General features: G+C 37.4%; 3 protein-coding genes across 3 annotated transcripts; all 3 read right to left on the bottom strand.

The window, feature by feature from the left end:
* Positions 1 to 3650: 3650 nt before the first annotated feature.
* LOC139723880 (ADP-ribosyl cyclase/cyclic ADP-ribose hydrolase-like) lies at positions 3651 to 14230 on the bottom strand. The gene is made up of 6 exons (XM_071635089.1): positions 14104 to 14230; positions 12294 to 12524; positions 9624 to 9703; positions 9022 to 9114; positions 8317 to 8403; positions 3651 to 5300 (listed from the first exon to the last, which is right to left on the bottom strand). The coding sequence occupies exons 1-6, from the start codon at positions 14185 to 14187 to the stop codon at positions 5093 to 5095; spliced, it is 783 nt and encodes a 260-aa protein (XP_071491190.1). The 5' UTR covers positions 14188 to 14230; the 3' UTR covers positions 3651 to 5092.
* Positions 14231 to 68215: 53985 nt separating this feature from the next.
* LOC139723827 (uncharacterized) lies at positions 68216 to 71889 on the bottom strand. Its single transcript, XM_071635034.1, has 2 exons — positions 71766 to 71889; positions 68216 to 68748 (listed from the first exon to the last, which is right to left on the bottom strand). Exons 1-2 carry the CDS (start codon positions 71887 to 71889, stop codon positions 68216 to 68218), a joined length of 657 nt encoding a protein of 218 aa, XP_071491135.1.
* Positions 71890 to 72217: 328 nt separating this feature from the next.
* On the bottom strand, positions 72218 to 102594 carry LOC139723826 (uncharacterized). Its single transcript, XM_071635033.1, has 9 exons — positions 102457 to 102594; positions 100136 to 100351; positions 99184 to 99366; positions 98123 to 98330; positions 95981 to 96032; positions 94433 to 94486; positions 92109 to 92215; positions 90065 to 90214; positions 72218 to 72340 (listed from the first exon to the last, which is right to left on the bottom strand). Exons 2-9 carry the CDS (start codon positions 100342 to 100344, stop codon positions 72218 to 72220), a joined length of 1086 nt encoding a protein of 361 aa, XP_071491134.1. The 5' UTR covers positions 100345 to 100351; positions 102457 to 102594.
* Positions 102595 to 130905: the final 28311 nt, after the last annotated feature.

The following is a 130905-nucleotide window of genomic DNA, read 5'->3' as shown; positions in this document are numbered from 1 at the left end:
CGAGTAGCCCGAAACGCTGTGGATGGTGAAATCCAGATAGAAAACGGATTCGGAGTGCACTCTACTGAATGTTGTGTATAATGATGATCAGGATAACAGGGACATAGAGACTGAAATCAGCTCATTATAATTTCCATATCGATGATGACGCGCAAACACACACTCAAGCACGCGCACACATTCAAATAGATGTGTTTTGTCAGCATGAGCTCACGCTGAGGTATATTATATAAATTACTGTACATTGGATGCCCACAAGAGCAGGCTTACTAGCAATGATTATTACAGAGAGATGCACTGTTTTATCAATGCTTATCATTACCTATACCAAGCAGCAATGATTGTACGTTTCCCTTATACCCATGACCATACGTAAAATGTACATAAATTAAATTGTTTTTTTTCCTGCAAATTTTGTCTGAAAAAGCTGAAACTATGTCAAGATGGGTCAGTTCGTAACCCGTATCAAGCCAAGTCCAAAACGGGACCATACAGAAAATAATACGGTTCACGTATTCAGGACAAGTTCCAGAATTATTGTCTTCATCGTTCTCAACCAATAAGGTATGGAAGAAGTTGTGCAAGTTCCAGATATGTTTAAGATAAAAACTACGTCCGATTTGATATCAGACATCATTCTATTGACAATACCCTCAATTTAGAGAAAATAAGTCCAATGGGAGGTTTATCCCTTTTTGAAGAACTGCAGACAGAAGTGAAATTCAACAGTATTTTACAGAATCAAAATATTTAACAGGATTAGATAGAGCAGTTTCCACATGATTGCAAGAAATGTTTCCAGATTGTATAGTGGAAATTTGATTTGTAGATTTGATCAATAAAGACTTAAAGAAAAAAATTCAACACGTAAATATAATTCCAACACGCAATAGACACAAAAATGAACACGTGATTACCTACCGCCACCGTATCTCATTATTCTATTAGCATCTTACACGTCTTAGTAAAAATCGGTAAGAATGCTACGAGCAAACATCAGCAGCAACTCAGTACACACGACAAGACAAGGGGAAAATGACTCGGACAAAGAATGTTATATGGGGTTTATGACAGTGTACACTAAACATCATCATTTGGTTCAGAGATTATACAGTGTAGCTGAAAATGTGCAAAAGTAGATTATAAGTATTTACACCATGTATATTCTGCAATATATTATGTACATTAGGTTACGCAGTATGGTTCTAACTCAAGCAGCTGCTTTATCACACTCAGTCAACATCTTCAACAACAATAACCGTATATCCAGCCGCATCGACGATCAAACGATTTATTGGATGTCCCACGTGATTAATGGTGATCGAACGTGATTAACGGTGATCGGTTGGTTGATACCTGAACACATAATTATCTTCTTTTTTTTCCTCATGGATTATTGCATTGCGGTACTTATCGCATATTTAACAATATATCAAAATATAACACTTTACAGTTACTATTCATTTGTTTCTTTTTGCAATTAACGTTTGGCACATAGAGACACTGAATAAACAATGAACTAGCCTTTGAAAGTAAAGGCCCTTTGGCCCAGGTGTATATTCCATATTCGTGTTTGTTTTATTCGAAAATAGCGGCGAAAAAGTGTCGTTGCTGACATGGCTGACGCCATGAGTTGCGCGCATTAACCGCAAGCTTCAAAAGTTCTCTACCGTTCCCCACGAGCTAGTCTTGACTTTAGTCGCGCGGTGTGGAATATAAACTTCAGCCGCGAGGCCTGACAAAAGACTAGGAATAAAAAGAAAGGGAGGTAAAGAGGGAGAGAGAGAGAGAGAGAGAGAGAACAAAAAAACAACAACAACAAGAGAAAGGGGAGGGGGGAGAGAGTGAGAGAGAGAGGGAGAGAGAGGTAGACAGGTAAACTACGTCCATTTTTCTAAACATTTCATTCATTCATTCATTTTTGTTTTTTGATCAGGTCCTTGTATACATGGACAACGTTCTATAATCAAGATCAATATTATTTCTTTTTCTACAACACCACTCTATGCCTATAAGAAACCCTGTCAGAAATAGTCGGTGACCCAGCCAGTGCAGCTGCAAGCAAAATGTTTGTGTAAACAATCTCTAGTAGGAAGAACTCAAATTGGGCATTATTTTGATTCCGTTTCCAGTAAACTCGTTGTCCTATCAGACTACCCAGTGATGAAGACATGATAACTTATGCAGCAAAATATCTCCAGGATTTGAAATATGGGTTAATGAAATAATATGGAAACAGACACTACGTTGCCTTTCATCATCCAAACAGTGATGGTATTTTGGAACGACTTAATTGTTCGAGGTGTGTACATGGATGATATAGAATTTTTACGTGCCTCGTTAGAGTTACGTAACAATGGCGTGACGGAAAGAAGGCGGCACCTGCGATTATTTGTTTTGTATTAATTACTCATGACGCAAATCTCTCGTTTGAAGAGGCTACACCCCAGTAAATAATGCCAGTGCATATCTTGGCAATCAATGACTTAAAGTCAAAGATATAAAACACCTGTTTCTTGACCCTGGCCTAATCTAAGCATCAGTCATCGCCACAGCGCCACAGGAGGGGGGGGGGGGGGGGGGGGCACCGCGAGAGGAGGAGATTGTTTTGGTTTTGGCATGGGCCATGTAGCTCCATGGTGCGTGTGTGTGTGTACGTGTGTGTGTGTGAGTGTAGACATTCAGCGTATGCAGACAGAGCATGCCTGTACTGTAGTGACCGGAACTATTGTCATTCCATTTTGCTCTCCCCTTCTCCCTCCCCCATCTCTCCCCCCTCTCCCTCCCTCTCTCCCCCTCTCTCTCCCCCCCCCCCCCCCCCTCTCTCTCTCTCTCCCTCTCTCTCTCTTTCTCAATGATCCAGTCAGCAGGCTGATTGTAACCAGGGAGGTAGTCTCACCTCCCCGTTGTAACTCACTGCCAAATAGCACATTGTCAGCACCGGCAAACTGGCAATGCTCTCCTTCTTATTCCTGTATTTTCGTTATTTACGGGTCGATTTTTTTCGTTCGAAATGTAAAATGGATGACCATAGAATTTCTCAATAGAATATAAAATTGAAAACTTTAGAAAGGATAGAGAAAATTGAGTTCACTTTGAATGGTCTGCCACAGGCAGATATCCTTATCATGCTCTTACGTAATACGACAGCTGCTTTCTCAATGATCCAGTCAGCAGGCTGATTGTAACCAGGGAGGTAGTCTCACCTCCCCGTTGTAACTCACTGCCAAATAGCACATTGTCAGCACCGGCAAACTGGCAATGCTCTCCTTCTTATTCCTGTATTTTCGTTATTTACGGGTCAATTTTTTTCGTTCGAAATGTAAAATGGATGACCATAGAATTTCTCAATAGAATATAAAATTGAAAACTTCAGAAAGGATAGAGAAAATTGAGTTCACTTTGAATGGTCTGCCACAGGCAGATATCCTTATCATGCTCTTACGTAATACGACAGCTGCTGGAGTCATCAAACCCTGGCTTGGCCTCCAGGTTTGTCACGCCTGAGCAGAAAGTTTATTTGCAATGGACAAGTACTTCGACTCCCAACTCCCAAACGACAAATATACGCACCCCACTTTGGGTATGCCCCAGTTGGGGACTCGCCTCAAACGAGGGATTGACGGCATGTGACACAACCGTTCCGCGTATACGGGTACCAGTCATTTACCTCACGTTTTAAGACATCATATTAACCAAAAAATTGTTTCACGAACTGTCAACTGAAGCAGCGAGCAAGGGTATACACTTCTTCTTTCAAGCGCGTAAACATTGTGCGTAGACGTACGCCATGAATGACGTTTCTAGTGTTTGGAACATCTCACTATAGGTATCGAGTTACAGGACACAGTGTATCATATCGGGTAAACATTACATGTTTGACATCGCCCCCTCTGTACGGTCAAGATGTCAAGATGTAGCAGAAGCTTTGAATTAGATATCTGTTTTCGGTATCAACTTACGTGTTTACTAGACTTTACTATTGTAACGTATTAACTCCCTCGCTGTCACCTTTGGAGGCTGCAAACGTTTGTTTGTCCGAATATTGTTCTCTTCATCACCACCAATGTTCATGGCCGGATGATTTTCAATTGCACAGGCGTGCACACGTTGCTATGCCTTTTTATGATATATGCCATTATACATGTACAGGGAGGATATATGCAAATCAGCCATCGAATTGTGCAGCGAGCCTGGGCCCTTTGAGTGTGTCATAAAGCTGTTCGAAAAGTTACGCACGACTTAACGAACAACATAGATGTGGCAAGCCAAGTGCGTTTCCTAAGCATTGTTAATTTCAATAGCTAAAGTTGATATTTAGCAGATGATAATGATTATTCTTACATGTCAACACAGATTTTTAGTTGATAGGAGTATATTTCTGCCCCAGATGCATATTAACATACAGCCGTACTTTGTTAAAACGTAAGAAAAAAAAAAATGGGCACATGCACCAACGCGATGAGCAACCAGTCGTTCGTAAAGTCATGCGTATCTTTACGAACAGCTTTAAGAAACAGGGCCCTGGGAAGATTCCACTCGGGTGAGTTTTAATCACTGAACGGGATCCTCCACTGCAGGTTGTGGATGGTATTATCAACTTCCGAGTACTATCAGAGGTCTCACAACCCGAGTACCAGAAAAAAAGCACGATAGCGCAACGAACACTTGAACACTTAAATAGCTAATGTTAAGTGTTCATTTCGACTTCATAAACACGCCTGTACTGCTGTGTTTCTAATAGATGATATCACAACATTTTGTAAACCAGCAATGCGTAAACATACCTGCTTGTATTGGACACTGACTACACATGCTGGCCACTTTTAAATGGACGGGCCACAAGGTAAGACAGTGAACAGCAATTGAAGAAAGGCAGCATGGCATTCTATTTTACTCGTTCCTACTCTCTTTTTAAAAAAAGGCGAGAAGAATAATTAATATACAACATGGATTTATATCGAGACGACACACTGGTGTATTGATAACATTGACAGTAAATTTGGAGTGAGAAAGCAAAGGAAGAGAAAGATAGAGAGAGAAAAGAGTAAGATATTATACCTACGCATCGATAAGATAGAATGGTGAAATGCTATGAGAGACGCGGGAAAGAAGGGATGCAAACGGCAAAAGCTGTCGAGGCGAGGAACAAAAACCATGACCATCGTTGTTCGTGGAGAGATCGTGCGGAAGCGGTTGTTTGTGGGGCGACCTCTGTCGTCCGCGAATGTTGCACATCTTGCTTGAGCACGCAGTCGGATGATCCGTTCCCATCCACGCACAGGAGATGGAGTACATCCCTATTTAGCAAACACAGAAATCAAGGTTGGGTTGGATAGAACCTGAGTGACACCAAGTCACTAACATACAGGTATTGCCTATTCAAAAATGTAATATTATATAACAATTGGCATCCTCGCGGGAGACATGATTATTTTCCAAAACAGACTACATAATTGTATGTGTGACCTTGCATCACAAAACCAACAAAAAGTCGCCAGAAATGGATTTGTAGTTAAAAGCAAATTCTGGAAAAAAAATCTTTAAGCTTTAAAATGATACATAACCCAATGCTAATGGACTCTTCTAACCTATATATTGGGGGGGGGGGGGCACACAATTTGTACCCAGAAAAGAGGCTCCGGAGTATAGGTCAGTTATATTCAAGCTCCCGGGCTAACAGAAAGAGTTTTTATTGAGTACTTATCTTGCAGACACTGAATAAATCTGTAATGCCTTATGTAATATAGTGGTATGTTATTGTCCGATCAAACATTATTGTCAACCCGCCGCAGACTGTGTTTTGGGCCTTGCCGTTAGGTTCTCCGAATTCATTATTTCCATACGCTACTTCGTTCCCCTCTCTTCCTCCTTCCCTCTACCTCTCTCTCACTTCTTACCCACAGCTTGACGGCAGGCACCAAATGGCTTAATAGCTGTACATGTTACTTTTTGGGGGTCTTACTGAGCATAACCTTGTGATAGTTTTAATGCAACAACAGTCTTATAAAGTATACCAAAGGAGTTCCATAAGCTAATCATGCTTTACCCCGTAAACAAATGATAGCTTGGCCACAATCATGGTTAACATTTTAGTATAGTTTTCTCTTTTTTTTTTCTTCTTCTTCTTCTTTTTATTCACATAGGCATACCCCGCTTTTCTTATTTGACACCATTCACTCGCCTGGTCTTATCTTCTATCCGTTCTCCGTTTCTTTTTCACAAACACTGACTACTCGGGGTCTACAGCCAAACAAGCTTGCTTTCATGTAGGTCGATCCATCATACTTCTCTTTGTTCAACCCTATTCAATTTAAGACCAGTTATCATGGTTATTATTTCAATTAATGTGATATTACCATGTATATTGTTCGGGGTTTTTTTTTTTGGCACATTGTCTGTAAGGTAAAAGAGAACATGTATTATCATTTCTGATGTGATATTCATGTACGAGAAGTATGAAAATAAATAAATGAAAACAAAATAAATAAAAGAAATGAATGGGAAATAAAAGAAGATGTTTAACATTATAGCAACAACAATGGAAAGATTATTAGATTAAGATAAAATAAAGGACGTTTTGGCAGAAAGGAGTGATATACTTAATGAACACAAAGAATACGATAAGCACGGCGTACCCGCACATTAGGTCTCCTCTGTATTATTTATAGCACGCTATACATTGATGATCACATGAGCAAATTAGCAGTAACATGTATCTATGATGACACAAATAGTAATTGTCGCGGTAAAGTTTTATGACATTGCCATTGAAAAATTCTACGCTAGTTGATATCAGAACTTAATCAATTATGTGTTACTTTTAATTCTTCCATCACACACTAGAGACCTACAAGAATGAAATAGATATATCATGTTTACATCATGTTCCCGGTGGCCTCAGCTACACTCACGTTTCAGGCCAAACGTTTGACATAACGTGATGAGCGTGAGATAACGCAGGGGAAGGAATGGGCAAACGTGACAGGGCGTTATTGCCGTGGATGACGTGCCAGATATTTAAACTGTCAAAAAGAAAAAATGCCACGGCAGTCACTGTGCAAATGAGAAACCTAGCAGGCCGTTATAAAACGGGTAAACGGACATACTGGGCTGCGCCCTGGCCGCCGGGAAGATGGTGCATCATAAACGTAGTATAAATAATAAACAATTTATTCTTGTTTAAATTTGAAAGCTAATGATAGTGCTACATTAAACAAAAATCAAACAAACATACAAACAAACAAACAGACAAACAAACAAACAAACTTGATTTTCTTGCAGAACGCAATGCCTAAGTTAAAGGGGAGAACTTTTCGGTATTAAAGGAATGACAACTTGATGATGATAGATAATGATTTATCATTATTTGTAGTTAGCCTCTGCTATAATAGTTTTAATTTTGCCACGCAGTGTTTGTCGAATTCTCCATTGCTATTATTCTTGCAGCCAGGTAGCTAAGTAAACAAACAACGGAAGGAAAGACAGCAGAAGCAAATAAATGAATAAATGAATAAATAAATAAATGAATAAATAAATAAATAAATAAATAAACAGATAAATAAACAAATAAATAGATAAATAAACAAATAAATGCTTGGAAAACAACAACAGCACGTGCAAGGCCGAACTAATGTCAAACGATGTCATATTTTGTAGGTTGATTTTTTTTTTCGAGGAAGTTCAATGATGAGCCGTGTAATGAGATACCCGGATACCCTTTTCAAGTGCAAGTAGAAAACGGAGGTCACTCTGGATTTCGAACTGCAGCCCTCAGGCTTCAAGGACCGACAGTCGACCCAAATTACAAACAGCTATTGACGTCAAACATCGTCAAAGCAAAGTGTGTGTATAATCCAAAACTGAGCAGCAAACGTGATAAATGAAATGACAAAACGTGTTGAATTTGAATCACTCTTCAAAATCATGGACAGTTTCATACAGGGAAAAGAGTATGAAGAAAAAGCGTTCACGGATCATTCCGTTTCTTTGCGTTTCTCTGGTTGAAAATTTCTATCCTTTCTTCTGTCATGATATCATATCAGTTGGTAACATGCAGTTTATCAATTCTTGTGACTTCATACTATCATAGAATCGAATCCTTACTTTTTATGTATACCATTAAATTCATTGAATTTTGTGGCCTTTAAAAATTATACTCACTCCCTTGTTTATTCCATAGGAAACGGATCTTCAAAGTAACATTAAAATAACCGCCACTCGCAGAAAACCTCCATCTATTTTGTTTTCACGTTTAATAGTTATCAGACTCTTTCGTTCTGTTATATCTTTAATGTCCCATTGATGTTCACGTACCTTGGTTGATCGAAGCATTGATAATTCAGCTGTCTTCTGTTTAGTATATCCCGAAAAGATTCAATCGATGGTGAGGAACAGTTATCACTGTGAAAGAAAGAAAACAACAATTTACTTCAGAAATTGATCTATGCAAACGAACAGACATCAAATTAAGAATGCAACAGGGATTATTACAGTAGAATTGAATTAGCAACGAAGAGAAAGAAATACAAGGAATTTCATCACTACAGGGATTCATGTTTTGTTTTGTTTATGCGGGAATAAAATCAATCCAAATAAATTGCCAAAGATCAGACCTTTACAGGATCTTTCACGTAATATTAAAAATGAAGACACACATAACGGAAACTGTGTTTTCCCATGCAGTGGCTGAAGAAAACATTGCTGTTGCTCACGTACAGAAATCTACAGAAATTCCAAACTTATTCATGGATTGAGGATGGGAGTAATATTATTGTTTACATTGTACAATGAAATAAACATATATCATAATCATATCATATATGCATATAAAATACATGATACAACATGTCAAATACACACACACATATACATATATATATATATATATATATATGTATATATATTAACATAATTATATTATGTCTGTATGTGTGTGTGTGTGTGTGTGTGTGTGTGTGTGTGAGAGAGGGGAAAGTCTATCAACATATTGAAGATTATAATAATTCTCGATTTACTTACCCGAACTGTTTTTCCAAGTCAGTTACAAGATATATGTTTACTGTATCGACCTCTGCAGGGGGCATGTTAACCAGCTCGTATTGTGCAAAGTAGCTGTAAGCAAACCGATTTCAGACCATGAAGGCACAAAATGTACAAGGTATACAGAAAATAATATTAAAGCTTAGATACATTGCCTCGTTGGATTTCCTGTCCTATGTTCAGACACACTAAATCAAGCACATACACATTCACAAATAAAATCAAAAGCATTTTCATACAAAAATTATGTACTATTTTGAGATGTACGTTAATTTCTTTATTTCATAGAGGCAGATTTGATTTTCATTAATGAAAAAAAAACAACACTACTTTAGCAAAATACGCATGGATATCAAATATCAGCCAAATACGAACACAAAAGAAGACCTTAAAAAAGCAATGTCAATAAATAACAGTTAATGTCCTGGTAGCGTAGTCATGAAAAAATCATTTAATTCAAGTTAACGTATTAAAGCGTGAATGTTTTATCACGCCTTCAGTAACAGCGGGAATGATATATAATTATGATATCTGACTACACTGCCTTGTCGGATACAATCTCTGAAGTGTATAATATTCACCTTTCGTTGATTTGAAAAGCACCTCCTTCTCTGTTGCTATTCAGAAACACTCTTACATGGCCCTTTGCTTGTTTGCCGAACTGCATGAAGAAGGAAGAAAGAAAACACAAAACATAATAGTTCCTTATCGCACTAGATATTTCATACTTCATTTCAAATTATGTGACGTCACAATTAAGTACTGAACGTTACAATTGAGAACTGAGTACTGGTCAAACACTGGGGAAGGAGGAATCTGAAGGGAAATTCTTTTAAAAACAGGGGCAGAGACCTACACAATCAATCTACAGCACCGTTCAGTGTGGTGTGATATTGTACACTTTTGGTGTTAAAAATATCACGAGCATGTTAAAACACAAAGAACTGATACACATTATACAGTCACATAAACGTGTGTATGTATTTTGTACAATATCATAATGTACAATATACATGTATGATACAGTCAGCATAACCATTTGGTTAGTTTCTTGGTTTCCATTTTCCTTCTGAGAAGACAGCTGGATATGTCACGGCCATATTATATTATATCATTATAAGATAATTACAATTATATTATATTGTACTATATTATATTATATTATATTATATTATAATATACTATATAATATAACTGTAATATAGAGTATCTTATAATGTTTGATTATAATAATAATAATGACAACAACAACAACTTATACTATACTATAATATTATTATATTATATAATATTATAATATAATATATTATATCATATCATATTATATTATACTATATTATATTATATTACATTATATCATATTATACTATATCATATTATATTATATTCAACTCGGGACCACTTCATCGGGTTATGCACCCTGCTCTTTGCGATGAATGATTGAAGCGGGATTTCTAACATGCGGGAGTTGTGTCTCTTTCATAAGCCACCAGACCTCCATTTGATGCCCTATCCGAGAGGAAGGATGTCTTATCTCTACACTAGATGGAACGACATGGGACTAATAACAATAATAGTAATACATATAATGTATAAAACGCATATTATCAAAGCTTCTAAGTGATAACACACATCATTGATCAGTAAATGGAGTTGAAATATACGATCAAAGTGCATATAGGTACCTACAATGAAAAGTATATTACTGGCTTGTTATTCTCACGTTGAAGGCGGGGGGGGGGGGGGAGTACATTGACACCCATCTACATTAGTCTCGCGTGATCATTCTTGCCCGAATAACGAGAGTGAATCACAATCATAGCGATATTATAACGTATAAATGACGATATAGTGCAGTGTATCTACGAAATATAGCACTTTTAGACCGTAAGAAGCGATATGACAAAAAGCAAGATCCTCAGTTGCTTCCACAAAAATTCTGTACAGTCTCTCAGTTTATCGGCAATGGCACGCAAAAACTGTCATTATTCATGACACTATATGGCCCGTAAGAATAGAGGGTGGTTATCAAATGCGGAGTAATCTTTAAAGATGTTGGTTAATCTAAAAGCTTTCTTCAGGCTCGAGGGAACAAGGGGCATGAATAAATCAATTGGATATATGGCGTGTGGATTAAAAGCATAACAAAAACAGCTAGCAGTAACACCAATAGGAGAGAAGAAATACTTTCATGTAGATTATCTAAGTCAATGTAATCACTCAAGAGCTATAAAGATAAATGATGTATGCGTAATGACATTGATTTGCATTCTGTATAATGTAACTCACCAAACTCTGATAGCGTCGCAGACATCAAATTCGAGATAATACGATATTTGGTGAGATGGCTGGAGTAAAAAGATCTTGTTTTTCTTCACGGGGTGATGGATAACATGCTAAGGTACTTCATTCTAAATTCTTAAGTCTGGAATGCTCTAGATTTCGGACATTAGGCATATTTTCATAAAGTTCGTCACCAATATCTTTATCCCGCGATAGAAACCTCCAAAATAGCATACGTTGGTTATTTGTTGTTATTTTTCTTTCATGTATTATAAAAAAGTCAATATTTTTTTTTGTTTGCTAGCGACCTATTAAAACCGTGTTAACCACGCCCTCAAGTGAAGTCACAATCTGCCACTTTGATTTAAAACGAGACACCGATTGATAATTGCATAATGGGTGCATTGTTTCCTCTTTCGGATAGAGACTACGGACCCTCTGGGAATTTGCGAAGAGCACGAGGAGGGATGGGTAGTGAGGATGAGAGAGCAGCCTATATTATTGTGTAGGATATGCATTATACCAGATGCGTTTTATAAACCTTATTAGCCTGGGACATTTTCAGAGTTCTTAGTCACTGCAATTCGTTGGGGCGCAGTAGTGTTGGAGTTCGTTATAATTAGACGTACGATACATTCTTTCTTCGTTTGTTCTTTTTGCCATCATTTGTCATATAATTTTTTTTTCTAGTTCTGCATCCAAACAAATTAACAGGTACATGCATTAATAAAGGAGAGTTTACTTAATCTTGAAATGAGACTATATTAAAAAAAAAACAACAATACAAAGTAAATGTCTGACATGTATGTTTTAAATGGACATCTAGTAATCGATTCTTGCAGTCTGGCAATTTAAACTGTATTTCATATACAAATTACGTTTGAAATAATTGTCTCCTCAAAAAAATAAAAATAAAAAGAAGATGTGTTAAAATGTTGGGGAAACATATAATATGCGATGTAACTTACGTATGTGGAAGCCATAGCCCAGAAAGCATTAGCTGATCCCTTCGCAAAGCCACACTCTTCAGTGGTCGGACAGGAGTCGTAGCGGATGCCCGGCTCGTCCTCCTGGCCACAAAAGATGAGGTTGTTGATGAGGTAGCCGACCAGAGAATATTCCAATGTCCACGACCGTTTCCCCTCGTTGGCGTACGAGCGTACCGTCGAGTAGATGTCCCAACCGTCCCAATAGGTTGCCTGACATAGCAAGAAGATGGAACACTTTTACAAGTTGAGTTTACTGAAGAAAACCTTTCATGCAAGAAGGGCAACAAGTAGGTATGAATTGTGAAATAAAAAAGAGAAGCAATTCTTCTTTCTTCTTCTTCTTTTTTTCAAATCAGACAGATTGGTATAGCCCTATAGGTAAGTGGAGCCAATAAGCAGCTGGTTGTTACCTAGCTGTAATAGCATAATTACATGATCTCGTGTTTGTGTGTGTGTGTGTGTGTGTGTGTGTGTATGTGTAGTTGTGTTTTATTGTTTTCTTCACAGTGGTACCCTTTCTTATCTAAAGTTTGAAACTTTGAATTACAATTTCATTCTGTATTGTAGTGTTTAAACAATTATAAACCCTATTTTTATGTCCCAATCAGGAACGCCATGGCAACCAATTCAAATGAACTGTTTGAAAGCCCGAATAATCAAATACATACAGTATGATATTTGTTTGTTTGTGTGTGTGTGTGTGTGTCTGGCTTTTATAAAAGATTTCATTCTCGAAGTGTTTGATATAAATCATATATATATATATATATATATATATATCTTATATAAATATATATATATATACAAATAAAACATGGTTTCATACGTCAAAATATAATGCACTTTTAGTATAATTGTGACCGTGCACCTCAAAACGAACATAAAGTCGCACACACTGATTTTGCGTGAGGACTGAAAATAAGTGAAATGGGTCAACCTAGCCGAACTTGACCTTTTTATATTTTCTGAAAGAGCGGGTCTTCTTTTACACTATGCTAAAATTTGGTATCATAAAACGGGCAGGAAAGTGTGTTTTTTAGCAGTTTATCACGAACATTTTTGGTAGAATAGTGTGATTAGGTGTGTCTTTAGAATCTCTTTTTCCTTTCTGAAAAACCTTGTCCACACTCTTCACTTTCAACTCTAATAACTTTTGAAAGGATAGTGCTACTGCTTTGAAAACTGGTATTGATTATGGGCAGAGTGTGTTAATGAGGCATACTTAATTTCAGTTTAATTTGATAATTCCTTCATTGTTGTTACTCTGGTGGTTTACTTCCTGTCTTTTGTCCCATTCATCGCACAGCCAGCAGGGTTTGGTAAAGATTAAGCGCTTGAATAGACACTGTACTTCAGAGCCTCTTTTCTCAGTTCACACTTTTCCTCAGTTTGTGCTTTCTTTCCAATATTTAGATAGGTTAGGAGAGTCCATTTGATTTGAGTTATACATCATTCTAAAGCTTAAAGTCTGCTCTTTCAAAATATGGTCGTAACTAAAAATTCATGTCTGGCAACTTTTTGTTTGTTTTGAGGTGCAGGGTCACAATTGTTCTGTTAGCATTGCTCTCTTGGTTTGACTCTTATTGATTTATTATCACTGTCGATGTTTAAGTAAGAGCTTATGACAGAATATATTGCAAAATGATATTAATTTTGCAGAAAAACCGTATTTGTATTCCTCTTTTTTAATTCAATTCCCATAACAGATTGTTTAATTTACGGATGACTTCAGTGAAATCAATAAAGATCATGGGAAAACAAAACAGCGTTGCGCTTCGATTCTTTTCACCTTGTCGACGGGAACGGTGACAGTGGCTGCCTCCACGAACTGTTGGTACATCGTCTCGTCCACGTCACATGCCTCCCGGTACATGAATGAAGATGAGAAAAGCTGCCAAAGGTGGGAACAATTTTTACCCCTGGATGGGAGGATGGAAGAAGGGGAGAGGAAGAGGAGGAATGGAAGAATAGAATAAAATGAAAAAAAAATGAAGAAAAAGAAGAAGAGGAGGAGGAGGAGGAAGAAGAAGAACAAAAAAAAAAAACAGTGGAGAAGGAATAGACAAATGAGGAGGAAGATGATAAAAAGAAAATAATTAAACATCATCCACTTGATATCGCTGTTGTATTTCCCCTGAAGTGGTGCTAGGAAATAATTTCCTAAATACTAGTTCCAAAATTTTCTAATAATTTCCTTATTTCTTAAATAAAAATACTCGTTAAAAAAGAAGCTGGTACGAAAATATTTGCAACCGTAATGTGGATCTGGTTCTAATGAAGGCACTAACATTTCATTAGAATGCCTTTCCTTTGTCTACTAAGAAAATGTGGTATGAGACTGTTCTCATTACCATTTTCACTCAAGCACGGATCTCCTATAATAGTTAAAGATTCACGTCACCAAAGAAAAAATTTACACGATTAAGTAAGTATCAGCAGTAGTAGTCTACCGTCTTCATCACTTATCGCATTTATAGCTGCAGGTGAAATATTAAAATGAAACCCCATCAAATCATGTCGAATCAAATATGTAAAACATAGGATTATTAACACGACAACGCGGAAGTCTGGATCACAATAATGGCGCTAAAAGCGTGTATGAAGATTTCCCTACATGTACGATATGGGACGAGCTAAAGCAGAGTAATATAAACTGCAAAGGCTTGCGTCCGTTGAGCTACACGGACAAAAAAAGATAAAAAAAAATCGCGCGATTTGTTATTTGTAACGTCGATAAACAAGTTATCAGATATCAGAGACAACCGCAAGGTATGACTCGGTCCAGGCTCCTACACACTCATATGACAGCACATTATCAATTTTGATGATTGGCAATCCAAAGACCCCGTTTGCACCAATGGCCTAGGTTATATTATGATTGATTCCACGATAGGTTTCTCTTTACATTCCTGAAGGCAGGCGTGCCTTTCAGTACTAATATACCATTTCACCTACTTTCATACGCATAACTGTCCCTCCCTAGTTGGTGAATTGGAATTGAACTCCGAATTGTTTCAAATCACTATAAAAAAGGAAGTTTGACCGTGTTTATAACCCACGCTATGAAACATTATGTCAGATAACAATGCGAATCTGGGTTAGGTTTTTATGGAAATTAATCAAAAAAGAAACATAAATTAAGTTCATAACATAGCCATCAAATAGATTGTGTTTTACAAATGCATGTTAAATTATTGTACTGATTCACAATTCCATGATGATTTACGTGGCAAAAAAAAAAAAATCTAAAAATATGTAGCATATACTATAAGAATCATTTCTAGTAACTTTCTTCAGATTATTGGATACGCCCACACAAAAAAAACAACAACCAAACTTCCGATTAGGAACCAAGATGATGTCTCTACATACTGAGCATAACTTCCATGTTTTCCCTGCAATTTTGTTTTTGACAATAATGCTCAGTCATGGGAATGGTGCATTCAAATGTCTTTTATTAAACATACAATTACTGTAGCAACGACTGATATATGGAGTCACTTTCAGAATCTTGGTTTAGAAGTTATTCTTTTTTATCTATTTATTTTGGCGGATATCCAAGTAATCTGAATAAAAGTAATAGAAAAAAATATTGTAAAATGCAGGGCATTTAGATATTCATTCGGCCACAAAAGTGATGATGAGTGTGTCATGTATCAACACAGGTCAGCATGTATTTGCTTGCATAGCTCCTTTAATGAATATGCAAACACAGAAATGAGATGCAACTATTATGAAACGGTTATAAAAAATATAAAGATGAGTACTAATAATTATAAGGAAATTCATGACACCTTTTCATTTTCACAATGCATCTACTCAACGTAAGCATGGTAGTTATACATTGTACTCAGTTGTGCATTTTTTGCTAACGTATTAATCTTGATTGCAAATTTAACTATCATGAGAGAAAAAACCTCTAACACAACCTATGTTGAATATCAAAGTCAACGTTAAAATCAGGATTGTAACAGTCAAGTGTAATCCATGGTGTAGTCCTTGATTATACGTCTGATTCAAAATTAGATGCATCGTATACGAGGAAAATGGACGAAAACATCGCATAAAAGTATCCTCCTACCAACAACCACAACAGAAAAAAAAGTCTCAGAGCCTCAGCTGACGACAATGACCAGGATACGTCGACCGAATCCGACAGACTGGAATCATTTGATTCCACTCGTTGTATAACCTTGACCAGCTTGTTAAACACCACAGGAAACGCCATTGCAATTAGCAGTCGCAATGTTCGAGCATCATTCTTTACTGGTCAAGCGTTTCCGCCCAAGTACTAGGACCTCCCGGCCAATTTGTGCATATCAGAGAAAAGGTCAGTCCAAGTGATAGACTGAGATAGACTGGAAGACTGCACACGATAACTTTTTTCAGGGTCTGTCATCAATCAGTGATAATGCCTATTGCTGGTCTCTAATTGTGCAGAACGGGCGGGCATGATAATGGGACATCAAGCCACTGTGGCAAAACTCGAAATTTCTGCTTCGACACACGACGTCTTGTATTGCATAGGCCTACATGTTGGAGACCACGTGCACAACAACTCCGTTTTGCAACTCTAGATGTACATACACAACATTTTCTACAGCATGGCTCATCAATATGTATATGAATAGCATGGCCCTAATAACACATTGTATTGTCAAAATCCTACTATCTAATTTAACCATGAAAAAAATCTCAATATAGACATAATGTGCAAATGACTCACTATAGACCATTACATATATTATTATTATTATTATTATTATTATTTATATATATATATATATATATATATATACATATATATATATATATATATATGAATATATATACATATATATATATATAAATATATACACTCTACATAATTATTCAAGAAGAACATATAAAAGGACCCACTTCGCTTCTCTGGTAACATCGTAAACGTCAGGGCAAAATCTCGGTGAATTGGTCAAACAAACAAACAAACAAAAGTATAAGAGTTTGAATTCTTTTAGGTGCTCCCTCCCTGAAAAAATTGTTACAAGTTTTTGTCTTATATTACATTATATGAATAGATTATATATACATATAAATATATGTATACTATATATATGGACGTTTCATGTAGAGTCCAGTGAAAGGAAATTTGAATCATTTAGAAGCTCTATGCTAGTACAAATGGTTACATAACTTGATTTAAGCAAAATTGAATTACTTATAGCTAGCAGGTATTTATAACTAAAGAGATGGAGGTTACAAATACACAAGTACAGCTGCAGTCACATGGCAGCGATGCCCGCATGATTCCGTATAGACGTATCCACTGACAATCAACCGTCACAGCCTGTAATAGTCAAACTACAGTTGTCATGGTACTCTATACTTCATTTGACATATCCCACTGGTACCCAACTTATCACAGACAATAAACAGCACTCAAATTATCATTCCGTCATCAGTTTATATCATTGGCATCGTTACTCATGTAACGACTTTACTTTGAGTAAACTAACATTTTTTTTTGTTTTTTTCTTGTGATACCTTTTCAAAGTGTCCCTTGTTCCATTTCCCAAGCAAGCAAGCGAACAAACAAACAAAAAACAAACAAACAAACAAACCAACAAACAAACCAAAGAAAAAAATAATATTTATATGAAGTTAACCTCGCCTATATCTACTGACCTATTTCGAACTATTTCGACAGTGCTCGAGTTACAGCCCAGGTATATACCTCCATATTACCTGAAGCAATGGATATTCGAGCTGTCAGGGTGATAGCTGACAGAGTCGAGGAAAGACACCACCCCCCTCCCCCAACAACAACAACAAAAAAAACTCTTCTATATAAAGAGTGAATTGAAACCATACGATTTTTTTCAAAGATATGACAAGACGACGAACTACATTAATCTGTAAATTCAGGTTTGCCTGCCCTCAAGCAAAGGTATGTCAACGCGTGCTAATTTTGGCAATCTCTGAGGGGTGGAAGGGGAGGAAGGTAGAAACAGAAGAGAGACAGAGTATCAAGGGAAGGGGTGGGGGTCGTCACTTTCATAATCATTGAAATTATAACTTTGATGATTTTTCATTACTGCAAAGTTTGAAGTGATGATTGAAAATGATTCGTTTCACGTGCCTTTTTTCGGTTTCGTTTTTTTTTTTCTTTCATTTGTTATAGACTTGAATGAAATATCCATACATCATATAATACTAAATATATGTATATAATCATAGAAATTACATATACGTATATATATACTGAAAGAAATTAGACTGAGGCGGACGTTACTCTCGATCTTGTTCTCCCATTTAATCAGTCAAGCTTATATATATATATACAAGTTGCATATGAGCAAAATAAACAAACAAACAAACATAAGAAAGAGGTGGTTGTTAAGGAGCACATTTCAAGGTTAATTTAATTCGTTGTGAATGTTTCATCAATCAATTTTGTTAATTCTGTTTGATTCCAGGGTAGCTTGCGAAATCAATATTCGTCATGTTTTATGTAAGCAAAATGCTAATGTAAGTGGGGAGCAATACATGTTGCTCATCGACATTCGAACATCAATGAATATTAATTTGTTCCCTTGAGTTGTCAGTAATTTCCTGACGTTATCTTCTCATGATATTTATAGTCTTACAGGAATGCAAATGCTAATTACGAATCCTGACTTCAGAATGGTATAATTGAACGTGCATTCCATGAGAGGAGCCTCCTATTAGTGGGATGAATTCGATTCAGATTAGATATAAATAAACAATATTGTTCTTTAAACAATTGTATTTCCAGCAGAGTCAAAATTGAGATATCTGCACAATTCTGACTCTTTTTGACATCTTGACTTCTTGTTTTGAGAGTGCAGTCTTAGTCAATACAGCAAATTGTCGAGAACTGTCAGTATTTCAATATGTATCCTAGATGATGGCTGAATTATTACAAAACCATCAATCATTGTCTAAAGTAGTGGTTATAAATCTCTCCCACGGGCACGACAACCTCAAAGCAGCTAAAAAGATGCTTGGGTAATTGTGTTATATTTCTCTCTCTCTCTCTCTTTAGCGTAATAGCTGCTAACTTGCTAAAGAAGAGACCCAAGGCAGGATTTTCTCTTGATAACACAGTCATGGCAAAATTAAAATTTGATAAAACGTATAAAAGTTACACAGGGATTCGCATGGATGAAATTGCGTACTTTGATAGCATTTATTTACCATAATTACAGCCAGCTATCGTCATCGTAATTATTTCTTCTCTAAAAAAGTAAAGCACAGTTGTTTAATGCTTGCTTAAGTTAGATTCCTTCTGGTAGTGCTTCACAAAATACCGCTTCATAGGTCGCATGGTTCCGTAAACTCCTTGCTCCTCCAGTACTTTATTGTCGATGGTAAATTATGCTGGTAGCCATGTATAGTTGGCATGTATACGTCTACCTTTGACATGTTATGGAAACGATATCACATAATTTTATGGGTGCTGTTAAACACTTCTTTTTTTACTCAAAGACAAAATATATCAATTTGATAACTCTATCTATTTCAAGCTCTACGCGTCAGATGTCTAACTTCTAATATGTATATATATTTATATATATCTAATCATGTCCCGATCAGAAGCAAAGGTTCGAAAATGGCAGTACGATAAAAATTAAAGACGATGAATTTTGTTTTAAGTTTAGGTGATCCCACAGTTATTAGAATGACTTGATTTACACACTAGTATTCGACGCAATACATCGCGGTATAACGTAAAGAGAAAAAAAATACTTAAAAGAGAGAGAATAGGTATAGAGACAAACCTTGATGAACAAAGCGATTGAACTATTAGCTACGTGTGGTTTACATTGATGTATTTTCTCATCCTATAGTACTTTACGTAGCTGCTGGTGGTATTCTTCACTATCAACTGTCAAATATTTCACCGAAGGGCGATGATACATGTAACAGAGCTATGTTCTACGAAAGTAGAAGAGGAAGCCTCATAGAAGGTCGTTGCTGTATACACCGCTGTACACTGATAATCATTCATTCTCACACGGAAGTAGGCCGTATACTGCAATAATGATACATATCTTGTTAATTTTCCAGCCCCTACTTTTACTCTTACTCTTGATAACCGCCCTGACGTATGGTGAGAGAAAGGAGCAATATAATATTTGCCATCCTGTTATGAAATTAATTCAATTTATTGTTGATTCAACTAAAACAAACAACTAGCCAAGTGTAATGTTTTCCATCTCAGTCTAGTTCCGTTCTATTTTTGCATTTTATCGTCAAAACAGTATAACAAAAAAAAATAACAACGTGTCGGCATGATTATATGGACTATTAAATGCATGGAACATACTTTATAATTATGTAGTACAACCGTACAGGAAAACCACTTAGAGTAAAGATATACGTGGTAGCAATGCCAAATTCAAGGCACACTGTCAGAGGAAACACTTGGAAGAAAATTTTACGAAAATAATTAGAAATGCAGGGGGTCATGTTCGTAAGCAGAACGTGACTGTTGATACAAGTAATCATAATGTACATTGAACTTCTTGCCACTAAACTGATTGAGCAGCAAAATACTAGTATACAATTGCAGAAAGCTAGCTGGTAAAGTAACGTGTACATTGTGTTGTGATGTTGTTGGTATGTAGAAGTATACTAGTGTATACGGACTTATGTGTCAGTGTGATGTGGGAAACGTACTGTTATTCAATGGCCTTTCATACAGCCACTTCAGACTAATGTTTGTTACCCATGGCATGAGTTTCTTAATATATCGGAAAATGTTTGGATATGCGGATGTTGATTACACACACATCTGTGACATAATTACAGTACATGTGTTATGAATTACCATGCAGAACTTCGTCAATGATAAGCTTTAAGGCTAACCCTTTCTTCTTTGTTTGCAAATGATTCAGAAATTAATAAAAAACAGTTTTAGTTATACCCGGTTAATAGAATATCCCTTTCTAAATACAAACTCTTTTTGATGAGACTAAGTTATTTACAAGAAAAAACAACAACAGTCGTTTATGTACGTTGGTCAAAACAATTCACGTTAGTCTATATGAGTCATTGAAAAAAAGGAGGGTCGTTGAAATTTAAAGACTGCAGCTTTTCTCGCTTTGTTCAAGGAGGTTGGATATACCCCTGAGGAGACTAAATATAAATGTTGAAGGTTTGGTTATAAATCATGAACTGTGGTATTAGATGTACGGTACGTGGCTCCAGGCTTTCAATCATCAAAACGTTTCCTCCTCATCCGATAGAAAGCAACAACAAAAACAACATTAATGAAAATACAGTGGGATAAATTCAATAGAATGATTTATACTTGTATCTTATAAGCTAATTGATGACCAATGGGTATGAGATATGAATTTAAAGTATCAAAATCAGAGTTCCTAAGAGTAGGTGATTTAACATTCAACCGTGCTGAAACGAAATGTGATAACATAGTAACATGAAGACTACAATATTATATCTTAAAGGACAATTACAGACCAGTTAATATTCAGTCTCAACATGCTGGAAACACCCGAGTATAATTTCATAATTAGAAGGTGAAAATTTTAAAAACATTTGATAAAAACTATAGGATGAAATGGATTTGAAGTTTAGCTAATTTTTGCAGAATAGTTCTTGCACAGTGAAATGAACACACTATTTAACTGAGTGAGTTGATTGTGTTATCACCTCTCTTTTTCATTGATCATAAAAAAAAAGATGACGGGAATTCAGTTTTACTGCTGAAAAAGTGTAGAATATAATTTTATATATGAATAAGTTTGAATTTTCCAGAATAATTCCTGAATAAATTCAAAATAATGATGGGTAAGATAATCTCTTCAATTCTCTATGTGCCAAACTGTCAAATGTGTATAAATTTTACTTAAATACATATGGACAAGAAATAAATGTGGCATGCATACAGAGAGTTAAGAAGTTTTGTATGAAAATTATCGAAACTTCATAATTTTGTAACTTCCTTAATTGTTATCAGATTTGATTAGATTTCGCTTTTCTGCTCATAACATGTTATATTTCCTTATCAGACTAATTTCTGGTGCGGAATCTTCCCTTAGTGTCTTTCCGATCTGCAAAATGATCTTATGTAATTGAAGTATACTGGAAAACCTTATTTGTTGCGTCTTTATTTCAGCCGTCTGCAAGTGCTATAGTTGAATATTCTTGAATTGGCAGTTCACGCAGGAACTGCAATCATATGCAACGTTAGGAAGGACATAATGTGATGACACATGATATAATGCGATGCAATGCACTATAAGGGCTAAATGCGGATTGTGTACATTCTATATTCTTCTCGTTTGTCTTCCAGGCAATCAGTAATCAGCGGAGACAGTCTAGTCGATGAAGCAGACTGAGTTATGAGATAACAAGATTAATCGTCCACTTAATGTCAACTTTCGTGGGGCTCTACATTTTTGAGGGCTGTGAAACCTCAGGGTGCGATTTTAGCTGAATCTGAAAGGAGTCTTCTCTCTATATATCTCATCTGATAATTTCAAATCCAGTCTGCGGTATGATAAAAGGGATTGTTGTCCTCGCAAATGTTACCCATGATTAACGCCCATCAGAGAGAGAGAGAGAGAGAGAGAGAGAGGGGGGGGGGTGTGCGCTTTGTTTTGCCCCATTTGCTATGGCATTTTATTTTTGGGAATGGAAAGGGAAGTACTCAAGGTAACACAGCTACCTATAATGAGTTCCATCCTAAATGCCCCCAAACACAGAACATGATGCATTATATTGAAACCGTTTGTTTCCGGCAGACATTTGCTTGGGATGCTGTATCGTGCTCCATTTAACCATGTATCAAATTTTACGCATGACAGAATAAGCAGTCGTTTCTTGGGCTTGAGTATAAGCTCATTGGATATTATGGGGCTTCAGTTAAAGGAAATGACTTATTGAAAAAGATTATATTGCACAACGTCACCCCCTCCCCCCCCCCCTCACACACAAGTCTGACATCTTGTATCCTTGTATTTTGCTCGTTTTGTTTATCTGCATCACTTTTGTAGTGTCTTGAAAATGTCGAATAATAATAATAATAATAATAATAATAATACTGATAGTAATGATAATAATAATAATACAAAGTGCAGGCAAGCGCAAATTTCAAAACAAACAGAGGACGTCGTGAAACAAAATAAAACTACAGAAAAAAAATGATATACTTTTAATCAGGAAAAATAATGAAAGGTATGTCCGATTCTCTACGTTCTAAGTTCTATGCGCGTTTTCTTTGTTCACCCTCTTGTACTCGTCCTAGAATTGGCATTTGATTAAATGGCCCCTAGCATCAACAATAACGATATTGCACATAAATCGGGCAACTAACTCCCACGCTTGACCTCTATTATATCATGGCGCCAAAAATCATCACCGGATAATCAGGCGTGAGTTTGTGTCCATGCCGTTGCTTCTTCTTCTTTTTTTTTTCTCCTTTTTTTTTCATTGCCTCTGCTTCAAGTGTAATCACTGTTACGTATTTTACAGCGAGGCCACGTAACCCAACACTTCTTTTATCATATTGAACTTAAAGGGGAAATCCAGTCCAAAAAAAGTTAGTCTAATAAAAAAAAGAGTAAAATTTTACGAGTTCCAAAAAAAATGTGACTGAAATTGGATGAAAAATAAGGAAGTTATGAAATTTTGAAGTTTTGCTAATTCCTGCAAAACAGTTCTCGTACAGTGGATATGAGTATGCAAATGAGTAAGCTGACCATGTCATAACCTCACAATTTTCAATAGATTGTGCACGCAAAAATGACGAAAATTCAATGTTTCTGTCATTGAAGTCTGAAGCATGATGTTATTCCGGTTAAATAACTTTAGAATAGTGATGAGTAAGATATGCAATGTATCAGAACTTAATCCTCAGGCATAATTGCGTTTAAATAGAACACTTCAAATTTCAAAATTTTATGTACAAACTATTTGGCAAGTTGTGAGGGGATGACATACTCATTTTGCCATTTGCATATTCATATGGACTGTTCAAGAACTGTTTCCTTAAAAAAAAAAATTGAGAAACTTCAAAATGCCATAACTTCCTTATTTTTCACCCGATTTCGATCAAACTCTTTCCACCTAACTCGAAATGTTTTACTCTTTCTTTAATATTAGACTAACTTATAATTGAACTGGATTTCTCCTTTAAAAGATATAACGTGAGTGGGTGCACAAAGGCCTGTTTATCAGGTGAGGCTAGTGGTACAGGAAAGAGATAAGGTACCTCTTTTTGTTCAGCGGTTATACAATTCGTTATTCGAAAGATTTGTTATTACGAAGGTTCATCAACGGACAAAATGATCTTCATTCTGGAGGTTCGTTAATCCAAAAACAAATCCAAAATCCAGAAACTGAATGGTTATCAGTATGCACTTCATTCTTTCCATTTTCAGATTAACGAACCTTATTTCACTTTCGGAAGGACGAACTTTTGGAATATAACTCCTCAGATGTTCCGATTAACGAACAACACGAAAACGATTCTATATATTTCAGTTTTCTTTTATTTCAATCTATTTTTACACACATGTATATGAAATTCCCCTCTAGGTCACAACGTGGCTTTATGCCTGAACTACAACCATGCGTATCTCACTTCGTGATAAAAGTGAATAACCTAGTGAGTACAGGGTCAACACAATCAGGTGTTGTGCGTGTTTACATGTCATTTTGATACACAAACAGCCTCTGTCTGACCATGGACCTGGTAGGTCCATGTATGACTATCAACTTTTATCAACATTTTGCCTTGTCTCTTTGCCTTTGATCTCAAAGCTCCACACTATTAGAAGGACAGTCAGCAGAAGAAAACAAGGTCCAGAACATGTCTACATCATTCCGAGGGTCTACAAAGTCCTTATCCTTGGACCCTCCAATAATGTAAGGTCCATACTCCAATTATCTGTGACTGTTAATATTGTTTTGACACCTTGAGCAGAGGGAATCAGACCGCGGGTATAGGATTCCACAGTAAACTTTACATCACGCTTCCTTCGTGACCATCGTGCCATATCAAACTGTTGCGATGCTTGCAGGTGTATACAAAAGCTGACGTAATTAAAGAATTAGAACTATGTCCATGTGATGGTTTTTCTAGATTTTTTTTTTAGGTATAACGATAGATAATAGTCGTTGTAATGTATGCACTATATTTTAGCAGTTATTGTTATAGGAAACTCTACATAATATACTTTTACATCAAAGAATAAATACTTTAATGATAATATTCATGACTGAATGAACCAGCCAAGGAATGTTGTGACCATAGCGACTTCTCCTCATTTTTTTTGAAAAAAAAATAGATGAAAAGAAGAAAAATCATACATCGAAATTCACACATGACAGCATGAAGTCGTAGATATTCATCTCATTGAGTAGAGATGGTAAATAGACAGCCCTGCCAGGTCCCACAGAATAAAATCACCAAAAGACATGAAAATCACCAAAAGTCATAAAAAATCACCACACAGACACACAAGGAGAAAATAGGCATGTTTGTTAACACAGTGCATAGACTGACTGTATGATAGCCTGTCTATGGGCATGCCAGAAAGAATGTAACCTTCGGGAGATGTCCAGCTGACCATCGGGGTCTCACTGACCATCGAGGTCCGTCTGTAAACTTGACCCTCTCCTGGCAGTCTTGACCTTTAAAACAGATCTGCTATCTTTTATACAGCCCGGCCGGAGAAATCCACTGTGTGGGCCGAGGACATCGATCTGCATTAGAGCTGTTGTAATGCAAAGCCCGCTTACTGTCCTGCGCTAATGCAAAGCCCTCTTAGTCTTACTGTCTCACCAAGGTTCATCTGTAAATGACACCCTAAACAATACTTAATGTATCTCCCATAGCTACAGCGTGGAATATTCGAAATCAGGCCTGTGCTGCAAAGATTGCATTCATCTCCTTATATCTAATACTGGTTAACTTAGAAAACTATATGAAGTCTCAGCTTTTCAACGTATAATGAACAAGGCATCAAAATGTGCTTCAATATCATAATCGTAAGTGAGGATTAGAGAGTTGCGAGCAACTGAAGATTCGATATAGATATAAATTATCGTAGTTGGCTACAAGTTTTGTTCATGCCTCATCGATATGCCTCTAACACTGTCTAACTCAATAGAAAGCTGCGATTTTTTACCTGTTTGTTGCAATTAGTAAAGATTTCTTTTTTGTTGTTGTTTTCATCCTGTCAGTTACATTAGTAAAACATGAAAAGTGGCAAATATTCGCTCAAACCACATTTTACGCCGAAGAATGCTTTTAGGTACAGGCGTAAATGAATTAGAAAAGTTGTTAAAACTATTTAGATTCGTTAATGTTTACGATAATTTCCATTCACGTTCGGATCCAAAGAACACGATGAAACATAATATCAACCGCATCGTACAGTTTCATGGAATATCAAGGCAAAGTCAATCATGAAAGACAAGTAGATAATTTCGTCCTAAAATACTCCTATTGTGCACTGATAGGGGTTTGTATTCACTCCAGTTGTTTCTGAATGCCTAGCTAGGAGCAGGGAGGTGGGAAGCCATCTTCCTGCTAGGAGCCATGGAATGATGAAGTTGGGCGGATAGATGCGAATTGAATCCCCGAATTTGAAATGACGCGGCTAATGCAGTCGCCAGACTTGATTCATGATGTTCACTCGAGCTTCTGGAATTATTCTCTTGACACATAAATCATAACAGTGAGAACATCAGGAAGAGAATAGAAAAGGAACTGAAACGAAGAGAAAAAAAAAACACTCTACAGAGCAATTCTTTTTAGTCAACCTTGAGGTATCACCGGTAAAGATGAATCATGCTAATTCAAAACATCAAGAAACACAAATAAATGTAAGTTAGAGCATTTCGGGAAAATATATGAAGGGCAAGTGAAGAACTTTCAAAGAAGGCACATTCGGAGTGTGTTTGCGAAGGCTGCTTATGCGCTATCATAATTATACCCATATGCGCTAGGCGGTGATTACATGTATCTCTCTATTCCTTATGACATGAAATAAGGTCGGCTTGCGAATGTATCCTACTAAAACACATCCGAATTATTGGAACCTAATTTGTATATATTTGCTATTGCTACATCGTGCAAGCCTCAGGCAGACTTTTTCTGTTCGTCTTGTATCACCCAAGCTGTATAGCGGTAGGCGTAACATTTGAGCATCGACTTAATAAAATGTAAAGCTAAAAGCGTATAACTATTCCCATGCACAATAATTTGATATCGGCCTATCTGCATACAGCGTATGAGTGCATTCTATTGGCATGTTTACAGTATTGTATCAGCGGGATCATGGTTATGATATGTGAAATTCATATTTCTTGTGCAGGAGAAAAAAAAAATGGGGAAACAATGAAATTCCTCGATTTCTTGCAACAAGATTGAACGTGTGTGTAAATGCATACAGTGAATCCTCGCGCGCGACTGCACGTGTCTACTGTTATTGTTTGTGCTTTTTTGGTTTACTTCACAAGGCCGCTACTCTGAACTCTGAAGAATGGCAAGGCAACGAGGGCAGAGTGGTTGTCTAGGGGCACGAGCACTTCTTATCAACGGACTCCAAACTGAGACCTTTATTAAAGGGATGTATAGTTTTGGCTGAGATGGGTCTTCGGCATTCCTAATATTTTTTTTTAATGAAATAATGAGGAACCTGTAATGAAATATGAAAGAGCATACAATCCCCAGAGAACTTCGAAGTTTATTTGATGAAAAAGCGGTTTCGAAATGGCTGTAATATCCAGATACACAATAAAATAAAGCGATCCTAATAAAAAGTGGGTCCCATCTTTCATTAGAATTTTGCTTTGCTTTGGATATCTCAGCAAGTCAGAAACTCATATTCATATTCATCATTCATATTCATCAAATAGATTTTGGACTCCTCTTGGAATCGTATGCTCTTTCTTTTTAAATACTCAACCAAACCTATTATCATCCCTTTAAAGGGATGGTACAGATTCAGTTGAGATGGGGCTTCAGGTTTCCAACTCCTTTCGATGATATTTTTTAAGACAATGAGAAACCTTTTTATAATATGATATATGAAAGAGCACATAATTCTGTGAGGAATTCAAAGTTTTTTTTTATTATAAAATTTGATTTTAAAATGGCTGAGATATCCAAAACAAAGCGATCCTAAGGTGGGACCCACTTTTATTAGGATCACTTTGTTTTGATTTGTTTTTGGATATCTCAGCCATTCCAAAACCGATTTTCGTCAAATGAACTATGAATTCCCCTTAGAATTGTATGGTCCTTAACATTTTACAATGTGGTGTCTTAAGTATCTTGCAAAAAGTTAAAGGCTAGATCCTCGCATCACCCAATACAGTACCATCCCTTTAAGCTCGCGGCTTCGTGGATCACTCTTCTCCATCACTTTATTTACTTCTTTTTTTGTGCAAAGTACACATTATTTTATACTATCATACATTCATAAATCACGCATATCTTTTTTTTTTTGCTTGTACATACTTTGTATTATGTATAGATTTTTGTTTGATTATCATAATGAAATTGAATTAAATTGTAATAACGGCATACACAGACATAATGTTGCCAGGAGCTGTTTCCAAAGCAGCATTTATTCAAAGAGAGTATTTAGAATCAACTAGCGTAAAAACACGTCATAGTTATACAATATACTGTCATTAATCTTTACGACTTAACCCTTACCAGGCCGGGCTTTTTTGGGTGTTCTGTGGCCGGGGAGGGGTTGATTCAACCCCCCCCCCCCCCTTGAGATCTCGGCCGTCGATCGCGCAATCGCCATGAAATTTGGCACGTGCATTACTTGTGGTGTAATCTACCAAGCTATACAAAAAGAAATGGAAATTTTCGTTATAATAATTAATTATGCTCATAAATCAGAAATTAAAGCTCCTAGAATCCTAATTTTTGGTGAAAACATTCTTTGTAGCATTCCTAACAATGTAACTGAAAAAAAATTTGGTATCAAAATCAATTTCTAATGTATCCTATTGTTTTATGAATTTCTTATGCATTTCTCTGTTTTTTCGACCTCTTGTTTTATCATTTTTTTTCCGCAAAATTTATGACAGAACCTATTTCAAGCATAATTATGCTAAAATTAATTAGTTTCAGCCTATGAAAGTGAAAATAATCATATCTTTATGAATAAGAAGAGAAAACTCCATTTGCACAGACTTTATACACAAAATCACGTTTTTGAGCCATTTTCGGTCTGACAGGCATGTATAAAATGTTATGCAGCGTCGTAACGGTATGCGCGATTTTCGCGAAAATAGTGTTAAAAGATGCGCGAGACTTGAAAGTAAAAAGTCAGCGAATGGTGCGGTCAAAAAATTTCGCGCAGCGGAGTAGTCGCGAAAAATGTCGAGGGGGGTTGATTCAACCCCCCCCCCCCGGCCTTTTTAGGGTTAAAGGGATCATTATAGTTTTGGTTGTGACGTAACTTCAGGTTTCTAAAATTTTTTCGTGAGATAATACGAAACTTTTTTATGAAATATTAAAGAGGTCGTAATTCCATGAGGAATTCAACATTTATTAGATGAAAATTGGTTTTGAAATTGCTGGGATATCCAAAACAGGGCGATCCTAATAAAATATGGGACTCAACGTTTGCTATGACCACGTTGTTTTACTTTGTTTGGGATGTTTCAGCCATTCCTAACCCGCTTTGCATCAACCAAATTTGATTTCCTCTTAAAATGGTATGCTCTGAACTATTTCTTCAGTGTTTTCTTAGTATCTCGCAAAAAAAAAAAAAAAAAAAGTGAAAAGCCCAATTTCTCATCTCCACCAATACTGTACCATCCCTTTAACACGTCGGTCCTATGCACTCTGGTAAATCAAATGCATGCGTCCCACAAATAGAGAGGAAATCAGACGACTATAATTCTCTGTTATCAAATAGGGAAAACATACACACGTGCATTTCATTGACAAGCTCTCATCGGTATCACACTGCCCTTCATGATTAATCTATTCACATTCTACGACAGCTGACCAAAGCGGGACTAGTTCAAAGCTGGACAACGACGCTGTACCCTTTGTGTGTGTATGTGTGTGTGTGTGTGTGTGAGTGTGTGTGTGTGTGTGTGTGTGAGAGAGAGAGAGTGTGTGCGCTTGTGTGCGCGTGCGCATGTGTTTCCATTTTGCCATTTCTTTTTTTATGGAACATTTTTCCCCTCTTACTGTCTTGATTCTTTTCGATTTCGAGTCCAAGGTAATGAACCACCACCTGTGTTTGTATGTGGCGCACGGTCAAATTAGCCTTCAATGTACCTCTCTTAGTGCTCTTGGAAACCCGTTCGATGAAATAAACCCCCAAAACAGAAAACAACAAAAACAAATGACAACAAGAACAACAAGAACAAATATTGATAAAGAGAACTCTACTCTTTCGACCAAAGTATTTTTTTCCTGATCAGCATGTAACACAAATAAACATGGATGTAGGCCATGGAGACAATTGCGTACATTTTTGGAACCGGGTATAGTCAGGGTTCCCGGAAGGAACGGGTTAATTTCCTTAGGGTATCGTTCTTACGTTAGCATGAAACAGAAAGAAACTGAGTGATTGGTTTATTGAAATATGGATCACTTAAGTGTCAAGCAATTAGTACTGATTATGATCAAGCAGTACAAAATAGAGCAGCCAGATTCATCTGTAATGATTACAAGTGGCAATCTTCTGTCTCCGGAATGATAAAGGATCTCAAACTTCATCCACTCCCAGAACGACGCAAGCTTTTGAGGCTATCAACATTTCATAAAATAAAGCACGGTAATATTGATTTAAATCTCGAGGATTTTATCAGTCCTGCTCAAGCACCGAGAGGTATGACAACCCGAAGTTATCATCCTGATAATTACTCTACTTTATACGGTTCCTCAACTGCTCTCGCCAACTCCTTCTTCCATAGAACAGCGAAGGATTGGAATAATCTGCCGAGTAACATAAAGCAGATTCATAAATTTGACACATTCAAAGAAGCGCTCCAGCGTCACCTCCGTTGTGATTAGCTGCACATCACACCACAGTGCTGAGTGATACTCTATCCAGAGTTTTTCAGCGTATTCATCCAGATCCAGATCCAGATCTACTAGTGTGTTCGCATAAAATTTGCAAGCATCAGTTGTTGTTGCTTTGTCGGTTAAATCAGGCAAGCCCAGTGGTTGGCTTAAGAAATACATTAGATATTAATGTATGCTTAAGTTTTATGTTAGTTAGTTGTTCTAATGCCCTTGCATTGGAGGTACACTATGACTGACCAAGGAGGCACTAGTGAACATGTTCACTAGGCTTGGACTGACTCTGAAAAGATTCGAACCATGCAGCCACCACTTGGCCGAGATTGAAGATAATCTCACTATTTCTATAATATCACTATATCATCACTTTAAAGAGAGAGAGAAAAAAATACAGAATAATATTAACTCACCTGAGCTCTGCATGGTCAGCAGTGGGGTTGACTTTAAGGGACTTGAAATCAGCACACCTCCCAAGAAATATGTCCCTTAAATCGGGATCAGTGCCGTTGGCACCGTACTGCCTCGGTGCTGTCGAGGGCGTGGATGACAGATCCGTGCCAACGAAGGCGACGTCGGTGGTAGGTGCGATGGAAGTGCCGACCAACCCACGGATCACCGACGCCAAAATCGCGCAGAGAATGAGCGATCGGAAGCCAAAACTGTTCCCTGGATAGTCCCCACCAGGTCTCATATTGCGGGAGATGATCTCGAGTAGGCGTTAACACACAGTTTACCACAGCATTCGAGGAACGTTCTCCTCACACACCCTCGCGGCGCGAGCTTCTATCAGCGAACTGAAGTCGTCGCGCCCTGGTCGCGACCCAGTCACCGTTTGGAGACACCACCGTGAAATGCCGACGAATAAGTACCACCAGTCCAGTGCTCTTCGTTAGCTCGGAACAATTCGTATGGTATACACGCAGCAGCGAATATGAAGTGCTGTCCAGAAAAAAAAGAAAGAACACAAGTTAAGGGAGGCAGAAAACGAAGTGATAGAAGCGGGTATATACTTTTGACTTATATACCGAACACGATCATACCACATGCCGGTACTTGACATGCCTCTGGGCAGAAAAGTTGAACAAGGAGAATAAGAATATATAAGAACAAACCAAAAATAAAACATTCGCTATTGTCTAATATCTCAGGGTGTGCACTTGTTGTTGTTGAATTGCACTCTCTTATCTTATCTTTATAATCTGAATTGTAACACAGTTACAGATAACAAGTGTTTATTCATTTACATTATATTGAATTGAGTTGAATTGACTTTATTTCCACACCAGGCATTAAAACAACAACACTCATCATACAAAAAAAAAATACCGAACATACAAACGATAGTGGAAGAATCACACACACACACACACACACAAACAAACATGAGTCTTGTTCATAGTGATCCCGTAAAAAAATTAACACAGGTTTGATTAAGTAAGACACATCTTCAGTCAAAGCTAAACATACAAAATATTAAGGGTATAAGAAAAAAGAAAGAAAGGAAGGAAGTATCTAATATCAATCTCATATATTACACTGAGTTACAAGTTTATCAAACATTTTTTTATGAAGTCTCTTGAATTGATTTAAGGATTTACTACACTTCAACTGATCGAATTTGACAAATTATTCAAAACGATTGAACCATTAATAAAGAATAAACACAATGGAAGATTGAGACATCTGAATACGATTGCATGGAGGATGGACACCTTGTGCATTTCTTGTATTGTAATTATGAAATTATGAACAATTCTGAGTGAAATATTCATTAGATACTTCAGGCAAACAATATTGTTATGTAATTTAAGCATAAGCATAAAAACTTTCCAAAGATATCAATTCTTTAATGGGAAATACTTTTGCTTTTAAAAACAGTTTTGTGCTGTTGGGCAATATGTGAGTTATCATTCGAATGGCCCATCTTTGTAATTTGTAAACACGATATATATATATATATATATATATATATATATATATATATATATGTATATATATATATGTGTGTGTGTGTGTGTGTGTGTGTGTGTGTGTGTGTGTGTGTGGGAGTGTGTGTGTGTTGAGTGAAACCCCAAACAACATCACAATAATTAACATAACATGAAACCGGTAAGTGATGTAAAAGCTTGCGGATATCATGTGAAAGAAATTGCATTCTAGACAAAATGCCAACCTTTTTTTTTCTTTTTTTAGACAACGTTTTGCATAAATCCTCTATAATCAGATATTTCCAAGAGAATTGTTCATCCAAAATAATCCTCAAAAATTAATCTTAAACACTCTATTTATTCTGTCCTTTCTATAACATAGATTCAAATTCATATCAAATGTAGTTCGAGTTCCAAACAACATAAATTTCAGATTATGATTAGAAAATTATGTATTATAATTGCAGTGGTGATGTAATGTGTAAAAAAGAAAGAATAAAAAAAAATATAGAACCTCACCATAATCACTGTCAATCAGGTAAGTACAGTATATGTTGTATACTAGTAATAAACAAACATTCGATATTGATAATGAGGACCTCGGATTGATAATCTACACTTAAGCCCCGTTTTAACAGAGCCTTGTTACCGCCACAACTTAATTCCGGGTATCGTCCGGGTAGCTTTTTGATTAACGCGATAAATAACCTGACTTTACTACCCTGATTTTACCCCGATAACCCCTCTGTTACAACGCAACTGCGGTAACATTCCTTCGATACTCAACACGCATATTGTACATTGCACTGCGGACAGTAAATGATTGACACAACGCGCGCCGATCACGTGCATGGACTGTTGTTGAGATCAATGTTTGTAAGCACGTTTTGTTTTACAATTACAAACAAGCGGTGTTGTCCGATGGGTGGGTGTGCGTCTGTTAAAACGATACCCCCCCCCCTTCCCTCTCCCCCCCCCCCCTCTCTCTCTCTCTCTCTCTCCCTCTCTCTCTCCTTCGGTTTTATTGCCCCAGGCAAGGAATTTTGTTCTCCTGACGTACGGTCTGTTAAAACGGGCTTCAGATAATATTCTTATTTTAAAAAAATGCACTTGCTTTAAAATAAAGAGAGGTATGTTTGAAATTTAGCACGGACACAGACACGGATATTGATAGTATAATCCTTTTCGTATCGAGAAAAATGTTTGATATTTCGCTTTTCTTGCCCTCGTGATTTCATGAAAATCGTGAGTTAAAGATGGCTGTGTGATTCTTTTTTAAAAGAAAATGATGACATTTGCCACTAAATTTTTATTGATACGTAGGATGTGACCGCTATCGGAGCTTTGTAGTCGCGAGGCAGACATCCTTGACAGCATTTGCAGGATGGATAGACCTCTCAGTACCCTCAGAGACGGATTGTTCTGACTCAGAATTTACGCCCTTGTACTTGGATTTGGAACAAGAAAGGTCACAGTTTACAGATTGTGTGCATTGTTTGTGTTTATGCACATTCTACTATTTTTTATCGTTATTTTCCGATTGGCATTTCTAAACCGCGTCTTCATGAAAGGGTTCTTGAATCGAGCGTTTCGATACGGAAGTAAGATACACCCCGCGGTACCAAAGGTTTGGCAGTGTCACTTTTGTTGTCAAAACATGAGTGTAATATTTTATGAGTATAAACACCAAGCCGGATTAATTCATCATTCATCAATCACACCTAGTTGATAATGTTTAGTCAGTGATCCGTCACTTTTTTTTTCATATTTCATGCCCCCTTTCATATATATATATATATATATATATATATATATTATACGAATAATTTATGAGTTGTGAGTGCATAGGGCACGAATATCGCACGAGGCGCGAGATAAGCCACTGGTCTATTCAACAAGGCGCGTAGCGCCGCGTTGAATAGACCAGTGGCGAATCTCGCGCCGAGTGCGGTATTACGTGCCCCAATGCACGAACAAAATAATAAATTATTCGTTTTATACAACACCTTGTCCACAATCACAGTACTAAATTAGTGACCGCCAACTCAGGAAGGCCCAAAAATAAATGTAACAATTAGGCCGAGAATTGTAAACCACCCTGTGTACTGCTTTCAAACACTCGTCATGATTCGACCACACAGTCACAGGAATCACAAACTCCGCAGGGTCTATACCCATTCTACGCTAACGTTAGATCGAGTTAGGCCTGACTGTTAGGCCGATCTGAGATGTCGGTAGATCTAGTAGTGCTAGTAGGTCTAGACTTTGTCTATTTCCGAAAATGATTTTGTACAAAAACACAGAAAAATAATCAAATTACGGTTTCTCAACTTGAAATGAAGTCTTGATTTTGGGATCACTGTGGTCCACGTAGCAGATCAGAGTCAAAAATAAAAACACAGCAGTAGGTATAAAGGCCGCAATACATGCAACTAGCTGGGTAAAGTAGCTGCGCGTACACGTCCACACGTTAACGTTGCAGTACTCCGCCGCGCCTGGTGTGTGAGACTTTACCGGCAGCGCAGCGCAGCCGGCCAGCACGTACAATGTAGTTTGCTGGCGCTTTGCTGCTGTGAGCCACAGAACTCTGTGAGCGGCCATGCATTAGTAGCCCCCCGCGAAGCCGTGCTATAGTACCTTCGAGCCGTGCAATAGGCCCATGCCAGGGGCCTATTGTATGGCTGTCACTCTCAATGAGTTTGATAGGTATTTTCTATTGAATGTCATGTGACATGTTCTTGGCCAATCACAATTCGACATCATTCTGAGGTGTTGTATAAATATATATATATATCATATAGAAATGTCATACCATTATATAGAACTATACTGAAAACATGAACTGATTAAGAAAAAATGAATTGAAAGTGACAGTGTGAACAAACACATTTTTTAAAAGCAAATATCAATTCTGTGGGTGTCGCATGCAGCTACGAAGCGATGCAATTTAATTTGGAAAAGCACTTGGAATATCCATTCACTGACGTTAGCCCGACGTCACGGAAAGATGATTTCACTACTTGACAGGACAGACAGCACCTCAAATATTTAAATCATGCACTTTACAATAATGTCTCGTCACCAATCGGCTTCCCAGTCAGTTTATAGGCACAGGGTCTGTGACGTCACTTGCAGATGAGAGGCACTCGCACCCCTATAAAGCACCAAGTGAGCAGAGATGAAAAAAAACAACATTTGAGTCAGTTTTGATGATAATTCTGAGTGGTAGGACAGGGGCGTCACCAGCTTTTTTTCAAGGGGGGTGCGTTTTGACACTAAATGTTCACGAGATTTTTTTTGACAGACATTTTGATAGGAAGCTCTCAATCCCTAGACTTTTACTGTTTTTTTAGGGAAACCAAGCGGGGAAAGGGCACCGGTAGCTAGGATTTCATCTTGGGGGGGGGGGGGGGGGGTTGGTGTAGTATGCGAGGGAGCGAGCAAGGGTGGGGGGAGTGTGTGTAAGTGCCGGAGAGGGTTGCACCCCTATATAAATGGATAATGGAAATGGTGTGAAACGACAAATTACTGGCAGCGATATCAGGGGAATGGCATAACGACTACATGCGAGCGAGCGGATCGAGCGAGCTTGAAAATGTTGACATTTTACAGTCCAAAAACTGCCGTTTGTAGCCATATTTTTTTGCTTCACTAAATTAAGGGGGGCGCACCGGGCGCAACTGCTGGCAATTACTGATGGCAGCAACATCAGGAGTGGCATAACAATTAAATGCGAGCGAGCGAAGAGAGCGAGCTTGAAAATTTTGACATTTTACAGTCCAAACGCTGCCATTTGGAGCCATCTTTTTTCGCTTTCGAAATAAAGGAGGGGTGGGGGCGCAACGGGCGCAACTGCCGGTAATTACTGGCAGCAACATCAGGAGAATTGCATAACAATTAAATGCGAGCGAGCGAGCGAGCGAGCTTGAAAATTTTGACATCTTACAGTCCAAAAACTGCAGTTTGTAGCCATATTTTTTTTTTTGCTTTGGAAATTAAGGGGGGTAGGGCGCACCGGGCGCAACTGCTGGCAATTACTGGCAGCAACATCAGGTGAATGGCATAACAATTAAATGCGAGCGAGCGAAGAGAGCGAGCTTGAAAATTTTGACATTTTACAGTCCAAACACTGCCATTTGGAGCCATATTTTTTCGCTTTCGAAATAAAGGAGGGGTGGGGGCGCAACGGGCGCAACTGCCGGTAATAACTGGCAGCAACATCAGGAGAATTGCATAACAATTAAATGCGAGCGAGCTTGAAAATTTTGACATTTTACAGTCCAAAAACTGTCGTTTGTAGCCGTATTTTTTTTTGCTTTGGAAATTTAGGGGGCACATCGGGCGCATCTTACTGTTTGCAATTACTGGCAGCAACATCAGGTGAATGGCATAACAATTAGATGCGAGCGAGCGAAGAGAGCGAGCTTGAAAATTTTGACATTTTACAGTCCCAAAACTGCCATTTGGAGCCATATTTTTTCGTTTTGGAAATAAAGGAGGTGGCAGCAATACTGGCAGCACTATCAGGAGAGCATAATGATTACATTCGAGCGAGCGGAACGAGCGAGCTTGAAAATATTACATTTTACCGTCCAAAAACTGCCGCTCTTTTCTTAGCCATATTTTGTCGCTTTGGAAATTAAGGGGGAGGGGCACCGGGCGGAACTGCTGGCAATTACTGGCAGCAACATCAGATGAATTGCATAACGATTAAATGCGATCGAGCGAAGAGAGCGAGCTTGAAAATTTTACATTTTACAGTCCAAGAACTGCCGTTCTTAGCCATATTTTTTCGCTTTGGAAATTAAGGGGGGGGGAACGCAACGGGCGCAACTGCAGGCAATGGTATACTGGCAGCAACATCAGAAGAATGGCATAAAGATTAAATGCGAGCGAACGGAGCGAGCGAGCTTGAAAATTTTGACATTTTACAGTCCCCAAATTGCCGTTTGTAGCCATATTTTTTCGCTTTGGAAATTAAAGGGGGAGGGGGGGGGGGGACGCCCGGTGCGCCTGGTGCGCCTGGTGCGCCCCTCTCCCTGGATCCCCCATTGGTAGTCAAGGGTGTGGGTTTATGTTCATTGTTCTTATACTGTGGGAGGTTTGACCAGCGAGGTGGCGTCGAAGTGACCAAGCGGGGAAAGGATGTCCAAAATCTGCACTTTAGAGCATCCCCTAAACTAATTGTGCGTGTTTGTTTGTGTGTGTGTATTATATGTACATGGAAAAGTTAGGAATTAGCCCAGGTCAAGTCTTTTTATTGGCAATGCAAGACATTTTTACATAGACTAGCATGTAAAGCAACACTGCAAAATCAATGATCTAGCTTTGACATTCTACATCACATTGCGCAACATTGTAGCCACTCTTCGTTCGGATGTACTGAGTACACTGCGCACATCCTGCTTATATGCAGAATGCCAACCAGGAATCACGCTGAATCACAATCTCTTGTCGGATCCGGGCATTTTGAACAATGTTTCACACTATATACCTATCTAATTATGGTTAAAAGAAATCATAGAAAAATATCTTATTTCTTGATCACCTTTTCATTCAAAAGCAGTTTACTAACACCTGAATTACTATTTCGGTATACTATCTTTTACCAGCGGATTGGGAGGGGGGCGCACCCCCCCCCCCTCCGTAGTTACTCCACTGCTTTTGGGTGAAATAATTGGACAAATTTCTTGAATTCTAACAAAAAAGCAAGAAAATCTTTTCATCGCGGGAATTATGATTATGTGGGGTGGGGCAAATGGTGCGCTTGCCTTCCAATATTTTTATGGGGGCAACATTTTTGTTTTCTTTCAAAAGCAAGAAAATCTTCTCATTTCGGGAATTATTAATTATGGGGGGGGGGGCAAAATTAAAATATGCTTGCCCCTCCAATATCTTTATGGGGGTAACTTTTTGTTTTTCTGTCAAAAAAAAAGATACGAAAATCTTCTCGTCTCTGGAATTATGGAGGGGGGGGGGGGAGGGGAGGTGGGCAAAATGATATGCTTGCCCCTCCATTTTTTAAAATTTTTTGCTAATGAGGCTAAGGCTCGCTCTTGGGTTGGCAATATGGATTGGTCAGAAGTAACGTACATAGACCCTACATACTTGTAAGTAGCACACGTAGGCCTACATGCAAACGTGTATAAGTGCTCCGTATCGTACTGATGTACAGTACGGTCGATAAATAGTAAACACTGTAGAATATTAATAGATAAAATCAGTGCTGCCAGAACCAGGGGTGCGAATTGATTTGTGTGTGTGTGTGTGTGTGTGTCCCTGGTGCAAAATATAAAAAAAAAATAGAAAAGAGTAATTATTTAGTGTCCGGCGTTGAGGTCGCTCGCAGACTGATTTTTTTTTTTTTTTTTTTTTTTTAAGGATCTGAAGGGGGGTGCGTTCGCACCCAACGCACCCCCCCTGGTGACGCCCATGTAGGATTAATGCGGCATTGAGATACGATTCTAGCCAAGCTGCTTGTCCAGAGCGGCTGGGAGCTCTGCACGTACAAATCTGTTTGGCCCTGACAGGAAGAGATAGCTGGAGATTATTTTGCCCTTTAACTATCAATGAGATATGGTGTTGCTATAGTAACCACGCATTGGCGTAGCTATAGATGAAAAGTAGGACATAGGTTTCAGAAGTTACATTCAATACCAACGAAATACACATGAGTAATCTCTTTTTCACCATACGTAAAATCAGTAAAATCACGAAATCGCTTTGGCACATCACAAAAAATGGTGTTAATTGCTGATTGTTATAAACATGAAAAATTCTATGCAATTGTTGTGGGTGCGATGTCCTCGTACAATCCTAAAGTTTAGTAAACTCGTATGTGCATGTTTTAATTTCTGTGGAGCGGCCTGATTTCATTTTCTACAGTAACTGCTTTTTTCTGCTATTACATGGTTTGAGTTCATTCATACGTTCTTCGTCTGTTCGTGATGTAAGGCCATAGGTCCTTCATCTCTCTAATACACCGCTGGGATACCAGTATCTTGTATATAGCTCCTCACAGAATTACCTTACCCATTTTGGGGTCATCAAACGAGCCCGACATCCACGAGTCATACAGCCCAAGAGCTAGACTTTGAAAAAAAAAATGTCCACGAGTCATACAACCCAGAAAAGTGCAGCTGATTATGGTCTATTCAGCAGTTACCTGTCCAATCCTACATTCCATTCTTTTTCGTATATTGATGATGTGTCATACTCTTTATTTGCTATGTATGTATGCTTCATTTTACGCATGTATCATTTTCCTTGTACCTTATGTCTTTTTATATCTGTATGTATGATTATGACAGAAATAAAACAAACAAACAACCCATTAGCTAGACACCAAGTAAAACAGGCCCATGACCTAACACTTATACAGGCAAATCAGGCTCTCTCGACACCAGAGAGAAAAAAAGGTCCTTGAGTTCGACATCGTTTTACCAAGGAGTTATTAGACAACTCCTTGGTTTTACGTAGATTAAAGGTGCTGTTTACCATTGGGAGCAGTGATTTAAAAAAAAAATGTTTGAGATATCACGTTTTACGCGTATGAGTAGGTCAGTGGTATCACAAAATATACCAGATGAAAATTCTGCAATAAAGCCTAAAATATTAGGAGATGTATCACGATTTTTCTCAATAAACCATAACTGTAGACGGTTTTAGTAATCTTATCATATTGAAACTATTGTTCTAACTATTGTATATTTAACAATACTTACAATTGATTACACTGATGAGAATTTTTACTTTGGTTGTTTCTATACCTAACTTACATTTTAGAACTATTTTGAAGCACTAAAGCTGGGTTTTTGTTTCATCTGCAAAATGGTAAATAGTGTCTTTAAGCCTCCATGATGTAATGTCGAGCTCGTGGGCCTTTTTTGCCTAGTGTATAACCCGTGGACTGTATAGCTCTTTGGCCTTGTTCATTTAGTGTTGAGCTCGTGGACTGTATGACTCCGTGGGTCTTGAGCTCGTGATGTGCACCGCCACCCCCTATTTTACCCATCCTCCCCTTTCTCCCTTACACACAACTCAAGCGTCCACCCTCTCTCAGGAATTGATGCCAAGCTTAGCAATCATTAAAATCTCAGCATACTTAGTAATCGGTCCAAATGTTGTATTTATCCTTGGCTCTGACACCTCGAACAGTTTTTTTTTTCTCTCCTCCCTCTGGTAGTTCTCAAACGGAGCTTGAAATTATGTTAAAATGTGCAATGGTTTCATGACGACATAATATATTTCACCCAATTTGCTATGTCATGAATGTAAACTATTTGATTCTTCCATGATAGTAGAATGTCTTTCAATGAACTTTCTTTGTAGGTGATATTAGATAAGATGATTACGCATGAAGTTTTCAATCAAAGGAAAAGGAAACAGATAAACAAAAGAAACGAAAGAAATAAAATAAAACGAATGCTTTAGCAAGTGATCTAATTTTGTGATTTTGACAGAATTGTATTCATTTGTCTGTGTAGTCTTTTTGCGTGTGTGTGTTTTTTTTTATTGCTATACTTAATGGAGTGTTTTATTGCAAAATCATGGTGGCATCTTCTAATCCCACGAGGAGAGTCTATTCATTTAAAATGAAACAAATTTATATCCAAATACATCGCTGAGAAAGACACTTTAAATTTGTTCACAGTATGAGCCTCATGAATATACTTTATGATGAGTCAACTTTTTCGTTCAAATCCACTTCTCTTTCGTATCATGTCGGCGGTTGAGGCTGGTTGATTATTCAGAATTATACACGGGGCATATTATCAGACCTTGAATGTGGCTAGAAATCTTGCCCTGCTTGGGTTCCCATTATTCCAGAAATCACATCTCAAAAGCGTGAATATTTGGACTTATTGATGACGTTTCATACTTTTCCCCGGATGCAACCCCAAGCGACTTCATCAGCATCCATGGGAAGTTAATGATCGCTGGCACGCGGTATTCCTATGCGAACCATCCATCTCCTGTCGTTTATTTCCCCAAACCGTGTGTGGTTGCCATGGCAACTTTGACGGCTGACCTGGGAATGCTAGTCCGCCACATCTCGGCAAGCATCACCTCTTCAATTTTTTGCGACCTCATTCATATCTCATGTGGAAAATGATACACGTTGTAAAAGGCAACTCATGCGACATAAAAATATCACATTCGGAAATCCGGCAAGAAAACTTAAAGTAACCTTAACAATTTCGTTCAAAAATCATAGTTATAAGTGCAATTGTAAGGTAGGCCTTCTTATGATAGCAATTTAACAATTTAAAATGCATCATGAAATATTTTGTTTTTGAATACAATTTATGGATATGGTCATTGAATATAAACGTATCGTTGACACTTACATACATAAACAGAAGATTCAGAAATCTGAACTGAAAGTGTTTATCAATTACAATAACCAAGGAAGAGCTCCATTCCTTCTTGCTTTATTACACTTCACCTCCTTGTGTGTGTTATGATACCATCACCTTGATGAATACCTCTATTACCTGTCTTTACATCGGCATTTTGATTGCTGATGTCAGCGAACATAATCATCACTCTTCTACAGTTCAAAACTAATTTTGACCGTGCACCTCAAAACGAACTTAAAGTCGAACACACTGATTTTGCGTGAGGACTGAAAATAAGTGAAATTGGTCAGCCTAGCCGAACTTGACTTTTTCATATTTTCTGAAAGAGCGGGTCTTCTTTTACATTATGCTAAAATTTGGTATCATAAAACGGGCAGGAAATTGTGTTTTTTAGCAGTTTATCTCGAACATTTTTGGTAGAATAGTGTGATTAGGTGTGTCTTTAGAATCCCTTTTTCATTTCTGAAAAACCTTGTACACACTCTTCACACTCAACTCTAATAACTTTTGAAAGGATAGAGCTACTGCTTTGAAAGTTGGCATTAATTATGGACAGCATGTGTTAATGAGGCATGTTTAATTTCACTTTAATTTGATAATCTCTTCATTGTTGTTACTCTGGTGGTTTACTTCCTGTTTTTGTCCCATTCATCGCACAGCCAGCACGGTTTGGTAAAGATTAAGCGCTTGAATAGACACTGTACTTCAGAGCCTCTTTTCTCAGTTCACACTTTTCCTGAGTTTGTGCTTTCTTTCCAATATTTAGATAGGTTAAGAGAGTCCATTTGATTTGAGTTGTACATCAAGCTTAAAGTCTGCTCTCTCAGAATATGGTCTTAACTAAAAATTCATGTCTGGCGGCTTTTTGTTTGTTTTGAGGTGCAGGGTCACAATTATTAAGTGTATGATTATCACTTAAGTGATAATACTTTCATGAAGGTCATCATGATCTCTTTACCTTTATGATTATCATTGTTATTATTTAAGATTATTGCTACGATGATAATAGGGTTATTATTGTTATCGTTATCATCATCATCATCATCATCATCATCATTAGGGGGTCCACCCTTTCGGCTCTGCCAAAACAAGCAAAACAACACTAAAAGTTATAGTTTAATTCTCCCCGTCGTAAGTAACAAAATGTTAATATACCATACCTAAACTTTAAGGGAGAATTTATACGTAGTAAAAGGACAAAACATACACATTCAACTGGAATGGTTGAAATTAAACAGACAGATAGATGGAAATAGAGTGGATGAGAATCTGCAATGTCCAGTCAACTTCAGTGTCACCGACATTATCATAACATGAAACTCCTGCTGATGTGATGGCGTTCCTTGCACATAAACTAGTCCATTAGAAATGAAAACGAAAACAGACACAGACAAACTTACAGACAGACACACAGACAGACAGACAAACTCACACACATACACACAGGCAGCTCACACACGTACTTTGCTTTTCAGTGGGCTACATTATCTCGAGCGGTGCAAAGTTCTTATTGCGTAAAATCCTGAATAACGTATGATTTGTACTCTCGTGTATTTTTCTAGACTGTATAATCTTATGTTCTATAGAACATATCACAATGCAGTTTTTCGACATAATCATTCGAATTGTATTCAAAATATGTGGCATAATGAGAAGCGCGTTGTGTATTGATATCCTATTTTTTTTCTGCAACAAGTAATGCAAAACATTTATGTTTCATGTTATTTGTAATCTGTGACGTATATGTTCAATGAACAATTGTTGTCTGTTTGTATCTCTTGTGTGTAACGCTGGTGGAAGGCGCATTTCCACTTTCGCATTGTGGACAATAAAGCAATAAAGCAATCAATTCAATTATTATGTATACTATACATTTTCTTCTTTTACGTATTTCGCAGATGCCATGACGAACAATGTTTAGGAAGATTCAGTGTGCATGCTTCTCTCTGTGATTGTTATAGTTTGTCATGTCTCATTCAGCATCGCTGAATTTTTACCATTGCATATTGATATTTAAAGTGTCGAGGGTGCATTAATAAAGAGAAGAGAGAAACTCATACCGCAATCCTTTCTTCTTCGGATTTGCAAGCAATTCACCTTTTGGTATAAAACCACATTTGTTTTAGTTCTCTTTTTGCATTATAGATGGAAATGTTACTTCAAGTCTAGGAACTATTTTCTCCCTGAAATTATAAAACAGACCAGAATTGGAATGTCATCGTATAGTAGGATTAATGGAAAAATCCTGAAATGCATTCCGACACTGCAATGAAAATCATCATTTTTCTTATAGGACCCCAACTTACCTTATAATCATTAAACTACAAAGATTATTGTTTTTCCCCTCTTTGTCAAACTCTTTCTCGCAATCCTTCTTTCAAGATTTAATCTCACGCAATGTAGAGACAAATAACATCTATTTTGATGTTTAGGACGACCTCAGTCTTCTGGGAAATCACGGAATTGGTGTAATCTGCTGGCATTGAAAACGCGTATTTTTATGCTTTTGATATAGCAAATACGTCCAATATGCATATTGGGTAATATTATGAGGGATGAAGACGTGACAGAAATGTTAATGTTTGTTTGAACAAAAAAGCGATTGAAAATGCAAACACGTCATCGTATTAGAGGTCAAATGTTATTTCACTATAAAGATAAGTCAAGGTTGTACAAATTGAAGCGATTTCCCCCTTTTGTTGTATTCCCATTTACCCTGAACATTGTCACGGGTATATCTCTCTGTCCCATATAAACCATTATTTTTTTTTTTTTTTGCATTGTACTCGTTTTTGCATGTGAGGTTACCGATAATGATTGTTGCACCGACAATGATTGTTGCACCCACACACGAGTTCCGCCTTGGGCCCACACACGATTGTGTCCCCATGAAATGTTTTCCATTATTGCATTCACCATTCCATGATCTGACATGGAAACCATGCATGTTTTCTGTATACAGAATCATGGCTGTGAAGATTCAGCTGCATAGCATTTCTATAAAAAATAAATCAGTAGACGGGTTTAAAAAGAAACATTACATCAATTATAACATTCTCGTTTACTTGTTTTTGACGTTTATACATAGTTTGTATATCATAAACTATATTTTGAATGCATATACATATACATATAAAGTAATATTACACACACACATACACACACATGTATATAAATAGCGTGTGTGTGTGTATAACTGAATGTGTCTGTATCAGTATACAAATATTCATCTAGTATATAAATGTATATTTGTAATCTATGTTTACTCAAGTTTTCTTATCAGAACATATTTTGCTTGTTTATCGAGGAGAAGGACATCACCAGTCTAAAGCTATACAGACACAACCTCAAGTCTTTCGCAATCACTTTTCATGTATTGCTCCATAAGAATATTGTCTTAAAAAAAGTTTGCATCTTTTCATCCGAAGTAAAGGTCAAGACAACCACGCGTTATTTGCCAGTCTTTATTTAGAATTGAGGTGTCGTGAGCTTGTACGATATCCTAAAGGCTATATGGATCAGCACCAAAATGTCACTGCTTGTTACTGAATTCTATGGAAGGTCAACGATAAAACAAAGAAAGGAGACAAAACCCGGAGAAACAGTCCAAAATGACATAAGCAAATGTGTATCATGTGTGTGTTTGTTATATGTGTGTACATGTCTGTGTATGTAAGGGTGTAGTGGTGTATGTATATGTATGTACGTATGTATGTATGTGTGTATGTGTGTGTGTGTACGTTCATGTATAGAGGCCATAATATGCATGTTAAGAGATAAATGAACAATTGGTGATACACTATGTATCAGTAGCTACATGTCTATACTGGCGGTTACATACCTCGTTAAGCTGGTTCACCTCCGTTAAACAGGCTGGTGTATATATGATGTTCCTTTATCCCTCCTTCAGGTAAATAATGATATATATTTTCAGCAATTACGATAATAACAATCCTCTACATGTTTTTAATTCCTCCGGCAACAAAATGGACATGTGAGAAGCACACAGCAAGATATTCCCGTCACAGACCTTCGAGTGATGATTGCAGTATGACCTTTGTTCTGAATCGCCTACGACTATTTCTGGAGAAAACTCGCAATTCTTATATCTGTGATCACGCTGTCTGTCACGGCTGAGTGTTGAAAAAGAAAACAGACATACACAGAAGTCCTCCAAGGAAGAAATTAGATAAAAAAAAGGCAATGCAAACAGTTTAAACAATCTTGTGGCGACACGGCTCCTTCGTGACTTATTATTTCTCTTTCTTTTTTTTTTTATCGAAGATTCTGTCAGGGGCAAAATTGGACTTCGACATTTGTACCGAAGAGCAAATACCAACCATACGGAGTCCAATTAAAACGTACACATTCCTTGGGTGGGACATTTTGTGTAGCTTTGAATGACAATCAGTACCACCTTGTGTACATAATACAGTAGTCATGTCAGTTTAAAACAACTCAATCTCAACCCGCTTTGCGTAAGTTGTCTGGAAGTCGCCCTGTGAAACTGAAATGTACACCATACAAAAAAAAAAGGGGGGGGGAGGTGGGGTTGGGGATACTGCATGCTTATTCGTTTATTTGATTCGTTTAAACGAAGGTCATTGTTTTTATGGGTACCAAAAGCTAGAACTAGATTGCAAATCTCGATTATAAAGACCACCGTCGCGTCGACGTCCCATTCTTTGGTATACAACGTTGTACAGATTATTTTGGCCATGCATGCGTACATACGTATACATTGTAAGATGCGCGAATCTATAAATTGTGAAAAATTGGACCACAGCTTAAACGTCATTCGCTTTAAGCCGATTCCAATCACCCAGATGCTTATATCACAAGCTTTTTGTGGCTCTTTATGCTTGAGGGCAAAGGGTACAGCATTCGCAAACAATCATTTTGTATCAGTCATGTTTTGGGTGCATGAGTTGACACACGATTCGCAGTCTTTTGCCAACTGCAAACGCTAAAATCCATGTAACTATGCTCGTTTCAATATGATACCTCAGTCTCCTAAAACATGTTTTTTTTTTTTCTGCCCACAAGCAAATAACAAGGACAACTTTTTTTCTTTTATGAAAGTGTTCGCAGTTGGTGATTTACTCAAAAAGATTAACCTCGTCGATTTAAAAACACCACAAACCACAATATTACAATTATTTGTTGACTGCGAAAGTCAACACATGAGCAAGATGAGTGAGCAATTTTGGTCTTTTTGACAAACAAACCCTTGACACTATAAATAATGGTGTAGGTAATAATTGTTGTTTAAACGTATATTATGCAGAAGAGGGGTAGGCACTGTAGCCACTGAGTTTGTTTTTTTTTTTTAAATTCTTCGTGGAGCCAATCCCTGAAATTTCAACATGTTTATATAATGTATATATATATATATATATATATACGTGTATATATGTATACATATATATATATATGACCATATATATATATATATACAGTTGTATATACATATATATATATATATATATATATATATATATATATATAAAGAAGAGATCCTTTCCATCAGGATGCTAAATCGAATTCTGATGGTAAGAGGAAAAACGTAAATTGTTATTTCACATGCTTCTTTAGTGTTTTAACGCAATGACTTTATGTCTCATAATACTAGTTGAACAATGCAAACGTTTGCGACAAGTAATGTGAGTGGGTTATAATGCGGATAGCTTTCTTTTACAACAAAGGAATACGTTTCACATTCTTTTTTTTTGTTGTTGTTGAATGGCCCCAGACGAGAGTACAGTAACTCAAATGAGATGAAATAAAAGAATGATATACAATTTCAACACATGTTTAGGTAAAAATTTCAGTTTTTGCAATATACCAATATTTTTCGACAGTGTGTTGCAAAGCATTATTAAGGGAACTATTCTACGACAGTTTATCATCCAACTTAATACCTAAAAATTTTATGTTTGTTACACGTGTTTTATTCACATTGTAATATAAAACAAAATATTGTAATGACTGTATATATAAAGAGAGAGAGGGAGAAAAAGAGTGTTAGGGAGAAAGGGGGGGGGTGCAACAGGATGGACTGCATTAATATGGGGTTTATACTCCACCGCGCGCTGTTCGCTGTGCTGCTTACCCTACATTGGCATGATTGGTATAGAGCTTTGTTTTTACCAGCTCCGCAATTCACACCTTTACGTACCGAAGAACCACATGTACGTATGAACAAAGACGCTAATTAAAGGAGTGCGAATTGGCAAATAGGAAGGTGGGCGGGGGAGATAACACTAATAACACGGTTTGATATCAATCAATTGCTGGTCAATAAACAAATATTGACAGAATTGCTTAAAGGGATCGTATAGTTTTATTTGAGACCTAATTTCAGGTTCTAACATTTTTTTGGTGAGATAATGAGAAACCCCTTATGAAATATGAAAAAGCATGTAATTCCATGAGGAATTCAACGTTTATTTGATGAAAATTGGATTTGAAATGGCTGAGATATCCAAAACAGAGGAATTCTAACAAGTGTGGGACCCACACTTTATTACGATCGCTTTGTTTTACTTTGTTTTTGGATTTTGCAGTCATTCCAAACCCGATTTTCATCAAATAAAATTCGAATTCCTCTTAAAATGGTATGCTCTGTACTATTTTATAAGTGTTTTCTTGGTATCTCGCAAAAAGTTAAAAGCCAAATTCTCATCTCCACCAATACTGTACTATCCCTTTAAGCTGGGATAAACATGTTGAATATATTTGTAAATGAACACTGAAAATTTTATAATTATTGGAAAGAATAAGACATGTTATATCTCAAAAACAGGCATTGCTCTTTTATAAAACAATTGCACATAGTAAGTTGGATCATCATGATGTCGTTTGGAATAATACTAAAAATTGCAGGTTTTACAAAATAGATTGCTCAAAACTGTCTAAAGAGTACAAACCAGATATCCAACTAATCTCATTTATGATTTTTTCATCACTCCACATGCACACTGGAACCAAGTGGCGAGAAACACACATTACATTTGATGTATAAAATCACGGCACAATCAATCCCTGCTAATACTTCTCGTTGCCCAAGATAAACGCTCATTACTTATGAAAGCCTCAGTTGCCATGGGGCTGAAATAAAGAAAAAAATTGTCATCAGATCTTAAATCTCAGGATACATTTTTGATGGTTTCAAAAAGAAATTATAGACCAATGTTTTAAAGAGAGATGTTCATAGAATAGGCCTAATTTCGTAGAGGTTGGTGAATGTTTTGATCGCTAATCAGACATAATGATGTCAATACGATTTACGACTTATTCTGTTCAACCTGATTCATATTTTTACGTGTTATATGATTATGATCTGTGTTGTTGCTGTACTTAATCATTTTGATTTTTTTTAACACAGGGTTTTGAATTATGTGGATGAGTATACAGTGTATAGGAATGTCAAAACTCAAATCTCTCTCATATTAATCTTGCGATTAAGCATGTATGTAAAAAAACAAAAACAAAACAAAACAAGATAACATAAAAACAACCTAGAGAAACAACCAGGACGTATTCACCCAGTGACGTCACAAATACATGGTCCGGACTGTCACACCCTATCCTGTCCATAGAACACCACAAATATTTCCGTCAGTGGCATTATTTGGAAAAAATTACGCATTATTTCTGTTCTGTTTTTGCATAACTATCATCCATTTTTCTTTCAGATGGGGTTATTTCTTATGTCAGTTTACTTGTGCACATACAGCGATATTACTTATGATTAACATGAACTTTGTCCAATGAAAGCGTATTACGCAATAACATTCGGTAAACTTTATAGAAATGAGCTTTATAAACAAGTATCTTTATGGTGACCATCGAATTCCATAATTATCACCATCACGCAATCGAGCTATCACGAAGTTTCATCATCTTTTTACTCCGAAGTATATATTACGAGAGGATGGGGAAGTAGCATTATGCCACCGAGTTTCCAACACACTTGCTAAGATAATCATTCGGATTGTTTCGTTTCTTTGTTTGCGTTTTAAACGTCATTGCTATACTCCCCTGAACCCCCTCCCCAACACACCCTCCTCAAACACACACACACACAAACATGCGCCTTCACACACATTCCACCACTATCATTACTCACCTAATTATCTTTCTTTTCTTTTTTTAAATCTCCGAATAATAATGCCAGTGCATTATTTCTCCCGATGTGGTCATTCTTTTTACATCAAACTTGGGGTCTAGGGCAATTACCCCTGGGTCAATTACCCCGAACCCTTCCCCTGACCCTCGCCCTAATCCTGAACATAATCCCAACCCTAACCCAAAGTCTAACTCCAAACTTAACCCTAATCCTAATCTAAACTCTAAACCTAACCCTAACGCTAATCTTTACTCTAACTTTATCACTAATCAGTGTTAGCCGTTAGAGGGGGGGGGGGGTAATTGCTCTGATACGCTAACTGGAAAGAGTAAGAATAAGAACTATAAATATGTGCATGAAATTTATATTATATCACTTATATCTGTGACCTTAGCCAGGAGTAAATAGTGCAAAATGACAAGCATGTCATTTTTTTTTCCGCTTTCATGCCAGTGCTGGAGCTATTGTTATCGCATACTAAATCCAACACATGTACATAAATCAAACAAATTGCATGACTGCCACTGACGTAAGCTTTGGTGTATCGCAAATATATGCATAGAAGTGAAAACTAACAGCTAAGTCACGGTTTGCAAACAGCATATTGTATATAGGAAAACGCGATTGACACTATTATCATTCGGAAAGGGTCGCGATTTAGCTAGCTCGTGATGGTCTCTAAATATTACGAAAAAGGGAGCGGCCCTCCCGAAATATTTATTGCCCTTTGAGCCCAGACACCATTTATATATCACTTGCCTAAAATATCTAGAAAGAACAAAAAGAACGTCTGCTGAACGACCACGCAGTTACAATGCAGTGTTTTCAGTATCATTGTTATTGTTGTAGTTGTGTGTATGTGCACGTTGAAATAAGTGTTATTTAAGAATTTTGCCTAGATGTCTCTTTCAGTAATCCATGACTGCAGTGTTTTTAAATCAAATCACCCTGTTACACATAACATGCACATAATTATACAAGAAGTATTCACGTCAAGAAATCGTCTGAAAACTATACTGAACTACGTGTACTTCGATTTTCATCTCCCAAGTTACGACGACCTTTTCCCCTAATTATCATCAAAACCTTTGAGGCATTTTCTCTATATTAACATTATACGTGAAACAAAAGTAACAGGTCGTGTTCTATAACTCCTTTAGGTTATAATACAAAAGGAAAACACGAACGCGCACGGACACACTTACAATGTCACACGCAATGCAAACACACATAATACAAGCAAACAAACACACAACATGGAATGAACAAAATTATTAGTTGGAAGGGATTTACGCGAAACTGACGAACAACGTTCTTAAACCACATCGATGCTCCAGGAAGTGTGTGATAAAGAAGGACACGCCCACCAGACAGCTCGACAACAAAGACCCAACATGTGTTCCATTCATTGTTTCTCTTTATTATACGTCAACTTCTCCAAAATGGTCATCATGATCCATAATGTACAATTTCTGCTGTCGTTGACGACTTAAAACCGCACTTTATATCACCGCATAGATTCGTCGGAACGTGCAGTTGTATTTACGTTCCTAGTTATATACGACATCACAAGAACATTAATTAACGTCACTGAGCAAGCGCATGATTATAAGTCGATTTCAGTTGTGCACCGAATAGACTGACCATAATACGTTAGGGCCCTGTTTTATCAAGCAAGAGTTTTGAATGATTTTGAAATCGATGATAATTGACTGAATTATAATCGATCATAAGTTTCAATCCACTATAATTATTTCCGTTTTACGAAGAGACTTATAGCAGATTTGAACTTGGAAATGATCGCCGTGACGGATAATTGCTTGAAAAGTTATTATTGATTTATGGACTCATGATTGGTTCGGGACAGTTTGATTTGATTTGATTTGATTTGATTTATTGGTTTCTGTATCGTCATTGTACATATACAAATTCATGTACAAACATAAATATGATAATATATATTAGTATTTTCTTGTTCATTGCCTGTGTACAATGTACAGCAAAAGTACAACAGAACATACTACAATGAATAATACAGAGGGGCTACACAGCATAAGCGTAGCTTGATTTGCGTGCAGCCCCCGTAGCATAACATAATAATTATTATAATGTACATCGGAAGGAGAATAGGAGGGAGGGATGAGGATGAGGATAGGATAGTTGAAAGGAGAAAGGGAAGGGAGAGGTTTGTCTGCTTTCACTTAAGGTTTATACAAAATAAAATCACCTGTATCACTGAGTAGCAAGACATGACAAAGTATTTCTTCAACGAGGTACAGGTGGACAGCTGATACAGGTCATGGTCGGTTACATAATCATTATTACATAATAGATTAATTGTGTCGATATTTGTACGAAAGAATTTCGTGTATATAACAATGACAATGGAATTACTGATATTCAGATAACAACATCGTTTTTACAGCCTTCCTAAAAGAATACGTGGACTTTAAACTTCGAATTTCAGAAGGAAGAGAATTCAAAACATCGGGTCCGGTGTGTCTGACAGATTTCAGAGCCATCACTGTTTTGGGATTATACAAGTGAAACTTATCAGATTGTCTTGTTGGATAAGAATGTATTTCCTTATTTAATTGAAATAATGAGTAAAAAGAAGATGGCAACTGACCATTATGTAAGCGAAACATAAAGAGTGAGTTTTGCAAAAAATTAATGTCATTTACCTTAAGTGTTCTTAATTCTGCGAATAAAGGATCTGAATGGTCTCGATAACCTGAGTTGGTGCATATACGTATTGCTTTCTTTTGCAAAAGTAATATACTATCAATGTGGCTTTTTGATGTTGCCCATACAATGTTGCAATAAGAAATGTGCGATAATATCAATGAATTATATAGCATAAATGTGACCCTGCACCTCAAAACAAACAAAAAGTCGCCAGACATGAATTTTCAGTTAAGACCATATTCTGAAAGAGCAGACTTTAAGCTTTAAAATGATGTATAACTCAAATCAAATGGACTCTCCTAACCTATCTAAATAATGGAAAGAAAGCACAAACTCAGGAAAAGCGTGAACTGAGAAAAGAGGCTCTGAAGTACAGTGTCTATTCAAGCGCTTAATCTTTACCAAACCGTGCTGGCTGTGCGATGAACGGGACAAAAACAGGAAGTAAACCAACAGAGTAACAACAATGAAGAAATTATCAGATTAATTGAAATTAAGCATGCCTTATGAACACATTCTGTCCATAATTAATGCCAAATTTCAAAGTAGTAGCACTATCCTTTCAAAAGTTATTAGAGTTGAAAGTGAAGAGTGTGAACAAGGTGTTTCAGAAATGAAAAAGGGATTCTAAAGACACACATAATCACACTATTCTACCAAAAATGTTCGAGATAAACTGCTGAAAAAAACACACTTTTCTGCCCGTTTTATGATACCAAATTTATGCATAATGTCAAAGAAGACCCGCTCTTTCAGGAAATATGAAAAAGTCAAGTTCGGCTAGGTTGACCCATTTCACTTATTTTCAGTCCTCACGCAACATCAGTGTGAGCGACTTTATGTTCGTTTTGAGGTGCACGGTCACAAATAAAATATTCTGAGGGACATAATACTTTAACTTTTGAAGTATATCAACATTACGAGATACTTTATCAGAGATATATTGTACATGAACATTCCATTTCATATTTTCATTTATATGTATTCCGAGGAATTTAATACTCTCTTTTTGTTCCAACAATACACCATCCACCATAATATTTAAATGTTGCATTTCATTGTTGTGCTTCTTGTTATAGAAATACATAAAATTTGTCTTTTTCAGATTAAGTGATAATCTATTACTCTTAAACCACATAGATAATTTCGGTAATTCAGTGTTAAGAGTTCTTAGGAGTGAATGAAAATCAGAATTGGAACAAAATACATTGGTGTCATCAGCAAACGTAATATATTGCAGTGACTTAGATGAGTTTGAAATATCATTTACATACACTAGAGATAATAACGTTATCATAGATTTCCCGGCCTTATACTAGTAATCAATAATAAATTTTGATAAAACGGGCCCTGGTACCGTACTCAACGTCCAGGTAGTCCCCTTCTATATTTCTAGACCTTTTGATCGTTGGGAAAATGCATTTCCTTACCAATTGCTTACATCAAATTTGTAATCAAGTTATGATGGTGGGTATGGAAATGGTCCTTAAAATTCAGTTTTTCAGTGGTATCGTTATTTCACACTGCATAACAGCATCGAATCTTAGTCCGGAGCGAAAATAGGACGTGCTTACAGATCTAATTTGCTGGGGAAAAGAAAGGAAAAAAATAGTTGATCGCAGTTTGCATGTCTGTAAGCAAGCCTTTTCATCCCCTGCTAGCAAACAAATCGATGAAAAAGAAACATTTTGCAAAACGGGGCTCTTAAGGTGCATTCACATTGCATTCGACACGACAGCACGACACGACACGACACAACGACACGACACACGACAAAAACAAATTACTCCAGTGCAAACCCAGTGAGACCGTTCACATTTCAAGCATGTCGTGTCGTCCTTCCTGATTCGACGAGGACACGACATAATTTGTCGATTAAGCAAATCGCTCTCAGAGCGATTTTTCAAGCACGACACACGACACTCTTCGCGGGGGTTAAGTTTTAGCCAATCACAAACAAGTATGACTATCCTCGTGTCGCTGGAAGCGGGAAACAAGCGAAGCCTCTCTATGGACTTTTACATACAAATACCAAAGTTGTAATCGCTTAACCTTTTTCAGTCCCATATGTAAGAAACTGCGTTGTTAACACATTGGAGTCAGTACTAAGTATTAAAGTTGTGCAGATAACGATTGCAGTATGCAGAAGGAACGGCCGGAGCTCGCGAAGAACATTGCGCACATCACGTGAGCTAGCCTAATTTAGTGTGTCACGGCGCGGCCAGTCAAATCAAACATTCTGGCGGTGCGGCGGCCCCAAACCAGACTCTCCATCCAGTCTCGATCTCCAGACTACCACCAGAGATATTCTAACATTTGTGGTGTAGAATTGTTGAACTTTGTACGACGTTAACCCTCAACTCCAACTTCCAAATCAAGCTGCCTTCGAACTTTCGAAGTCGTTACAATTCAAAGGTAAGACAATCATAACGGGAGTGTCAGTAACATAAAAAAACATTAACTTTAAGTTTAAAAAATTAAGAATGTGTGTCTAACAACTCCAAGTCCAATTCATGAGACTGAAGTTATAAAAATTCGGAAAGACTGAAGTGAAGAAGAGAATAAGAAAATAAGCCTTTATTTAAAAAACTGATGCCACCATTAGAGTCTTAGACACATCATGATCATTTACTTTAACAAGTTAGAGTTAGGATCTAGACCAACGCCGCAACGGTGCATGATTTTGGTAACATGTCATTGACGTTGATTTAAGATTGAATGTGATGATAATCAAGACATTTTTTTTTTTAGATCTAGACTCTATATCTAAATTAATTTCAATTGAAAATGATGTTTTGGTGCAAATCATAAAATGCATTCTATCTAACTTTTACTTGTAACGTTACTTAACGTTAGGTCCGAACCCAAATCAATTGTTAACTTAATTCTTTTACTTTTAGCTTTAAGACCTAACTGCGTTATGTTGTGTAATCTGTCTATAAAGTCTAAGACTCTAAGACATTTAGAGTCTAACTGCGAGAGTCTAAAATCTGTAAGAGTCTATACCGGTACTAAATTACTAGACCTAGTCTAGAGGGTCTAGAGACTCTAGAGATAAATTTTGTTAGAGGTCTAGCTAGATCTAGATCTGTTACTGTTTTTAGACTTCTGAGAGTCTAGTCTATCTAACAAAGCGAGTCTAGATCTAGACTCTAAGTTAGATCTAGATCTAAAGAGTAAAGTTTGTAAATGTAAGTAGAGAACTAACTTGTAAAGATGTAACTTCTATGTCCTAACAGTAACGCTAACAGTTAACAGGCCAGGACTAAGTTAGAGTAGAGTCTAGGTCTAGAGCCTGAGGGCTGAGTTGATGCCCTATGCCTAGGGCCTATACCTAACTTGTTAATGTTACACCCAAATGGTTAATTTTAATCAATTCCAAGTTAGATTGGAATTGAAAGAAAATCCCCACTCTCCGGTAATGAATAGGATCTGGAAAGTGTAGCTAACTGTTAAGTTAATAATACATTTTGTTTTTCTTGGGGGGGGGGGGGGTGGGGAGTAACAATGACAGAGACACTCGTAACACTAACACTAAGTAACAGGCTAAATGTGCCCCTAATTACTTAGTCTAAATTCACCTCTGTTCAGAAGTAACAAATACAAAGTTATTGTCTAGGTCTACCGGAGCCTATGACTTAGGAGTAGAAAGTCTATGACTGAGTAGGATTAGGTACGTTATTACTTTTTCTACTAACTAAAGTTAGGACTTAAACCTTAAAAAGTCTTAGGCTAGTCTTTAAAAAAAAGTATAAGGGTAACTAGTAACTTAAGGCAAAGCCTGCTGAATCTGAGGCTTGGCCTAGTTTTGTTTTTTAGTTGCTTTAAGGCCTTGCCCTTATCTATGCCTAACTAACGGTCTAGGAGTACATTTGTTAGGAGTAGGATTAATTAAGGCTTTAACTTTTTAAGCAAGCCCGGGTAGCTAGCGATTCAAGAGTAAAATCTAATAGAGTAGATCTAATAAGTTAAGGATAAAGTTAAGCATATCTGTTTATGGAGTTCAGTTAAGGGTAAATACTTTCTTTACATAGTCTAGATCAGGGGTAGCGGAAGGTTTTTGAAAGGAGGGGGGGGGGGTGAGCAGGAAAAGGGCACTTTTTAACTGTTTATCAAAAGGGCACTTCTCATCGTATAGGCAAACTCTACTTAAATGTAATGTATGACGCATAAATATTGATCTAGACTTTTATATTGAATTAACTGCGACTAGCCCGAACACGAAGCTCCCACTATGAGGGAGCGCCCGGGGTTAATATTGAACGAAGTACAAAAATAGATTATACACTGTAGGGGGCCTGTGAAAGTGGAGTTTAATTTCGCTGTTTACAAATAAATGAGAACGATCGTAGTGAGCGAGCCGTATTTTTTTTTTGCATTTCTGCGGAGGAAACATGAGTGTACATCCTTTACTCTTTAAGTCTAGATAGAAGACAATGGGAGCGAACTGAAAATTTCTGTATAGGTCTGTGAAAGAATCATGAAATATCCCTTCAAACGCGACAGGGCGATTGAGGAGACAATTGACTTTTTATTTCATTTGATTTGAGATGAAGTTCAGACAAACTACTCACTCTGGTCCCTGTGAGAGTAAGGTCTAAGTTCATTTACAAATAAATGTAGATTTTTTTTTCAATTACTTGAGTAGGAAAGATGACCTTGTTCTTTCCTTTTAAAGTCTACAAAACATTGGGAATGAGCCGAAATATATGCATTTCTGTGAAAGAATCAAACACGAGTGAGTGAGCTAGCGTCCTTTTTATTTTATTACTAGATATACATTTTGAATGAAGTACAGATTCAATACATCCTAGGGCCTGTGAGAGTGGGGCTTAAATTATTTTGTATTATTTCTTTATTTCGTTTATTTATTCATTTCTTATTCTTCTTATTTGATTTCATTTATTTATTTATTTATTTTTATTTTTATTTATTTATTTTTTTTATTTTTTTATTTTTTTTTATTATTATTATTATTATTATTATTTTTTTTTTTTTTTTTTTTTTTGGGGGGGGGGGGGGGGGGGGGCTACTGGGGGCTTGGATGATTACCTGCCCGCGAATCCTGAAAATCTCGGTAAACAGGGGGGGGGGGAACTGTGACACAATTTTCCCGCATTTTTTTCTCCCGTTTGAATTATTACAATAGGGTATATCCTCACACACCCTTGCGCCGCACGTGGCAAGCCAAAAACAAAAAAAAAGGGTCCTCAAACTTTTTTTTTTTTTTTTTTTGGGGGGGGGGGGGGAGCTTGAGCGATTATGGGAGCTAAAGCCCCCGAAAGCGTTAAGGTTAGATGAAATATTCCTGTGATTCTTATCTATGCTTTTTAAACATTATATCTATTTTAAGGTTGTTTGAATTATTTGGGGGCAAAAACAGTCTGTTTGCCTCATTCCCAAGAAATGGTCGCCTTTTGCATGTGTGGGGAAAATTGTCCAGTTTTGATCATATTTTAACATTAAAATTCGGCTTTTTATGGTTCCTAGTATTACATTGTAAATATTGCTTTTTATATTTATATATCTTTTTTCCCAAGGTTTCTCATTTACAGTTTACACACACACAAACACACTTCACACAAACACAGACAGACGGACAGACAGACACACATATATACACGCACACACATACACACACACACACAGCACCACCACCGCCACGCCACACACACAGAAAAGGGAATGGCGATTGGAAAAATGTTAACCCCATCAATTTCTTAAATATTAGACCCTATTTAATCAAACCCCCCCCCCCCCCAAAAAAAAGAAAACAAACAAAAAGATTCAAAAGACGGGAGCTGTCTCATCAATGAATATGTATACATCCTAACGTACTAAAATTCTTGTGCAATCTTCACGAATTTACTTACTTTTTGGTGTTTTAAATGACAAGCTACAAAAGAAAATATAAAAATCTATAGATGTATCCGAGCAAGCTGGGCGAGATGGAACATTTTAGAATTTTATATAACAAAGCACTTCTCTTTCCTATGATTATTTGTTTAATTGTTTGGCTATTTTTTTGTACAATTTGTTTTTTGCTGTTTTTGTGAGTGTAAAACGGCATCTTTTCATGTCCATCAAAACAGGACTTAGGAGTACGCCCTGTTGGGTATACTAATCATTTCACATTAGTTTTCAAGGTAGTTATACTTTGTTGCTCTTAGATCTAACAGTTTGAGCGAGAACTCAGACCAGGCATTTTATTTTTTGTTGTTGTTGTTCGCGTGCATAACGCATTATTCAGAATTAGGAAAATTTACAGTTCTTATCATAAATTAATTCAATTAGGTTGAGATTTGCGACAATAACTTTTTTTTTTGCTTAATAATTTTGCTTTTAAATGAAGGACCCAAATGGAGGAGGAACTGATCTTCGAGGTGGAGAAGAACCCCTGTCTATACGACAAGTCGTTGCCTTCGTTCAAGGAAAGTGTGAAGAAATTGGACGTATGGAACCAGATTGGCGACAAACTTGGGATCAGTGGTTAGTAATCTTTTCTTTTCTTTATAGAGATGCAAATAGTCAATTGAAATTTTTAAGTGATTCACATGTACAGTGGAGGATCGAGGGGCAAATTGGCCGTGCCCCCTTCTTTTTTTTTTCGAGCTGATTCCCTTATGTTTTAGTCATCACATCTATGTTTTATGTATCAATGTATCACAGGAAAATTGAAGATTCAACCCCCCTTTTTTCATAATAATGGATCCACTACTAATATACATAACCATCAGGATACAATGATGCTCTTCATCACCTTTCAATGACAAATCACTTCAGGTTAATTCAATTCAATTTATTTCTGCAACTTTTTTTTTTCAAAGAATACAGTAAATAAATGAAAATACAATCATAGCATGAGGATAATAAACTCCACTGCTTGAGTCTTTATACTCAGAGCCCAAATAAAATGTGGATTTTACATGAAAAATAATATGGACGGCAAAATATCACAAATGATTCCTAATTTCTTGTAATGACCCGTATTTAGAAGAACTACATGTATAAATTAAAATTAATATTGGCTTAATGTATACTGGATTCGACACAACAGCATGACAGGACACGCGATATCTGGTTGGTTATTTATTCATGACAGTAGAGACGTCTCATATGATTTAGTTCATGAAATGAATAGTGGGTAGTTAAATTTTAACTACATTACCTTGTGTGATTATGAAGTTTGATTAGATAATTTATATGATTTATGTGCTTCAGAATTCAGATCCAAATGCATTACAGTCAAGATATGTTGCATATAAATATGTATATACCCTAGACAGCTAGATGAGTAAACACAAGTTGTAAATGGCAATACCTATGGTAGCCCAATTGCAATGTAATTTAATAGGAAGACTCTTCGAAAAATTACGAGCATATATGAACAAGAATTATTCAATGTAGTATCATTTACATATTTTTGTTTACTTTGCTTGAATTCTTATTTTCTTAGAAGGTACATACAAATCTTTATCAATATAAATAGATCAAACAAATTGAAATGAATATCAGTATGTCTTGAAATTATTTAAATGTTAAAACAGTGTCTCTTTTTACATCCACCCTAAAGGGCAATGTGACAAGGCAAGGAACGCACATTGCGTTTTGAAGCTGCCCACCAATCACATGTGTTCAAAATAGTGTATCATACAGATATCTAAATGTTTATGTTTACTTAAATTTTCATTACAGGTGAAGCTGCAAAAAAAAAGTAGACACATCTTCGAGATGCCTTCAAGAGAAACGAGAGAAAAAAAAAAAGGACAAGAGAAGTGGGGATGCAGCCAGCACCACGAAGACGTACACGTATGCTGCAGTCATGAGCTTCCTCTTGCCGCACATACATGTTCGAGAGTGAGTATAATTATGTTAAAACCATTTACTTTTCAGGGTAATACATACAGAGTGGCTCGGAAAGAGTGCGACCAAACTGACATGAATAACTTGTTAAAATGGCTGTTTATAATATTTGATATGAAAACACTTCAAATTTAATTTCCACTAAAATTATCAGTTTCATTGAATGTGTTTATAATCTATGGTCATTTATATGAAAAGTTTTGAACTTGTAATTTAAAAAAAAAATGGTTCTTCCAGCAGGGAAATGATTCTTAATTGAGCGACAGAAAACTTACTGTACAAATGGCTGGGATAGACGGAAGAAAACAAAGACACAATACTCTTAAACATTAAACTCTGAGTGACTGTGTATATTCTACCAAATACTATATACAAAAAAAAAACCAACCAACACAAACATTCTATTCAGTCACTCGTTTCCTTGCAATTCAGACTCACTTTAATACTCTGTAAAATTATGTTTTATCTTTATAACAGAATCCATAAATACAGGCAGTTATCGTTTCATAAATTATAATGACATTAAAACGTATACGATTCATCATACAAATAGGTTCAAACAGATACGTTAAAACGTATGCGATTAATCATACAAATAAGTAATAGCATTGTTCCCGATTTATTAACAAATATAATAACAACAGTAATCATTATTGATATTATGCTGATGTTTGGAATCATCATTAAATAAAATAAAAAATCTATTTATACCCAAAGTGCTCACGTTTCGCGCATTTTGACAAAATTTAACAATGGTTTTAATAGCCGCCGGGCTATGTGTATTTGACATGGGGTTTTTTCCCGCATCTGTACCTAATGAAGTATTTATTTCGGCATATTGATTGTATAATTTTTGCGCACATACACAGTAGAAAAGAGGACAAAATGAACGAGGAGAGGATGATTGATGAAAAGAAAAGAATCTGTAATCTGTACATTGTTACAATTTCAAGATAATTAATGGGGATTCATTTTTAACACAGGACAAGCACTAATTTGTCATGTGGCAACGGAGAGGACGAAGCGGACAAGAACAGGGAAGATGAGTCGCTACATGGCAACAATGACTCCACTTCAGATGTCGACACGACAGACAAGCCAGCATCCCCATCCCCTCCAAAGGAAACACCAAAAAAGCGTAAGAGACAAGAACTGGAATGTGCAATGCTCGATTACTTTAGACAGAGAAGTACAAGTTTCCCTTCAACTTCAGTAGACCCATTCTTTCAAGAAATTGCGGCAACAATCGGCAAACTCCCTCCCATCATCCAGTCTAAACTAAAGTTCGACATCTGTCAAATGGTTCATAAGGCTTAAATTGATCACCTTTCCACACTGTAAATGCATTTGATCTAAGTTGCCCTACAGATGTAGTATTTTTCACGAAAGTAGTAAGGACAGTTCACACATATGTAGTAATAAACTAGTAATACTATATTTGTGAACAAAATTTTCCTGCATTTGAGAACTTTCCTTTTTGGTCAATTACTTTATTTGTGAACAAAGTTTTACTACATTTGTGAGTTTTTACTACAGTTCTGAATTCTCGTTACTACATTTGTGAACTTTCGAAAAAGAAATACTGCTGTTATTGCTATTTTATGAATCTCATCTCCTGTCAAATGATTTTGGATGGTAAAAGAGTTTAAGTCCTATTCTCTGCGATTTTGAGTTGAGAAACAGAAATGACTCGCTGCATTTAGAGAAAACTTTTAACCGTATTTCTCATTAATTTCTTACGATGTTCCGTATCATGAATAAAGGATAAGTTCCTCTCCATATCTCAAAATCATCAAAATTTGACTTGGATCCTTCAACTACTAATTTCTGTATTTGAAGAAATATTTCAAACGTATCAATTCATTACAGGCTTTTGACGGTCCTTGTCATGAAAAAACATAAATTCTGCTCCATCGCTAAAAAATCGCACACATCTGGACTTATGCCCTTGTTCCACTTATTTTTGAATCTTGCAAAAGGCTCCCATTGATTATGAAGAAAAAAATATTTCTGTTTCTTAAGTAAAAATAGCCGAGAATGCGACTTGGACCCTTTCATATGTTACAAGGAATAATGTATGCTTCATAACTCAAAATGGTCCTTATAAGACTTGGGTCCGTTTACTTATTATGAGAAGTCATTTCTGTTCGATAATTCAAAATTGTAGAGAATAGAACTTAAATCCTTTAACCATCCAAAATAAAGTGTCATGAAATGAGATTCATAAAATAGCAATAATATTACTATTTGTCAAAAGTTCACAAATGTAGTAAAAACCCACAATGTAGTAAAACTTTGCTCACAAATGAAGTACAATGTAATTGACCAAAAAGGAAATTTCAAAAATGTTGTGAAACTTTGTTCACAAATGTAGTATTACTATATTTGTGAACAAATGTTTACTTCATTTGTGAACGCTGAAGTTACCAAATTGGTGAACAAAGTTTTACCTCAATTGTGTGTGTGTTTTTGTACATTTGTGAACTCTCGTTTCTACATTTTTGAACATTACTTCATTTGTGAACGTTACTACATTTGTGGGCACTACATTGTCCACTTCAGACAATAGTGTGTCAAAACTTTCAGATTTGCTCATTTGTATTTTGTATTTTTGAATTTTAAATCATTATACTACGTGTTAAAAAAAAATTTCCCTCTTTTGATCGTTAATTACTAAAAAAAAAAAAAAAAAAAAAAAAAAAAAAAAAAAAAAAAAAAAAAAAAAAAAATCCGTAACAAATGTTGCTCAAATTCGCACAGCGGAAACCTGACGAGTGCATTATTTTCTTGGATATTGTTTGGTTGCAAAACTAACGTTCATATTCAATCATAATATATTATACAGGTAGTTGAATTTGAAATTAGGTATTAAAATTAATATTGGTGCTTTTTCTTGGCTGTTTACGAGTGAAAATTATTTTTTGAAACACAGGTCAATGAGGTGTGTGTAACAAAAGGCGGTGTTATGGGAGTATTTTGCTCTATAAAATCAATCTTTCCAGTCCACAGTGGCTTAAAGGTTCCCTGAAATCCAAATGCATGTTGACTTCTATTGATCGGTATTAACATTACATCACATAAATTATGACTTTGGGGTATAAATTTGTGTCATATATTTTATATCATTTTTCAATCATTTCGTCCAATCTGCTACGCTCCACCCTTAAAAACCTCCAAAGTAAGATTCTTCAGATGACATCATCTCTAACTCAGCTTACTTTGAGCAAAAGCATTGATATGTGCTTGCCTGATAACTGGTTACTTTATTACAGTAGCATTGTATATTTTCATACAATAGCTCATCGCAGCCTTTCTTTTTTTCCTCATGTCACTTTGGGATTCCTGACAAAGCAATGTCTAATTGTACACGCATGTTTGTGAGTTGGCATTGTTGGAGAACCGGTTTTATAGCTAATGACGATTGACTGATGATGTCATCTCAAGAAACTGGGTTTAAAAGGTCTTCTTTTTTTTTTACGGGTGGAGCTTAGAAAATAAGACAAAATTATTGAAAAAAATAATATAAGATATACAAGTATGACACGATTCTATATTCTTAAGTCATAAGATATGGGATGTTTATGCTTTATGCTTATCAAAAGAAGGCGACATGCATTTGGATTTCACGGAGCATTAATTAATAGATCATTGAATTTGAATGGATATGATAATCTCTTGGAGTCAGGAACCAAAAGAATCATCTGAATTGGAGGATTTGTTATGCACACACCATTGACCTGTGTTAAAATTATCATCTCTTGTACAGAGCGAGGAAAAACACCAACATTTGATAAATAATTTTTAAATTCAACGAAAAATTATAAATTAATAAATAAGCGTTAGTTTTGCAAGCAAACAATGTCTCAAAAAATGTTTAAAAATTGTCAATGTTATCGACTTTTTGAGCTATTAATGATCAAAAGTGGGACTTTTTTAAACACCTAGTATTAACATTTGTACAGTGAGAGAAATGCACCAGGGCATGTGGACATTGAACGTCATTGGAGGACATGACTACTTTACATACTGTACATAATTTATGTTAGTTCATAGTTCATACCCGAGTTATTCATTCAAGATTCAAGGTCACTGAACTTTAACTGAAAAGTTGTAAACAGAAATCTTGCTGAAAAGGCATTTTGGGGATATTATTTTGGGTTGAAAATTTTAGTGAATTTAAAATTTGATGGAATAACACCAAAAGACAATGACATCCATGTTGTGATTTTTTACGGGCCCACTTTCAAGGTCAAAGGACTTTGAGCTTCATAATGTGAATTTGAAGGGATGTTTTGACTGCCTTTGTATTAATAAATGAAAATTAAGGCAGAGGCATCACCATCGACTGCACATCAATCAAACTGGTCTAGTAGTTATCTTTTAAATTACGAGATCAATATGGGGAGTTCTCCATAATTAATACACCAGTTGTGAGTGGAAATGGTAGCATACAGTGTAATTGTTCTGTCGATTCATCAATGATTTATCTTATCATGGATACACGTCCAATGATTTATCTGCCGTCACACATATGTGTTTACGTAGTACATTATTAAGTCTTTGTAATTGTATTACATATCGTGTCATCTGCAATGATAGCGATATTAAACAAAAGCGTGTTTTCGTCCAATTTGCAATTAAAAGAAAATTTTCTGAAAAATAGTAAGTAATGTGATGTGTAGAGGACATAGTACATGTTATTTTCACCATGTCCGCTACCCTGACGTATTATTGTTAATAATATACTCTGAACAAAGGAATTAATGGTACTGGAGGTCTGGGTTATTTACACAGGAAGGCAATTTTCGCCTACAGACTAGTGCAACATTTATGAAAAATTGGAGAGAAATTAGGATGTTATGACATTAAATTTCACTTTTTTTTGGGGGGGGGGGAGGAGCAATCATTTCTTCAATAACCAGTCATTTTGAATATCTAAATGAGTGATCCTTTAATGTACTCCCATCACGATTTATGAAACTTTATTTCTTTCTTTTACATATACATGTACAAGCATGTTAAACCCAATCGGAACAATGATTTTTTCCTCAATTATGTGGGGTGGCTAGAAGGCAAGCTTTGAAGGACAAGTTCACCTTCATAAACATAAGGATTGAGAGAATGTAGCAATATTTAAGAACACATCATTGAAAGTTTGAGGAAAATCAGACATGAATTTTTGAAGTTTTTGTACAGTACTCGCTGGATGAGAAGACTACTGCAGTGTATGAATAACTTAGATGTCACATGCGTACAACAATATAAGGAAAATATAAAGAGAATTTCACAAAATTCCATCTTTTGAAAAAAGTACACATTCCTCTGACTCGTTACCGACAAATGTTATGGGTAATATTATTCCCCCTGCCTTTAGAAAGAGGCAAGTCAAGTGCTCTTTTATTATGCGAAAAAAGTGAAAATATGTTGAATTTTCTTTTACATTTTCTTTATACTGTTGTACGCATATGACTCACAAGCTGTAGTAGTCTCCTCATCCAGCGGTTCCAACACAAAAAAATAAAAAAATTCCTAACTTTTGCATCAATTGTCCAATTTTCCTCAGACTTTCACTGATGTGTTCTACTAATATTGTTGCATTTTCTCAATCCTTATGTTTATGAAGGTGAACTTGTCCTTTAAGGTCTAATAATTGAAATAAGAATAATTGATCATTTCTCTCAATGATATTTGGAGAAACATAAAGTCCCTCATATTGAGTACACTATTTAAAACGACTGGTATTTATTTTCCAATTATTTTCATTTTATCACCATTTTGTAAAGGGAAATAATTTACTTTGCCTTTTTAAATTACATGTATGTGAATTCTGGATCTCAATTGAAATGTGATCCTTAAAGGACAAGTTCACCCTTATAAACACAAGGATTGAGAGAATGCAGCAATATTAGTAGAACACATCAGTGAAAGTTTGAGGAAAATTGGACAATCGATGCAAAAGTTATGAATTTTTCAATTTTTTGTGTTGGAACCGCTGTATGAGGAGACTACTATAGCTTATGAGTCATATGCGTACAACAGTATAAAGAAAATGTAAAGAAAATTTAACATACATTGTATTTTCACTTTTTTCGCATAATAAAAGAGCACTTGACTTGCCCTTTTCTAAAGGGCAGGGGGAATAATATTACCCATAACATATGTCGGTAACGAGTCAAGGGAATGTGCACTTTTTTCAAAAGAAGAAATTTTGTGAAAATCTCTTTATATTTTCCTTATATTGTTGTACGCATGTGACATCTAAGTTTTTCATACACTGCAGTAGTCTTCTCATCCAGCGGTTACTGCACAAAAACTTCAAAAATTCATAACTTTTGAACGGATTGTCCGATTTTTCTCAAACTTTCAATGATGTGTTCTACTAATATTGTTACATTCTCTCAATCCTTATGTTTATGAAGGTGAACTTGTCCTTTAACATCAAGTGAAACATATTTCAAGCCATTGCTTTTTACAACCTCAAGAAAATAATAAGTTCATTCAGGGAGATGAAAGACATTCTGCTTGACCCAAAACTTGCATCTTTTGGATGTAATTCTCTACAGTAGATAATCTCATGTTAAAGCAAAAAGAGACACCAACTATCAAATTACTTTACTTGGCCTTTCCAAAACATGCATTTGTTTGCCAGGATACTACGCCTGCTGGGGAGGAAAAGTATTCGGTGAAATTTTCTCGGATCGCTAGAGCATCATTAGTGTCTGTCTCAGTGTGGGTACGCCTTTCATCCGTGAACGCACTCCTCCTGATGAAGTTGTGCAGCACACACGTTGCCTTAACAACTGAATCCACCTGGCTTGGGTGCAACTGAATTTGCCTGTGATAGATTCGCAACTTCGAGGCTAGAATCCCGAAAGTGTTCTCAACTACCCGGCGTGATCTTGAGAGACGATAATTGTATATATGCGCTTCTCATCAGGGAGTTGTTTTCCGGGGTATGGGCGCATGATATTAGTCTTTAGGGGAAATGCTTCATCCCCTGCCATTACAAAGGGAAGTTGCCCCAGGTTTTGAGCTTCAGGGAGACTTGTGGGATTGGGGAGAGGGAATCTGCCATTGTTGAGGGATTTCCCAAGCTCACTTGCTGCGAATATACCACCGTCACTCTGTGAGCCATAGGCGCCGATAGCTACAGCTGTGAAACAGTAGTCATGATCGACTAGCGCTAAAAGGACCCGGGAATATGTTCCCTTATAGTTATAGAAGATAGATCCGCTGTTGGGAGGAGCTTGGACGATCACATGTTTCCCATCGATAGCTCCGATGCAATGTGGGAAATTCCATCTCCTTTGAAATCCTTCTGCGATTTCCTCTAGCATTTTCTGAGATGGCTCTGGCATGTAGAGAGGCTGTAATCTTTTCCACATTGCCTCGCAGACATCTTTGACAATGTTGTGCACTGTTGAAATATCCACACGGAAACTTTATGCGATAGTTGCAAATGAGTCACCTGTTGCCAAGTATCTGTACGAAGAATATTAAAGTATACATTTATTTGTGTGTGGTCCATGAACTTTATCTTCCCCACCCCGAAAAAGTCATTCCGGGATATTGCCCCAAAATATTTTTCAGATGAAAAGAATAATATTCATTGTTTCAATGAACAAAGATTGTTAACTCATACCGAAGTAGGGAACAATTTCATCGTTCTCAAACATTTTTGCCTACAGTATCTGAACAATTCACATGAGCCAATGTAACATTGGACTGTAAAAACAATTTAAAGTCTCACTTGCATATTTATAACTTTGTCACAGAGAAAATTTTAATATGTTATACGAACGAATGGCTCGAGCATTTTGAGACTGCTTATAACACTCAGATCTTTTACACTACATTTGATCTAGATGTTGAAAAGGTATGAATAGAGAGGTGGTTATACAGTAATAAGCAAATGCTCTAGGTTGACATAGGTCCTTTACGAAGAGTATAATATTGTAATAAAAAAAAAAAACTTTAAAATGTAAACCAGATGTTAAAGGTACTGTGGTATCTTCGTGAGTAAATTCCCATATCATTCCCACCCGATTCATAATTCAGATTTTTAAGTGTAAAGTAAGCATTACTTTACAAGTTTCTTATTTTTGTGAATATCTGATGATGATCCAATTTGTCGGATTTTAAGTCCAATGTTTCCCTCCCTTGGGTGTCATTGTTTACAGGTATGAAACTGGTGTATTCTGTGTTTGTACAAAATGCATTATTTATCAATGTGCATGTTTACCAGACATCCGTCCTATGTTATACAATGTAGTACAATGTCAAGACTATCATATTGATTTGTTGATATAAAACAGCGACACTGTACTTGCAATGTATCAATATCTCGGCAACAACTTTATATGGAAGGCAATTATTTGTTAGCCGATTCAATTAAATTTTGTATACTTCTGGGGGGCGTTTCATCAACGAGTTCGTCGGAGTTTTCACCGACAAATTTGCTATCAGCCAATCAGACCAAGGATTTCATTAGCTTTTAACAGTTGTCAGTGTAAATCCTTGCGTCTGATTGGCTGATAGCAAATTCGTCGGTGAAAACCCCCGACGAACTCGTTGATGAAACGCCCCCCTGATCTCATTTTAATGCAGTATCAAAGGGGAGTGACAGTTCATAGTGGGTTAGATGGCGTTCTATCAAAATTTTTTTATGTCGTCTGAAATTGCACATGGAATACTCAGAAAGTTGGTTTGAGAGAAATCAGTTTAATTGCTGTATACAGTATATGGGAAAAGAAAATACATGTACTTGCATATAGGACTATCAAAATTCAATGTCCCACTAGAATCAGACTCAGTGCCACTGTTGAATCTAACCTGTAAATTTATTTGGTGATTTTATGCCGTTTCAATTAACATTGAAATTTACGCCTATTCTGTGAAAATTTAAAATTGCATTTCTTTCGTTCTGTTTATGAATTTTACTCTGAAGTGTAATGTGATCTGAGTTGATCTCATAACGATCAGTGTTTGCTTGTTTGTTTGTTCGTGTGTATGTTTTAGGGAGATTAAAATAATGTAGAAAAAAATGTGATGAATTGATAAAGTCAGTCTTATTAATTTCTCATCTCCAATGATGTTTTAAGCTCGCACAGAACGATTTGACTTGTGCTTCACAGGTTTCCAATGATTGCAATCCCGTGACATATAGAATGTTGGTGTTCATCATGATCTGTTAGCAACTGTGCCCATATCCAGCGATGAAACGAATGTGCGTGTATATGTGTGTATGTGTATGAGCGTGTGTTCGTGTGTATGTGTGTGTGTGTGCCTGCACGTGTATGAAACAAAGAACACAAAAAAATACAGAGTGTCGGTAAATATACATTATATTCTAATCTTATTTAAATTCAAAAAATGTAACATTCATTAATTATCTACGAAGGGGGATAGAGCATCTTTTTATAATAATTCATCAGTCTCACCTAAGGCAAATTGCCATTCTCTCGAGGGAAGATATTGCCGCTCGGAAAGTGGTGGATTGCTTCTCTATGTCGTCACTGATGAGGTGATGGAGTTGCGTGAACTCGTCAACACCCATTCTGAAGTAACCATAAAACCTGTCTTCATGACTCAGTAATTCTCTCACTAAGAGGGAATATTCCCCCAGCGATGACCTTTTTTGGTTTATCTCATGCACCCATTCTCTTCTTTCTACTACACTGTACAAATACGAGCAGGCGATAATCGCAGCTTCCTCATCATCAAATACGGGGGCCGCCATTTCCATTGTTTGTTGCCATGGTAATGGTATTAGATGGACTACAAATCGAATGACATCCAACACGACATTTATGGGCGTGTCGTGCGTAGTGAATGGAAAATCGAATGTCGTGTCGAAGTGTCGTGTCGTTGTGTCGTGTCGTGCTGTCGTGTCGAATGCAATGTGAATGCACCTTAACTCTTCAAAAAGACGTCGCTGAACTTGGAAGAGTACCCCTTCCTCACCCTCCCCACACACCGTTCGCTCCCAGCGCTTTCATCAAACCTCATTGTATTCTGTTTAATTCAGAAATTATCGCAGCAATCTACGAGAAACAAAACTTAATAAGCGAGTCTATCAAGTCATTTGTCTTGAAAATGAATAAACAAGCGATGAAAAAAATGAGTGAATTCTATACACAAAGCAGTCCTCATGAGCACACAGTTTACTTCCGATCAGTAACTTGTGGTGACGAGTAGTAAAAAGTATTTAAAAGCACAAAGTTTCACTACGAAATAGCCACAAACAGTCACATAAACTACTTATCACTGGTGAAAAACTGACGAAGAAAGAAAAGAAAAAAAAAAAGATCAATACCAACAACACTACACTGCCCCAACAAATTACTTGTATAAAGTGGGCGAGCTAACACCATTGTGTCAGAGAGACAACGTGATGTCTCTGCAATAAGCACAATGACCAGCGAAGTCCTTGACATCTATTCGGCGAGGTATGGGATTCCAAGCGCGACCGCCGCCGGACCTTGGCGTTGTCGTTGAGTTCCAGGCACGGCCTTGGCGTTGACCTGAAGCGTCCCATCGAGTTGAGGTCAGCCTTCATGACTGAATGGCCTGAGAGTGACCGAACCTTCATCCAGTCACGGCGTACGAAGATATTTGGGACACAAATCTTGCCTATGTCCTCCACGACGAGCTGCCGCGTTATTTTAAGTTATTTGCCTCGCTGCGCGTTACAAGGCCTTCCTAAAGACCTGCGGAATGTATTTTACTGTTCTTGTCCTCCGAGAAAACTGGTATATTTATGAACTTCCTAATTCTCTGGCCATCTAATGATGGGTCGGGCGTGTCTGGCTTATCAACAGTTGAAATTCTTCTTTTTAAATCTCATGAGAGCGGGTGCAATACTCTCGAGTCTTCAGCTACATACGTCAGGTCTTGCCTGATAGCAAAATGTGTCTGTAGTGACTGGGATTCGCTCTGAGTCGCTCATTTCTCATCGCTTGAAGTTTTTCTATCCAACGCGCCTCCTTCTCTTCTGACGAGGCAGAAATCTGTTTGAAAAAAAGACAAAATGCACGAGAAAAAAAAAGGAGTATAGTAAGAAGAACAGGGCAAATACGGAATGCATTCAACACAAATTCTTGGAAGAGAAGAAAAATTTATATGTACAAGCACAAACACTCTGTGCTCTCGGGGAAAAAGAAAAGAAGAACATAAATAAGGGCAACGTGCGACGCATAACAATCAATATATCTGACGTGACAGTCAAAGAACCAAAGGTCATGCTTAAATCTATCACGGATGCATACGGTCATCACCAACTGATAATTTCAGATTTACATTAAATTTTCTAACGCATTTTTTTTCCAATGAAAATCAAGTGAATGATTAAGGAAAAAATGAATACACAATAATTAAGTGTGATGACGGCATAACATCAAACGCAAATAAGTTTTTGACATTTTTTTTTTCAAGATTCAGAGCCCACAGTCCATTGGGGCGAATGATTTAATTTTCGTTGGAAGGGATAATAATACCGCGCTATGAAATTGCGCGTTCTGTGGAAAGATAGTGTTTCATATATCTTGGAACTGGTTCATTGAAACGCGACAATGAGACGCTTCGCGAAAGTGACGTCCCCCAGGTAAAGTGATAAAGTAAACATCGCTGCAATGGGGCACCTCCATCTTTTTGAATAATTGGAATCGGATACATGTACCAGCCTACGTCTTCTCCCTGCAGTGGTGCTACCCTTGTAAGGCTACCGTGTGTGATACCTCAGGGATCGCTTTTCACCTTCACCATATCAGTGTCAAAATACCCTCGCAGAAAAATATTTGAGACTACAAGAGTATACTGACTGACCAAAGAAACGTTTCTATGGGTTTTGAGTATGCAACAACAACGACAAAGAAAACAAACAAGCAAATATAATGTATTCAAATTGATAAGTCTTGCGTCGAGCTGGTTTTTTTTTTTTTTTTTTTGTTGTTAATTGAAACTGCATGACAAACGGTAAACACCGGTTATTCAGTGTTTATGTTAAAAAGACAATATTATTATGTATGCACGTACTCCCATATATATTTTTTTTCTATCTTTTCTTATCTTTTTAAGCCATGAATACTAGTTAATACTAGTGAATACTAGTTAGGCGTGTCTATTTATGTTGATGAAGGACAATTTGTCAATCAGTAGCAAACAAACAGAATATAAGTTTTGGGGTTTTTTTCGGCAAAAGTTGTATGAACTTAAGAGAATATTTTCTCTCTCGTTTAATGCCTCTGCCACGAAGTGCCACCGGAGCCATTATGTTTTCTACATAAAAAACCGTGCGAGGTATCCTCATGAAACTTGGCATAATAAGTGTGTATGAGTTGTGCCTTTCACATTTTGGGTGCACATGCTCAAGGTCAAAGGTCATACGTCACACGCCGAGGTCAAATTCTTAGAATTTCACTATCCCCCCCCCCCATATCTATGCAATGCCTGACGGCATTTTTTCTAGAAACTTGCTGTATACATGGATTACCAGACAGACTCTCTAGGGGAAAGTTGTGGGTCATTGGGTCACAGGTCAAAGGTCAAAGGTCAAGAAAAAATGCTAAACTTTTTTTCTCTATATCTCGGAAAAGGTTTAAGGTATCTCCATGAAAGATTGCACATATGCATGGACAACTGTCTGACAATGATTAATCAATGATACTCTTGGGAATTTTTGGAGCATTGGTCAAATGTCAAGGTCAGGGTAAATGCTAAAATTCTACTATCTAATGCTAAAGAATATTTTTCTCCATACTTTGGAGATTACTCAATGCATAAACTCAACCTAACTAGGTATTGTACTGTGCAATGATTCTGCAGGGAAATGTTTTGGCCATGAGGTCAAAGGTCAGGTGAAAATGTTCAAATGTCACAGTTTTCTTCCCCATATTTTGAAAGTACATGTATTGTCATGAAAATGGATGTTACCAGTGCTAGTAAATGATTACTTGAAGAATTGTGAGCCATGGGGTAAAAAGCCAAGGGTCAAAGGTCAAATGAAAATGCTCAAATTCCCCCAAAATATTTGCTCTCTTGCAAACAATTATTAGCCATCCACCCAATTGAAACCTAGGTGAAGAACACTAAACACAATTGTGACAAACATGTCATTTCAATACTTTGCCAATTAGGCCTATGTGAAACTGTCGTCTCACATTGTCAAGAACTATCGAGAGATGGCATACCAGTCTCCATATAGCGATATTTCTAGCTTTTTTTTTTTTCATTTTTTTAAGGCTTGGGGACAGTGAACACTGCTAACTTTATTAGCGGCCAGTTAAGTGCAGACCATGATCTGTCGTCACGAGAATGCGCATGCGCAGACACGCACATAGTGGGAAAAGAGACCGGGGTGGGGGCATGGGACGGGAGGCAGAAAAGGCCACTTTACATTTTTTTTTTTTTTTTTTTTATAACTGCACAATAATTATATCTGCCGTAAATTGACAGCATTTAGCTCTCTTGTACTTTTCGTAATCTAAAACCGTTTTCCTGTATTGATATATAGCACACACTGTAATGTATTATTCCGTCAACAATTCAGAAAGGGAAGCTATTGGAAAGCGGTCATGCGTCCGGGTCACTTTATGTCAGCCAAGCGTATTGTATGACCATATTAAACTGCGCAGTTGTTTCCCAAACCATAATTTCTGAATGACGTCACTCGAGTGATACCAAGTACATATGGTGTATACTTGCAAAATCGCACATCGTTACCAGCAATACATACAGAAATCTGACATACACATCACTCTCTTGCTGTAGAAACAGACGGAAAGGGGAACGTTCTTCCATCAACTCACTTCGCTGGGTATTGGCGTACCTTGGTCTGTTCAAATACACGTACTAAACATGGCGGGGTAAGGGGTAAACGAAATGAAGAACAGAGTCACCCTAGTAGCTTGGTATCGTCGATTCTCAAATTCTTGTGAAAGTTTTCTTTGTTTGTTTGTTTGTTTTTTGTTTGTTTATTTTTTGATTTGTTTCCAGGAGAACATCTTCGACGTACGGTACATTCTAGCTTTATAGTCGTCCCTATCACCCTAGTATCATCTGCTACATTAGGAATCTCTGTCTTCAGAAAGGATGCCTTTTACGTGAACACCACTAGTAATTTCGCGTCTTCCTATGAATTGTACTAAGACAATGTTCTTCAAGACAGATTCAACACGCACACACCAACGCCGAGTGAATGTTTCCATCAAATTTATAGCACACACACACACAAACAAACAAACAGACAGACAAAACCACGTATACATACATAACCATTTCAGATTGTCGTTTTACCCCTTTCTACTCATTGCAATTTTCCCAGAGTAAACCAAATTTATCACCAAAGTTACTTGAAACTTTGTGCAGCACTTCTACAATTAGATGTTAGGCCTAAGTATAATTATGATTAATGGCCATCAATAGTATTGTGGGTTAATTACTTCGCACCTGATTTGCATTGCATGTTATCTTAAAGTCGATCGGTTGATGACTCCCTAACGCTTGTACAGAGTAAAGGCCACCGCACACTTTACCACTGTCGGTCGAACGACTAAGGGACTTCGGATCTGAAATAAACAAGCGTGTGTATTCTGAGACTATTGTGATTCATTTCGGATCTAAAGTCTGTCAGTTGCGCGACCCGAAAGTCATAGTGTGCGGCGGCATTTAGAGGACATATCACAGAAACTCGTCACGTGGATGACGAGTTTCTGAGAGACAAACCGTGCTGTATCTAGCTCACGTGTTTTGAGCTACACATGTCATGTAATACCTGTTTACACTGTTCACAGTAAATCCAGTCACTCCACTACCCTTCACGAGATTTAGTGAAGGCTATTATGTAATCCCGTGAGATTTTGAGCAAAAGATGTTTGTTTTGTTTTGTTTTGTTTTGTTTTTTTTTTGGGGGGGGGGGCTAACTTTGTCAATTTAGGGTGCTGAATAAAAAAAACACAACAACAACAACAAAAACACTTTGGTTCCATTTTTTTCCAACCAGGTCTTCAGCCGACATTTTGAATTTCAAAATGGCTGCACAGCAAATTGTATTTTGACCCATATCTCATAAAGTGTGCATTGTAGAAGCTTCGAATTTGGTGCAAAATGCATGGGTGTGATGTCAGACACTCTGACAAATCTTTTTTTTTTGTGAATTGTTTTGATACAATTTGTAGGCTGCCATCTTGAATTTCAAAATGGCCGCCATAGCAAACTGTATTTTGACACATATCTCATAAAGTGAGCATTGTAGAAGCTTCAAATTTGGTGCAAAATTATTTGCAGGCTGCCATCTGGAAATTCAAAATGACCGCCATAGCATTTTTACCCATACCGCAGGGTGCAATTATTGTAGAAGCATCACATTTGTGACCCTGCACCTCAGAACAAACAAAAAGTCGCCAGACATGAATTTTTAGTTAAGACCATATTCTGATAGAACAGACTTTAAGCTTTAAAATGATGTATAACTCAAATCAAATAGACTCTCCTAACCTATTTAAATATTGGAAAGAAAGCACAAACTCATGAAAAGTGTGAACTGAGAAAAGAGGCTCTGAAGTACAGTGTCTATTCAAGCGCTTAATCTTTTAACCAAACCGTGCTGGCTGTGCGATGAATGGGACAAAAAACAGGGAGTAAACCACCAGAGTAACAACAATGAAGGGATTATTAGATTAAACTGAAATTAAGCATGCCTCATTAACACATTCTGTCCATAATTAATGCCAACTTTCAAAGCAGTAGCACTATCCTTTCAAAAGTTATTAGAGTTGAAAGTGAAGAGTGTGGACAAGGTTTTTCAGAAATGAAAAAAAGGATTCTAAAGACACACCTAATCACACTATTCTACCAAAAATGTTCGAGATAAACTGCTAAAAAAACACACTTTCCTGCCCGTTTTATGATACCAAATTTTAGCATAATGTAAAAGAAGACCCGCTTTTTCAGAAAATATGAAAAAGTCAAGTTCGGCTAGGTTGACCCATTTCACTTATTTTCAGTCCTCACGCAAAATCAGTGTGTGCGACTTTATGTTCGTTTTTATACATAGTATAATATTATATCATACATATGTACACATACTGAGTAAGGTGTCCACGTGTTGGCGTGATAATATCATCAAAAACAAAACTGAAAGAAAGTTCATGCAGTATTCACCAAAAGTTTACTTCGGCACACAAATTTTCGAGCGATTCGCTCTTTCGCAAGTGTTGATACTGAGAATTGTTATTGTTTTCTCAGTATCAACACTTAAGTAGAGCGAATCACTTTAATATTTCTTCGAACTTAATTGTCGAATTTCGGCACTTGAATATTTGTGTGCCGAAATAAACTGTTGGTGAATACAGCATGAACTTTGTTTTATTTCTGTTTTTGATGATATACATAAACAAATATACATGGCCCTATATTATATCTAATTCTTTCAGATACAAATTCCCAGTACAGAACAGGAAAACTTCCCTTTTCATCTTTTTTAGAATATCCCCCTTGAATGTTTCCGATACCTGATTGCCAAACACCAAACAATTTTTCGGGCGACTCGCTCTTTCTCAAGTATCTCAAGTATCTTTCTCAAGTATCAACACTTGAAAGAGCAAGTTGCTCGAAAATTTGTGTGGTGAAATAGGTTCAATGTAGAAGCTTCAAATTTGGTGCAAAATTATTTGCAGGCTGCCATCTGGAAATTCAAAATGGCCACCATAGCATTTTTACCCATATCTATGGGTGCAATTATTGTAGAAGCATCACATTTACATGGGCGTCACCAGGGGGGGGGGGGGGGGTGCGTTGGGTGCGAACGCACCCCCCTTCAGACCCTAAAAAAAAAAAAAAAAAATCGTGGGCAAAAAAAATCGCACCCCTGGTTCTTGCAGCACTGATTTTATACCTATCTACTGTATAGTACAAGTGTATTCTATACAGCGTTTACTATTTAGATAGATTTTGGACATCCTTCCCATGCTTGGTCACTTCGACGCCACCTCGTTGGTCATACCTCCCCAAGTCATGAACATAAACCGACACCCTTGACTACCAGTGGTGGATCCAGGGGGAGGCCAGGGCGCAACGGGCGTCCCCCCGCCCCCTCTTAATTTCCAAAGCGAAAAAGCATAGCTATCACAAACGGCAGCTTTTGGACTGTAAAATGTCAAAATTTTCAAGCTCGCTCGCTCCGCTCTCTGGCATAAGTAATAGTCGTAATGCCATTCTCCTGAAGTTGCTGCCAGTAATTGCCGGCAGTTCCAGCCGGTGCGCACCCCCCCCCCCCTTACTACAAAAAAAAATATAGCTACAAACTGCAGTTTTTGGACTGTAAAATGTCACAATTTTCAAGCTCGCTCGCTCCGCTCGCTCGCATTTAGATTCTCCTGATATTGCTGCCAGTAATTGCCAGCAGTTGCGCCCGGTGCGCCCCCCTTAATTTCGAAAGCAAAAAAGATATAGCTTCACACGGCAGTTTTTCTACTGTAAAATGTCAAAATTTTCAGTAATTGCCAGTAGTTGCGCCCAGTGCGCCCCCCTTAATATCGAAAGCAAAAAAGATATAGCTTCAAACGGCAGTTTTTGGACTGTAAAATGTCAAAATTTTCAAGCTCGCTCGCATTTGATCTTTACGCAGTTCCCCTGATGTTACTGCCAGTAATTGTCTGCAGTTGCGCCCGGTGCGCCCCCCCCCTTAATTTCCAAAGCGAAAAGATATAGCTACAAACGGCAGTTTTTCTACTGTAAAATGTCAAAAATTTCAAGCTCGCTCTCTTCGTTTGCTCGCATTGAATCGTTATGCAATTCACCTGATGTTGCTGCCAGTAATTGCCAGCAGTTGCGCCCGTGGCATGCGCTCCACCCCCCCCCCCCCCTTAATTTCCAAAACGAAAAAATATGGCTAAGAACGGCAGTTTTGGGACTGTAAAATGTAAAATTTTCAAGCTCGCTTGCATTTAATCGTTATGCAATTCACCTGATGTTGCTGCCAGTAATTGCCAGCAGTTCCGCCCGGTGCGCCCCCCTCCCTTGATTTCCAAAGCGAAAGAATACGGCTGAGAACGGCAGCTGTTGGACTGTAAAATGTAAAATTTTCAAGCTCGTTCGCTCCCGCTCGCTCGCACGTAATCGTTATGCTCTCCTGATGTTGCTGGCCAGTAATTGCGAGGAGTTGCGCCTAATGCGCCCCCTTAAATTCAAAGCGAAAAAATATAGCAACAAACGGCAGGTTTTTGTTTTTGTTGTTTTACTGTAAAATGTCGAAATATTCAAGCTCGCTCGCTCCGCTCGCTCGCATTTAATTGTTATGCAATTCTCCTGATGTTGGTACCAGTAATTGCCGGCAGTTGCGCCCGTTGCGCCCCTCCCCCCTTTATTTCCAAAGCGAAAAAAATATAGCTCCAAATGGTAGTTTTTTGACTGTAAAATGTCAAAATTTTCAAGCTCGCTCTCTTCGCTTACTCGCATTTAATCGTTATGCCATTCACCTGATGTTGCTGCCAATAATTGCCAGCAGTTGCGCCCGGTGCGCCCCCCCCCCCCCCCTTAATTTCCAAAGCAAAAAAAAAATATGGCTACAAACGGCAGTTTGGGGACTGTAAAATGTCAAAATTTTAAAGCTCGCTCGCTCCGCTCGCTCGCATGTAATCGTTAAGCCATTCTCTCGATATTGCTGCCAATAATTTGTCGATTCCATAATCCATTTATAGGGGGACAACCCCCTCCCACAACCTCCCCCCTTGCTCGTTCCGCTTGTTCGGGCTCGGTCGCGTTCATGACATCAGTGTAAGAATTATTACTAGAAGTTTATTTGAATTATACCATTTATAGGCAAATTATTATAATTTACTTCAAAGTGTACTGATACCTTGAACAAGTGGGACTGTTTCAAGTCGATAAAACACGCAAAATACCTGCATCAAATTGCACCATTTACAACATCAAAATGCAAAAAGTGCTCACCGTGGGAGGGGGACACTCTCCCCCCCCCCCCCCCCCCCCACATCCTCCCCCTCGCTCACTCCTCTCGCTCTTGCTTGGCCGCGTTTATGATATTCAGTGTAAATATTAAAACAGGAAGTTTATTTTGATGATACTATTCTATAGGCAAATTGTTCGATAATAATCTACATCAAAATATATACTGCTTTACTATAAACAAGTGGGACTGTTTCAAGTCGATAAAACAAGCAAAACATGCATCAAATCCCCCCTCGCTCTCTCCGCTTGCTCGGGTTCGGTCGCGTTCATGACATCAGTGTTAGAATCAATACAAGAAGTTTATTGAAATGATATAGTTTATAGGCACATTGTTCAACAACAAATTATGTCAAAATGTACTGTTTCAAGTTGATAAAAACACGCAAAAAGCCTGCATCAAGTTGCACCATTTACAACATCAAAATGCAAAAGTTCTCACCGTGGGGGGGGGGGGGGGGGGGGACAACAGGCACTTCCACACCCTCTCCCCCCACCCCCTTGCTCGCTCCCTAGCATACTAACACCCCCCCCCCCCCCCGATGAAATCCTAGCTACGCCGGTGCCCTTTCCCCGCTTGGTTTCCCTCAAAAACAGTAAAAGTCTAGGGATTGAGAGCTTCCTATATTCCAAATGTCTGTCAAAAAAAAATCTCGTTACATTAGGGTCAAAACGCACCCCCTTGAAAAAAAAGCTGGTGACGCCCCAGCATTTATACATATATCATACATATGTACACATGCTGAGTAAGTTGTCCACGTGCTGGCGTGATAATATCATCAAAAACAAAAGTGAAACAAAGTTCATGCTGTACTCACCAAAAGTTTATTTTGGCACACAAATTTTCGAGCGATTCGCTCTTTCGCAAGTGTTGACACTGAGAATTGTTATTGTTTTCTCAGTATCAACACTTAAGAAGAGCGAATCACTTTAATATTTCTTCGAACTTAATTGTCAAATTTCGGCACTCGAATATTTGTGTGCCGAAATAAACTGTTGGTGAATACAGCATGAACTTTGTTTTAGTTCTGTTTTTGATGATATACATAAACAAATATACATGGCCCTATATAATATCTAATTCTTTCAGATACAAATTCCTAGTACAGAACAGGAAAACTTCCCTTTTCATCTTTTTTTTTTTTTTTGTAGAATATCCCCCTTGAATGTTTCCGATACCTGACTGCCAAACACCAAACAATTTTTCGGGCGACTCGCTCTTTCTCAAGTATCTCAAGTATCTTTCTCAAGTATCAACACTTGAAAGAGTAAGTTGCTAGGAAATTTGTGTGGTGAAATAACCCGTTGGTGAATACAGCATGAACGTTGTCCCAGTTTTGTTTTTTAATCTTATTATCTTGCCAACACATGGACAACCTATTCAATGTATACACACATACACCTTTTTGAGAGGTTTATATAGGCCTATATGTATATATTATATACATATAGGCCTATATAAACCTCTCAAAAAAAGTTTGGAAATCTGACTTTAGTTGTAAATTTCTCCAGTTTGTAACTTTGTGCAGCTTTTCACCAATAGATGTCAAATATAATTATGATTAATAATCATCATTAGTATAGTGGATTAATTACTTCGCACCTGCTCTGCATTGCATGTTATCTCAAATTCAATCGGTTGATGATTCCGTTACGCTTGAACAGAATTAGAGGACACACCTCAGAAACTTGTCACGTGGAAATGAAGCCCTACAAACTGCCACCACATACCGTGCTGTATCTAGCTCACGTGTTTTGAAATACCCATGTCATGTAATACCTGTTTACAATATGTTGACAGTAAATCCAGTCACTCCACTGCCCTTCATTAAATTCTCACATACCCCTCCCCCTTTAAAAAAAAAAAGGGGGGGGGGTACGGATCTCCTCTTTGTGCAAATGACAACTCACCATCTTTGGTATTCATAATGAAATGATAAATCCTTTGAATATCAAAACATGCTGTTTCAGTGTCTTGTTTTCCTGTTTCTTTTTTTTTTTTCAAACTTACAGTATGTGTAAAATGTATCACTTTGGTAATTCCCTGAAATCTGAAAAAAAAAACACATTAGAAATCAACCCATTGGAAATGTACACGTATGTACTAGCTTGCAGCCAGACTGTATTGAGTGGAATACAGCTACTTGGTAGCGTAGACAATGTTCTTCTTTGTGTGTTCGCATAAATATCCGTCGAGTGTAAGACGGGCATGCAAGGCTGGAAGTACGATTTGTTCGCCTTTTTAACATGCAAAGTAGAGACAAAACTGGAACTTCTTGATTTTTAAGGATTTCTTCAAATGCTACTAGGTCATCTCTATCGATAACATTTCATATGGGCCCATTAATAGGATGTACATTGTAATGATATCTAACAAGAGAGGTGTTTCAACTTATTTTAACGTTTATTTATGCATCTTTTTTTTTTTTAAGGAAATGAAAGACCCTGTATTTAGCTCGGTTGGTAGCACGTCTGCCTCCAGATCCAAAAGACCCGGGTTCAATTCAAGAGTCTGAGTATTAAAGCAATGTTGTATTTAATCATCAGGTCCCTTCTAGTAAGAGGCAAAAACTCTGTCCCTTGGATAGGACATAAAATGGAGGTCCCGTATACGAGAGAGTCACGACCCATGAACTCGCTTCATTCATTGATCGTAAAGAGCAGGATGCATAACCCACCGAAGGAGTCCTGCCTCACGGCCAACTGGACCCCATGGAAGACTAGCTAGTGCAGCTCAATATTAGCTATCCAGCCATCTTCTCAGATAAAAAAGTGAAACAAACAAACAAACAAACAAATAAACAGACAAACACACACAAACAGAGAGGTTCCTTTCCATGATCACCTCCTATTCTTCTCAAAGGCTTGGAAGAAATTTGTTAGTAAACACTCCTCGGCAGGAATTTCCCCCAGTCTTGCAAATGAGAACGCCCGGCCTATCGACAACAACTTGCTTCCCCTGTAAAAAGAACCCCGGGGGGGGGGGGGGGGGGGGGGGGGGGGCGGCGGGAGGGGAAAAAATCCCACATCATAGGCCATGTCGCCGCCACGCTGGATCCAGGCACAGGACACTAACCACTTCTACCGTACACATCCTTGGACGGAAGGGCATCGGAGTGGTCGACAGAGCATAACAGACTTTGTTGAGGGTGCCAGCAAGAAAATTAAAATCAATTACTAGTATACATTTGTTTGACAGTTGCTCACCACATTGAGACGTTTCACTGAAATGTACTGACCACATCACAAATAAAAACGTGAAAACAGATCAAGGAAACAGAGAGATATACAGATGATTCAATTAATAAAGAGGAGAATAGTACAGATCACCATAAACCTTCAACATATTTTTTGTCACCATTCAATTTCAATTCATAACACAAGTGACTATACTGAAATACATGTATGCTGTATTGATAATTATACTTGTAAACCAGTTATACACTCACCAGACTTGCATACATACTTCATTATTTCCATCAGACAGCCAGGATCAGGCTCACTTCTTTATGTCTTTACCCAATATTGATAAGTTTTTTTTTTGTTTGTTTTGGTTTTTTTAAGAGTCATTTCTTCCAATCAAGATTATCAATGTGACATTCGTAACACATGGGTATTTGTGTGCTGGTTACACAACTTGGTCGAGGTCGAGCGGGGGCACTCTCTGTATATAATTGATGATTAGTCCAGGCTTACAGTTACTGCAATGTAAGGCCACAGTTGACATATTACAGCTGTATATCATAGTTGCTTTACTTATCCCTTACACACTTCAAACTATAGATTCCAGCAACTAGACCGCCTGGGGATGATTGATTTCTTGTCATGATGATTGACATAAGCATCATCACAGTACTGACATTTAGTAGCACATAAAGTGTCACGGCAGATCTGCATGTTGACTAGTTACTAAATTTAGACTGCTGTTGGTCTGCTTTCTAGACTAACAATGATATGATGGTCCCTCTATGGTGGAGTCTCTCCTCCTGGTATTATGCGATTGAAAGGTGTAATTTCAAGTTCATGTTGACAATAAAACTGTGAGCATTGCCAGTTGGATTGAGGAATTCATGATGTTTAGAAGCTAGACTACTCTTGTCATTGTAGCAGTTGTTGTTCACTCAGAAGCTGTTCATCAGCTGTTGTTGTTGTTGTTGGTACTAGCTAATGGTGGTGTTATTGATGGTAATAGTGGTTGTTTGTTGATACACTGTTTACAACATTGTGAGGATACAATTACAAGTAAGTCTAACATCAAACGAAGTCTTGGTTCTGGACTGTTATTCAATCCTAGAATTCATCATGAACTAAACTGAACTCATGAATGTTTTTCTCTAAATATGTGATCATTGAACTCCTAGTCATGACACAAGAATCTTTCCACAGAGATGCTGGTTTGAAGCAAAGTGTCTCTAGAACAGACCTGGTATAGTCAAACGGCTGAGAGTACGTTGTATTAACCCGTTCCTTACGGGAACCTGGTATACCAGGTTCCCGTGGGAGGAACTGATATACGGGAACCTGGTACATGTATACCAGATTCCCAAAATGAAAACAAGAGTGCCTGCTTTCATGGCCTAAATTTGTGTTTCTTTGTGTGACAATGCCCAGAAAAGTGGGTTTCATAAAAAGATAAGAGTTTATTCTATCAGCATTTGTTCTCCTTCTGTTTGAAAAATGCGTATTTCACAGTATTATATACCTTTATCCTTATTTAGTTTTCACTTGTTCTGCTGTAAACTCATATGAATCAGTTAGATTTCTGTGTTCGCTGACCCCAGTCACCCCATTCAGGTACTGGTTTTGTGTAGAACAAAAGATTCTGTGAGCTCATCAGCACACGCTCTATTCATACCTCACACCAATTTGTATTGTTCACTGGCACATGTAGTTGACCGTGGAAAGGGGGATACATGTACCGCTTAACTGCCTTCACACAGGTGGATTACCAACCTGTCTGCCTCTTTGTGGACGGGCAAAAAGAATCTCGTTTGGGGGCATTAAAGGCATTCTGAGAATTGCAAAAGGAATGGGTTAAAGAGGAAATCCACCCCATGAATAAGTAAACTCCAAAAGAAAGAGTAACAAAATATCCCTACAGAACATACCAAAAACGACAAAAAATGGATAAGAAATACAAAAGATATGACATTGTGAAATCTCACATTTTATTTTCAGAAAACATATCTTCACCTGTCCTTATGAATATTCCAATGAGCAAGTTGATGATGTCATGCCCTCACAATTTTTCATGTATGTTATATATTATGAAAATTGAATTTGGATTTTTTTTTTTTTTTTTTTAGCTAATACAGGTAAAAACATATTCCCATTCCAAAATATATCAGACGTAACATCTGGAAAGAAAGAGAGAGAGAGGGAGAAAAAGGGCAGGGGGTGGAAAATATTTTGCAGATTCCCTGACAGTCACATTTCAGATTTCTTTTGAGTTTTCTCCACGCACTGCAGTCATCAATACCTCACTCCTGCACGTGTATCATCACACCGTTAAACCGCGCAACCCGTAACCGCGATAAACACATCAATAAACTGTAACCGATCACCTCAATCCTAGCATCGCCGGGTATTTGTGCAGGCAATTCCCCTCCTCCACCCCCCTCGCAACCCTCGGAATGCAACACTGGGGGGTTTTCCCCCCAATCCATCTTTTTGATTTCGTGTAGAAGCACCTTGGGCATACAGCTGAATCATTGCCCTTAAGTTAATAGAGTGAGAAAAGCAGAGCAATCTGGCTTGGTCTGTGCAATCAAATGGTGTGCCTCCACTTCTCACACAATTGATGTGTGCGATATCAATGTATGGTATTTCATTTACATTTTGATGAACTTCATTGATCTTGACCGCAAACCACAGATTGATCTTCAACCCTCCTTGCAGTAATGAAATGTTTTCCTATCTATTTTTATCCATTCCACAAAATATATTGCTGTCACTGGACTTACTAGGGCAAACTCATGGATCTTCTGGCCACAAAATTAGACTGGAGCTAAACTGAGCTAAAATTGAGCTCAAAAAGTGAACAAGTCTTTTGTTTCGTAACATAAAAACAACATCTTGGACAAACCACGGAATTCCACAAAATTAATGTCTGCTTCTACACACACATTAAAAAAAAAAAATATTCAAGAGCTAGTCCACATTCCCCCACTTATCCCATTCTAGAGGCAATTATATTTCTGTAAAATTTGTCATTTTTCTTACTTGAGTACAGATGCCTTTTTTTTCTTTCTACATTTGCAAGATGAAATTTCTTCCTTTCATAATTGATTCAAAAAAAGATTTCCAAATTAGGCTGGTGGCACACAGAACATTACTGTTGCTTGTTTAACTGCCAGAAAATCTGTGTTTTATCCATGACATCATCCCCATAATCTGTGTGACATTATGAATCCAGTTTACGAAGAGGAATTAACCCATTGAGGACAGTTTGATTTTGCTACAACACACATTTCCCATAGACGCTTGCCCAAGCATACTCGGGACTCAATAGCTTATAGATAGAATGCAAACTTGGGATTATGTTTGACTATAGCAAAGTCAACACAGGACTGACAGCTTTCAATCCTTTCCAATTAACTCTTTATGTACCATGTTCGCACGCCCGACTCGGGTCAATGGCGTGCCAAGTTTGCATATTTTGCTCAAACCCACAAACCCGCCTAAACCCATCGATAAAGAGTCAAATGCCACAGTACAATGAAAGTGTTTCTCACAGTTCCATTAATGTCACATGTAGCTTGCATTTTATGTGGTGACTGACTATCAAACAGTGTACCCTAGGTTTCAGTCACTGTTTTCTGTGCAAATATCATGCCTATGCAATGATGCAGCTACTGGTCATTTGAAAGAAAAGCAATGATAGATTTGTCATGCAATTTATATCAAAGTAAACTTTGGCAAATTCTCTATAACTTTGGTCATTACATGTCGTGGGTAACAAAAATTTACAAAATTACATAGATTTGATCAACGGAATGTTTTCTAAAAGTATGACTATGTCACAGTTTCAGAATAATGTGGCGCACTTACAAGGGGTTTACACCATGGCATATAAAGAGTTAACTAGACCACGATGGCAAACGGTCATGATGAAGTGCCTTGCCTAAAAAAGCTCTACTGCTACAATCAAAGGACTTGGACCACAAACTTTCAGAATGAGGTTTCCAAGGTTTTATCCACAGAACCACAACAATTCATCTAATAGATAAAAAAGAAAAATAAATCTTTGAGCTTCTCGGCAAAAACTATTTCACCAGCCCATTTCAACTGTGAATTTTCTGTGTATTTTCATGAAAGTAAGTACTTAGCTAATGTGATATTGTAAAAGTGGATATTTTCGCGCGACTAATTTTTCACGTTCGGCCGGGTAAGAAGAGTTTCACGTGTTTCTAATTCTGCAATATCAAATCATCAAGTACAGGAACATATGGCAAGCAAAAATATTCACATGCTTTTATTTCCAAGCTAGTCTCTGGTTGCGTGAAATGCGCGAAATTTCAACACCGCGAAAATTTCCACTTTTACAGTATATAACTGAATGGACAGAAACAGAGAGACAGAGAGACAGACACAGACTGACACACAGACAGAGTGAGAGAAGTATATGAAAGATTATATAGTACATGGTGAAATCTTTGAAGGCTTCTGTGGCAGTAGAACATTAGGTGGTAGGCGTTGCCGAAACGTCGGGACTGGGCAGGCCCTTTTCAGGGCCAAACACTTACCCAAGAAAGAATATGTGGTGTACTGTTAGAGCATTCCACCATCCATTGGTATATATTACATGGGCTAAAACAGTGATTGGTCATAGGGCAATTACGTGACTAATGCAGCAAGATTCGCAGTCGTTTTATTGCGTGCAATGACACCACGTAAGGTTATGTTGTTCACGAATTTGACTGGTTGCCAACAGGGCTAAAATGAAATGATGTGTGCATTTATGTACGCTATAGTGTAACATATATTGCCTTGTCTATCATTGTAAAATAACACTTAACATTCCCTTGGGATCTATATTTTACCCTTGAGACAATATTTTTTTTATCAGCACTGCACACTTTGGGGAAATATAATCCTCTAAAGAATATGTAACTCTCGTGGGGATATTAAAGCATTATATGATACCTCTAAAAAAAGCAATATCTAGTGTATAATATATCTACAGAAAGAGAGGGAGAGAGAGAAAGAGCACAAAAGAAGGGAAGTAGGAAGATGGGAAATGATAACCTGGAATGTCTAGGAATCATTGTAACATCAGTCAAGGTCACACTGGCAAAAGATCACAAAGTTACAGATTTTGGGTCATCAGTCCACACTGGCAGTCAAACTTATTGATCTTTAACCTGTTGAAGACGAGTCCCGAGAATACTCGGGCAGGTGTCTATGGGAAATGCGTGTCATAGCAAAACCAGTCCGTCCTCAATGGGTTAATGTTCTTGAAGTCTGAGTCACTGGTGTGTGTGGACAAGAAAGAAGAAAGAGCGCCCCGTCTGACAGCTGGTGATTGTCACATAACAATGCACATCTGTACATCACAATAACTACACACTTAGGAGGCACTACCCGTAAACAGGTGGTGGACTGGTCAAGTAGCGAACTTAAAGGGAAGGTAAACCCAAAGAGCAATGTGGATTAAGTGAAAGCAGCAACATTAGTAGAACACATCAGTGAAAGTTTGAGGAAAATCGGACAATTGATGCAAAAGTTATGAATGTTTAAAGTTGTGGTGTTGGAACCGCTGGATGAGGAGACTACTAGAGGTTATGACGTATGAGAGGACACCAATACAAAGAAAATATAAAGGGAATTCAACAAAAATTCATTTTTCTAGCATTATGAAAGAGCACTTGACTAACCGCTTCCAGAAAGCAGGGGGAATAATTGCTACCCTTAACATATGTCAGTGTCAAGTTGACGGAATTTGTAATTTTCATGAAAAATGGATTTTTGTAAAATTTTCTTTATATTTTCTTTGTATTGTTGTCCACTCATACGTCATAACTTCTAGTAGTCTCCTCATCCAGCGGTTCCAACACCAAAACTTTAAAAAATCATAACTTTTGCATCGATTGTCCGATTTTCTTCAAACTTTCACTGATGCGTTCCACTATAATGTTGCTGCTTTCACTCAATCCACGTTGCTCCTAGGGTTTATCTTCCCTTTAATGAAGTTTCAGTTACTACTAGTATAATAGCGTTCACGCTGCCCAAAATTAATCCAGAAGATTGGAGGAAGTCCTGAAAATTTCTCTTATTTGAGATGAAAGTTTCGTGAGATGTTTCGTGAGAAGTTTCTGGGAAGTTTGCAGTCGCATCGTCAAAACTTTGAGATCTTAAAGATCACAATATTAAACTTTACGATCTTCTGCCAGTGTGACTGTGGCGGCTAGAATGACTGGGAATATTTCAGCGTCAGGAGGTGTGTTGCATAAATATGTGATTTACAGGTAGCTTGGAAAGACAATCATAATGTAATCCATCTGGAATTTCAGCTGTCATGTGATTAGGGCAGCACCTAACTTCATGCTAAAGAAAGGAAAGAAAACACAGGGGTTCATGCAATTTCATTTCTCAGGCTGAGTTTCGTTTTCATGTTTTGAAATAAATGACAGAAACTTACTGAGACTTGAACAACAACAACAACAACAACAACAACAACAACAACAACAAAAACTCTGCTTGCTGAAAATGTTCATATTTGAGCAAGATATATCTGCGAACTAGTTTTCTTAATAATGTGGCATACTTACTGCCTGGCTGACAAAGGTTTTTGTCTTATATCGAGGGCCTCGTACATAGGTCTGCTCCATTGCAGCTGCATCTGATTTGGTTGAAAGGGCACCAAATATGGCAGCATCATGTGATACGTCCGACATAGCACCCTGGTTCCCTTTCTCTACCTGCAGGTTTAAAGGGTAGTGCAAGAAAATTGCATCAATTGACCTTATCGTTTCATCAAACTTAACAAGGAAGTCCATGCAACATTCATACAATGTAATTTCACATCATGTAGTACACAAATCAAGAGCTCCTTGTTTAGATTTGTGAAATAAAAATTGTGTTCCTTGAGCAGCCAAAAAAACAACAACAAATAAATAAATAAATTACACTCAACATGGACGCATGACTTGGGATACACCATAAGAATGCAAGAGTAGGAGGCTCTCATATTTCAGAAATGGACCAATGTACAGATGTAATTCCATTACAATACCACTTGCCTAACTACGTCACCTGTGTAGAATTTTTTATGCATGCTTTCTTCTTCTGTTCTGCTTCCTCAAGCCCCCACTCAAGCATTCTTATAGTGAAGCTGCTATGTCATCATCCTTCTTCATTGCGATTTGTTATAAATCTTGAAAACATTCTGACTCCTTTTATCCCAATCACTATAAATTCTGAAACTCAGTACCTGATATAGCGTATCTATGGTTGCTAAAATGAAAAAGTCAAAAAAATATCTGTAGTCCTCCTTTAAATACCACGGAAAGCACAAAACTGCATCATAAAGATATTGCTTTAGAGAGCTTCACAATTTCATTTAACTCTTTGTGTGACAAGTTTGCATGCTCACCTCAGTCGAGGGCTTGCTAACTTTGCATATGAGACCGCCCAGAAAAAAACCCACAAAAAGTAGGCCTGAATAAATTTCAACTTTTCTACATCGTTTAAAGGAGTAAGCTCTAAGCTTAAAAATGATAAAAAACTTATAAAACTTGGACCATCCTAACCCATTCAAAATGTGATAGAAATTAGAAAGAGTTAAGTTGTGCAGTTTTGCAGAAAAGAGGGTATAAAGATTAGGGTCATTCAGGCATGCTACGTAGAAGTATCAGAGAAGGTCCGACAAAGACTGTTAATACATGTACTTCAATTTCAGCTTTGTTTTAAGCCGCCAAATTTTGGCAATATGTAAAGAAAAGTTTATTTTCTCAGCTAAGACAAACTATGAAAAATCTGAGTTGGTCTACATTTTATGTTGGTCCATCACAATGAATCCTAATCTGCCACTTTTTGTAGGTTTTGAGCCAGGCAATCACACATTTTGCTCAAATGCAAATCTCTGTGCAAACTGATCTATATAATTGAAATATGCCCCAGTACACTGAGAGCACCAGAGCCACAAGTTTGTCATGAAATTTACTTCACAGCAGTTTGTAACTTTCCCATCAACTTTTTCTATAACTGCATTTCTGGCAAAAGTTTTTATAACGAGCTACAAGACTCTGAAAAACAGAATGTTTTCCAAAAGCCCTCATGTGTTAAGGTCCAGAATAATGTGGCACACTGGGGGGTTTACACCACAAACAAAAAGTTGATAATCTTTGATGGGTTTTGATTTGAAAGAAAACAATATCAACTACATGTATGTCAACTATGAAGGCACCAGTATAGAACACTGTAGTGGATTCTAAACTCAGATGCTACAAACAGGAAATTATTGGGAGAGGTCAGATTCCTTCTCATGATTCAAAATTATTTGCAGTGATCAAAACAAATTTTCAACAAATCTCTATTCTGAGATGAATTCATATGCACAAAAGAGAAGATTTAAAAGACAAGGAAAAAAAAGACACATTGGGAGTTAATGTTTTACTCAAGCTTTGGAAAAAAAAGAAAATGAAAACAATTGATATTGTTTGCGACGCAAGCTAAAACACATCAAAGAGTCAATTTTTTCCTACATTCATGGGCAGCTAATTTCATTTTTACTTTTATTTTCTCAATTTCCATCTCAATTTCCCTTCTCTAAGAAAGTTGTCCCTCTTCTCGAAGACACCCTCATTGTCATACCTTGGTATCACCAGCAGAAGACGAGAAGTTTTTGGGCTGAAATCCGTCTTTCTCGATCTTGTCCATGACCTTCTTCCTCTTGAGTTCTTCAGCAGGTGTTAGCACATCTGAAAGACAAACAAGACATATCTACCCGATTGTCTTTGCGGACTTGACCTCGTTTCCATTGATGCTTTGGATATTACAATCAACTGCTAGAAGCGGGAACAAAAGTACCAGTAATTTTTTTTTTTAACCTTGTAAGAGTCAGTTAAGCCTGGGCCAAGGTGAATTTTGATCTCCTAATTTGCAAGGGCTTTTCACACATTACATTGTCTTTTCATATATTAATTCATTCATTCTTTTCATGGACATGTATTTTATAAGTGCTGTCCAAACAATTACAGTGCACTCCTGTTATAATGAACACAGTTACAACAAAATTCCAGTTACAATGAGGTAAAAATTCAGGCCGTAACATTATCCACTCATGTGCTCTTATTGTTTATCTGTTCGGTTATAACGAAATTTCGATATAATGAAAGAAAAATGCTGGACGCGAGGACTTCGTTTTAACAGAAGTCACTGTATTGCTCTTGAATAAGCCAGTTCATAAATAGCTCACATGCACATGGGTACATATGACCTTCCTTCTTTCTTGGTTGGTTATGCAGTTCACCCATTTCAAAAGTGTTCACACAAAGAATGAACTTGCATACACCATGCAACCAGGAATGGTAGTCAACTTGGGGAAGCATCCATTTCTTTGTTTTGCATTACATGCATTACCAAACTTTTTTTTCTGTTAATCTTGCCAAAATACCAGACCTGCTGTCAGGTGGATGTGTTGGCAGGCACTATAGGACAACACGAATAAACACTGTATAACAGATGCTTATCTCAGCGAATTAAAAAAAAAAAAATCATGCCTGTTGGTACAAACGACCTTTTTCTGCTCATGTGCAAAGTGAAACTACGAACTGGATTACTGAAATGAACTGAATAAAATGATGATTTGCTGAACACATCAGCTGAGGAAAAAATGGATGCTTTAGTAGTATGAAACAACCATGGGACCAACAGCTTTCGCCCGTTCCTCCTGTAATTCATTGAGAGCCATCAATGCCCCTAAATGAGGTCCTTTTTGTGGGTCGAAAGAAAAAAAAAAATTGTAATCCTCTGTGAAAAAGCAGTCAAGTGGTACAAAGATACCCTTTAATGGTCAACTGCATGTGCCTTCGAACAATGCATATCATCGATCAGGCTAAACATACACAGCCCTGTCGCTGTACACAAGCACGGTGTCTGGTCGGGCTACGATTGGGCATGAAGTATGAATAAAGCATGCACTGATGGGCTCACAAAGTGTTTTTGCTATTACACAAAAAGGGCACCTGACTGGGGTCAGCGAAAGTAAGAATCTAGTGAGCTTGGCCTTGATAGCTACACACTTCTTCACACAAGTTTTGTGGCAAAACAAGTGCATTACTACATTGGAAAATGATAAATTTGAAAAAAAAAAAATACATTCAGTTTTGAAACAGAGAGATAACAGATAATGATAGAAGAGACTCTAATCTTTTAATCAAAGTCGTATTTCTGGGCTGGATCACAAATGCAAACAATCTTGTGTACATATTGGGAACACGGTATTCCAAATTTCAGATATCAGATTGAGATTTCAGAATCTGACAGGGAACCAGGCCAATAGCTACCCCATTCCTTACGGGAACCTGGTATACCAGGTTCCCATGGCGTCAACTGATAAACGAGAACCTGGTATACCAGGTTCCCAAAATGTAAACAAGAGTGCCTGCATTCGTGGCCTAAATTCATGTTTAGTTGTGCTATGCTGACCAGAAAAAATGGCTTTGGTAGAAAGATTAGAGTTTCTTCTATCAATATCACTTTTCTTTCTGTGTGAAAACTGTGTGTATCGCAGTATTGCAAGTGTATTTGCCTTTTCTCCAATGTAGTGTGTGCTTGTTTTGCTGTAAAACTCATTAATGAAGATGTACATAGCAATGAAGGTTGATGTTTGATTTCGCTGACCCCATTCAGGTGCGTCTTTTGTGTATAACAAAAGAGTTTGTGAGCCCATCAGCGCACGCTCTATTCATACCTTGCACCTGATCAATATTTCCAAGGTTCAAGGTCACATGTAGTTGACCGTGAAAGGGGTTACATGTAACGCTTGACTGCTTTTGCACAGGTGGATTACCAACCTGTCCATTCTCTGTCGATGGGCAAAAAGAATCGTGTTTGGGGGCATTGAAGCGCTCAGAGAATTGCGGGAGGAACGGGTTAATGCTATCATTCAGAACTCATTAAAACTTCACACAAACCTTGTTTGACAGTATTTAGCACTCCCTGCTCCCTCAGTTTGGCATCTGCACACGCTGTGAAATTGTTGCATAAAAACAACTTGTAAGTGGGTGAGCGCTGTCAGTATCAAAAGTTAAAATTTGTTTCATTGCATCATGAATGCATGCACTCACTGAAGTATACATGCAAGCATCCACACATGAACTACATTGTACAACCTTAAATATCCAGACCCTCCCAGGAGCATACAATAATTACTACTATATCAATACATACTGATCCTTCCATACAAACATATTCTGCTCATATGCATGCATGCATACATACATACATACAATGTGACCGTGCATCACAAAACGAACAAAAAGTCGCACACACTGATTTTGTGTGAGGACTGAAAATAGGTGAAATGGGTCAACCTAACCTTGACTTTTTCATATTTTCTGAATGGGCAAGTCTTCTACATTATGCTAAAATTTGGGATCATAAAACGGGCAGGAAAGTGTGTTTTGAAGCAGTTTCTCTCGAACAATTTTTTGTAGAATAGTGTGATTAGGTGTGTCTTTAGAGTCCCCTTTTCATTTCTTAAAGACCTTGCACATACTCTTCACTTTCAACTCTCTTAACTTTTGACAGGATGATGCTACTGCTTTGAAAGTTGGCATTAAGTATGGACAGAATGTGTTGATAAGGCATGCTCAATTTCAGCTACTTTAATCTGATAATCCCTTCATTGTTGTTACTCCAGTGGTTAACATCCTGTTTCTTGTCCCATTCATCCCACAGCCAGCTTGGCTTGGTAAAGATTAAGTGCTTGAATAGACACTGTACTTCAGAGCCTCTTTTCTCAGTTCACACTTTTCCTGAGTGCATGCTTTCTTTCCAAAATTTAGATAGGTTAGGAGAGTCCATTTGGTTTGAGTTAAACATCATTTTAAAGCTTAAAGTCTGCTCTTTCAGAATATGCTCTTAACTAAAATTTCATGTATGGCGACTTTTTGTTTGATTTGTGATGCAGGGTCACATATATACATACATACATACATACATACATACATACATACGTAACAACTAGTAAATGGCACATCTCAGTTTGATATGAACAGACAAGTGCATACTTTTACGTCTTTATTTTGTTGATGACGGAAATAAAATTGATTTGAGTTGAAAAATTGAATAAGAAGTTCTACCTGACAGTGCTAATATTAGAGTATGTTACGGTAGTCTAAATCAAGACTATGAGTCAAATTGGTAGGCAAAGCTCATTCTTCTTGGTATATCTTTTTGTGCCCATTTTCTTGCAAAATAAATGAGGCAAGTGCGAAAGAAAGCTGTTCATTATGATAGAACATGCATACTTTCTATCAAAACTTAGTAGAGTGTTGCATCAATTTGGGAGCCTGAGTGTAGCAATTGCAATGGTGACCATAATATTGGCTAAAAATGTACAGATGGAAATCAAATCACAGAAAAGTCCCCCCCCCCCACCTCCAATTCAATACCATCCCGTTAGTACATGTATTAACAACACAGATAATGATACAAAGAAAGGGTGATAGTCTACGTACCAGCCGCTTCCAGTGCCTTCTGCATTTTCACTTTGATGCTTTGGGCAGGATTCTGTGCAAAGTAGAATAGTAGAAACAAAACATGTACCTTGGAAGAGGTTAGTAGCAATTACATCTGAAGATTGACTTTGTTAAAAAACTTTGATTTAAAAAAAACTTTAATTATAACTCTATAAAAGGAAATACTTTTGAGTCATTAGAAATTGTAATGTGTTGAATTTTACCTCATAATAGTTATTATTGACATTACCAGTGGTTTCTATAAAATACACGAAGTGTAGTTACATAGATTCTAATCAAATGATTGGTCAAGATGTACAAGTGTATCTTGGCTCCTCCTTGTGTGTTTCAGATAGTTCCAAAGTTATCATCACATGGATAATTCTCACTAATGCCCTCTGTAATGGGCATTATTTGTATACAAAGTACTACAGCTCAAAAATGCTTGAGGATGGCTCATGGTATTTTGATAGAGATATAGAAGTGTGTCATTACTGAGCATCGCATCAATTTACATTTTACTATAATAATGTAACAAATGTAAACAGAAGAAAACTGACCAGAAATGAATATAATTGAAGGGGTCGGTGCAATATAGTGCTAACCCACACAATGGTCATTTTGAGATAATCGCTGTTGAATGTTTGGAAAGTCCATACATTTTACATTAATAAAAATGAATGCATGCATTTTTTACCATCTTATTGGTTGAATTCAAATATGATATTTTCACTGAGGTTAGAGTGAAGGATAAGGATCATGAAAATGCATGTAACGAAATATTGACAAAAGTGTGGGTTAGCACTATATTGCACCGACCCCTTCAATTCAAAATTGGAAAAATGAGCACAGAAAATGGGATTCCATCGAGATTTGAACCCGAGACCTCCGGATGCTAGCCCGATGCTCTACCAACTGAGCTATAGAAAGCCCTACATGTAGTTCAGTGTTCATCCCAGAAACCCTAAATTCTCAATGCTCGGACGGTCAGAAGCTAATAGTAGTGTGTTCGTGTGTGACACACACGCACACACTTGAACCTGGCATAAACCTGAAGGATAATTCAACTAGGGGATAAATGCGAGGGATCACCGAAGTGATGCAGCTTTTTGGGTATGTAACAAACGCAAACAGAAGAAAACTGGCCAGAAATGACTGTAATATATAAGTGGAAAAATGAGCAAAGAAAATGGGATTCCATTGGGATTCAAACCCAAGACCTCCGGATGCTAGCCTGGTGCTCTACCGACTGAGCTATAGAAGCCCTAGTTCAGTGTTTGTCCCAGAAACCCTAAATTCTCAATACTCGGATGGTCAGAAGCTATGGCAGTGTGTTTGTGTGTGACACACACGCACACACTTGAACCTGGCACAAACCCAAAGGATAATTCAACAATATAATATACAACAATACAATATATACAACAATATAATACAACCATACACTCGAGCAAATGTGTATAAATTTCTTGTAATCTCGCCACAATTCTAATCCACTGTGGAATGTATTTTGTCTTCAGCTGCAATGATATTTTCTAATTTTGATAGCAACAAAACCCTTGGCAGGGTTGCCAACCTTGTTATGGGAACAGCATTGCAGTTTTCTGAGGGCTAAAGAGATGTATTTCTGGTGGAAAAAAAATCATATTTTCACCTTCCCTCAATGGATATACATTGTAGGGAGTAATGCAATAGACCAGTTCGTAATTCCACTTTGCGCATGAGCAGAAAAAGGTCATTTGTACCAACAGGCATTTTGGATTGTAAATTCACTGAGATAAGCATCTGTGATGCAATGATTATTCATGTGATCCTTATCTAAGTGGTGCTTCACCTTACAACAAGAATGGCATTTTGCAATATAAAAGGAAATAGGCTGTTATTGCATTCAATACAAAACAATGAAATGGATGCCTGCTAAATTGTCAACTGATGGAGTATTCTGATCACCTGATCTATTAAACGCTTAAAGTTTATTTTTTGTTTGAACATGAATGCCATAAATTGTTACGTTGGGCAAGCTTTGAAAAAAGAGTGAAGTGCCTAACCAAATGAGAAAAAAGAAAGGTCATTTGTACCAAAGTGTACATGAGCTAATTACGAACTGGCTTATGTGGGAAAACCTTTTTCTTTGATACATACAGCATCCAGGGCCTCAGCAGTTTTCCCCTCAGCAGCCGTGCCTTTGCTCTGTGCCTCCTTTCTTGAACTACTCGACGCTCTGCTGCTCTGGCGGTCTCTGGAGACAGACCTGCTACGTGACCTGCGCCTCTCCCGTGACCTTGACATTGATGACGAATGTGACCTTGACCTCCGGCCTCTCCTCACCGGTGGAGAGTCTGAGGGCGACCTTCATGAGGGTGAATCAAAATTACAAGCTCGACAGTTATTGGTGAATGCAGTCTTAGAGCAAGAAAATTTTCAAACATGTATGTACACAAAAGGAAAGATGCTTGTACATTAGAGCATTCAGAGCATTTGAAAACATGTCAGAATATCTTCATACACATAATCATTTCTTGATGCATAGGGTAGTGGTTGGATATTGAAGACATTTATAAATAAAAAAGAAGTATAGAACATTGTCCAACTCTAATTCAATCTATTCAGTTCCTTTATTGTGGGGGGCCTTTATTTGCTGCATGAAGCAATTGATCATGACTAAAAATGGCGGTATTACACAGTATATTGAAGTCATGTTGCATATTGTGGTAGTGTAAAATAATGATGTTCTCTGTGTTACTACTGTTAGTAAATTGATTAGAGCACTGGGCTCCAAAAGATCTACATATTCATCCATGATAGTTGCTGCACAGCGATTGCTCATGACTAAAATGGTAGTATTGTACAGTGGACTCCCATCATAACGAAGTCTCCGGGACCAGCAGTTTTCTTTCGCTATACCGAAATTTTGTCTTGACCGAACAAATATACAATAAAAAGCATAGTGCAGATATTGATACTGCCTGGATTTTTACTTTGTTGTAACAGGAACTTCGTTATATCCATGTTCGTTATAACAGGAGTGCACTGTACAGTATACTGGAGATGTACAGCATAATATTGTGGCAGAGTGCACAATGATGTTCTCTGTGTTTTAGTAATATACAATGTACATTGTAGCTCTGGGCTCAATCAGATCTATGCATGCATTCATTCAGGATGGTTGCGTCACTTTGAAGTCAAAAGGCAAGGGTGCCTACCTGTGCCTGGACCTGCTCCTAGATCGACTCCTCCTGTGCCGCTTCTTACTGGACCGCGGGTAGTCCCTATCCCTAGAGCGGCTGCGAGACCTGGAGCTTGAATAGCGCCGAGAGGAGCGGTGGCTGGAGCGGGATTTCTCCCGGTCCCTGTCTCGTGATCTGCTGCGATTCCTAGAACGGGATCTGTGAGATGGACAATGACGCACTTTCTAGTACAGGGACAACAAACAAACTTCAAACACCTTATTTTTACCTCCACAAAGGAAGGAGTTATGTTTTCATTGGCATTGGTTTGTTTGTCTGTGTGCAAATAAGTTGTGGACGGATTTGGATGAAACTTACAGGAAAGGATGATAATGACACAGGGGAAAATATGATAAGTAGTGATCCAGGAATGTTTGAGTTTTTTTTTTTAATCTTTTTGCAAATAGGGTCAATGAATTTGGGAGTTCAAGCTGCCTGAATTAACAAGGGTGGTTTAATTCAGTCTATTGACTAAAACAAGCATGACATAGGTACATCTCTGACATGCGAATATCAACGCATATTTGTTACTTTGTGTACATCTGTTGGCGTATGTAATCTGTCATGCGTATTTACGCAAAAGAAATTCGCATAAACCAAGGTCTAAATTTAAACCACCTTCGAGAATTCTGGCCTGTACGTTTCTAAGACAAAAGGAAGAAAGAAAAAGTGACAAAAAAATAATACAAGTTAGAAGTGTCTTCCCCTTTCCTAATGGTAGCATGAAATGATGTAATACAATCACTGTTTGAAGCCTTCAAGTAATATCAAAGATCAGCTTCAATGAAAGCAATCATTTGTTTAACAAAAAGCATTTCAATAATAATTTCATTATTTCTCTCACAAATGTCAGATAAAAATGCTGGAGAAAGACATCAGGGAAGTTATATAGTTTACACTGACACAACTGTCTTAGTTTTGTTCTTACCTGGACCTATCTCGGTCCTTTGATTTCTTCTTTTGCTTGTGACTCTTTGACGATTCTTCCCTACTTCTACTTCGACGCCTTGATCGTGATCGTGATCTACGACTGCGCGACTTGCTGTAACGCCGGTCGTAGTCACTGTCGTCACTGGGGGATGTCCGTGATCGGGATCGGGATCGATGATCACGCTTGTGCTTCTTGCGGCTCCCCATTTGATACCTGTTGGACAACAGAGATTTCTATTCTTTACAATCATATAAGCATTCATCACACTCCCTAGCATGAATGAATTTTTGTCATGACTGGTATTGATTTAAACTATGATTTGTTCTACATTGCCTTAACCAGTTGAGGAAGGACTGATTTTGCTGCAACACGCATTTTCCATAGACACTTGCCAGAGTATACTCAGGACTCGTCCTTAATCATGGGTTAAGAAAGAAATTAAACTTTGTAAGCAAGCAACCAAGCCACGGCACGGGTCGACAGCTCAAGATCGAAGATGGAAGAGACAATCAAATGTCCAACTACATTGTACTATGGTAGGCCCTATTTTAAAAACAAAATGAGAATAAACACAAAAGTGCCTGGCCAGCATTCTAATTGCCTACAAGGGTAAGGCCAGAGATGCTTCAGAATGGATAATGCACTTTCATATTCATTAAACATGGAAATATGATTTCTGGATTAAATTTATGTAGGCTTAGATCCTAGAAATCTGTTGTAAGTTTGGCAAAATCGTGAAATAGGCCCCACCGCAGTGCGTGTGCACCCGTGCGTTAGCAAGCAAGGGTAGGTCCTAGGGTTAGGGTTAGGGTTTAGGGTTAGGTACCGTAGGGTTGTATTTGTAGAGTAACTGCTGAAGTATGCGGCCGTGCACCCGTTCGCGGCAGGTACAACATACTCGGTAATATACCGCTAAAAACAGTATTGCACTATTACATGCACACTACACATACTAACACACTACCAATCAACGAAAACCAACCGATAAAATAGGCACAATCTCCGACAAAAGTGAAATTTTCTCACCTAAATGACAACATATCTCATCCAAAATTTAATTTTCAGTACTTCTTAACATAACAGTTAAGAAACAATGGTCCAAGAAACTGGATTTTTTGTCGTTTTCTCGATGTTCATGGATTTTGAAAACATATCCTCATGTAAAATAGAACTTTCGCGAGCCGATATGGGCCGCCATTTTTTTCGGAAAGTGGATGTTACCATCGTAAAAAAATGAGAAAAACACGAGAAACACATCAACAACACCGCCAGAATTGCAATCCTGTTTGCAGCCAGTGCATGTGCGCCCGCTATTTTCACATGCGCCCGCTATTTTCACGTGCTTTCGCAATGGGAATTGGGGCTTACGCAATGTTCGCGAGACATGTCAAGGCGTTCAGCTGAAGATCGCGGAGCACGCACGTATTGCATAGGGATTGTACATCGTGCCGCAAAGCAGAGCTACTACGGCGCATATCAGCGAAAATTGTGCCGGGTTTTGCCCTGGTAAATCATGAAAACTGCGTTTGTCATTGATTAAATTTTTAATCAAAACAATAGCGTTAATGAATGATCTTGTCTATGATATAGACTCTACAGATGTACAGTATGAAATGGTTGAAGATGATTTGCCCGAGTTGTTTAGAGTATGGAAAAACCCTTAACCTGCCGCAAACGGAGTATTTTACTCTATGGTTAAATTGGCCGTTGAATTAGACGAGGGACATTAGGGAGTCCTTCCGAGAATAAAAAGTTGACGACCAAAGCAAAAAACGGGAGAAAGGGAGGACGAACCGACTACACTATAGGCAGATAGGTGCCCGACCTAGTCGGATCAGGCCGCTAGGTGCGGCAGTCTTGCATTGTGCAAACACACTGGCGCCCGTGTCTTGATGGGCGCTCAGCATCGGTTGATTAAAACTCGATTTTTGAAAAAAAAAAAAAAACAGACAGGATTTTTTCTTCTTTTCATCATGGATAGTGGACATGTGTGTGTAACAAAAAATCACCGTGCAAAGTTGCGACAATTTATACGTCAGATGTAAGATGAAAAAGAAGTGAATAGGGGGCCTCATGAGGCGTTCCCCCCCCCCCCCCCCCGGGCCTCATGAGGCGTGGGGGCGGTCCTCATGAGGCGGGGCAGTCCTCGTACTTACGCGGGAGCGGTCCTCATGAGCGGGTATACACTCGTGTAGGTAGAACCTCTATCAATCTAGCACTCGCTATTTCGAATAGGTGGGACTACACTGATACACTACATAATAACTCAAAGTGAGTCAAGCACAACAGCTATCAAGTTATCAGAATAGTTATATTACCTGCCGTTCGAGGGAATCAAGTGATTCGAAGTCACGCAAACCTCGCCCAGTGGTTAGACGCTGACCATTATTTTCCTGTCACAGAATACTTTCAAAAGTCCTGATTATTATCACCACCAGCACCGTTTCTACAAAAATAATCACGCGTAGACTGAGTAAACTCGAGGGCAAATTGCGCCATCTACGGCGGGAGCGATCGCAGCAGTACGGATGTAGGCCCAACGTAACCATTGTGTGTGAATTCAATGTTGCTGGGTTTATTTTTTTCTTTCTTTTTTTTTTCCCCTTCTTTTTTGACGAAAATTTCATTTATCCAATTCTCGAGAGTGGTAGCTAGGTTTCTCATTTCTTAGATAAAAGGATTTATCTTGAATCATTTTCGCATTTTTATTCTTTTTTGGGGGGCAAATTTAATGGCAAAACCACTTGAACATCCAGTTGGCTACGTATTTTTGACAAGATGGTATTAACAGTAATAAACAATACACCCTCCAGAATATGGGGTTATAGTGTAAATATTTTTTCTTGGCAGAAAAGTGTATCTATAGATCCATCTCTTTGCTAAACTGATCAATGGACATATGAATAGTTTGTTCGCAAAAACCGATAAGTCCATTTTTGAAGATTTTGAAGTACGGTCTCTAGCTGACATAAAGTACAAAATAATACCTTTTAAATGATATATTGGTCACTACATATAAAGGTACATTTTTGAAGTTATGGCCAAAAGAAGCAAAATTTTTTTTATTATTCTCTTTATTTTTCTTGACCTTTAATCGCAAATATCTCCATTTGTCAAATATGGACTTATCGGTTTTTGCGAACAAACTCTTCATATGTAATTTCGTGTACTTCCCAAGGCAAAATGGTATATTATAGATAGGCCTCATACACCTTTGTCGAAATAATGTGTATAATTGACCAATGGAAAGGAATTTCGTGAATTCTACCAGGGAGGTGATTCCACATGGCAAAAGAGTGTATCTACATGGTATAGATAAAGCCCTTAGAATTTTAGGTAACGTTGATGTTTTGCCCGACAGAAAAGGTGTATCTGTGGACACATCTCTTTGACAAAATGAACATTGAAAATAATGTTTCGTGGACTTCATCTAGGCCTATGGCAAAAAAAAAAAATGTATAGATTAATCTGTCATAACGCCCAGTCTGTGTGTCTGTGCGGGAACTCAAGCTTAATCGAACCTGCAGCCGATTACAAGGATTCTATATATCTCTATACAGCCGAAGTCGCTCGGGGACCACGTTGATATCGGCTACTAGTATTCATCCAAGCCAGAAAATAACCTTCCGTTGGCGTCGCGGCACATAGGTGCACGTCAAGAGACCGACACCCACGAGTCATAAAGCCCATGAGGTATACAGCTCACGAGTCATACAATCCATTAGTTCGACACTAAACTAACAAAGCCCATGAGACCGACACATTAAGCCCCGTGTTGTAGTATTATCTGTCGGACTCGTGGGCTGGTTTTACCTAATGTCGAAAAGACTCGAAATCATGGGCTTTATTTGACTAGTGTCGAACTCATGGGCTGTATGACTCGTCAGCTGTATGACTCATGGACCTGTTTCCAATGTCGAACTGGTGGGCTGTATGACTCGTTGGAGTCGGTCTAGTGGGATGACCCCGCTTCACATCGGCCTATACTGATTATTAGATCTCTTCAGTTTTTGTTACCACTTGTTTTATTTTCTGTGGTTAATGTCTATTTCAGCCATAACTGGGCGTCAATTATGGTATGTCTAACAATATTCAATTTATGGCCTGGCATAGCAATGCACCTGACTCATTGCATAACCCAATTGAACAACCTATGGAATCATCTTTTTCTTTTAATTATTGATTTGGACCCCTCCCCCCTCCCTTATGGCTAAATTGAATCAAACCCAAATAATCATGCCATAGACATGTAGATTGAGTGAATGCAACGATAATTATTAGGTCATACTAATAGGCCCTAAGTGAAGGTTTGAGGAGAATCGGATGACCCGTTTAAAAAATAATCCGTTTGAAAGTTATGACTTTTTAAAAAGTTTTTTTTTTCTCCGCCATTGATAGATGAAAAGACTACATGTACTACAGTTCATTATTTTGCATATTATGGGAAACAAAACATAAAGAAAAATAAACAAGTAAACGTTTCTAGCACGATGAGAGAACACTTTGTTGACTTGCCTCTTCCAGAAAGCAGGGAGAATAATACTAACTTTACCATACATTAGTGTAACAATTAAAGTAGAGGAAATGTATACTTTTTATTAAGAATAATGAAATTTGTGGAATTTTGTTTATATTTTGTTTATATCGTTCTCCACAGCATGATACGTCATGATCTGTCGTAGTCTTTTCATCCAGCGATGGCAGCACCAAACCTTTAAAAATTCATAACTTCTGAATGGATTGTCAGATTTTTTTCAAACACTCACTGATGTGTTCTATAGAATAATTATTGCTGCATTCACGCAATCCGCATGTATTGGGGCCTTCATTCCCCTTTATGATAAGTCAGTGTTTTAAATCCGAATAGGTCTGTAACTGCTTGACGTTTTGTTTTATTTTCTTCGTCTTTTTTTTTTCTTATCAAATTTTGCAGGCGAATACAACGACGTCTTAATGTTATAGATAGTATTGTTCTTAGAATGATTGCTATTGCTGTCATTTTAACTGTTGTAGTTGTCATTCATGTTACATTGTATAATCATTAGTGATTATAAACCATTATTATCAATATCGTTTTGTTTTTATGACTATCTTTACCAACACTGTCAACAACATTCTATAGCAAACTACTGGTGCCATCAGTATAGAACAATATTGAGATCACCAACTCACGTATATTTAGGAGAAGAAGTGTCTTGTGATTTTGCAAGTGCAAAAGGTTTTAATAGATTGGTATGAACTGTAAATACCTTAAATAGATACCCTAGATGCTCTTTACAACTTTTACTTATTCAAAATAAAGGAAAGAGATCAAAGTAAACAGAACAGTCCCCTATGAAAATATATATATATATATATATATATATATATATATATATATATATATAGAGAGAGAGAGAGAGAGAGAGAGAGAGAGGGTGTTGGAAGGGGTGGATATGATTTACGAGAGAGGGAGGGAGAGTGTGCCGACAAAACTTTCGCAGCATATTAGTTTCTAGTACATGAAATAGAGCTATGCAGAAACGTTTAAAAGATGATTGCATGGTATCATGTTTCAACATTGTTTATGATTTGCATATATTGCAAATATTAAGAAAATGCCCACCCTCTCCCTTCTGTCCCTCTCTTCCACCCCCATTCTCCAGGTGACCACCTCTCTCTTCAATTTCAATTCAAGCTTTATATTTTTCCACCTTTTCTCAGAATATACAAAGAAATACGGGAAAAAAATTGACATGCATTTTATGGGATGATACACAGGCAGCAAAGAAAAACAATAATTATGTTCATGTCTACAGTAGTCGCTCACTTGCTGTATTACTATCTCCATTTTATCATTTTTTTTTTTTTTTTTGCGTATCGATATCTGTATAATATCTATATGGTGTACTTATTCTGTGTCTGCCCATTATCAGGAATTTTACACGAAGGACACATGAAGGAAACCCAGTGGCTACTACTACAACGAAGACTTTGCCACAGCTCACGAGGTTGCTGCTCGAGTCTGAATAACTATACACAGCCCTGTCGCTGTACAGAAGTCGCTTCGCATGGCGTCTGGCAGGGTTGTAAGAGTCTGAGAAACTCCACCGGCGGTATAGTACGATTGCTTAAGATGTCATCACGAATGACCCGAAGTTTCCTCATCGTGTGTCCATCTTTGATCAAGTTTCGGGACAGTGTGACGCAGCTCAATCATACTGTTAATCTGTTTGCAGATGAAGTTAAGACACCCCAAAACACAAACACACACCCAATACAGAACTTCGATTCCTACATCAAAGTAGTTGTAATAATAATTTGTTGTTGTGGTTCAACCAATGTGTTGTGTTTTTGCTTAGTTTCGTTTTATTTTCATTTTTTTTTTTTGTCGCTGTCCCTTATATCTTTTTGCAAATGATATAAACCGCCAGCTTACAATATAGGTTTTCATCCTTTGGCCGCACTATAACTGGTCTTTTGTAGGGGGAAAGGCTGGAGACATGAAGCGTATATGGGCGGTTTCAACAGAAGCAACAAAAACAAGAAGAAGAAGAAGAAGTGACGAGCTAAATATACGTTAATGTTCCGCATTTAAGATTTCATTATACGATGACGGTGATATAAAACCCAAATCACCCTCTCCCCCACCGCCGACAAGAACTGATTTTACAAAAACCGCAGAACGGCTCATGTTCACCGGGAGGCCGTCGATATCATGTTCATCAAAATGAATAAATCATATAACTGGTATTTCACCAAAGCATATTTAAATGTAAGAGCGCTGATTATCCCGCTTATACACGCAGCTGACACGCTGGCTCGATCTGAGGCGCAAATATAGTCCGTCGGTGCGGTCACTTACCTTTGGCATTCGCTTTACTACCGGACAAGCTGCACTGATTAATTTATTCTTGACGGGTGTGAAAAGCACATTTTAGATCTCAAGAATGCTTCTGTCTACTAGAATGCTTGTCTTCTAACGCAGTGGACCTATGAATTGATTGCATATTACATGACTGTACAATACTCATGATTTTATGAATGTCGTATTGTAAATGGCTCTCCATTTTCACTATGATGAATTTGATAATGATATCGATTTAGACCACTGACCGAGGATCTATATTTGGCCTTCAGTGCACAAAGGACATAATTTTCCAGTTTCTCTTTATCTCATTTGTCACTGGATTTACGTAATGGAATTTGCAACATGACATGGACGTAAATTAGCACAGATTATTCAGTGTTTTAGTAGTAGCAATGATGTAATTTTACGTCGATAAAAGGCAATTTTGTCAATCAGTTGCAATAAGATCAGCTTGAATTCATTAATTCGAATTTTTCAGCACCAGCCACTATAACGGGATAGAACCAGCAACGTCTGTCGAGCGAATAAATGTCGTAGGTCTATAATAGTGTCATGCTTCTCAGCCTTTTTAAACCCTATCCACACTTTGGCTCCTGCATTTCATTTTTTTTAATGCCCGGATAGATAGAAAGTGCGAATCTTTTTTAAAGGGGCATTCCAGACGATTTTCATAATTTCACATCATATAGTATATAAATCGACAGCTCCATATTATTTGTGGAATTTTTATGGTCCTTGAGCAGAGAAACAATGCTCAGAAAAATCTTAAACAAATCACACTGAACAGTGTTGATGACAGAGGAGCCTCACATATTTCAGAAATGTAACAGTGTAATTCTATTACAATACCACTTGCTTATTCCAGTTCACCGGTGTAGAATGTATGCATGTCATCTTCTTTTTTTTTCCTCCTTGAGCCCCAACTCATGCACTCTTATGGTGAGGCTGCCGTGTCATCATCCTTGTTCATTGCAATTTGATGTAAAGTTTGAAAACATTCTTATTCCTCAACCCAACCACTTTAAATTCTGAAACTTTGTACTCGGTATAACTAATTTATAGTTGTTCAAATATAAAAGTCTGAATATCATCCGGAGGTTTCATTTAGTTCATTTTTGGCCGACATCGCGGTACACCATGACAGAGCTTTGCGGTCCATCGGTGGGCCGAGGCCCACTCGATGAGAAGCACTGGTCTAGTGTATGCAACGCCTGTCACTGTCTATCTAGCAAACAGTAGGTTCTGGGTTCAAATCCGGTCACAATATGTATGCCCATGATTTTTATCACGGCTACTATTCGAGCCTTGAATACAATCTCTCCGCCAGTTGCGATGAAATAGATCTACGCAAAAAACAAACGAGCAAACAAACAAAGATGCGAAAGCATTGTATGTTAAGACATGACTCACATGTCTGCATTATCATTTGGGTATCTGATCTAAAAGTAGAATTCATTTCATTTTAATATTTTCTCTAGAAAATTGATATCTGTTTGTTTCCGAAAGGCAAAGTAACCACACCTTCAGTGAGCTAATTAACAAAAGGATTAGTTTGACACTATTCTTGTCACAAAGTGCTACAGGTTGTGATGATATAATTTTGCCAATTTTGTATACATTATGTCCCACACAGTGATTGTGGCGGTACTCATTATATACGGCACTGGTCTAGGGGTGTGTATTACCCCACCTACGTTCAATGCTGTACGTAGAGCCTACTTCATCTTGGTCTCCTGTCTGTTGCATTATACCATGGACCTGATATACATAGACTGTTCACTGCAGTCTTTCTTTGATGTAATGATCGTCGCCGACACCTGATTACGTGCATCTTAAAGAGTACATTCAGGTGTCTGGACAATAATGATTGTGTGATCATGTATCGTCACTAACAAAAGAATCTTTTCCCTCATTTCAGTCTTGCTTCGCTGATGTGCCTTTTCAGGCGGAAATGTCTCTGAATGAATACAGATGATGAGGAGCAGCAAACCTGAGATCATTACAAATTTTGTGTCAAAAGATGGATAAATGCTGATTCGCACATTTTCGCACATGCATAAGACCTTACCTAATGGCAAGATATCCGTTCTCTTCCATTACCGTCCCTTTTTGCTCTGGAATAAGCTGGAGAAAAGTGAAATATTGAGATCACAAATGACAATCATTCTGCCAAAATGTTAGCTTTCTGTTAAAAACTGCCTGCTTCTCCCAAGCGAGATTGTTTGAGGTATGATTTCCTAACACACACCACAACTGCACATTCACTTTACTTGATTTTTGTGAGTTATTTTCTTCTGCGCATATAGTTTTAGATTTCTTGAATCTCTGTCTTGCTCTTCTCCCGGCTTGCTGGCGGTGACGATCATGGGATCAAAGCAGTGAAGCATGCTAAAAATGTCTTTGTGACGCTTTTGAGATGTACGGGTGCATGAATTAATCAACGATACGATGAATGTCCATGCGCATTAGGTCCATGATTATAATCCTCAACGTCGATGTCGTTTTCTTTGCTAACTTTTACCTAGACTTCTGCCTGGCAGCTTGAATGATGCAGCGTGTCACGTTTACGGATAATGCGCACACCCTTGATCGACTATGCCCTCAAGAAATTATTTCCTGATAGCCTTCAGTGACTGAAACTGGCTATGCAATCACTCAGTAAGACATAGAAATGCTGTTTTATATAATAGTTAATCAATTTTGACAGACATTTACACACCAGTCCTGCATACGCGCATATCACACCAAACACGATGTCTGCTCATGCATAACACAGGTTGATATTCATTTCAATGTTTATATCTTTGACATTGATACTGATGTCATGATTAATGTTGTATGTCTCTTCTCTACGTCTATCATTGATATCTATATGTATCTGTTTTACCTCTGCTGTAATTATGTAAGCATGCAAACAAATATCCAGAAATTTACAATAAAGTTGAATTGTATTGTTTGAATTGAGTTCAACTGAATTGCATTGAATTGAATTGAATTGAATCGCATCGAATTAAACTGAATTGAAAAATATGGTTGTAAACAGAATGGATATCTCAAAATGTTTACACGATCATGATTGGGTTTTGAACCCATTCTATAAAGCTGCATCGTCTACGTTAAAAGCAAAATTAGTTTCAGTTTCAATAAGTTTTATTTCTCCACTTGTACAAAACATGAATAAGTATGACAATATCAAACATATTCACAAGTCATGGGCATATAAACGGGAATTCTCAGTACATAACCATATGAATAACACATAATATATTTTCATTATAACACACGAGGGCGAAGAGAAAAATAATGGCACATCTATTATGTGTATTTGCAAATAATAATTTCACAGATGAAAGAAACAGAAATCAATGAAACAAAATATATGAAATCATTCAGTTTTTGAAATAATTGGCATAATATTACTGTTATACCAACATTCAGTGCGTGAACGTAAGAGGTAGTCGTTTGTAATGGTGGAGTGAGTTAACTATGCAGCAAGAAATGCTTAAATTTTTATCCATGTATGACATATTAAGTTCATATTCTTTATTTACCAACAATGTATTGATTTTTAACAAATTAAATGTGTAACTATAGCTCCACATATTCCCAAGATTGACCAATGTGACTGTCGAAAACTGACCATTTGTGTGTGTGTGTGTGTGTGTGTGTTCATTCATGCATGAATCAAGAGATCACTTTCATTTAGACACAGAAGTTAGTTAATGTATTGTAGAAACAACCCCCTGCCATTGCCTGCAATGTTGATCTGCACACCATGCATCCTTTCATTAAAAGCAAACTGAAACACAAACGGTTGACTAGGGGCTGAGTTACTTTATATATATATATATATATATATATATATATATATATATATATTATATATGATAGTCGAGACCATAATGAGGACAGAAGATGTCGCACAATGCCGGCTGGCGAAGCTTTCGACCTCAGGTCTTCGTCAGCTTTATTGTCTATATTATATATAGTATATATATACATATATATATATACATATATATGTGTGTACTATATATATATATATATATATATATATATATATATATATGTATATATATATATACTATATATATATCATATATACACACACATATATATATATACATATATATATACATTTATTCATTTATCTATCTATATATATATATAGAGAGAGATAGATAGATAGATAGATAGATATAGATAGATAAATATATCTATATATATATATATATATTCATACCATGACACGTATATAACGATTCATCCGTCTGCCCATCAATCCATCCATCCATCTACCCATCTATATTTAGCTATTACGTCAGAACCTCTCCCCACCTTCCTTTTCCCTCCCACTCTCAATCGGTAGATGATTTGACAATCTGTCATGGATTGTAGGCAAAAGTGGAACTAAGAAGATAATCAGACAAAAACTGTAACGTGTCGTTCTGATGGAAACAGAAGAATCCAACCACATTTTGCTTCTGTTTGCAATCGGCTTAAAGTTTAAGGCCAATATTGGTATGTATTGTATAGAAACTTTAGGATGGGTAATAAAAGGGTTGGGATTTCCGCAAAGTCCGTACCTACAGGCGTCGGGCTTGATAATTGCACAAACAGGACTGTCTTTGCCGCTGTTAATACTTTGAAAGGTATATGGCAAAACAAGTTGGCATCCTCCCCCTCCAACCCACACAGTCTCGCAATGGCGGTGAAATAGTACGTATAGAAACCGCTTGTGATACCTTGGACTTTACACTTTCCCCGATAATCATTAAATACCACGGACAACAGATAACAGGGTGCTACTCACGAACTCAAGTACAGGCTCGCCCCCAACGGCCACTTAGCACGTACCACTTTCCGGTACATCCAAAGTTTGAAGTAAACCAAAGCCCAAATTTAAATGTGGTTTGCGCTAAAGCAGCAATGTCACTAGAACACGTAAATGAAAGTTTGAGGAAAATTGGGCAATCCTTTTTAAAGTTATGTTTTTTTAAAGAGTTTGGATGCCGTCATCGCTGAATATTAAGAAGACAACTACACTCTTTTTGTTATTTTCTATCAATGAAAGAGCACTTCACTTACTTCTTTCAAAAGGTATGGGGAAAAATAATACCCTTACAGTTAACATAATTATGTCAGTGACAAGTCGGCGTGTACATGTACTCTTCATGAAAATCAGATTTTGTGGAATTTTCCTCATATTTTCTTGATATTTGTTGTCTAGAATTACGCCATTAATGTATTAGTCTAGCAGCCCTCATAACTGGCGATGACAGGGCTGCTTTAAAACTTCATAACGTTTGTATCGATTGTCTGAATTACCTCAAACTTTCACTGATGTGTTCTACTAAAATTGCTGCCTTTACCTAATCCGCATTGATGTTAAAGCTGTAGTTTCCTTTATATTTATTCTCGGCCGGGGAGTGTGATACCAACGAAAATGACATGCTTCGTATCATTGCTGCAGGGGCGGATCCAGGAATTCCTTAAATGGGGGGGGGGGGGGGTATTTCTGGTGCTACTTCATTTCATTTTTTTTTTCATTTCTTTTGTTTTGGCCAAAAAAAAAAAAGGTGCTCCTGATTCGTCCCCGTCTGGATCCGCCACTGTTGCTGCGTTATCATATTCGGGCGAGAAATGGGAGTGACAATATAAAATGATAATCAAAATAGGGTATCAAACGTCCACTTGCTGACTTTTATTATCTTGTTGGATAAAACATGACATGGAGGGTGTCAAGCGAATGAAAAACCGCAAACACACGCAGGACATATTCAGGAGTACGCGCCCAAAATTCATTAAAACACAAGTCATATCTTTCACAAGATGGCATGCAGTGCAAGTACAAGTAAACGCACACTCCGCACGCGCATACAAATTTCGAGTTCAGGCATCGCTTCCAAAATTAGTATCGCGCGTAATGATTTTAAACAGTCGAGACTGTACTGTCTATTACTCGTTCATGTCGACCAATGCGTGCCGTCAATAACTGCGGCTCAGAACAAAATGGAGTGAATATAATCGACTTGACGAAATTCTTTCGCATCTGTTTCTGCTTGAGAAACCTGCAGCAGAAGAAAGAATGGAAGCGTAAAAAGGTATCCACCCCTCTCTCCCCTTCCCATGGGATATCCGCAGCGTTAGTTTACACAACTTTGATGAGAAATATCACGATAAGAATTCTGCGAGAGTACGTTAATGGGGCATTACAGAGTCATAATGTTGATGTTTAAGCGTCCTCCTTAGCATGTGCGGCAACTTACTTAGTTATACATAGATCGTACTGACGCGCACGGTAGCCGAAATGATGCATTTGCCATTTATTATTTCGCATTTAAAGCCAACATTATAATTTCTCCTCACGCTCGAAAAGGAGCTTTGCATAAATTAATCTTAACTACTCCCCCTAAATCGACATTAAAATCAGAACAAACCCGTTTTTTTTTTTTTTGGGGGGGGGAGGGGGATTACTGCATGCCATGGAAAAATTAATACGTAGTGATTATGTATACTAAGCAATATAACATGATAAAAATTTCCAATTCATCGCAACTATTGAATAGACTCGGCCATGGTCGATAGGTGGCGGGCTTCCAGCTACGACATTCTACGCTGGCTGGGACTGGTCATGCCCTACTTTAATATAGGTCATTGTATGAACATTAATCAACATGTTAACTTTGGGTTGAAGTAAAATATGGAGAAGAAATCATCAAACATTCATATCATCTCGTAGAAAGTTGCAAGCAAGAAACTTTCTTTTCTCTTAGAGCTCAGAGGCCATTTCCTCAATTTCTTTTTCAACAATAACTGCGGTAATATTTTCTGTCGAATAATTCCACCCTCCATATTTGTCCGTGTTTTTGTCATCTGCATCGACAGTACTGTAAAAACGACAACATCCTTTTAAATAAACAGTAGCTTATATGCTACTGATGAATAAACGATTTTGATCTTCTGATCACTGCACACGTTGTTTCTGTGAAGATTCATCTCTATCTAGACAAAGTGGTCTCAAATATCACGATCTTCACATTTAGCCTAGCGACGGTTCAGAAGTTCAAGGTGTATTGGTACATAATTTACATCTTTGAACGTTTTCTCTTTTCTTCTAACCAGGTTGAACAGAACAGCGATGTAACATTGAAACATGTAGCTTATCGGGGAGAGACCGCGGGACCACTCAATGGTATAAAATGAATAGATATTATTGTGAACCGGAGCGAAATGGGGAATACGTGCTTTAAACTCATCTTGGTCTTATTTAGCTCTTTACTATAGAATTTCGCACACGAAACTTTCCGCAACACAATAATTGTTATTCTTTGCTCGTTTCTTGTTAACCAGAAAAAGCGTGATGAGACTGGCGAATTGCGGAATAGCCTTCGTTTGCGTAGGAGGCAATCAAAATCATCACTGATGTCCATGAATGGTTGTTTGGAAGCGGAGCGTCTATGATGAAGCCGATAGTTCATTTGGGCTCGCTTACTGCTCCCACTGGGTTTGCCCTGCGTCTTCGGCGCAATAACCGTCTGGTCAATTGACTTCCATGTCATGACTCTTCAGCAGTGATCCAATTATTTTGTTAGGCCATATCATGCCTCGATGGGCAAGGATTACAACCTCAGCAGTTTTACCAAGCCAACTGAAATCATTCTTTTGGGAGAGAGAGAAAAAAAAAACTGAACATAAATAACGCTAATGCAAGGGTGATTGTGAGTATAGACAACGCTAAGACATGAATCCATGTACGATTCTGTAAATTTAGCAAATAGGTCTTATGTATACAAGACACAAAAAGATATATCAATCATTCCATCTTTGTCATCATTTGCGTGCTTGTTCGTTTCCTTCAAGGAAGTCTCATCCTGGATGGGGATACAACCAACAACCAAACACTTGTTCTTCACGGAAGCGTACATATTTACATGAATAAGGAAATGGACTAGAGAATGCTAAACCCTTCGTTTCGCCTTTCTTTTTACAACCAGATTGCTTACCTTTTTATATCTTAACTTATATGTATGAGTTCTGAATTAATGCAAAGAAGACATTGCAAGTGATGATCAGTAAGATAAATTGTGCTAAATGTGTTTTTCTTCCCCCAATACAGAGACTTTGCTTGAATTCAGGTCTTGTAAGAGACATCTATCTATCTATTCAAGCGCCATGAGCGCCTGACTTGGCGGATACCGGCGCTATACAAGACTTCATCATCATCATCATCATAATGTAATGTGCCTTTCATTTGGTTTATTACTTCGTAACAAAGGGAATTGTAAATGTATGGTGTATAATTATTGTATAATAGATAATGTGAATATGCATAAGCATGTGTGTACTTACCTGTCCAGCATATTCGTTTATACAGAAATAATATATATGTAAATTATATATCTATATTATGACATCTATCTTTCTATCTATCTATCTAACTATCTATCTATCTATCTATCTATCTATATTTGGAAGGAGCAATCCTTCTGCATTATTCTAAAATTTGGATCATAAAACGAATAGGAAAATGTGGTTTTAGCAATATTTCGTGTACACTTTTTTTTTCGTAAAATCGTGTGATTATAGGTAAGTCTTAGAGGTCCCCTTTTAATTCTTCAAAACCGTTTACACACTCTAAACAAAAGTAAAAACTTTTGAAACGATAATGCTGCTGCTTTGGAAGTTGGTATTCGCCATGGACAAAATATGCTAACAGTGCTTATTCAATTTCAGCTTAATCTGATAATCTTTTCATTGTTGCTAATATGGAGATTTATATCCTGCTTCTTTTTGTCAATTCATTGCACATCACAGAGCGCGGCTTGGTAAAATCTAAGCTGCGATCACACATCGCCGGTTTAGATGGCGGTTCGGCAAATCGCCGTGCTTCGCCAAAGACCGTGTTCACACCGTACACAAACCCTGTTCATCCCTCACTCATCCGCCATAAACCCCGAGAACCGCGGAGAACCGCCAGAAAAATTAAACATGCTTAATTTTTGGTGGCGGTCTCGGCGGTTTGAAATGGACCGTGTTCAAAACGCCGTCCATCGTTAAAGAACGGCTCATCCGTGTTTGCACCGCAAGATCCGTGATTACAACGTGTCAACACCGCCATAACTTTTCATGCAAAAACAAATGTTGAACTTAAAAGAAAATAATGCCTCCGGCCACACTTTGTGGCAGAGCAACAAAAAAAAAAAATGGGGAAAAAGGCAAAGATTAACCCATAATACTAGATCGGGTAAATATTATATTGAATGCTAAAATTTCATTCCTTTTTTATTTTAACAGAGAGAGCAGTAGAGTAAAACAAAAAAAAAAACTTAATATTCAAAAAGTTGGTAGGTTTATTGAATAGTACATCTGTTACTTTAAAAGGTGTGTTCATGATTTTGTTAAAGTTTGATAGCTTAAAAGATGGCCAGCTACGTGAACCTGTAAAGCCCGCCGCACACTACACGATTTTGCCCCGATTCACCGGTCTTAAGATCTTAAGACTAGAAGTGTGACGTCACAGTCTTGCCATTTTCTAGTCGTACGACTGGGTCTTAGCGCTAGTCGTAGAGATTTGACATGTTGAATCTCTACGACCAGTCGTGAGCTTTCAGCCATTCACAATGCAGCAAAATGCAAACGCACGCAGTGCGCACTGCGCGCGCTTTACAGTCGGGTCGTATAGTGTGCGGTGTCCGGTTGTACGACTGGTCTTAAGACCCAGCTTGGCTTAAGACTTTAAGACCAGTCGGATCGTGTAGTGTGCGGTGGCCTTAAGTTATACGCAGAAGACTTATGTAAATATGCTGGGTTTTGCTTTCGTGATACATGATTATATGTATGCCTTTTTGTAGGAGTACATGTTGATACCGATATGTTGAAAGTTGATTACAAGAGAGAAGAGGGAAAAGAGATGTTGAAACTTGAAAAAAATACATCATTATTATGTTACGTAAAACTGTGAATAAATAGGAAATTATATTATGTAGAAATATTATATTCTTCTTTGATATGTATGTCTTTTCATTGACTCATTACAGTGTTGTTAGAGATATATGAAAACTTAATTAAGAAAGGAAAAAAAGAGATGTTGAAACAAGCAAGTACTTCTACATCACTTGATATATATAAACCTGCAAATGAACAGGAAATTTGTAAACTATGTTGGATTCCTCTTTGACATGTATGTGTTCTTGATAACAGTTAATACAGGTATTTTGAAAATTAAAAGAGAGAGAAAAAAAGCATGTTGAAACTTGAAGACAATTACTTATTGCATCACTTATGTCAATCTGTACGAATATAAACAGGGTGTTACAACGTTTCGCAATTTCTTTTGAATTGTGTGTACCTAACAAAGCAATACCTCCTTTAACCCATTGAAGATGAGCGAAAGGGCTCTGATTGCATCCAACTACAAGGGCTTGGTATGGACTCCTCCACCTTTCGGGGAGATCCGTGTAAAACAGTTTCTACCGCGCCAATTCGCGTTAGCGCCGTGTTCAAAACGTCTTGAGAACGTAGTCACATCGCGTTTAAGTGCTTTCCGCCATCGTTGGGACACGGTTCACGGCGGTTTGAGAACCGCCATGAACCGCCATCTAAACCGGCGATGTGTAAAGGGGCGATCAATTCATAGTCCCTAGTACTGCAGAGCCTCTTTTCTCAGTACACACTTTTCCAACATTAAGATTTTTTTTTTCAAAGCTTAAGGTCTGCTCTTTCGGAATGTGCCTAAGCTAAAAATCCATGTCCGGCGACTTTTTCTTGGTTTTGTGGTACATTTCTTCATTTGTTTAATAAAAGTTATTATTTGTATATTATGCAATTTGTATTACAGAATGATGTAACAGATCGTAATCATTTCTATGGTTGGTTCAGAGCGATCTCGTGACGAGACGTCAATTTTGCCTAACACGTAATTTTGCTTGATGACAGGTCATTAGTAAAGTATAATGACCGGTCCTTTGCACTTGTACGTCTTTATGGTTACCGGGCGAGATTCCGTCGTTATAATTATTTCCTCGCGGAAATGGCTGCCGCGGAATTTAAAGCACTTTCATATTGGAATTCCTTTTTATGACATGATCTCCTTCATCATTTTATAAAACAAACATCACTCATCATTTTGCTCGGGAGTATAATCACCCTCACTTGGTACCTTCGAAACAGTCTAACCGTTTAACTTGTTTAAAATATACCTTGGGTGTTTAACTCTTATAATTTTCTCACTTATGTGCATTATTTGCATACTGTACCAGTTGCTACATTGAAAGTTTCGAAACTACGTTTTTCTTTATTTTGCTTTTGTGTACCTACAAAATATCATATATGTGTATACATAATATTTATGTGTTAAATATATATATATATATATATATATATATATATATATATATATAAAATGGCGAAACTTTGAGCAAAGAAAATGGGTTTTCATCGGGATAAATATATATATATATATATATATATATATGTATATATATACATATATATATATATATGTATATATATACATATATATATATATATATGTATATATATACATATATATATATATATATATATATACATATATATATATATATTTATATATATATACAAGTAAATAGTCAATTCATAATTCCTCTGATTGAGTTAAATCGTGTCCTTCATTTCTTTCTTGGTCCCTCTCACGACTGCTTGAGGGAGTCGGTAATTCACATTTGTTTTCGACACAGTCTTTCTTCAGGCTTCCTTGCGTGGTCGCGAAAATTGTGGTTCCGCGCTATACACGCCAAAGTAATGATGCGCTAAGGTTGACACCCCGAAATTTCTTGAGCGGTAAGCATGGCTATTTTCTCACCACTTATCATTCCACTACTGACGTGTTTATGGATATTTCTTCAATCTTGGTTGTTAGCCACAACTGGGACTCAACAAAGCGATTTTTTTTGCCATATTCATTACTTCATTTTGTTCATATTTTGTGACCATCAACTAGAGAGCGCGAAGCCCCAAATCTCGAGCGCACGTCTCAAATTGAGACCCCCATGTCGAAATGAACTAAATAATCCAGCAATTTTTCCGCCCGTGAGGCAATGATTACCCTTGTTTTCATGGACCCCGAATCGCAAGACGGAAAAGGCATACCAATCGAGAAAAGACCCTTACGGGGAAACAAGACACGGACTGGCAAATATAGAGCTAAACCTATTGGATGAGAGCAAAGAAAAGACGTTTCAACAATTTGTTTGGCACTGACAGGAACAAGAAAATGCTAAACAAAAACAGAAACCTCAACAACAATACAAGAACCTGATGATACACAGTAGTTGTCGACGTTTTTGCGTTTATTAGCACGTTGAATTCTTTCCCGTGACTGGTGATGGTATAAGACTTAAATTTGGATTTATTCAGGACGTTACCGTTCTTCCTCATCTGGATTTCCTGAATCAAATCGATTACTTAAAAACACCCCACTACAATGCCGCTATAATTTAACTCTAGTTATCGACAGTGTTATGAAAAAAAAATCACATTGATTGCCGTTCAGAGTGCAAATTTCCTAGAACAAAAGTAAAGTAGAGCAGATGTCATCATAATTATAATTATATCGCTGAAAATGGGTAAGCCTGGCATCATAATTGTTTATGGTAGTAAAATGGTGTATCATTCCATTTGATTTTATTATGGTATGGAAAAAGGAAGAAGTAAACCAAAATTCAAAGGCCCAAATTCACGAAGGCGGTACAAATGAAACCATGGTTTAAACCATGAAAAAAAAATCATGGAGCGCCAAGTGTCGCACGGAATATTTCTTTACGAAATCAATCTTTTCGTCGATGAAATGATTACTTTGTAACGAAATGACAACATTTTGTAACTAAATGAACATTTCGTCCACAAAATGATAATTTCGTTAACGAAACGGTCATTTTGTCGACGAAAATGACCAACTTCGTAATGAAATATTCCGTGCGACACTTGGCGCTCCGTGCGACACTTGGCGCTCCATGGTTTTTGTCCATGGTTTAAACCATGGTTTCATTTGTACCACCTTAGTGAATTTAGGCCAAAGAATAATGTCCAACGTGAGTATGCCTGTCAAAACAAGACACAAACCTATTCTGTACATGTATATATCCACACACACACAAAAGCCACACGCACCCATACACACAAATTTTTCTTTTGTTTTTCTTCAATAGTATTTATCCATTTCCATTCAAATAAAGGGAAGACGTTAATCTAAACTGGTATTTCTGTACAAGACAACAAAATATTTACATCATCTGAACACAATTAACAAAAATTCCCTACATGGGCATTTTTTTTTGTACACTTGAAAGAAAGATTAAAAGTTGATAATGAAAAGTACCATGCATCTCATTTGTTTAATTGATGTCAACTGGAATGGAAATGTAATTGTCCTGCAAATCATGCAGAATGGAATTTTATTCACATTATCACACACACACACGCACACACACACACACACACACACACCCGCATACTTGCAATAATTTATAATGTGTATGTATGTCGATATCTATATGAGATATGTATGTCTAAAATTTAAAGCTCCCTAATGTGTACCATCGGGAAGAGAAAAAAAAAATGCTCGAGTTATCACATTTAATGCATGTGTGTAGGTGCCTACGTCAGTTGTATCACAAAAAAAAAAAATCCTACCATATAAAGATTTCGCAACAAAGCCTAAAATGTAAGGAGATATCACTATTTTTCTCAGTAAACCGTAACTGTTGACGGTTTATTCTAGAGACGATTTTATTATAAATATTGTTCACACTTTGTATCATACTTAGCATTGCTTATACTAGTTAACGTATTCACATCGGTTGTTTCTTTCCCTAACTCACATTTTAGAGGTATTCTAAAGCACTAAAGCTGGGTGTGTGTTTCATCTGCAAATGGTAAGTAGGCCTAATGCCTTTCATGTATGCATGCATATTATGCTTGTTAGTTTTTTCCTTCTTTTTGTGGTAAGGTGTGTTAAGCTTGGAAAGTTCATCGTTTCATCTGCATTTCGCCCTCCACATGACTTATCTATAGACGCTCCTCTACTACCACTCGCGTTTCACTGAGCAGTCGGTTATACGCTGGATCATCGTGTCAGCGCGCAGAATGCTCAAATGGAAAAAAATCACTCTGTTATTATAATAGAGTGATGCGTTAACCGCTCATCAATCCTTTTCCATGGGAATGATTTATCTCAATGACAAAATGGAAGGGTTGTGCGCATAAATACAACCCACACAACTTGTCTGAAATTCTCGAAATTCATCTCTCTTTCCCTCTCTTTCCCTCTCGATCGATCGAATACCGATTTTGTCAAGTGCTTTATAAACAGATTTTAAGGAGTGATATATGGGCCTAGAATTTTCATCAATTGAGCAATAATCATGAATGAATGAATGAATGAATGAATAGATCGATAGAAGAATGAATTATGTAGATATAAAAATGGGGGTGGGGGACGATGGAAGGTTACGAAAGAAAGTCAAAGTACAATAATCCAAGCAAAGGTACCAAGCAAGAAACTTTGAATGACTTTGCAGCAATTCGAGAAAATTACTTTCAGGTTGTTTAACCATGTTTTAAACAAGCATCCCCTGTATTTCGTGATCTGCCCAGAATTTCTTCTAAATCCATTTAATTGTTTATGCATTATATATCTTGGTTTTCCTCTATTAGGAAAAAACAAACAAACATAATTGCATTTATCTTAATTTATTTTTTTTTTAATCAGCAATGAACATTAACAATTTCTAATTGCCCCTATCACAATGGAGAAGATAATCAAGCAAACAAAAGAACAAACAATAAACAAACAAACATCATACTATGTAGGCGGAAAGTTATTGGCAAAATACGATGTGCACTTACATACGACTAGCTTGTCTACGCGTTTTCTTTCTATGTGCATATGTAAGTTTGTGTTTATGTGTGTGTCCATGTTGTGTGTGTGTGTGTGAGTGTGTGTGTGTGTGTGTGTGTGTGCAGTTGTGTATGCGTGTGTCTATACGTAATATATTGGAGGGAGAAGATAATATGAGAAACGGGCACCAAAAGAAATTAAACAAATAAAACGGAAGCGTTGTCTATTAGTTTACTGGCATCCATGTTAAGCGAGCATGCAAGGGAGAAAGATGTGGAGGAGGGGGGGGGGGGGGGGGTGAAAGAGAGAGAGAAAAAAAGAAGGAGGTCCATTGTTAAGTCAAAGGTCACAGCAGACGACGCCCCGCGGTGGAAGAGAGGATGAATTTATATCACGCATTATCCCAGAAACTCGATAGTCCGATCGAAGGAAATGGAATCAGGGGCCGTATAGTTGTGCCTTTCTTTCGTCTCCCTATCAACAAACAGGAATGTGATACATTCTACTTGTGAGAGTTATGGACACGGGAGGAGTCGGCAGTGTTTAACACTAACATGAGCTGGGCGGTTTTTCTTTTCCTTGCAAAAGGTCGTATAGGAGAAAGAGAGAAAGAAATATTATTATAATATAACATAATATGAAAGCCGAAAGCAAAACTGAACTCAGTAACAACATTTCGTGAATAACTAAATAAAGGGGTGGAAACGAAGTACAACGGGAAATAGAGAAACAGTTTACAGACGAATGCCGCCTCCAGTGCGGTGATCATGTTCCTGTGCTTGCCCATTGTGGTGTGTAAGTCTCAGTCCAAACCTGGCCATCACTGAATTTCAAAAATACAGAAATTTCACTTGAAGTTAATGATAAAATCTCCGTCAGTATTCGATGCATTCTGGTCACTTCATATTCATATGTTTCTCTGCCCGTACATTTAGATTAAATTTCTCGTCTTTTGTTTATAACGATTTTGAGGGAAATGCATATTTACAAGGTCTGCTTTTTAGCTTTCCCTCCCCTTTCAACATTTTCAACAGTGGCTAGCACGTATCTATTTCTCCCTCAATTTATTGTGTTCATATTATTTCGATGTATGTAAAATACGTATGTATATTGTTTTTTTTTCTTTATGCCTATATTTTGTACGATGACATTCTTTACTCAAAATGAAAATGAATGAAATAAAATGAAATGAAATCGTACTATGTTCAATATAGCGCTTGTGATAAAGACACAATGCTATCTCTCTAAAAAAAATCGAGTGAAAATTTTCACTCTAAAAAGAGTGAATACAAAAAAGAGTGAATTTCGAGTGAAATTGGAGTGAATTTTGAGTGAAAATGCTCATTTTCACTCATTTTGGAGTGACCTCAGGGATCACTCCAAAATCTTCGAGTGATCCCTGACGTCACTCCAAAATGAGTGAAAATGAGCATTTTCACTCAAAATTCTCTCCAATTTCACTCGAAATTCACTCTTCTTTGTATTCACTCTTTTTAGAGTGAAAATTTTCACTCGATTTTTTTAAGAGAGTAAAAGACCAAGCTATAGAGAATACAGTATCTCCTCGAAGCTTACTTAAGTAGGGGATACTAATCATATTGTAAAAAGCAAATATTTTGTTGTTGTTGTTGTTGTTCTTGCTGTTGTTCTCGTTGTTGTTCAAAATCATATTTTATAGAATAACGTATATTTCTTTGAATTTATTCCTTTGCTTTTTATACATAATGCATTATCGATCTTTCTTCAGAATACAAAAAAAAAAAAATCGCCAAAAAGATATTTGAGTTTAGGTCAGATTTATTCATTAAACAAAGAAATTCTTAATTTTCAAATGACAATTATGTAGCTCGTCAAAACTGAATGTACAAGCTTATATAACCACAGCTATTCTGAAAATTGTGGTTGTGATATACAGAAGGTGATGCTGCATAAAGAGACCAGTGGGTATCAAACTCGTTATTGTGCATGAGGATAAACAAAAACCAGCTTGGGGTAATCAGATTATTCTGAAACTCTGTACACTCACTGTGAACATTCCATTAACGAAAACGCCGAGGTATCGGGGCAGCTGCTAGTGACATATTTGCATATGCAGTTTTTAATTAAAGGGTCTTAACGCACATTTCCGTGCACCACGTGGCTACTGCAGAACTGCAGAAAGATACGGTCAAACAAACGTTGTTCTTTTTTTTTCAGAAATGTGAAAGCCCAAACAAAACCGAATCTTACAATATGATTATAATAAAAAGGGGTAACCACCATTTTGTTCATCAAATATATATTTTTCTTTATTGAATATTAGCTGCATGTGCATTCCATGCATGTATCGTAATTGTAAACGAATCTCTATGTACATTTCTCTTATGTTTCAGATAAAGGAATATCTAGTCATAATGTCTTGGAATAGTTTCATTGATATCTTGCTACGTATTTGTGTTCGCATTAGAGTGTTTAATATCTAACATATATAACAGTACAACGGGAGATTCAGGCTTCTACCAGGTTTTAGTGAATTGCTGGCTAGCTTTCATCTACTCCTGCAGACTTCTCAGGCCAAGGTTGGTATAGAAGCCTGCATCTCCTATTGTATGATATCCCCAACTGAAGAAAAAAAATTTCTGCATGTGCATACATGCTGGTAATCATAGAAATGTAAGCTATATACAGATTGATTTCTTTTCTTTTTCTCGGCCAAAGTATGGGCATGTGGGCGTATCTATATGTCACCACGATTACATAACAAAAAGATCTACGTTAGATGTGAACGCCTTGAAACAGGCATTATTTGGCTATATATGGTATTAAAGCTAAAAACCGTAACAAAACCTGCGTCATTTTTGCGTTGCCTTCTTTTTGTTCTATATCTTTGTTCTATTGTTTTGTTTTGGCGGGGGGGGGGGGGGGCGGTGAGTGAAGGAAGGTACTTGCGTCTGAAGGTTACAAATCATCGGGATCAGAGAAATAGTGCACCTGACATATTGCACCTGACATATTTTGGCAAACTTTGTTGAATGATACATTTTTTTTTTTTTTTTTTGGGGGGGGGGGGGTTAATACAATAGATGTATCTAATATATTTCTTGTCCCCTCTGACAATGCCTTCTTCAGGTTTCCTCTAGCCTTCACATCGTAGACATAGTATCTCGTGGCTCATATACACTACTGCTAATCCTCGGAACTGAAATAAAGCGAGGAGAAATCCTCCGTCGAGGAGCCAACGTTCTATTCAAAATTCAAATGCAATGAAACTAGTGTTCTATCTTGAAATCGTCCCATTCCATCATAATAGGGACTGCCTCTGGGTCAATTACTAGCCAGGTTGATAAAGACTGTTGTAAAGCTTGAAATGAAGAAGGCTTTTTCCATTTTCATGTCTAATCAGAATGTATGGTACGATATCATGAATTTGTCTCGTATCATATTGAAGTCATATTGTCTGGGTTCGATTTGATGCAGGTATACGCACGACTGTATTCGAATAGGTGAAGTTGGCGACTCTTCAGACTGCTATACTTGTTGATAGTGGTGGATTAATTGCAGGAAACGATTACAACTTACCTACGTGTGTAACTTTTGTGACAGAATTCATGAAAAGCAATGTCACCATTCTTACTGCGTGCCTCAAGATTTTTGTCTACGCTAAATGCAAGTAATTAGCATCATCTACTTTTGATTTTCTCAAAGAATCAAATGATGAATAAATGAGATCACTAAATATCTACGACTCTCATCTATCTGTTACAATTCACTACCGAGATTTGTTTTCATTTAGTCACGTCAAACAAAATATGAAAAATGAGGGACGAGAAAAATAAAAATCCGCGCTTCACGTCGGAAATGGCATCAACTTATCCAACTATAAAAACCCTCTTTTCTTGTAGCAATTCCTGCAATACCTTACCCAGAATAACCAAAGCTTAGAAAGCATATCTTCATGAATCTTGTCAAGACGTTTAAAGATGTCTACTTCTAACACAAATCTAATCTGACGGCATTGATTTCTGACAGACTTTTTCTCTGACTCCTATATCCGTATAACTGTATCTCGTTTGTCTTTTTATTTCTGAACACCCTTATTACTTAGTTACCCTTATTAAAAAGTTCTAGGGCTATTATCCCCTGCACAATTACCCCTGACTCCTTCCCTTACCCTAACCCTAATCCTAATCCTGAACCAAATCCTAACCCTAAGGTAAACTCTAACTCTAACCCTAAACCTAACCCTAACCCTAATCTGTACTCTAACCTAATCACTAACCAGTATTAGCAGGGGGAGGGGGGTAATTGTCCTGGGGGGGGGGGTAATTGCACTGATACGGTTTAAAACCACAATGGCATATTATTACCCCCTAACGTGTCAATTTCCTTGTTACAACCTTCATCAATATTTCGTTTACATGTTGATACACTCCGTCTTACGGTGTCTATTGTGATATCTAAAGGCTGAGCAGCGGTTTTGACTCAAGTCACAGAAATAAAGTACAGGAAAAAAGGAAGAAGCAAATTAAAAAGCCAAAAAGAAAAAAAAAAAGGACCCAACACCATAAATGGCCCTGTGTTGCCCAATCGTCTATTAGTCAATCAAAATGCACGTGCATCAATAATGGAATACAAAAACAAAGCACAGATATAGCGCGCGCGGGAACACACATATACTTAAAGACACGCTACACACGCACCTAGACTGAATATTATGGGAAATATCAGAACTGCTTGTCACGGAAGGGGTGGGGGGGGGGGGGGGGGTAGATAACAGTGGGATATGAATGGTGCCGTTACACTTTTCTGTATTTGCTACATTATATTAATGGTTTGGATGGCAAATATGCACCTGTTACCTGAATCATTAATATTACTTCTACATTTTGCACGGCGGTCTTGCAAGCAATAGCGGTCAATCAATACTCTTGCCAAATCAATGGCAAATATGATTGAGTAAATACTGCCACTGATGACATTAGTCCCCCATTTATCAGACATCGTTTGGCACTCGACGAGTTTTGCGGTAATGTATTACGATTCTACATCATAACAGGTAATGGGACATTAACAATGCTTCGGTGCAGGTACTTCAAAATGACTCTTCGAAAGGTAAGAGCGTTTAAAATACATAATTTCACTTTCCAGACTATATATATTCAGTCGATTTACGAAAAACTTGCAGAAGTCTGCATTTTCATTGCAAACGACATACGAGTATTAACTTTATTCATCCCCATACCGTCCCAAATTTTCCGAAACTGAAGACACGGTGGAAACGATATGACGTTTGATTATTTTAACGATATAATCATTGTAACATCTGTCTGGACATACACCTATAGAAGAAATTACTGATTAAATTCTCCGCCAAAATGACCTAAAATATCTGGTCATGATCGTGATGATGCTGAAAGGAGCTACTGATTAATATGACATGAATGATTGGCGCCAAAGCGGGACCCAAAGGGAACTTTCGATTTGTATTCATTTCATTATTTCACTTGTTTTTTATACGTTAGTTTCCTGGAGAACGAGAACTGAGCAGTATATGCAGTTGGGCATAAGTATGATCAGTCGGTGTTTTCATGCTAGTTCCAAGGAAATATTCTCTCTTTTATTTTACCTTCCATCTCCTCCGCGTATATTCGTGTAATGTTTCAGTGATGAAAGCCAAATGGCTTTTTCTTAAGGTGGGTCACACTTCCATTAGTTACCTGCACTTTTAAACTCCTGTGGTTTCCCCACCTTCCGGCATCAGTTAGTGTGTGCCCACAAACGAAGCCTGAGCAAGGTGTTTTTGTCGTGAGGCTGTTAATCAATCTTCATGCCCTATTCCGTTTCCTTTCCTCCCATTTTTTTTTTGTTTTTCTGTTCGTCTGCTTCCGCTTACTGTTTCCCCCCGCCGCTATCGCGTACTTCCGAGCTGAATGCTTTGTTGATCGTCACCTGCTCGTGGCACGTGCGAACGCCTGCGTATAGACAAGCAACATGATGTTCCACTGTTTCGCTTCGTGATAGCTAATGTTCCCCCATTTGTTTGCCTACTGAAGTTGCTTGCTTTGCTTAATTGCTTGATAATACACTATTTTAATGTACATCTTATATCGAGAGTAATATCAATGCTTCTATATAAAGTAACAATCCACTGATAAATAAAAGTCAAGAGAATAACACTGAGTAAGATTCAAGATGTGAAAAACAAAACCTCCTTCATACTTGATGGCAGACATTTATATTTCGTGCCGAACATGATTATAGAATCGAATATTCTGGTTACTCTATATGGAGAGGTCTTATTCTGTATGATCTGTGCAGTTTCTCTTTTTAAGCTTTCAAGATGTAGAAAACAAAGCTGTCCTTCATACGAAATGGACGATATGCATTTCATGCCGAACATAATCGTACAATCGAATGTTCTGGTTACTCCAGAAGTCTCATGCAGTATGATCAGTACAATTTCTTTGTATTAATCTTCCGTTGCATAACATGGCTGCTGTAAGATGTAAAAACAATCTGTCCTTCATACCTAATGGCTGCATTCATTTCATGCCGAACATAATTTACACAATCGAATGTCCTTGGTTACGCCAGTGGTCTCATGCGGTATAACCAGTACAATTTCCCTGATTTTATCTCCCCTTGCATAACGATCTTGACTGCTTGACAATACGGTAATGCACTTATAGCAAAGATATAAAGAATGTCAATAATAAACAAAAACGATGGATGCTGATTGGCTGTTGCCATGACTGTTGCCAAGACTACCGCTTTGTGCAAAAGATTCATGTTATTTGTCTTGGAGCGTGATGTCGTCACATGCAACTACAGACATGTGTAGAGAATTGTAGGCCTGTCATTTCATAACAACGACAAAATGTCATCATGGCAAGTATAAGCTTAACTGCTGACAGTGTGCTCCAGCTACGTTGGTTTCGTAATACTTTACTTTCTGTTATCCTGTTTTGTCTTGTGACGAGTTTGCATACCTCAGTGAGCTAAGCTGGGTATTCGTGACTTTAAATGTAGGCCTACCTACTAAGAGCACTGGAATGTGTGGAATGTGATGCCCAATTCCATTCCACATGTGAAAAAAAGTAATACAAAAGAGCAGAACACAAGAATAGTATCAAACACATCGAAATAGAAAACAAGTGTGGTTGGTCAAACTTAGACCATGTGGTATAAACGCATACTTCACAGATTGACATAATTATATACTCTGAAATGGACTCCATCTTTCTCTTGATACTCGGATTATATGCATAATAGGAGAAAGACATTCTGAAAAATTCTGTTGTCGATAACCATTCCTCATGTCATCATCTCATTTCCCACCAGACGTTGCCGTTTTGCATTCTTGTGACGATCGCAGTGACCATCGTCGTTCTGTACGCCATTCTCGTACCCGTTGTTCGTGCCACTCAAGCTCTTTTGGAGATATCGAACGAATTCAATTCTTTGAATGTCAGAAATCATCATCGAAGCGGCAAGGAGATAGGCAAACGTAAGACCACCATCATCTTCTCTTTTCTGAGCGTGACTGTGTCTATTTTTTTAATTCTTCTCTACAGAGAAGTTTATTCAAACAGTTCAAAACTCCTTTTAAAAAAGACAAAGAAAGGGGGTATACTTTCAGACTCGTTACAAGAGTCATTGTAATCCTATACTTGGCATAAAGGTTTAACATGTCAGAAAAACAAATTGGCGTTCTAAAATCCTTTTTCATCTTTTCTGTGAGTCAGTGTAATCTTTTGTTTTATTATTCTCATGTCGTGTTTGGCCTTTTCACTGACTCGTATAGTCAATTAAAGTCATTTACATACGATCGCTCCAATAGCATATTCATTCATAACCAGTCCTAATAATTGATTCAGTTTTAATTGAAATGTAACATCCAAGTTCTTTTTATTTCAGTGAATGGGTAGAGAACGGCGAATCTAACGTTGACATTGTATTATGATACATATTCATGAAAAAGTAAGCGTCGTCATGTCAATATCAATTACACCGGTAAGAGAGGGAATCAATTCTCATTATTGTACCAGTTTCCCTTCTTTATTTTAGGACTTACGTTTGAGACATGAACTGACAATATTCCACCTTGCCCCATAATGCTTTCGCGTTCCCCTATCATTGTACGTGAAGTTTTGAGGATAATAAGATTAGCCCCATAAATTAGCTCTTCCTGATGAATGTTAATTTGAGCAAAGACTCATTAAGCTTTTATTGTCCATGTGCCCGCCCGATTGACGCTCTAAATCCATCTAACGAGTCGTATTTGTTTCAGAATCCATGGGATTTTATGCAATTATCCGCGATCAAAATCTAATTGCTGGCGAGCCAAAGTGAATTCGATAGCTGTTTCGTAATAGCGACGCACTTACTCGTATCATCGGTCGGGTTGTCACTCCGATTTGATTAAAGGAAACGTATGACCTGTTTCATTAAACCGACGAAGCATTGATTCATTTTAATGCAGGTATTGCAGTCAAAAGGACCTAGAAGAGCAGTGGTTTAAAGTCCACAACAAAAGAAAGACTTCATTATTAAGTGAATGCGGTAATGGCTTGTATGCATAAATGTTTTTGACTCCATCATGGCTGTAAAGTCTAGCAAGTAATTAATTATACTTTATTATCAAAGAGAAAAAGATATATCGTTCAAATAATAACCATATATCCTCCGCAGTCCCTTCTTTAAGTTTGGAATAAAAGTGGGTCATGAAATCTTTAGTTACACTAGTGAATGTGTGTGTTTTAGGTTTATCCTTAAGTGATAATTGTTTTCATCCATCGTCATTCTTTATAGTAGCACATAATGATACCCAATTGTCAAAAATACACAAGAAACAATTATTTTCTTGTTTATATTTATCAAACAAATATTAATCTTGATTACTTAATGCATTATCATTAACCTGAAATCCAAGATATTCCGAGAGAGTGCACACTAATGCAAATCTGAACTGTTTCACTATAGACTTTATTTTCTTGGTAGTTTGCTTATTCTGTGGATACATTTAAAATACCATGCTTTTGTTTACAGACTTGCATT

Source organism: Diadema antillarum, unplaced genomic scaffold, assembly GCF_040938485.1.
Source record: "Diadema antillarum isolate AM-2024a unplaced genomic scaffold, OU_Dant_1.0 scf00000201, whole genome shotgun sequence".
Taxonomy (NCBI): Eukaryota; Metazoa; Echinodermata; class Echinoidea; order Diadematoida; family Diadematidae; genus Diadema; species Diadema antillarum.
Note: the sequence above shows the minus strand (reverse complement) of the source record. Positions and strands in the feature narration are given on the sequence as shown.

Bases quoted from the DNA above. Each gene is read 5' to 3' on its own strand.
- LOC139723880 (XM_071635089.1), bottom strand. From the start codon at position 14,187: ATGTACCGGGAGGCATGTGACGTGGACGAGACGATGTACCAACAGTTC. The intron at 8,404-9,021 runs GTAAGTAAATCG...TTTCTTTCACAG, and splicing joins GACTTGGAAAAACAGTTCGG to TGATAACTGTTCCTCACCAT. The intron at 5,301-8,316 runs GTACGTGAACAT...TTTGCTAAATAG, and splicing joins CAATGCTTCGATCAACCAAG to GGATGTACTCCATCTCCTGT.
- LOC139723827 (XM_071635034.1), bottom strand. From the start codon at position 71,889: ATGAAGGCTGACCTCAACTCGATGGGACGCTTCAGGTCAACGCCAAGG. The intron at 68,749-71,765 runs GTCAAGGACTTC...ATATTTCAACAG, and splicing joins CCATACCTCGCCGAATAGAT to TGCACAACATTGTCAAAGAT.
- LOC139723826 (XM_071635033.1), bottom strand. From the start codon at position 100,344: ATGGGGAGCCGCAAGAAGCACAAGCGTGATCATCGATCCCGATCCCGA. The intron at 92,216-94,432 runs GTTTGTGTGAAG...TTTGTCTTTCAG, and splicing joins GCTAAATACTGTCAAACAAG to ATGTGCTAACACCTGCTGAA. The intron at 90,215-92,108 runs GTATGACAATGA...TTAAACCTGCAG, and splicing joins CTTCTGCTGGTGATACCAAG to GTAGAGAAAGGGAACCAGGG.